This window comes from Patagioenas fasciata, unplaced genomic scaffold (genome assembly GCF_037038585.1).
Source record: "Patagioenas fasciata isolate bPatFas1 unplaced genomic scaffold, bPatFas1.hap1 Unplaced_35, whole genome shotgun sequence".
In the NCBI taxonomy this organism is placed as follows: domain Eukaryota; kingdom Metazoa; phylum Chordata; class Aves; order Columbiformes; family Columbidae; genus Patagioenas; species Patagioenas fasciata.
In genome coordinates, this window is record NW_027288751.1 from 591,923 (window position 1) to 720,624 (window position 128,702).

At 60.2% G+C, this 128,702-nt stretch overlaps 2 long non-coding RNA genes across 2 annotated transcripts; both read left to right on the forward strand.

Moving 5' to 3' along the window:
- The first annotated feature begins 13,283 nt into the window (after window positions 1–13,283).
- Window positions 13,284–15,415, forward strand: LOC139826855 (uncharacterized). Its single transcript, XR_011736984.1, has 3 exons — window positions 13,284–13,477; window positions 14,999–15,056; window positions 15,275–15,415. It is a non-coding gene; the product is annotated as an uncharacterized lncRNA (long non-coding RNA).
- Window positions 15,416–46,811: 31,396 nt separating this feature from the next.
- Window positions 46,812–111,718, forward strand: LOC139826854 (uncharacterized). The gene is made up of 3 exons (XR_011736983.1): window positions 46,812–46,863; window positions 47,807–47,866; window positions 111,428–111,718. It is a non-coding gene; the product is annotated as an uncharacterized lncRNA (long non-coding RNA).
- The last annotated feature ends 16,984 nt before the right edge of the window (window positions 111,719–128,702 follow it).

Consider the following 128,702-nt stretch of genomic DNA (forward strand, 5'->3'; position numbering starts at 1 on the left):
CCCAGGATGTTACAATGGGCCCTGGGCACAAAGGGGGGTCCCCATAGTGTCACAATGGGTCCCCAGTGACAAGGGGGTCCCCACGGTGCCACGATGGGCCCTGGGGACAAGAGGGGGTCCCCATGGTGTCACAATGGACCCTGGGGTCAAAGGGGGTTCCCAGGACATCACAATGGGCTCTGGGGACAATGGGGATCCTGGGACATCACAATGAGCCCTGGGGACAAGGGGGGGTCCTGGGACGTCACAATGGGTCCTGGGGACAAAGCGGTTCCCCAGGATGTCACAATGGGCCCCGGGGACAAAGCAGGGTCCTGGGACGTCACAATGGGCCCTGGAGACAAAGGGATTCCCCAGGATGTCACAATGGGCCCTGGGGACAAAGGGGGTCCCCACAGTGTCACAATGGTCCCTGGGGACAAAGGAGATCCCCACAGTGTCACAATGGGCCCAGGGGACAAAAGGGGGACCCCAGGATGTCACAATGGGGTCAGGGGACAATGGGGGGTCCTGGGACGTTATAATGGGCCCTCGGGAAAAAGGGGGTCCACATGGTGCCACAATGGGCCCTGGGGACAACGGGGGTCCACATGGATGCCACAATGGACACTGGGGACAAGGGGGTCCCCAGGATGTCACAATGGGCCCTGGGGACAACGGTGGCTCCTGGGATGTCACAATGGGCCCTGGGGACACAGGTGGTCCCCAGGATGTCACAATGGGCCCTGGGGACAAAGTGGGGTCCTAAGATGTCACAATGGGCACTGGGGACAAAGGGGGTCCCCATGGTGCCACAATGGGCCTTGGGGACAATGGGGTCTCCCCAGGATGTCACAATAGGCCTTGGGGACAAAGGGGTGTCCCCTGAATGTGCATAATGGGCCCTGGGGACAAAGGGTGGTCGCCGGGATGTCTCAGTGGGCCCTGGGGACAATGGGGTGTCCTGGGATGTCACAATGGGCCCCAGTGACAAATGGGGTCTCCACGGTGTCACAATGGGCCCTGGGGATAAAGGGGGGTCTCCAGGATGTCACAATGGGCCCAAGTGATGAGTCCCCACAGTGCCACTATGGGCCCTGGAGACAAGGGGGGTCCCCAGGATGTCACGATGGGGCCTGGGGACAACGAGGGGTCCTGGGACGTCACAATGAGCCCTGGGGAAAAAGGGTGGTCCCCATGATGTCACAATGGGCACTGGAGACAGTGGGGGGTCCTGGGATGTCACAATGGGCCCTGGGGACAAAGTAAGGTCCTCGGCTGTCACAATGAGCCCTGAGGACAAGGGGGGTCCCCAGAATTTCACAATGAGCACTGGGGACAAAGTGGGGTCCTGGGATGTCAAAATGGGCCCTGGGGACAAAGGGGGTCCCTTAATTGTCACAATGGGCCCTGGGGACAAGGGGGGTCCCTTAATTGTCACAATGGGCCCTGGGGACAAAGTGGGGTCCTGGAATGTCACAATGGGCCCAGAGGACAAAGGGGGTCCCCATGGTGCCACAGTGGGCCCTGGGGACAAAGGGGGTCCTGAGACGTCACAATGGGCCCTGGGGAAAAGGCGGGGTCCCCACGGTGTCACAATGGGCCCTGGGGACAATGGGGGGTCCTGGGATGTCACAATGGGCCCCAGTGACAAAGGGGGTCCCCATGGTGCGACAACGAGCTCTGGGGATAAAGGGGGTCTCCAGGATGTCACAATGGGCCCTGGGGACAAAGGAAGTCCCCAGAATGCCACAATGGGTCCTGGAAAGAAGTGGGGTCCCCACGGTGTCACAATGGGCCTTGGGGACAAAGGGGGGTCCCCAGGATGTCACAACGGGCCCTGGGGACATTTGGGGTCCCCAGAATGTCACAATGGGCCCTGGGAACAATAGGGGGTCCTGGGACGTCACAATGGGCCCTGGAGTAAAGGGGGGTCCCCAGGATGTCACAATAGTCCCTGGGGACAAAGAGGAGTCCCCTGAATGTCATAATGGGCCCTGAGGACAAGGAGGGTCTCCACGGTGTCACAATGGGCCCTGGGGACAATGGGGGGTCCTGGGATGTCACAATAGGCCCTGGGGACAAAGGAGGTCCCCATGATTTCACAATGGGCCCAGGGGACAATGGGGCATCCTGGGACGTCACAATGGGCCCTGGGGACAAAGGGGGTCCCCATGGTGTCACAATGGCCCTGGGGATAAAGGGGGACCCCAGGATGTGTATAATGGGGCCTGGGGACAATGGGGGGTCCTGGGATGTCACAATGGGCTCTGGGGACAATAGGGGGTCCTGGGACGTCACAATGGGCCCTGGAGAAAAGGGGGGGTCCTGGCATGTCACAATAGGCCCTGGGGACAAAGGGGGTCTTCAGGATGTCACAATGGGCCCGGGGGACAAAGGGGGTCCCCAGGATGTCACAATAGGCCCTGGGGAAAAAGAGGGCTCCCCAGGATATCACAATGGGCCCTGGGGACAAAGAGGGGTCCACAGGATGTGCACAATGGGCCCTGGGGACAAAGGGGGCTCCCCAGGATATCACAATGGGCTCTGGTGACATAGGGGTCCCCAAGATGTCACAACGGGTCCTGGGGACAAGGGGGGTCCCAAGGATGTCACAATGGGCACTGGAGACAAAGGGGGGGTCCCCACGGTGCCACGATGGGCCCTGGGGACAAGGGGGTCCCCAGGATGTAACAATGTGCCCTTGGGACAATGGGGGCTCCTGCGATGTCACAATGGGCCCTGGGGACAAAGGGAGGCCCCAGGATGTCACAATGGACCCTGGGGACAAAAGGGGTCCCCGGGATGTCACAATGGGCCCAGGGGACAACGAAGCATCCTGGGACGCCACAATGGGCCCGGGGAAAAAGGGGGGTCCCCAGGTTGTTCACAATGGGCCCTGGGGACAATGGGGGTCCTGGGATGTCACAATGAACCCTAGGGACAAAGGGGGTCCCCAGGATGTAACAATGGGCCCTGGTCACAAACGGGATCCCCATGATGTCACAATGGGCCTTGGAGACAAGGGGTGTCCCGCCCTGTCACAATGGTGCCTGGGGACAAAGGGCTCCCCAGGATGTCACAATGGGCCCTGGGGACAAGGGGGGTCATGGGATGTCACAATGGGTCCTGGGGACAAAGGGGTCCCCACGGTGTCACAATGGGCCCTGGGGACAAAGTGGAGTCCTGGTATGCCACAATGGGCCCCAGTGACAAAGGGGGTCCCACGGTGTCACAATGGGCCCTTGAGACAACAGGGTCCCCAGGATGTCACAATGGGCCTGGGGACAAAGGGGGCTGCCCAGGATGTCACAATGGACTCTGGGGACAAGGGTGGGTCCTGGTATGTCACAATGGCCCCTGGGGACAAAGGGGGTCCCCAGGATGTCACAATGCGCCCTGGGGAAAATGGGGGGTCCTGGGATGTCACAATGGGCACTGGGGACAAAGGGGGCTCCCCAGGATGTCACAATGGGCTCTGAGGACAAGAGGGGTCCCAAGGATGTCACAATTGGCACTGGAGAAAAAGGGGAGGGTCCCCACGGTGCCACGATGGGCCCTGGGGACAATGGGGGGTCCTGGGATGTCAAAATGGGCCCTGGGGACAAAGTGAGTCCCCAGGATGTCACAATGGGCCCTGGGGACAAAGGGGGTTCCCCTGAACGTCACAATGGGCCTTGGAGACAAAGGGGGGTCCCCAGGATGTCACAATGGGCACTGGAGAAAAAGGGGGGGTCCCCACGGTGTCACAATGAGCCCTGGGGACAATGGGGGATTTTGGGATGTCACAATAGGCCCTGGGGACAAAGGGGCTCCCCAGGATGTCACAATGGGTCCTGGGGACAACGGGGGTCCCCACAGTGTCAGAATGGGGACGGGGGATAAAGGGGGACCGCAGGATGTGCATAATGGGGCCTGGGGACAATGGGGGGTCGTGGGATGTCACAATGGGCCTTGGGGAAAAAGAGGGTGTCTCCAGGATTTCACAATGGGCCGGGGGAACAACAGGGGGTCCTGGGACGTCACAATGGGCCCTGGAGAAAAGGGGGGTCCCCAGGATGTCACAATAGGCCCTGGGGACAAAGAGGAGTCCCCTGAATGTCATAATGGGCCCTGAGGACAAGGAGGGTCTCCACGGTGTCACAATGGGCCCTGGGGACAAAGGGAGTCCCCAGGATATCACAATGGGCCCTGGGGACAAAGAAGGTCCCCATGGTGTCAGAATGGGCCCTGGGGACAAAGGGGGGTCCCCAGGATGTCACAATGGGCCCTGGGGACAATGGGGGGTCCTGGGATGTCACAATAGGCCCTGGGGACAAAGGGGGTCCCCATGATTTCACAATGGGCCCAGGGGACAATGGGGAATCCTGGGACGTCACAATGGGCCCTGGGGACAAAGGGGGTCCCCATGATTTCACAATGGGCCTGGGGATAAAGGGGGACCCCAGGATGTGTATAATGGGGCCTGGGGACAATGGGGGGTCCTGGGATGTCACAATGGGCTCTGGGGACAATAGGGGGTCCTGGGACGTCACAATGGGCCCTGGAGAAAAGGGGGGGTCCTGGCATGTCACAATAGGCCCTGGGGACAAAGGGGGTCTTCAGGATGTCACAATGGGCCCGGGGGACAAAGGGGGTCCCCAGGATGTCACAATAGGCCCTGGGGAAAAAGAGGGCTCCCCAGGATATCACAATGGGCCCTGGGGACAAAGAGGGGTCCACAGGATGTGCACAATGGGCCCTGGGGACAAAGGGGGCTCCCCAGGATATCACAATGGGCTCTGGTGACATAGGGGTCCCCAAGATGTCACAACGGGTCCTGGGGACAAGGGGGGTCCCAAGGATGTCACAATGGGCACTGGAGACAAAGGGGGGGTCCCCACGGTGCCACGATGGGCCCTGGGGACAAGGGGGTCCCCAGGATGTAACAATGTGCCCTTGGGACAATGGGGGCTCCTGCGATGTCACAATGGGCCCTGGGGACAAAGGGAGGCCCCAGGATGTCACAATGGACCCTGGGGACAAAAGGGGTCCCCGGGATGTCACAATGGGCCCAGGGGACAACGAAGCATCCTGGGACGCCACAATGGGCCCGGGGAAAAAGGGGGGTCCCCAGGTTGTTCACAATGGGCCCTGGGGACAATGGGGGTCCTGGGATGTCACAATGAACCCTAGGGACAAAGGGGGTCCCCAGGATGTCACAATGGGCCCTGGGGATAAAGGGGACTCCCCAGGATGTCACAATAGGCCCTGGGGACAAAGGGGGTCCCCAGGATGTCACAACGGGCCCTGGGTACAAGGGGGGTCCCACCCTGTCACAATGAGCACTGGGGACAAAGGGGGTCCCCAGGATGTCACAATGGGCACTGGAGACAAAGGGGGGGTCTCCACGGTGCCACAATGGGCCCTGGGGACAAGAGGGTCCCCACGGTTTCACAATGGGCCCTGGGGACAAGGGGGATCCCCGCCCTGTCACAATGGGCCCTGGGGCCAAAGGGATCCCCAGGATGTCACAATGGGCCCTGGGGACTGCGGGGGGTACTAGGATGTCACAATGGGTCTTGGGGACAAAGAGGAGTCCCCCTGAATGTCACAATGGGCCCTGAGGACAAGGGGGGTCCCCATGGTATCACAATAAGCCCTGGGGACAAAGTGGGGTCCTGGGATGTCACAATTGGCCCTGGGCACAAAGGGGGGTGCACATGGTGTCAAAATGGGCCCTGGGGACAAAGGGCGTCCCCAGGATGTCACAGTGGGCCCTGGGGACAAAGTGGTCCCCATGGTATCAGAATGGGCCCTGGGGACAAAGAGGGGTGCCCTGAATGTCACAATGGGCCCTGAGGACAAAGGGGGGTCCCCAGGATGTCACAATGGGGTCTTGGGACAAAGGGGGTCCCCAGGATGTCACAATGGTCCCTGGGGACAATGGGGGTTCCTGGGACATCACAGTGGGCCCTGGGGACAAAGGCGGTCCCAGGGTGTCACAATAAGCCATGGGGACAAGGGGGGTCCCCAGGATGTCAGAATGGGCCCTGGGGACAACGCGGGGTCCTGGGATGTCACAATGGGCCACGGGGACAAAGGCGATCCCCATGGTGTCACAATGGGCCCTGGGGACAAGGGGGTCCCCAGGATGTCACAATGGGCTCATGGGATAAAGGGGGTACCCACGGTGTCACTATAGGCCCTGGGGACAACGGGGGGTCCCCACGGTGCCACGATGGGTCGTGTGGACAAGGGGGTCCCCAGGATGTTCACAACGGGCCCTGAGGACAAAGGGGGTCCCCACGGTGTCACAATGGTCCCTGGGGACAACTTGGGGTCCTGGGATGTCACAATGGGCCCTGGGGACAAAGGCGGTCCCCAGGATGTCACAATAAGCCCTGGGGACAAGGGGGGTCCCCAGGATGTCACAATGGGCACTGGGGACAAAGGGGGTACCCACGGTGTCACTATAGGCCCTGGGGACAACGGGGGGTCCCCACGGTGCCACGATGGGCCCTGGGGACAAGGGGGTCCCCAGGATGTTCACAATGGGCCCTGGAGACAATGGGGTGTCCCCAGGATGTCACAATGGGCCCTGGGGACAAAGAGGGTCCCCAGGATGTCACAATCGGCCTTGGGCACAAAGGGGGGTGCACATGGTGTCAAAATGGGCCCTGGGGACAAAGGGCGTCCCCAGGATGTCACAGTGGGCCCTGGGGACAAAGTGGTCCCCATGGTATCAGAATGGGCCCTGGGGACAAAGAGGGGTGCCCTGAATGTCACAATGGGCCCTGAGGACAAAGGGGGGTCCCCAGGATGTCGCAATGGGCCTTGGGGACAATGGGGGGTCCTAGGATGTCACAATGGGCTCGAGTGACAAATGGGGTCTCCATGGTGTCACAATGGGCCCTGAAGACAAAGGGGGTCCCCTGAATGTCACAATGGGCCCTGAGGACAATGGGGGGTCCCCAGGATGTCGCAATGGGCCTTGGGGACAATGGGGGGTCCTAGGATGTCACAATGGGCCCGAGTGACAAATGGGGTCTCCATGGTGTCACAATGGGCCCTGAAGACAAAGGGGGTCCCCTGAATGTCACAATGGGCCCTGAGGACAATGGGGGTTCCTGGAACGTCACAATGGGCCCTGGGGAGAAAGGGAGGTCCCCAGGATGTCACAATGGGCCCTGGAGACAATTGGGGGTTTTGGGATGTCACGATGGGCTCTGACGACAAGGGGAGGTGCCCATGGTGTCACAATGGCTCCTCAGTGACAAGGGGGGTCCCTATAGTGTCACAATGGGCTCTGCAGACAATGGGGGGTCCTGGGATGTCACAATGGGCACCAGTGACAAAGGGGGTCCTCATGGTGCCACAATGGGCCCTGGGGAGTAAGTGGGGTCCTGGGATGTCACAATGGGTCCTGGGGACAAAGGGTGATCCTTTGATGTCACAAGGGGCCCTGGAGGCAAGGGGGTCCCCAGGATGTTACAATGGGCCCTGGGCACAAAGGGGGGTCCCCATAGTGTCACAATGGGTCCCCAGTGACAAGGGGGTCCCCACGGTGCCACGATGGGCCCTGGGGACAAGAGGGGGTCCCCATGGTGTCACAATGGACCCTGGGGTCAAAGGGGGTTCCCAGGACATCACAATGGGCTCTGGGGACAATGGGGATCCTGGGACATCACAATGAGCCCTGGGGACAAGGGGGGGTCCTGGGACGTCACAATGGGTCCTGGGGACAAAGCGGTTCCCCAGGATGTCACAATGGGCCCCGGGGACAAAGCAGGGTCCTGGGACGTCACAATGGGCCCTGGAGACAAAGGGATTCCCCAGGATGTCACAATGGGCCCTGGGGACAAAGGGGGTCCCCACAGTGTCACAATGGTCCCTGGGGACAAAGGAGATCCCCACAGTGTCACAATGGGCCCAGGGGACAAAAGGGGGACCCCAGGATGTCACAATGGGGTCAGGGGACAATGGGGGGTCCTGGGACGTTATAATGGGCCCTCGGGAAAAAGGGGGTCCACATGGTGCCACAATGGGCCCTGGGGACAACGGGGGTCCCAGGATGCCACAATGGACACTGGGGACAAGGGGGTCCCCAGGATGTCACAATGGGCCCTGGGGACAACCGTGGCTCCTGGGATGTCACAATGGGCCCTGGGGACACAGGTGGTCCCCAGGATGTCACAATGGGCCCTGGGGACAAAGTGGGGTCCTAAGATGTCACAATGGGCACTGGGGACAAAGGGGGTCCCCATGGTGCCACAATGGGCCTTGGGGACAATGGGGTCTCCCCAGGATGTCACAATGGGCCTTGGGGAGAAAGGGGTGTCCCCTGAATGTGCATAATGGGCCCTGGGGACAAAGGGTGGTCGCCGGGATGTCTCAGTGGGCCCTGGGGACAATGGGGTGTCCTGGGATGTCACAATGGGCCCCAGTGACAAATGGGGTCTCCACGGTGTCACAATGGGCCCTGGGGATAAAGGGGGGTCTCCAGGATGTCACAATGGGCCCAAGTGATGAGTCCCCACAGTGCCACTATGGGCCCTGGAGACAAGGGGGGTCCCCAGGATGTCACGATGGGGCCTGGGGACAACGAGGGGTCCTGGGACGTCACAATGAGCCCTGGGGAAAAAGGGTGGTCCCCATGATGTCACAATGGGCACTGGAGACAGTGGGGGGTCCTGGGATGTCACAATGGGCCCTGGGGACAAAGTAAGGTCCTCGGCTGTCACAATGAGCCCTGAGGACAAGGGGGGTCCCCAGAATTTCACAATGAGCACTGGGGACAAAGTGGGGTCCTGGGATGTCAAAATGGGCCCTGGGGACAAAGGGGGTCCCTTAATTGTCACAATGGGCCCTGGGGACAAGGGGGGTCCCTTAATTGTCACAATGGGCCCTGGGGACAAAGTGGGGTCCTGGAATGTCACAATGGGCCCAGAGGACAAAGGGGGTCCCCATGGTGCCACAGTGGGCCCTGGGGACAAAGGGGGTCCTGAGACGTCACAATGGGCCCTGGGGAAAAGGCAGGGTCCCCACGGTGTCACAATGGGCCCTGGGGACAATGGGGGGTCCTGGGATGTCACAATGGGCCCCAGTGACAAAGGGGGTCCCCATGGTGCGACAACGAGCTCTGGGGATAAAGGGGGTCTCCAGGATGTCACAATGGGCCCTGGGGACAAAGGAAGTCCCCAGAATGCCACAATGGGTCCTGGAAAGAAGTGGGGTCCCCACCGTGTCACAATGGGCCTTGGGGACAAAGGGGGGTCCCCAGGATGTCACAATGGGCCCCGGGGACAAAGGGGTCCCCAGGATGTCACAATGAGTACTGGGGACAAAGGCGGGGTCCCCATGGTGTCACAATGGACCCAAGTGACAGGACGAGTCCCCACGGTACCACTATGGGCCCTGGAGACCAGGGGGTTCCCCGGATTTCACAATGGGCCCTGGGGACAAGGGGGGTCCCAGGATGTCACAATGGGCACTGGGGACAACGAGGGGTCCTGGGACGTCACAATGAGCCCTGGGGAGAAAGGGGGGTCCCTACCCTGTCAGAAGGGACCCTGGGGACAAGGTGGGGTCCTGGGATGTCACAATGGGCCCTGGGGACAAAGGGGGTGTCCATGGTGCCACAATGGGCCCTGGGGAGTAGGGGGGGGGGGGTCCCCTCGGTGCCACGATGGGCCCTGGGGACAAGGGGGTCCCCAGGATGTCACAATGGGCCTTGAGGACAAATTGGGGTTCTGGGATGTCACAATGGGCCCTGGGGACAAAGGGGGTCCCCAGAATGTCACAATGGGCCCTGGGGACATTTGGGGTCCCCAGAATGTCACAATGGGTCCTGGGGACAATGGGGGATCCTGAGACGTCACAATGGGCCCTGGGGACAAAGTGGGTCCCCATGGTGTCACAATGGCCCTGGGGACAATGCAGGGTCCCCAGGATGTCACAATGGCCCCTGGGGACATTAGGGGTCCCCACAGTTTCACGATCTTAAGCCTTGACACCCCCCAACTACTGGGTCCTTAGGGTTACTCCCGGGTCCCTCCTGAACTGAATCCCCGCCCGAACTCCTGGGTCTGATAGAGGGCACGAACATTTTAAGGGTTAACAAAACATAATTGGGTGCCCACTAACGAGCCAACACTTTAGGGCTGAGCCACACGAGCCCTTAGTTCAGAGCTTTAGGTGAACTCATGGTAAGGAAACCAGAACCCAGCAGTGCCAGGATCAGGAGTTTTACGGCACCAGCTGTGAACTCGAGGGGACGAGAGAACCGAGATTTACAGCAAAAAGGGGGTGCCAGGCTGGGTTCAACCGACCTGGAGCTTGGGTCCCAGTCCATTCAACACAAGGAGCCAAACCTGAGGAAGCTGAAGGAGCCTTCATCCAAAGACCCCTCCTCCAGAGCACCAGGTGGCGCCGCGCAGGCGAACAGGGGGCGTCCAGGCGGAGACTACGGCAGTGATGAGCGGGAAAGGTTATGGATGTGCGCGGGCGCTCTGGGGTCGTTGGGACACGAGCACCTCGCTGTATTTAAACGCAGCTCCTGCCGCTCGGAGCGGCGCACGAGGGGTGGAACCATCGCTCCCCTTGCGCCCGACGGCGAAACGAACGCAGCTGCTCTGGAGCCCTGCGGGGTGTGGAGGTTCATGGCTCCGGAGGCTGTAAAGTTGTTTTTGCGCCTCCGTTCCCCTCATGCCCCCCCCATTCCCTTCACACCGACCCCCAATCCACCCCCCACCCGACCCCCAGCTCCCCCCCCCACCCCGACCCCCAATCCACCCCCCACCCCGACCCCCAGCTCCCCCCCCCCACCCCGACCCCCAATCCACCCCCCACCCGACCCCCAGCTCCCCCCACCCCGACCCCCCAATGCCCCCCAGTTCCTCCCCAGACTGACCCCCAATGCCCCCTCACACCGACCCCCAAGGCCGCCCCCGCACACCAACCCCCCAGTTCCCCCCTCAAACACCGACCCCCAATCCCCCCCCGGACCCTAATTCCCCCTCGCACTGACCCCCAACGCCCCCCACACCAACCCCTAATGCCCCTCACATCGACCCCCAAATCCTCCCCAGACTGACCCCTCAAATCCTCCCCAGACCAACCCCCAACTTCCCCCCCACACCGACCCCCAATTCCCCCTCACACCGACCCCCAATGTCCCCCCCCCCACACCAGACCCCAATTCCCCCACACACCGACCCCCAATTCCCCCCCACACTGATCCCCAATGCCCCCCCACACACCGACCCCCAATTCCTCCCCAGACTGACCCCCAATGCCCCCTCACACCGACCCCCAAGGCCCCCCCTGCACTGACCCCCCCACACCGACCCCCCAATTCCCCCCTCAAACACCGACCCCCAGTGCCCCCCCACTGGACCCTAATTCCCCCTCGCACCGACCCCCAATGCCCCCCCACACACTGACCCCCAGTTCCTGCCCCCCACACCAACCCCTAATGCCCCTCACATCGACCCCCAAATCCTCCCCACACTGACCCCTCAAATCCTCCCCAGACCAACCCCCAACTTCCCCCACACCGACCCCCAATTCCCCCTCACACCGACCCCCCAAGCCCCCCCCACCGATCCCCAATTCCTCCCCACACCGACCCCCAATGTCCCGCTCACACCGACCCCCAGTTCCTCCCCCACACCGCCCCCCAATTCCCCCCTCACACCGACCCCAAATCCCCACCCCCACACTGCCCCCCAAATCCCCCCCTCACGCCGACCCCAATTCCTCCCCCCACACCGACCCCCAATGCCCCTCACGCCGACCCCCAGTTCCCCTCACAACCTCCACCAAAACGGCGGCGCCTCCCCCTCCTCCCTCCCGCCTTTTCCCGCCACACACTCCCGGCACGTGACGCCGGCGAGGGGGCGTGGCCGGCGGCGAGGGGGCGTGGCCGCGGCGCCGGCGGGCGGGAAGCGCCGGGGCGGGAAGCACCGGGTGAGGAGATCGCGTCCCCTCGGGTCCCTCGTGTCTCTTCATGTCCCATCGCGTCCCCTCGGGTCCCTCGGGTCCCCTCGTGTCCCCTCATCTCCTCAGCACCCCCGCTGGAGCCCGCCCGTCCCTCCCCTCCAGGAGAGACCCCGGGGCTGGGGCGGATCCGCCATCAATCCCCCCACAGACTTTTTCTCTCTTTCATCCCCCTTTTCCCTCTTTTCCCTCTTTCCCCCTTTATCCCTCTTTCCCCCCTTTTTCCCTTCCCCCCCTTTTTCCCTCTTTTCCCTCTTTCCGCCGTTTTTCCCTCTTTTCCCTCTTTCCCCCCTTTTCCCTCTTCCCACTTTTCCCCCCCTTTTTCCCTCTTTTCCCTCTTTCCCCCTTTATCCCTGTTTCCCCCCTTTTTCTCCCTTTCCCCCCTTTTTCCCTCTTCCCCCTCTTTTCCCCCTTTTTCTCCCTTTTTCCTTCTTCCCCCCCTTTTCCGCCTTTTCCCTCTTTCCCCCTTTATCCCTCTTTTCCCTCTTTCCGCCCTTTTCCCTCTTCCCCCCTTTTTCCCTCTTTTCCCTCTTTCCCCTTTATCCCTCTTTGCCCCCTTTTTCCCTCTTTTTCCTCTTCCCCCCCTCTTCCCCCTCTTTTCCCTCTTCCCCCTTTTTCCCTTTTCCCCCCTTTTCCCCCTTTTTCCTCTTTCCCCCCTTTTCTCCCCTTTTCCCTTCTTTCCCACCTTTCCCTCTTTCCCCCTCTTTCCATCTTATCCCTCTTTTCCCCCTTTATCCCTGTTTCTTCCCTTTTCCCCCCCTTTCCCTCTTTCCTCGCTTTTTCCCTATTTTTCCCTCTTTTCCCCCTTTTTCCCTCTTTTCCCTCTTTCCTCGCTTTTTCCCTCTTTTTCCCTCTTTCCCCCCTTTTTCCCTCTTTCCCCCCTTTTTCCCCCTTTTCCCTCTTTCCTTGCTTTTCCCCCCTTTTCCTTCTTTCCCCCCTTTTCCCCTCTTTTCCCTTTTTCCCCCTTTTCCCTCTTTCCCCCCTTTTTCCCCCTTTCCCCCCTTTTCCCTCTTCCCCGTTTCCCTCTCCCGTTTTCCCGTCCCTCCTCCCATTCCCGTGCAGCCCAACCCCTTCCCCCCTTTTCCCCAGAGCAGTTTTCATACAGATCCCCCCTTTCCCCCCAGCCCCGAACCCCCGGGGGTTTCTCAGCATCAGCAGCCACTTCACTCCCCCCAATTTAACTCTTTGTGTCCCTTATCCAGGCTCTTTGGGAGCCCGGGTGTCCTGGGGCCGCTCTGGTTTTTGCTCCGGGGTGTTTGGAGCCCGGTGACCACGGACCTGTTTCCCTTGGGCGACGAGCTGCGTGGCTTTGCCCAGAGCCCCGGGCTGCTCTGCGGGGAAGCGCTGGAGCCCGACCTGGAGCCCAGTCTGAGCCTGGAGCCCGACCTGAGCCTGGAGCCCGACCTGGAGCCCAACCTGAGCCTGGAGCCCAACCTGAGCCTGGAGCCCGACCTGAGCCTGGAGCCCAACCTGAGCCTTGAGCTCAGTATTTACTACTGATCAGTATTTAGTAATGATGGTCAGTATTTATTAATGATGATCAGTATTTATTAATGGTGATCAGTAATTATTAATAACGGCTAGTATTTATTAATGACGCTCAGTATTTATTAATGATGGTCAGTATTTATTAATGACGATCAGTATTAGTGGTGATCAGTAATTATTAATAACGGTATTTATTAATGACGATCAGTATTTATTAATGATGGTCAGTATTTATTAGGGACAATCAGCATTTATTAATGATGGTCAGTATTTATTAATGACGATCAGCATTATTAATAAGGATCAATATTTATTAATGGTGATCAGTATTTATTAATAACGACCAGTGTTTATTAGTGATGGTCAGTATTTATTAATGGTGATCAGTATTTATTAATGATGGTCAGTATTTATTAAGGACGATCAGTATTTATTAATGGTGATCAGTAATTATTAATAACAGTCAGTATTTATTAATGACGATCACTATTTATTAATGATGGTCAGTATTTATTAATGACGATCAGTATTATTAATGATGATCATTATTTATTAATGATGATCAGTATTTATTAATAACAATCAGTATTTATTAGTGACAGTCAGCATTTATTAAGGACAGTCAGTATTTATGAATGGTGGTCAGTATTTATTAAGGACATCAGTATTTATTAATGATAGTCAGTATTTATTAAGGACAATCAGTATTTATTAATGATGGTCAGTTTTTATTAATGGTGATCAGTATTTATTAATAAGGATCAGTATTAATGATGATCAGTATTTATTAATGATGGTCAGTATTTATTAATGACAATCGGCATTATTAATAAGGATCAATATTTATTAATGGTGATCATTTATTGATAACGATCAGTATTTATTAGTGATGGTCAGTATTTATTAATGGCGATCAGTATTTATTAATGATGGTCAGTATTTATTAATAGCGATCAGTATTTATTAATGACAATCAGTATTTATTAATGACGGTCAGTATTTATTAATAACGATTGGTATTTATTAATGATGATCAGTATTTATTAATGATGGTCAGTATTTATTAATGATGATCAGCAATATGAATAAGGATCAATATTTATTAATGGTGATCAGCATTTATTAATAATGATCAGTATGTATTAATAACGATCAGTATTAATGATAACCAGTATTTATTAATGATGGTCAGTATTTATTAATGGCGATCAGTATTTATTAATAACGATCAGTATTAATGATGATCAGTATTCATTAATGATGATCAGTATTTATTAATGACAATCAGCATTATTAATAAAGACCAATATTTATTAATGGTGATCAGCATTTATTAATAATGATCAGTATTTATTAATGATGGTCGGTATTTATTAACGGCGATCAGTATTTATTAAGGATGATCAGTATTTACTAATGACGGTCAGTATTTATTAACGGTGGCTGGTATTTATCAACAATCGGTATTGATTAACGGTCGCTATCTATTAATGATGAGCATTTATTAACGGCAGAGCAACCCCTGCCCGCCACCGTTGCTTCTCTCGTGCAGGGTGGGAACATCTACCGCCTGCCGACCGCGGCTGGGAGGAAAACGCCTGCACCGGGCGGTGAGTGAACCCGTGGGAGCTTGAGGGCACGTTTGCCTTAAATCCTTGTTATTTAACCCTTTTGGCTTGAAACCTTTGAGACCGAACGCCGATTGATTCCACCGGGCAAGCTCCACCTGCCTGGAGCTTCAGTGCCGACTACGCCATCTGTTCTAAAAGCGCCGTGACTTTATCATGTTGATTTTTTTACCTATTTATCCTGATTTTTGTCACTTTAGCCACTTGGCGGCTACTCCGGTTGAGGATGGCGGCGTCTCCATGTGCCGGAACCACGGGTGGTCGGTGGACGCCGAGAGGGGGCAGGTAACGGGCACCCATGGGTGCTGCTCATTGAGCGGGGATCTGAGCGAAGGCGGCGAGGGGGACGGCGGTGCCGTCGAAGCCCTTTGCGGGGGTCGTTACCAAATTGTGCGTAACTGGATGATTTGTGAAAGTCGCTGCCGATTGAGTGGAGACGACGGGGTGAGAAAACGAGAAATAGGGAATCGCTGCGGTGTAAAGATTCGCGTTGCGCGCTCCCGCCCGGTTTAGGTCGTGTTTAGCGTAGCGGGTTTTATTATCCTCGTTATATAATGGAGAAATAATTGGGAAGAGCAGTTTGCAAAGCGCTTTGATATCCTCCAGCGCCACCGACGCTCCCGGTTCCGTTTGTGCTCAGGTGCGCGACGCGGGCGATGCAAACACCGCGAAACCATCGTTGGGAGATGGAAACGGCGCCTCCGAACCCCCGACGCTGTCCGAAAACCCCCCTGGTGATCCCGGTGTTGGTTCCAGTGACAAGGAACGAGGTGGGTGAGGAGTACTTGGATGGTTGTGCGATGATTCGGCAACCGGCGGTGCCGGAGTCGCTTCCCAGAGCACCCGTGTGTGTGTCCCTGGCTGAACCAAGGGTGCTACGTGCCCCAGAACCCCCCAAATTACACCCAAATAACACCCAAATACACCCGGGAGTAACCCTAAGGACCCAGTAGTTGGGGGGTGTCAAGGGTTAAGATCGTGAAACTGTGGGGACCCCTAATGTCCCCAGGGGCCATTGTGACATCCTGGGGACCCTGCATTGTCCCCAGGGCCATTGTGACACCATGGGGACCCACTTTGTCCCCAGGGCCCATTGTGACGTCTCAGGATCCCCCATTGTCCCCAGGGCCCATTATGACATTCTGGGGACCCCAAATGTCCCCAGGGCCCATTGTGACATTCTGGGGACCCCCTTTGTCCCCAGGGCCCATTGTGACATCCCAGAACCCCAATTTGTCCTCAGGGCCCATTGTGACATCCTGGAGACCCCCTTTATCCCCAGAGCTCGTTGTCGCACCATGGGGACCCCCTTTGTCACTGGGGCCCATTGTGACATCCCAGGACCCCCCATTGTCCCCAGGGCCCATTGTGACACCGTGGGGACACCGCCTTTTCCCCAGGGCCCATTGTGACGTCTCAGGACCCCCTTTGTCCCCAGGGCCCACTGTGGCACCATGGGGACCCCCTTTGTCCTCTGGGCCCATTGTGACATTCCAGGACCCCACTTTGTCCCCAGGGCCCATTGTGACACCGTGGGGACCCCCCTTGTCCCCAGGGCCCATTGTGACAATTAAGGGACCCCCTTTGTCCCCAGGGCCCATTTTGACATCCCAGGACCCCACTTTGTCCCCAGTGCTCATTGTGAAATTCTGGGGACCCCCCTTGTCCTCAGGGCTCATTGTGACAGCCGAGGACCTTACTTTGTCCCCAGGGCCCATTGTGACATCCCAGGACCCCCCACTGTCTCCAGTGCCCATTGTGACATCATGGGGACCACCCTTTTTCCCCAGGGCTCATTGTGACGTCCCAGGACCCCTCGTTGTCCCCAGGCCCCATCGTGACATCCTGGGGACCCCCCTTGTCTCCAGGGCCCATAGTGGCACTGTGGGGACTCATCACTTGGGCCCATTGTGACATCCTGGAGACCCCCCTTTATCCCCAGGGCCCATTGTGACACCGTGGAGACCCCATTTGTCACTGGGGCCCATTGTGACATCCCAGGACACCCCATTGTCCCCAGGGCCCACTGAGACATCCCGGCGACCACCCTTTGTCCCCAGGCCCATTATGCACATTCAGGGGACACCCCTTTGTCCCCAAGGCCCATTGTGACATCCTGGGGAGACCCCATTGTCCCCAAGGCCCATTGTGGCACCATGGGGACCCCCTTTGTCCCCAGTGCCCATTGTGGCATCTTAGGACCCCACTTTGTCCCCAGGGCCCATTGTGACATCCCAGGAGCCACCGTTGTCCCCAGTGTCCATTGTGGCATCCTGGGACCCCCGTTGTCCCCAGGGCCCATTGTGGCACCATGTGGACCCCCTTTTTCCCGAGGGCCCATTATAACGTCCCAGGACCCCCCATTGTCCCCAGGGACCATTGTGACACTGTGGGGACCCCCTTTGTCTCCAGGGCCCATTGTGACGTCCCAGGACCCTGCTTTGTCCCTGGGGCCCATTGTGACATCCTGGGGAACCGCTTTGTCCCCAGGACCCATTGTGACGTCCCAGGACCCCCCCTTGTCCCCAGGGCTCATTGTGATGTCCCAGGATCCCCATTGTCCCCAGAGCCCATTGTGATGTCCTGGGAACCCCCTTTGACCCCAGGGTCCATTGTGACACCATGGGGACCCCCTCTTGTCCCCAGGGCCCATCGTGGCACCGTGGGGACCCCCTTGTCACTGGGGACGCATTGTGACACTATGGGGACCCCCCCTTGTCCCCAGGGCCCATTGTGACATCCTGGGACCCCCCTTTGTCCCCAGTGCTCATTGTGAAATCCTGGGGACCCACTTTGTCCCCAGGGCCCATTGTGGCACCATGGGGAGCGCCTTTGTCACTGGGGACCATTGTGACATTCCAGGATTTTACTTTGTCCCCGGGGCCCATTGTGACATCCTGGGGATCCCCCTTTGTCGCCAGGGCCCACTGTGACACCGTGGGCACCCTCTTTGTCCCATGGGCCCATTGTGACCTTCAAGGGACCCCCCATTGTCCCCAGGGCCCATTGTGACATCCTGGGTACCCCCTTTGTCCCCAAGACCCATTGTGACATCCTAGTACCCCCCGCAGTCCCCAGGGCCCATTGTGACATCCTGGGGATCCCTTTGGCCCCAGGGCCCATTGTGACAGGGCGGGGATCCCCCTTGTCCCCAGGGCCCATTGTGAAACCGTGGGGACCCTCTTGTCCCCAGGGCCCATTGTGGCACCGTGGAGACCCCCCCTTTGTCTCCAGTGCCCATTGTGACATCCTGGGGACCCCCTTTGTCCCCAGTGCTCATTGTGACAGGGTGGGACCCCCCTTGTACCCAGGGCCCGTTGTGACATCCTGGGGACCCCCTTTGTCCCCAGGGCCTATTGTGACATCCTGGGGAGTCCCCTTTATCCCCAGGGCCCATTGTGACATCCTGGGGACCCCCTTTGTCCCTAGGGTTCATTGTGACATCCCAGGACCCCCATTGTCCCCAGGGCCCATTGTGAACAACCTGGGGACCCCCCTTTTTCCCCGGGCCCATTGTGGCGTCCCAGGATGCTTCGTTGTCCCCTGGGCCCATTGTGACATCCCGGGGACCCCTTTTGTCCCCAGGGTCCATTGTGACATCCTGGGGCCTCCCTTTGTCCCCAGGGCCCATTGTGACATCGCAGGAGCCCCCATTGTCCCAAGGGCACATTGTTACATCCTGGGGACCCCCTTGTCCCCAGGGCCCATCGTGGCACCGTGGGGACCCCCCCTTTGTCTCCAGTGCCCATTGTGACATCCTTGGGAGCCCCCTTGTCCCCAGGACCCGTTGTGACATCTTGGGGACCCCTATGTCACCAGAGCCCATTGTGATATCCTGGGGAGCCCCCTTTGTCCCCAGGGCCCATTGTGCACATCCTGTGGACCCCTCTTTGTCCCCAGGGCCCATTGTGATATCCTGGGGAGCCCTCTTTTTCCCCAGGGCCTATTGTGACATCCCAGGACCCCCCATTGTCCCCAGGGCCCATTGTGACACCGTGGAGACCCTCCTTGTCCTCAGGGCCCATTATGACATTCAGGGGACTCCTCTTTGTCCCCAGGGCCTATTGTGACATCCTGGGGACCCCCCTTTTCTCCAGGGCCCATTGTGACGTCCCAGGACCCCCTGTTGTTCCCCCGGCCCATTGTGAAATCCTGGAGACACCCTCTTTTTCCCCAAGGCCCATTATGACATCCCACGACCCCCCATTGTCCCCAGGCCCCATTATGCACATCCTGCGGTCCCCCTTTATCCCCCGTCCCCATTCTGACACTGTGGGGACCCCCGTTGTCCCCAGGACCCATTGTGACATCCTGGGGAGCCCCTTTGTCCCCAGGGCCTATTGTGACATCCCAAAATCCCCCATTGTCCCCAGGGCTCATTGTGACACCGTGGGGACCCCCCCTTTTTCTCCAGTGCCCATTGTGACATCCTGGGGACCCCCCTTTGTCTCCAAGGCCCATTGTGACGTTCAGGGGAACCCCCTTTGTCCCCAGGGCCCATTGTGACATCCTGGGGACTCACTTTGTCCCCAGGGCCCATTGTGACATCCCAGGACCCCCCATTGTACCCAGGGCCCATTGTGACATCCTGGGAACCCCCTTGTCCCCAGGGCCCATCGTGGCACCGTGGGGACCCTCCCCTTTTGCTCCAGTGCCAATTGTGACATCCTTGGGACCCCTCTTGTCCTCAGAGCCCATTGTGACATCCTGGGGAGCCCCCTTTGTCCCCAGGGCCCATTGTGACATCCCAGGACCCCCCATTTTCCCCAGGGCGCATTGTGACATCCTGGGGACCCCCTTTGTCCCCAGGGGCCATTGTGACATACCAGGACCCACCCTTGTCCCCAGAGTCCATTGTGACATCCTGGGCAGCCCCCTTTGTCCCCAGGCCCATTGTGACATCCTGGGGACCCTGTTGTCTCAAGGGCCCATTGTGACACCGTGGGGACCCCCTTTGTCACTGGGGCCCATTGTGGCATACCAGGACTCCACTTTGTCCCCAGGGCCCATTGTGACATCCTGGGGACCCCTTTGTCCCCAGGCACCATTGTGACAGGGCGGGACACCCCTTGTCTCCAAGGCCCATTGTGACATCATGGGGATCCCATTTGTGCCCAGGGCCCATTGTTACATCCTGGGGACCCCCTTTGTCCCTAGGGTTCATTGTGACATCCCAGGACCCCCATTGTCCCCAGGGCCCATTGTGAACAACCTGGGGACCCCCCTTTTTCCCCGGGCCCATTGTGGCGTCCCAGGATGCTTCGTTGTCCCCTGGGCCCATTGTGACATCCCGGGGACCCCTTTTGTCCCCAGGGTCCATTGTGACATCCTGGGGCCTCCCTTTGTCCCCAGGGCCCATTGTGACATCGCAGGAGCCCCCATTGTCCCAAGGGCACATTGTTACATCCTGGGGACCCCCTTGTCCCCAGGGCCCATCGTGGCACCGTGGGGACCCCCCCTTTGTCTCCAGTGCCCATTGTGACATCCTTGGGACCCCCCTTGTCCCCAGGACCCGTTGTGACATCTTGGGGACCCCTATGTCACCAGAGCCCATTGTGATATCCTGGGGAGCCCCCTTTGTCCCCAGGGCCCATTGTGCACATCCTGTGGACCCCTCTTTGTCCCCAGGGCCCATTGTGATATCCTGGGGAGCCCTCTTTTTCCCCAGGGCCTATTGTGACATCCCAGGACCCCCCATTGTCCCCAGGGCCCATTGTGACACCGTGGAGACCCTCCTTGTCCTCAGGGCCCATTATGACATTCAGGGGACTCCTCTTTGTCCCCAGGGCCTATTGTGACATCCTGGGGACCCCCCCTTTTCTCCAGGGCCCATTGTGACGTCCCAGGACCCCCTGTTGTTCCCCCGGCCCATTGTGAAATCCTGGAGACACCCTCTTTTTCCCCAAGGCCCATTATGACATCCCACGACCCCCCATTGTCCCCAGGCCCCATTATGCACATCCTGCGGTCCCCCATTATCCCCCGTCCCCATTCTGACACTGTGGGGACCCCCGTTGTCCCCAGGACCCATTGTGACATCCTGGGGAGCCCCTTTGTCCCCAGGGCCTATTGTGACATCCCAAAATCCCCCATTGTCCCCAGGGCTCATTGTGACACCGTGGGGACCCCCCCTTTTTCTCCAGTGCCCATTGTGACATCCTGGGGACCCCCCTTTGTCTCCAAGGCCCATTGTGACGTTCAGGGGAACCCCCTTTGTCCCCAGGGCCCATTGTGACATCCTGGGGACTCACTTTGTCCCCAGGGCCCATTGTGACATCCCAGGACCCCCCATTGTACCCAGGGCCCATTGTGACATCCTGGGAACCCCCTTGTCCCCAGGGCCCATCGTGGCACCGTGGGGACCCTCCCCTTTTGCTCCAGTGCCAATTGTGACATCCTTGGGACCCCTCTTGTCCTCAGAGCCCATTGTGACATCCTGGGGAGCCCCCTTTGTCCCCAGGGCCCATTGTGACATCCCAGGACCCCCCATTTTCCCCAGGGCGCATTGTGACATCCTGGGGACCCCCTTTGTCCCCAGGGGCCATTGTGACATACCAGGACCCACCCTTGTCCCCAGAGTCCATTGTGACATCCTGGGCAGCCCCCTTTGTCCCCAGGCCCATTGTGACATCCTGGGGACCCTGTTGTCTCAAGGGCCCATTGTGACACCGTGGGGACCCCCTTTGTCACTGGGGCCCATTGTGGCATACCAGGACTCCACTTTGTCCCCAGGGCCCATTGTGACATCCTGGGGACCCCTTTGTCCCCAGGCACCATTGTGACAGGGCGGGACACCCCTTGTCTCCAAGGCCCATTGTGACATCATGGGGATCCCATTTGTGCCCAGGGCCCATTGTTACATCCTGGGGACCCCCTTTGTCCCTAGGGTTCATTGTGACATCCCAGGACCCCCATTGTCCCCAGGGCCCATTGTGAACAACCTGGGGACCCCCCTTTTTCCCCGGGCCCATTGTGGCGTCCCAGGATGCTTCGTTGTCCCCTGGGCCCATTGTGACATCCCGGGGACCCCTTTTGTCCCCAGGGTCCATTGTGACATCCTGGGGCCTCCCTTTGTCCCCAGGGCCCATTGTGACATCGCAGGAGCCCCCATTGTCCCAAGGGCACATTGTTACATCCTGGGGACCCCCTTGTCCCCAGGGCCCATCGTGGCACCGTGGGGACCCCCCCTTTGTCTCCAGTGCCCATTGTGACATCCTTGGGACCCCCCTTGTCCCCAGGACCCATTGTGCACATCCTGTGGACCCCTCTTTGTCCCCAGGGCCCATTGTGATATCCTGGGGAGCCCTCTTTTTCCCCAGGGCCTATTGTGACATCCTGGGGACCCCCTTTGTCCCCCGGGCCCATTGTGACATCCTGAAGACCCCCTTTGTCCCCAGGGCCTATTGTGACATCCCAGGACCCCCCCTTTTCTCCAGGGCCCATTGTGACGTCCCAGGACCCCCTATTGTCCCCAGAGCCCATTGTGACATCCCAGGACCCCCATTGTCCCCAGGCCCCATTATACACATCCTGGGGTCCCGCTTTATCCCCAGGGCCATTGTGACACCATGGGGACCCCCTTTGTCCCCAGGACCCATTGTGACGTCCCAGGATGCCCCATTGTCCCCTGGGCCCATTGTGAAATCATGGGGACCCCCTTTGTCCCCAGGGCCTATTGTGACATCCCAGGACCCCCCATTGTCCCCAGGGCCCATTGTGACACCGTGGAGACCCTCCTTGTCCTCAGGGCCCATTATGACATTCAGGGGACTCCTCTTTGTCCCCAGGGACTATTGTGACATCCTGGGGACCCCCCTTTACTCCAGGGCCCATTGTGACACCGTGGAGACCCCATTTGTCACTGGGGCCCATTGTGACATCCCAGGACACCCCATTGTCCCCAGGGCCCACTGAGACATCCCGGCGACCACCCTTTGTCCCCAGGGCCCATTATGCACATTCAGGGGACACCCCTTTGTCCCCAAGGCCCATTGTGACATCCTGGGGAGACCCCATTGTCCCCAAGGCCCATTGTGGCACCATGGGGACCCCCTTTGTCCCCAGTGCCCATTGTGGCATCTTAGGACCCCACTTTGTCCCCAGGGCCCATTGTGACATCCCAGGAGCCACCGTTGTCCCCAGTGTCCATTGTGGCATCCTGGGACCCCCGTTGTCCCCAGGGCCCATTGTGGCACCATGTGGACCCCCTTTTTCCCGAGGGCCCATTATAACGTCCCAGGACCCCCCATTGTCCCCAGGGACCATTGTGACACTGTGGGGACCCCCTTTGTCTCCAGGGCCCATTGTGACGTCCCAGGACCCTGCTTTGTCCCTGGGGCCCATTGTGACATCCTGGGGAACCGCTTTGTCCCCAGGACCCATTGTGACGTCCCAGGACCCCCCCTTGTCCCCAGGGCTCATTGTGATGTCCCAGGATCCCCATTGTCCCCAGAGCCCATTGTGATGTCCTGGGAACCCCCTTTGACCCCAGGGTCCATTGTGACACCATGGGGACCCCCTCTTGTCCCCAGGGCCCATCGTGGCACCGTGGGGACCCCCTTGTCACTGGGGACGCATTGTGACACTATGGGGACCCCCCCTTGTCCCCAGGGCCCATTGTGACATCCTGGGACCCCCCTTTGTCCCCAGTGCTCATTGTGAAATCCTGGGGACCCACTTTGTCCCCAGGGCCCATTGTGGCACCATGGGGAGCGCCTTTGTCACTGGGGACCATTGTGACATTCCAGGATTTTACTTTGTCCCCGGGGCCCATTGTGACATCCTGGGGATCCCCCTTTGTCGCCAGGGCCCACTGTGACACCGTGGGCACCCTCTTTGTCCCATGGGCCCATTGTGACCTTCAAGGGACCCCCCATTGTCCCCAGGGCCCATTGTGACATCCTGGGTACCCCCTTTGTCCCCAAGACCCATTGTGACATCCTAGTACCCCCCGCAGTCCCCAGGGCCCATTGTGACATCCTGGGGATCCCTTTGGCCCCAGGGCCCATTGTGACAGGGCGGGGATCCCCCTTGTCCCCAGGGCCCATTGTGAAACCGTGGGGACCCTCTTGTCCCCAGGGCCCATTGTGGCACCGTGGAGACCCCCCCTTTGTCTCCAGTGCCCATTGTGACATCCTGGGGACCCCCTTTGTCCCCAGTGCTCATTGTGACAGGGTGGGACCCCCCTTGTACCCAGGGCCCGTTGTGACATCCTGGGGACCCCCTTTGTCCCCAGGGCCTATTGTGACATCCTGGGGAGTCCCCTTTATCCCCAGGGCCCATTGTGACATCCTGGGGACCCCCTTTGTCCCTAGGGTTCATTGTGACATCCCAGGACCCCCATTGTCCCCAGGGCCCATTGTGAACAACCTGGGGACCCCCCTTTTTCCCCGGGCCCATTGTGGCGTCCCAGGATGCTTCGTTGTCCCCTGGGCCCATTGTGACATCCCGGGGACCCCTTTTGTCCCCAGGGTCCATTGTGACATCCTGGGGCCTCCCTTTGTCCCCAGGGCCCATTGTGACATCGCAGGAGCCCCCATTGTCCCAAGGGCACATTGTTACATCCTGGGGACCCCCTTGTCCCCAGGGCCCATCGTGGCACCGTGGGGACCCCCCCTTTGTCTCCAGTGCCCATTGTGACATCCTTGGGACCCCCCTTGTCCCCAGGACCCGTTGTGACATCTTGGGGACCCCTATGTCACCAGAGCCCATTGTGATATCCTGGGGAGCCCCCTTTGTCCCCAGGGCCCATTGTGCACATCCTGTGGACCCCTCTTTGTCCCCAGGGCCCATTGTGATATCCTGGGGAGCCCTCTTTTTCCCCAGGGCCTATTGTGACATCCCAGGACCCCCCATTGTCCCCAGGGCCCATTGTGACACCGTGGAGACCCTCCTTGTCCTCAGGGCCCATTATGACATTCAGGGGACTCCTCTTTGTCCCCAGGGCCTATTGTGACATCCTGGGGACCCCCCTTTTCTCCAGGGCCCATTGTGACGTCCCAGGACCCCCTGTTGTTCCCCCGGCCCATTGTGAAATCCTGGAGACACCCTCTTTTTCCCCAAGGCCCATTATGACATCCCACGACCCCCCATTGTCCCCAGGCCCCATTATGCACATCCTGCGGTCCCCCTTTATCCCCCGTCCCCATTCTGACACTGTGGGGACCCCCGTTGTCCCCAGGACCCATTGTGACATCCTGGGGAGCCCCTTTGTCCCCAGGGCCTATTGTGACATCCCAAAATCCCCCATTGTCCCCAGGGCTCATTGTGACACCGTGGGGACCCCCCCTTTTTCTCCAGTGCCCATTGTGACATCCTGGGGACCCCCCTTTGTCTCCAAGGCCCATTGTGACGTTCAGGGGAACCCCCTTTGTCCCCAGGGCCCATTGTGACATCCTGGGGACTCACTTTGTCCCCAGGGCCCATTGTGACATCCCAGGACCCCCCATTGTACCCAGGGCCCATTGTGACATCCTGGGAACCCCCTTGTCCCCAGGGCCCATCGTGGCACCGTGGGGACCCTCCCCTTTTGCTCCAGTGCCAATTGTGACATCCTTGGGACCCCTCTTGTCCTCAGAGCCCATTGTGACATCCTGGGGAGCCCCCTTTGTCCCCAGGGCCCATTGTGCACATCCTGTGGACCCCTCTTTGTCCCCAGGGCCCATTGTGATATCCTGGGGAGCCCTCTTTTTCCCCAGGGCCTATTGTGACATCCCAGGACCCCCCATTGTCCCCAGGGCCCATTGTGACACCGTGGAGACCCTCCTTGTCCTCAGGGCCCATTATGACATTCAGGGGACTCCTCTTTGTCCCCAGGGCCTATTGTGACATCCTGGGGACCCCCCTTTTCTCCAGGGCCCATTGTGACGTCCCAGGACCCCCTGTTGTTCCCCCGGCCCATTGTGAAATCCTGGAGACACCCTCTTTTTCCCCAAGGCCCATTATGACATCCCACGACCCCCCATTGTCCCCAGGCCCCATTATGCACATCCTGCGGTCCCCCTTTATCCCCCGTCCCCATTCTGACACTGTGGGGACCCCCGTTGTCCCCAGGACCCATTGTGACATCCTGGGGAGCCCCTTTGTCCCCAGGGCCTATTGTGACATCCCAAAATCCCCCATTGTCCCCAGGGCTCATTGTGACACCGTGGGGACCCCCCCTTTTTCTCCAGTGCCCATTGTGACATCCTGGGGACCCCCCTTTGTCTCCAAGGCCCATTGTGACGTTCAGGGGAACCCCCTTTGTCCCCAGGGCCCATTGTGACATCCTGGGGACTCACTTTGTCCCCAGGGCCCATTGTGACATCCCAGGACCCCCCATTGTACCCAGGGCCCATTGTGACATCCTGGGAACCCCCTTGTCCCCAGGGCCCATCGTGGCACCGTGGGGACCCTCCCCTTTTGCTCCAGTGCCAATTGTGACATCCTTGGGACCCCTCTTGTCCTCAGAGCCCATTGTGACATCCTGGGGAGCCCCCTTTGTCCCCAGGGCCCATTGTGACATCCCAGGACCCCCCATTTTCCCCAGGGCGCATTGTGACATCCTGGGGACCCCCTTTGTCCCCAGGGGCCATTGTGACATACCAGGACCCACCCTTGTCCCCAGAGTCCATTGTGACATCCTGGGCAGCCCCCTTTGTCCCCAGGCCCATTGTGACATCCTGGGGACCCTGTTGTCTCAAGGGCCCATTGTGACACCGTGGGGACCCCCTTTGTCACTGGGGCCCATTGTGGCATACCAGGACTCCACTTTGTCCCCAGGGCCCATTGTGACATCCTGGGGACCCCTTTGTCCCCAGGCACCATTGTGACAGGGCGGGACACCCCTTGTCTCCAAGGCCCATTGTGACATCATGGGGATCCCATTTGTGCCCAGGGCCCATTGTTACATCCTGGGGACCCCCTTTGTCCCTAGGGTTCATTGTGACATCCCAGGACCCCCATTGTCCCCAGGGCCCATTGTGAACAACCTGGGGACCCCCCTTTTTCCCCGGGCCCATTGTGGCGTCCCAGGATGCTTCGTTGTCCCCTGGGCCCATTGTGACATCCCGGGGACCCCTTTTGTCCCCAGGGTCCATTGTGACATCCTGGGGCCTCCCTTTGTCCCCAGGGCCCATTGTGACATCGCAGGAGCCCCCATTGTCCCAAGGGCACATTGTTACATCCTGGGGACCCCCTTGTCCCCAGGGCCCATCGTGGCACCGTGGGGACCCCCCCTTTGTCTCCAGTGCCCATTGTGACATCCTTGGGACCCCCCTTGTCCCCAGGACCCGTTGTGACATCTTGGGGACCCCTATGTCACCAGAGCCCATTGTGATATCCTGGGGAGCCCCCTTTGTCCCCAGGGCCCATTGTGCACATCCTGTGGACCCCTCTTTGTCCCCAGGGCCCATTGTGATATCCTGGGGAGCCCTCTTTTTCCCCAGGGCCTATTGTGACATCCCAGGACCCCCCATTGTCCCCAGGGCCCATTGTGACACCGTGGAGACCCTCCTTGTCCTCAGGGCCCATTATGACATTCAGGGGACTCCTCTTTGTCCCCAGGGCCTATTGTGACATCCTGGGGACCCCCCCTTTTCTCCAGGGCCCATTGTGACGTCCCAGGACCCCCTGTTGTTCCCCCGGCCCATTGTGAAATCCTGGAGACACCCTCTTTTTCCCCAAGGCCCATTATGACATCCCACGACCCCCCATTGTCCCCAGGCCCCATTATGCACATCCTGCGGTCCCCCTTTATCCCCCGTCCCCATTCTGACACTGTGGGGACCCCCGTTGTCCCCAGGACCCATTGTGACATCCTGGGGAGCCCCTTTGTCCCCAGGGCCTATTGTGACATCCCAAAATCCCCCATTGTCCCCAGGGCTCATTGTGACACCGTGGGGACCCCCCCTTTTTCTCCAGTGCCCATTGTGACATCCTGGGGACCCCCCTTTGTCTCCAAGGCCCATTGTGACGTTCAGGGGAACCCCCTTTGTCCCCAGGGCCCATTGTGACATCCTGGGGACTCACTTTGTCCCCAGGGCCCATTGTGACATCCCAGGACCCCCCATTGTACCCAGGGCCCATTGTGACATCCTGGGAACCCCCTTGTCCCCAGGGCCCATCGTGGCACCGTGGGGACCCTCCCCTTTTGCTCCAGTGCCAATTGTGACATCCTTGGGACCCCTCTTGTCCTCAGAGCCCATTGTGACATCCTGGGGAGCCCCCTTTGTCCCCAGGGCCCATTGTGACATCCCAGGACCCCCCATTTTCCCCAGGGCGCATTGTGACATCCTGGGGACCCCCTTTGTCCCCAGGGGCCATTGTGACATACCAGGACCCACCCTTGTCCCCAGAGTCCATTGTGACATCCTGGGCAGCCCCCTTTGTCCCCAGGCCCATTGTGACATCCTGGGGACCCTGTTGTCTCAAGGGCCCATTGTGACACCGTGGGGACCCCCTTTGTCACTGGGGCCCATTGTGGCATACCAGGACTCCACTTTGTCCCCAGGGCCCATTGTGACATCCTGGGGACCCCTTTGTCCCCAGGCACCATTGTGACAGGGCGGGACACCCCTTGTCTCCAAGGCCCATTGTGACATCATGGGGATCCCATTTGTGCCCAGGGCCCATTGTTACATCCTGGGGACCCCCTTTGTCCCTAGGGTTCATTGTGACATCCCAGGACCCCCATTGTCCCCAGGGCCCATTGTGAACAACCTGGGGACCCCCCTTTTTCCCCGGGCCCATTGTGGCGTCCCAGGATGCTTCGTTGTCCCCTGGGCCCATTGTGACATCCCGGGGACCCCTTTTGTCCCCAGGGTCCATTGTGACATCCTGGGGCCTCCCTTTGTCCCCAGGGCCCATTGTGACATCGCAGGAGCCCCCATTGTCCCAAGGGCACATTGTTACATCCTGGGGACCCCCTTGTCCCCAGGGCCCATCGTGGCACCGTGGGGACCCCCCCTTTGTCTCCAGTGCCCATTGTGACATCCTTGGGACCCCCCTTGTCCCCAGGACCCATTGTGCACATCCTGTGGACCCCTCTTTGTCCCCAGGGCCCATTGTGATATCCTGGGGAGCCCTCTTTTTCCCCAGGGCCTATTGTGACATCCTGGGGACCCCCTTTGTCCCCCGGGCCCATTGTGACATCCTGAAGACCCCTTTTGTCCTCAGGGCCTATTGTGACATCCCAGGACCCCCCCTTTTCTCCAGGGCCCATTGTGACGTCCCAGGACCCCCTATTGTCCCCAGAGCCCATTGTGACATCCCAGGACCCCCATTGTCCCCAGGCCCCATTATACACATCCTGGGGTCCCGCTTTATCCCCAGGGCCATTGTGACACCATGGGGACCCCCTTTGTCCCCAGGACCCATTGTGACGTCCCAGGATGCCCCATTGTCCCCTGGGCCCATTGTGAAATCATGGGGACCCCCTTTGTCCCCAGGGCCTATTGTGACATCCCAGGACCCCCCATTGTCCCCAGGGCCCATTGTGACACCGTGGAGACCCTCCTTGTCCTCAGGGCCCATTATGACATTCAGGGGACTCCTCTTTGTCCCCAGGGACTATTGTGACATCCTGGGGACCCCCCTTTACTCCAGGGCCCATTGTGACACCGTGGAGACCCCATTTGTCACTGGGGCCCATTGTGACATCCCAGGACACCCCATTGTCCCCAGGGCCCACTGAGACATCCCGGCGACCACCCTTTGTCCCCAGGGCCCATTATGCACATTCAGGGGACACCCCTTTGTCCCCAAGGCCCATTGTGACATCCTGGGGAGACCCCATTGTCCCCAAGGCCCATTGTGGCACCATGGGGACCCCCTTTGTCCCCAGTGCCCATTGTGACATCTTAGGACCCCACTTTGTCCCCAGGGCCCATTGTGACATCCTGGGGACCACCTGTGTCCCCAGGGCCCATTGTGACATCCCAGGAGCCACCGTTGTCCCCAGGGCCCATTGTGACATCCTGGGGACCCCCTTGTCCCCAGTGTCCATTGTGGCATCCTGGGACCCCCGTTGTCCCCAGGGCCCATTCTGGCACCATGTGGACCCCCTTTTACCCGAGGGCCCATTATAACGTCCCAGGACCCCCCATTGTCCCCTGGGCCCATTGTGACATCCTGGGGTCCCCCTTTTGTCCCCTGGGCCCATTGTGACACCATGGGTACCCCCTTTGGCCCATGGGCCCATTGTGACATCCTGAAGACCCCCTTTGTCCCCAGGGCCTATTGTGACATCCCAGGACCCCCCCTTTTCTCCAGGGCCCATTGTGACGTCCCAGGACCCCCTATTGTCCCCAGAGCCCATTGTGACATCCCAGGACCCCCCATTGTCCCCAGGCCCCATTATACACATCCTGGGGTCCCCCTTTATCCCCAGGGCCATTGTGACACCATGGGGACCCCCTTTGTCCCCAGGGCCCATTGTGACGTCCCAGGATGCCCCATTGTCCCCTGGGCCCATTGTGAAATCATGGGGACCCCCTTTGTCCCCAGGGCCTATTGTGACATCCCAGGACCCCCCATTGTCCCCAGGGCCCATTGTGACACCGTGGAGACCCTCCTTGTCCTCAGGGCCCATTATGACATTCAGGGGACTCCTCTTTGTCCCCAGGGACTATTGTGACATCCTGGGGACCCCCCTTTACTCCAGGGCCCATTGTGACGTCCCAGGACCCCCTATTGTTCCCAGGGCCCATTGTGACATTCTGGGGACCCCAAATGTCCCCAGGGCCCGTTGTGACATCCTGGGGACCCCCTTTGTCCCCAGGGCCTATTGTGACATCCTGGGGAGTACCCTTTATCCCCAGGGACCATTATGACACTGTGGGGATCTCCTTTGTCCCCAGGGACCATTGTGACACTGTGGGGACCCCCTTTGTCCCCAGGGCCCATTGTGACATCCTGGGGACCCCCCTTGTCCCCAGGGCCCATTGTGAAATCCGGGGAACCCCCTGGTCTCCAGGGCCCATAGTGGTACCGTGGGGACTCGTCCTGTCACTTGGGTCCATTGTGACACCATGGGGACCCCGCCTTTGTCTCCAGTACCCATTGTGACATCCTGGGGACCCCTTTGTCCCCGGGGCCCATTGTGACATCCTGGGGACCCCCCTTTGTCCCCAGGGCCCATTGTGACATCCCAGAACCCCAATTTGTCCTCAGGGCCCATTGTGACATCCTGGGGACCCCCTTGTCCCCAGGGCCCATCGTGGCACCGAGGGGACCCCCCCCCCCCCCAGTCCCCAGGGCCCATTGTGGCACCATGGACACCCCCTTTGTCCCCAGGGCCCATTGTGACATCCCAGGACCCCACCTTCTCCCCAGGGTCCCTTCTGACAGGGTGGGGACCCCCCCTTTCTCCCCAGGGCTCATTGTGACGTCCCAGGACCCCTCGTTGTCCCCAGTGCCCATTGTGACATCCTGGGGACCCCCCTTGTCCCCAGGGCCCATTGTGAAATCCGGGGAACCCCCTGGTCTCCAGGGCCCATAGTGGTACCGTGGGGACTCGTCCTGTCACTTGGGTCCATTGTGACACCATGGGGACCCCGCCTTTGTCCCCAGTACCCATTGTGACATCCTGGGGACCCCTTTGTCCCCGGTGCCCATTGTGACATCCTGGGGACCCCCCTTTGTCCCCAAGGCCCATTGTGACACCGTGGGGACCCCACTTCTTTCCAGGACCCATTGTGGCATTCTGGGGACTTCCTTTGTCCCCAGGGCCCATTGTGACATCCTGGAGACCCCCTTTATCCCCAGAGCTCGTTGTCGCACCATGGGGACCCCCTTTGTCACTGGGGCCCATTGTGACATCCCAGGACCCCCCATTGTCCCCAGGGCCCATTGTGACACCGTGGGGACCCCGCCTTTTCCCCAGGGCCCATTGTGACGTCTCAGGACCCCCTTTGTCCCCAGGGCCCACTGTGGCACCATGGGGACCCCCTTTGTCCTCTGGGCCCATTGTGACATTCCAGGACCCCACTTTGTCCCCAGGGCCCATTGTGACAATTAAGGTACCCCCTTTGTCCCCAGGGCCCATTTTGACATCCCAGGACCCCACTTTGTCCCCAGTGCTCATTGTGAAATTCTGGGGACCCCCCTTGTCCTCAGGGCTCATTGTGACAGCCGAGGACCTTACTTTGTCCCCAGGGCCCATTGTGACATCCCAGGACCCCCCACTGTCTCCAGTGCCCATTGTGACATCATGGGGACCACCCTTTTTCCCCAGGGCTCATTGTGACGTCCCAGGACCCCTCGTTGTCCCCAGGCCCCATCGTGACATCCTGGGGACCCCCCTTGTCTCCAGGGCCCATAGTGGCACTGTGGGGACTCATCACTTGGGCCCATTGTGACATCCTGGAGACCCCCCTTTATCCCCAGGGCCCATTGTGACACCGTGGAGACCCTATTTGTCACTGGGGCCCATTGTGACATCCCAGGACACCCCATTGTCCCCAGGGCCCACTGAGACATCCCGGCGACCACCCTTTGTCCCCAGGGCCCATTATGCACATTCAGGGGACACCCCTTTGTCCCCAAGGCCCATTGTGACATCCTGGGGAGACCCCATTGTCCCCAAGGCCCATTGTGGCACCATGGGGACCCCCTTTGTCCCCAGTGCCCATTGTGACATCTTAGGACCCCACATTGTCCCCAGGGCCCATTGTGACATCCTGGGGACCACCTGTGTCCCCAGGGCCCATTGTGACATCCTGGGGACCCCCTTGTCCCCAGGGCCCATTGTGGCACCATGTGGACCCCATTTTTCCCGAGGGCCCATTATAACGTCCCAGGACCCCCCATTGTCCCCTGGGCCCATTGTGACATCCTGGGGTCCCCCTTTTGTCCCCTGGGCCCATTGTGACACTGTGGGGATCTCCTTTGTCCCCAGGGACCATTGTGACACTGTGGGGACCCCCTTTGTCCCCAGGGCCCATTGTGACATCCTGGGGAATCCCTTTGTCTCCAGGGCCCATTGTGACGTCCCAGGACCCTGCTTTGTCCCCGGGGCCCATTGTGACATCCTGGGGAACCGCTTTGTCCCCAGGACCCATTGAACATCCCAGGACCCCCCCTTGTCCCCAGGGCTCATTGTGATTTCCCAGGATCCCCATTGTCCCCAGAGCCCATTGTGATGTCCTGGGAACCCCCTTTGACCCCAGGGTCCATTGTGACACCATGGGGACCCCCTCTTGTCCCCAGGGACCATCGTGGCACCGTGGGGACCCCCTTGTCACTGGGGTCCCATTGTGACACTATGGGGACCCCCCTTTGTTCCCAGGGCCCATTGTAACATCCTGGGGACCCCCTTGCCTCCAGGGCCCCTTGTGACATCAAAGGATCACCCTTTGTCCCCAGGACCCATTGTGACATCCCAGGACCCCACTTACTCCCCAGGGCCCATTGTGGCACCATGAGGACCCCCTTTGTCACTGGTGCCCATTGTGACATCCCAGGACCCCCCATTGTCTGCAGAGCCCATTGTGACACTATAGGGACCCCCCTTGTCACTGAGGAGCCATTGTGACACCATGGGCACCTCCCCTTGTCGTCAGAGCCCATCGTGACATCCCAAAACCCCCAATTGTCTCCAGGGCCCATTGTGACATCCTGGGGACCTCCCTTTCTCCCCAGGGCCCATTGTGACGTTCCAGGAACCCCCATTGTCCTCAGGGCCCATTGTGACATTCAGGGGACCCCCTTTGTCTTCAGGGCCCATTGTGAACACCATGGAGACCCCATTTGTCACTCGGGCCCATTGTGACATCCTAGGACCCCCCATTGTCCCCAAGGCCCATTGCGACATCCTGGGGACCCCCCTTTGTCCTCAGGGCCCATTGTGACATTCAGGGCACCCCTCTTTGTCCCCAGGGCCCATTCTGATACCATGGGGACCACTTTGTCCCCAGGGCCCACTGTGACATCCTGGGGACGCCCTTTGTCCCCAGGGCCCATTTTGACACCATGTGCACCCCCCTTTGTGCCCAGGGCCGATTGTGACATCCTGGGGACCCTCTTTGTCCCCAGGGCCCATTGTGACATCCTGGGGACACCCCATTGTCTCCAGGGCCCATTGTGAACATCCTGGGGACCCCCTTGTCCCCAGGGCCCATCGTGGCACCGTGGGGACCCCCCGTTGTCCCCAGGGCCTATAGTGACACCGTGGGTACCCCCTTTATCCCATGAGCCCATTGTGACATCCTGGGGACCCCCCTTGTCCCCAGGGCTTATTGTGACATCCTGGGGACCGCCTTTGTCCCCAGGGCCCATTGTGACATCCCAGGACCCCAAGTTGTCCCCAGGGCCCATTGTGACATCCCAGGACCCCAAGTTGTCCCCAGGGACCATTGTGACACCGTGGGGACCCCCTTTGTCCTCAGGGCCCGTTGTGAACATCCTGGGGACCCCCTTGTCCACACGACCCATCGTGGCACCGTGGGGACCCCCCGTTGTCCCCAGGGCCTATAGTGACACCGTGGGTACCCCCTTTATCCCATGAGCCCATTGTGACATCCTGGGGACCCCCTTGTCCCCAGGGCCCATTGTGACACCATGGGGATCGCCTTTGTCCCTGTGGCCCATTGTGACATCCCAGGACCCCGCGTTGTCCCCAGGGCCCATTCTGACATCCTGGGGACCTCCCTTGTCTCCAGGGCTTATTGTGACATCCTGGGGACCCCTTTGTCCCAGGGGCACATTGTGGCACCATGGGGACCCCCTTTATCCCCAGGGCCACTTGTGACATCCTGGGGACCCCCCTTGTCCCCAGTGCCCATTATGACATTCTGGGGACCCCCTTTGTCCCAGGGGCACATTGTGGCACCACGGGGACCCCCTTTGTCACCGGGGCCCATTGTGACATCCCAGGACCCCAAGTTGTCCCCAGGGCCCATTGTGACACCATGGGTACCCCCTTTGTCCCATGGGCCCATTGTGACATCCTGGGGACCCCCTTGTCGCCAGGGCCCATCATGGCACCGTGGGGACCCCCCTTTGTCCCCAGTGCCCATTGTGACATCCTGGGGACCCCCCTTGTCCCCATGGCTTATTGTGACACCCTGGGACCGCCTTTGTCCCCAGGGCCCATTGTGATGTCCCAGGACCCCCCATTGTCCCCAGGGACCATTGTGACATCCTGGGGACCCCCTTTGTCCCAAGACCCCATTGTGACATCCTGGGGACCCCGCCTTGTCCCCAAAGCCCATTGTGACATCCTGGGGACCCTCTTTGTCCCCAGGGCCCATTGTGGCACCATGGGGACACCCTTTGTCACTGGGGCCAGTTGTGACATCCCAGGACCCCACTTTGTCCCCAGGGCTTATTGTGATACCATGGGGAACCCCCTTGTCCCCAGGGCCCATTGTGACATTCAGGGGGACTCCTCTTTGTCCCCAGGGCCTATTGTGTCATCCTGGGGATCTCCCCTTGTCTCTAGGGCCCATTGTGAGACTGTGGAAGACCCCCTTTGTCCCCAAGTCCCATTGTGACGTCCCAGGACGCCTCGTTGTCCCCAGGACCCATTGTGACTCCATGGGAACCCCCCCTTGTCCCCAGGGCCCATTGTGATATCCTGGGACCCCCCTTTGTCCCCAGTGCTCATTGTGAAATCCTGGGGACCCACTTTGTCCCCAGGGCCCATTGTGGCACCATGGGGAGCGCCTTTGTCACTGGGGACCATTGTGACATTCCAGGATTTTACTTTGTCCCCGGGGCCCATTGTGACATCCTGGGGATCCCCCTTTGTCGCCAGGGCCCACTGTGACACCGTGGGCACCCTCTTTGTCCCATGGGCCCATTGTGACCTTCAAGGGACACCCCATTGTCCCCAGGGCCCATTGTGACATCCTGGGTACCCCCTTTGTCCCCAAGACCCATTGTGACATCCTAGTACCCCCCGCAGTCCCCAGGGCCCATTGTGACATCCTGGGGATCCCTTTGGCCCCAGGGCCCATTGTGACAGGGCGGGGATCCCCCTTGTCCCCAGGGCCCATTGTGAAACCGTGGGGACCCTCTTGTCCCCAGGGCCCATTGTGGCACCGTGGAGACCCCCCCTTTGTCTCCAGTGCCCATTGTGACATCCTGGGGACCCCCTTTGTCCCCAGTGCTCATTGTGACAGGGTGGGACCCCCCTTGTACCCAGGGCCCGTTGTGACATCCTGGGGACCCCCTTTATCCCCAGGGCCCATTGTGACATCCTGGGGACCCCCTTTGTCCCTAGGGTTCATTGTGACATCCCAGGACCCCCATTGTCCCCAGGGCCCATTGTGAACAACCTGGGGACCCCCCTTTTTCCCCGGGCCCATTGTGGCGTCCCAGGATGCTTCGTTGTCCCCTGGGCCCATTGTGACATCCCGGGGACCCCTTTTGTCCCCAGGGTCCATTGTGACATCATGGGGCCTCCCTTTGTCCCCAGGGCCCATTGTGACATCGCAGGAGCCCCCATTGTCCCAAGGGCACATTGTTACATCCTGGGGACCCCCTTGTCCCCAGGGCCCATCGTGGCACCGTGGGGACCCCCCCTTTGTCTCCAGTGCCCATTGTGACATCCTTGGGACCCCCCTTGTCCCCAGGACTCGTTGTGACATCTTGGGGACCCCTATGTCACCAGAGCCCATTGTGATATCCTGGGGAGCCCCCTTTGTCCCCAGGGCCCATTGTGCACATCCTGTGGACCCCTCTTTGTCCCCAGGGCCCATTGTGATATCCTGGGGAGCCCTCTTTTTCCCCAGGGCCTACTGTGACATCCTGGGGACCCCCTTTGTCCCCCGGGCCCATTGTGACATCCTGAAGACCCCCTTTGTCCCCAGGGCCTATTGTGACATGCCAGGACCCCCCCTTTTCTCCAGGGCCCATTGTGACGTCCCAGGACCCCCTATTGTCCCCAGAGCCCATTGTGACATCCCAGGACCCCCCATTGTCCCCAGGCCCCATTATACACATCCTGGGGTCCCCCTTTGTCCCCAGGGCCCATTGTGACACCATGGGGACCCCCTTTATCCCCAGGGCCATTGTGACACCATGGGGACCCCCTTTGTCCCCAGGGCCCATTGTGACACCATGGGGTCCCCCTTTATCCCCAGGGCCATTGTGACACCATGGGGACCCCCTTTATCCCCAGGGCCATTGTGATACCATGGGGACCCCCTTTGTCCCCAGGACCCATTGTGACGTCCCAGGATGCCCCATTGTCCCCTGGGCCCATTGTGAAATCATGGGGACCCCCTTTGTCCCCAGGGCCTATTGTGACATCCCAGGACCCCCCATTGTCCCCAGGGCCCATTGTGACACCGTGGAGACCCTCCTTGTCCTCAGGGCCCATTATGACATTCAGGGGACTCCTCTTTGTCCCCAGGGCCTATTGTGACATCCTGGGGACCCCCCTTTACTCCAGGGCCCATTGTGACGTCCCAGGACCCCCTATTGTTCCCAGGGCCCATTGTGACATTCTGGGGACCCCAAATGTCCCCAGGGCCCATTGTGACATTCTGGGGACCCCTCTTTGTCCCCAGGGCCCATTGTGGCACCATGGGGACCCCCTTTGTCCCCAGGGCCCATTGTGACATCCCAGAACCCCAATTTGTCCTCAGGGCCCATTGTGACATCCTGGGGACCCCCTTGTCCCCAGGGCCCATCGTGGCACCGAGGGGACCCCCCCCACCTAGTCCCCAGGGCCCATTGTGGCACCATGGACACCCCCTTTGTCCCCAGGGCCCATTGTGACATCCCAGGACCCCACCTTCTCCCCAGGGTCCCTTCTGACAGGGTGGGGACCCCCCTTTCTCCCCAGGGCTCATTGTGACGTCCCAGGACCCCTCGTTGTCCCCAGTGCCCATTGTGACATCCTGGGGACCCCACTTCTTTCCAGGACCCATTGTGGCATTCTGGGGACTTCCTTTGTCCCCAGGGCCCATTGTGACATCCTGGAGACCCCCTTTATCCCCAGAGCTCGTTGTCGCACCATGGGGACCCCCTTTGTCACTGGGGCCCATTGTGACATCCCAGGACCCCCCATTGTCCCCAGGGCCCACTGAGACATCCCGGCGACCACCCTTTGTCCCCAGGGCCCATTATGCACATTCAGGGGACACCCCTTTGTCCCCAAGGCCCATTGTGACATCCTGGGGAGACCCCATTGTCCCCAAGGCCCATTGTGGCACCATGGGGACCCCCTTTGTCCCCAGTGCCCATTGTGACATCTTAGGACCCCACTTTGTCCCCAGGGCCCATTGTGACATCCTGGGGACCACCTGTGTCCCCAGGGCCCATTGTGACATCCTGGGGACCCCCTTGTCCCCAGTGTCCATTGTGGCATCCTGGGGACCCCCGTTGTCCCCAGGGCCCATTGTGGCACCATGTGGACCCCCTTTTTCCCGAGGGCCCATTATAACGTCCCAGGACCCCCCATTGTCCCCTGGGCCCATAGTGACATCCTGGGGTCCCCCTTTTGTCCCCTGGGTCCATTGTGACACTGTGGGGATCTCCTTTGTCCCCAGGGACCATTGTGACACTGTGGGGACCCCCTTTGTCTCCAGGGCCCATTGTGACGTCCCAGGACCCTGCTTTGTCCCCGGGGCCCATTGTGACATCCTGGGGAACCGCTTTGTCCCCAGGACCCATTGTGACGTCCCAGGACCCCCCCTTGTCCCCAGGGCTCATTGTGATGTCCCAGGATCCCCATTGTCCCCAGAGCCCATTGTGATGTCCTGGGAACCCCCTTTGACCCCAGGGTCCATTGTGACACCATGGGGACCCCCTCTTGTCCCCAGGGACCATCGTGGCACCGTGGGGACCCCCTTGTCACTGGGGACCCATTGTGACACTATGGGGACCCCCCTTTGTGCCCAGGGCCCATTGTAACATCCTGGGGACCCCCTTGCCTCCAGGGCCCCTTGTGACATCAAAGGATCACCCTTTGTCCCCAGGACCCATTGTGACATCCCAGGACCCCACTTACTCCCCAGGGCCCATTGTGGCACCATGAGGACCCCCTTTGTCACTGGTGCCCATTGTGACATCCCAGGACCCCCCATTGTCTGCAGAGCCCATTGTGACACTATAGGGACCCCCCTTGTCACTGAGGACCCATTGTGACACCATGGGCACCTCCCCTTGTCGTCAGAGCCCATCGTGACATCCCAAAACCCCCAATTGTCTCCAGGGCCCATTGTGACATCCTGGGGACCTCCCTTTCTCCCCAGGGCCCATTGTGACGTTCCAGGAACCCCCATTGTCCTCAGGGCCCATTGTGACATTCAGGGGACCCCCTTTGTCTTCAGGGCCCATTGTGACACCATAGAGACCCCATTTGTCACTCGGGCCCATTGTGACATCCTAGGACCCCCCATTGTCCCCAAGGCCCATTGCGACATCCTGGGGACCCCCCTTTGTCCTCAGGGCCCATTGTGACATTCAGGGCACCCCTCTTTGTCCCCAGGGCCCATTCTGATACCATGGGGACCACTTTGTCCCCAGGGCCCACTGTGACATCCTGGGGACGCCCTTTGTCCCCAGGGCCCATTTTGACACCATGTGCACCCCCCTTTGTGCCCAGGGCCGATTGTGACATCCTGGGGACCCTCTTTGTCCCCAGGGCCCATTGTGACATCCTGGGGACACCCCATTGTCTCCAGGGCCCATTGTGAACATCCTGGGGACCCCCTTGTCCCCAGGGCCCATCGTGGCACCGTGGGGACCCCCCGTTGTCCCCAGGGCCTATAGTGACACCGTGGGTACCCCCTTTGTCCCCAGTGCCCATTGTGACATCCTGGGGACCCCCCTTGTCCCCAGGGCTTATTGTGACATCCTGGGGACCGCCTTTGTCCCCAGGGCCCATTGTGACATCCCAGGACCCCAAGTTGTCCCCAGGGACCATTGTGACACCGTGGGGACCCCCTTTGTCCTCAGGGCCCGTTGTGAACATCCTGGGGACCCCCTTGTCCACACGACCCATCGTGGCACTGTGGGGACCCCCCGTTGTCCCCAGGGCCTATAGTGACACCGTGGGTCCCCCCTTTATCCCATGAGCCCATTGTGACATCCTGGGGACCCCCTTGTCCCCAGGGCCCATTGTGACACCATGGGGATCGCCTTTGTCCCCGTGGCCCATTGTGACATCCCAGGACCCCGCGTTGTCCCCAGTGCCCATTCTGACATCCTGGGGACCCCCCTTGTCCCCAGGGCTTATTGTGACATCCTGGGGACCCCTTTGTCCCAGGGGCACATTGTGGCACCATGGGGACCCCCTTTATCCCCAGGGCCACTTGTGACATCCGGGGGACCCCCCTTGTCCCCAGGGCCGATTGTGAAATCCGGGGAACCCCCTGGTCTCCAGGGCCCATAGTGGTACCGTGGGGACTCGTCCTGTCACTTGGGTCCATTGTGACACCATGGGGACCCCGCCTTTGTCCCCAGTACCCATTGTGACATCCTGGGGACCCCTTTGTCCCCGGGGCCCATTGTGACATCCTGGGGACCCCCCTTTGTCCCCAAGGCCCATTGTGACACCGTGGGGACCCCACTTCTTTCCAGGACCCATTGTGGCATTCTGGGGACTTCCTTTGTCCCCAGGGCCCATTGTGACATCCTGGAGACCCCCTTTATCCCCAGAGCTCGTTGTTGCACCATGGGGACCCCCTTTGTCACTGGGGCCCATTGTGACATCCCAGGACCCCCCATTGTCCCCAGGGCCCATTGTGACACCGTGGGGACCCCGCCTTTTCCCCAGGGCCCATTGTGACGTCTCAGGACCCCCTTTATCCCCAGGGCCCACTGTGGCACCATGGGGACCCCCTTTGTCCTCTGGGCCCATTGTGACTTTCCAGGACCCCACTTTGTCCCCAGGGCCCATTGTGACAATTAAGGGACCCCCTTTGTCCCCAGGGCCCATTTTGACATCCCAGGACCCCACTTTGTCCCCAGTGCTCATTGTGAAATTCTGGGGACCCCCCTTGTCCTCAGGGCTCATTGTGACAGCCGAGGACCTTACTTTGTCCCCAGGGCCCATTGTGACATCCCAGGACCCCCCACTGTCTCCAGTGCCCAGTGTTCAGTGTTCATTGGTTACTGGCCTTTTGCATTTGTTAGTATTTGGTTTATTATTTGTGAACGTTTTCTTGCAATAGTTGAGCCTTGCAGTAGCCAGCAGGCTCTGATTTAGGAGAAACATGGATGATCATTTTTTGCCCTGGTGCTCCATGCTCCCACGTTAGTGTGGGTTTCCTTTTGTGTGTGTGAGAGGTCTCCTGGTCAGAAGGCCCTGAGAGGCCCCGTGTTGGTCCATCTGGTCCTTGAGGGGTGTTGCATGTGGCCTGGACACAGTAGTTTGGAAGCTGCCAGGTCCCAGACAAGGGGTCTGCAGCCCCTCTGCAGCTTTGGCAATTTCAGCATGCGTCTGGGTCCCGTGTTGTTGCCTGACCCCCGTCCAGGCACTGCAGGTCATTTCACAACGTGAAATGGAAACGCTTTTCCTTTCTGCTCGATTCCAGCCGTCCCTGTAGGCAGCGGCTCCTTGACTGCTTCACCTGAGTGTGTCCGTGAGCCTCGGGGCGATCCCACAGGTACGACCTGGGAACAAATGAGCGTTTCCATGTTAATTTTCCGTTCCTGTGAAATTTAGCTTGCTGCTTTCTTGGCTGACGCTCGGTCACGCAGAGGGGAAGTGGGTCCAGCTCAGTGCTGTGCCCCAGAGGGCTCTGCCTTGCAAAGCTCTTTGCCAACTGCTCCGTCTCTGCGCCGCTCGCAGTGCCGGCTGCCGAGGCAGCAGCAGGTTGGGGCTGAGTTTAGAGCTGGGTGAGCTCCAGGGAGTCCTTTCTCCTGACAGCTCCAGGCCTGCTTAGTGGCCACTGAGTTTGGGTTTGGGTTAGGGTTAGGCTTAGGTTTTGGAGTTTGGGTTAGGGTTAGGCTTAGGAGTTTGGGTTAGGCTTAGTCTTAAGCTTAGGAGTTTGGTTTAGGCTTAGACTTAGGGTTAGGAGTTTGAGTTAGGATTTAGGGTTAGTCTTAAGGCTAGGAGTTTGGGTTAGGGTTAGGAGTTTCCGTTAGGGTTAGGCTTAGTGTTAGGAGTTTGGCTTAGGCGTCTGGGTTGGGCTTAGGCGTCTGGGTTGGGCTTAGGCTTAGAGTTAGGAGTTTGGGTTAGGGTTAAGGGATTGGGATAAGGGTTAAGAGATTGGGTTAGGGTTAAGGGATTGGGTTAGGATTGGGTTTAGGGTTAGGAATTAGGCTTAGGTTTAGGATTAGGATTAGCGTTATGGTCTGGGTTAGGAGTTGGGGTTAGGAGTTGGGGTTAGGAATCTTAACCCTCGACAGGGACAAAGGGGGTCCCCAGGATGTCACAATGGGCCCTGGGGACAACATGGGGCCCTGGGAATTCACAATGGGCCCTGGGGACAAAGTAAGGTCCTGGAATGTCACATTGGGACCCAGTAACAAAGGGGGTCCCCATGGTGCGAAAATGGGCCCTGGGGACAAAGGGGGTCCCTAGGATGTCACAATGGGCTCTGGGGACAATGGAGGGTCCTGGGATGTCACAATGGGCCCTGGGGACAAGGGGGTCCCCCGAATATCACAATGGGCCCTGGGGACAAAGGGGGTCCCCACGGTGTCCCAATGATCCCTGGGGACAATGGGGGGTCCTAGGAAGTCACAATGCGCCCAGGGGAGAAAGCGGGGTCCTCTGGATGTCACAATGGGCCCTGGGGACAAGGGGGAGTCATGGGACGTCCAATGGGCCCTGGGGACAAAGGGGGTCCCCAGGATGTCACAATGGGCTCTGGGGACAAGGCGGGGTCCCCATGGTGTCACAAAACACCGTCCTCAGGGATACGGGTCAGTGCCAGGGGTGGGTTATGCTTGGCCTCCATGACCTCGAGGGTCTTTTCCAACCAAAATGAGTTTTTAGGGTTTATCCCAAATGATGGGAACCCCCGCTTCCAGCTCTGCTCTTCACCAAACACCTTTTAGAGGATGAAGAGGAAGGAGACGCAACACCTCAGCATACGGAGGGTCTTCCCCAAAGGGGTGGTCTGGGGTATCCAAAACACAAGGGGTGCTGTGGGCATCCGAAGCACAAGGGGTGGTCTGGGGTATCCAAAACACAAGGGGTGGTGTGGGCATCTGAAGCACAAGGGGTGGTCTGGGGTATCCAAAGCTCTCCTGGAGCGACTGCTGCTTCTTCTTGCTTTCCATCAGCTTCTTGATGTCTTCCCGCGTGGGGACACGCTCGTCATCTTCATCATCTTCATCATCTTCGTCATCTTCGTCATCTTCGTCATCTTCGTCATCTTCGCCATCAGATTCAGAGGATTCTGGAGGAGCGAACAGAGAGAAATGGGCTGGGGAGGGTCCAGCACCGGCCCTGGCTCTTCCTGCCCAGCATCCCAGGCCCATCCCCAGCTGCTCCAGCTTCATCCAAAAGAGGTGGCGAGCTCCAAAAACTCAGTGGCTCCTCCAAGAGCGTCCAATGGGAAGAGGCCCCAGGCAGAGAAGTCGTGGGCTCAAAGGAAAGCACCACGTTGCGAGGATCTCCAGAGGATCCCTGGCCTGCTCCAGAAGATCCCCATCATCAACAAGATGAGGTCGTCCATGTTGTTTTCAAAGGCGAGGAGGAGCTCAAGGGCCCTCAGCATCGGGGCTCACGTGCGGTTATGAGAGGGCAAGGAGGGAAGGAAGGAGGGAAGGAAGTAAGGAAGGAAGGAAGGAAGGAAGGAAGGAGGGAAGGAAGGAAGGAAGGAAGGAAGGAAGGAAGGAAGGAAGGAAGGAAGGAAGGAAGGAAGGAAGGAAGGAAGGAAGGAAGGAAGGAAGGAAGGAAGGAAGGAAGGAAGGAACCGGGGGTTCCCATCATTTGGGATAAACCCTAAAAACTCATTAATCACTTTGGTTGGAAAAAAGCACCCACCTCCATAGGACCCCATAGGGACCCATAGAGACCATAGAGGCCCATAGGGAGCCACAGAGCCCCATGGAACCCCATAGAGACCCATAGGGACCGTAAAGCCTGTAGAGACCCATAGGGACCCATAGAGACCCATAGAGCTCCATAGGACCCCATAGGGACCCATAGAGACCATAGAGGCCCATAGGGAGCCGCAGAGCCCCATGGAACCCCATAGGGACCCATAGAGACCCAAAGGGACCCATAGGGACCCATAGAGACCATAGAGACCCATAGGGACCCATAGGGACCGTAGAGCCTGTAGAGACCCATAGGGACCCATAGAGCTCCATAGGACCCCATAGGGACCCATAGAGACCATAGAGGCCCATAGGGAGCCACAGAGCCCCATGGAACCCCATAGGGACCCATAGAGACCCAAAGGGACCCATAGAGACCATAGAGACCCATAGGGACCCATAGGGACCGTAGAGCCTGTAGAGACCCATAGGGACCCATAGAGCTCCATAGGACCCCAGAGGGACCCATAGAGACCATAGAGGCCCATAGGGAGCCACAGAGCCCCATGGAACCCCATAGAGACCCATAGGGACCGTAGAGCCTGTAGAGACCCATAGGGACCCATAGAGCTCCGTAGGACCCCATAGGGACCCATAGAGACCATAGAGGCCCATAGGGAGCCACAGAGCCCCATGGAACCCCATAGAGACCCATAGGGACCGTAGAGCCTGTAGAGACCCATAGGGACCCATAGAGCTCCGTAGGACCCCATAGGGACCCATAGAGACCATAGAGGCCCATAGGGAGCCACAGAGCCCCATGGAACCCCATAGAGACCCATAGGGACCCATAGAGACCCAAAGGGACCCATAGAGAGGGAGGGTTTTAGGACCCTGGGGGTTCCATAGAGACCCATAGAGCATCAAGGAGCCCCATAGGGACCCATAGAGCCTGTAGAGACCCATAGAGACCCATAGGGACCCGTAGAGACCCATAGAGACCCATAGGGACCCATAGAGACCCAAGGAGCCCCATAGAGACCCATTAAGACCCATAGGGACCCATAGGGACCCATAGGGACCCATAGAGCCCCATAGAGGCCCATAGGAAACCACAGAGCCCCATGGAACCCCATAGGGACCTAGAGAGCTCCATAGGGACCCATAGGGACCCATAGAGCTCCATAGGGACCCATAGAGCCCCATAGGGACCCATAGAGAGGGAGGGTTTTAGGACCCCGGGGGTTCCTGCTGGGCTCAACTATGGCAAGAAAACCTTAACGAATAATTAACCGAATATTAATGAATGCAAAAGGCCAGGAACCAATGAGGAGTGAGCACTGAGCCCTGGGACAGCGGGGACAGGGACAGCGGGAATGCGACCCTGGGACCCATTGACCCCATTGACTCCCATTGACCCCATTGACCCCATTGACTGACCCCATTGACCCCCATTGATCCCCATTGACCGATTGACCCCCATTGACCCATTGACCCCATTGACCCCATTGACCCATTGATCCCCATTGCCCCCCATTGATCCCTATTGACCCATTGACCCCATTGACCCATTGATCCCCATTGACCCCATTGACCCATTGACCCCATTGACTCCCATTGACCCATTGATCCCCATTGACCCCATTGACCCCCATTGACCCCATTGACTCCCATTGACCCCACTGACCCCATTGACCCATTGATCCCCATTGACCCCCATTGAGTCATTGACTTCATTGACCCCCCATTGACCCCCATTGCCCCCCATTGATCACCATTGATCCCCATTGCCCCCCATTGCCCCCCATTGATCCCCATTGCCCCCATTGCCCCCATTGACCCATTGACCCCCATTGACCCCCATTGACCCCGTTGACCCATTGATCCCCATTGCCCCCCATTGACTCCCATTGCCCCCATTGACCGCATTGACTCCCATTGCCCCCATTGACCCCATTGCCCCCCATTGTCCCATTGCCCCCCACTGCCCCCATTGCCCCCCATTGCCCCCCATTGCCCCCCATTGCCCCCCATTGCCCCCATTGCCCCCCATTGCCCCCATTGTACCCACTGCCCCCATTGTCCCCCATTGTCCCCCATTGCCCCCCACTGACCCCATTGCCCCCCACTGACCCCATTGCCCCCCATTGACCCCATTGCCCCCCATTGCCCCCATTGTCCCATTTCAGGTAAAAGAGGACATAAACAAGAGAGAAAAAACAAAACACAACACATTTGGGTACTCCTGGGTCCTTTGGGGCACTCCTGGGTCCCTCCTGAACTCCTGGGTCCTTTGGGGCACTCCTGGGTCCCTCCTGAACTCCTGGGTCCTTTGGGGCACTCCTGGGTCCCTTGGGGTACTCCTGGGTCCCTCCTGAACTCCCCATAGACCCCCATAATTTCCCCCTTAGGGACCCAGGAGTGCCCCATAGTGACCCATAAGTGACTCATGGAGCCCCCTAAGTGTGTTCGGGTCCCTTCGGGTCCCTTCGGGTGAGTGCGGGCCCCACTCGGGTCCCTTCGGGTCCCTTCGGGTGTGTTCGGGTCCCACTCGGGTCCCTTCGGGTGCGTTCGGGTCCCTTCGGGTGCGTTCGGGTCCCTTTGGGTGCCTTCGGGTGCCTTCGGGTCCCCTCGGGTACGTTCGGGCCCCACTCGGGTCCCTTCGGGTGCGTTCGGGTCCCTTCGGGTGCGTTCGGGTCCCTTCGGGTGCGTTCGGGTCCCTTCGGGTCCCCTCGGGTCCCTTCGGCTCCCTTCGTGTATCTTCGGCTCCCTTCGTGTATCTTCGGCTCCTCTCGGAGCCGCCTCCGCGCACGCCACGCACAGTGGGCGTGGCCACGCACCCCCCCCGCTTCCCATTGGCCGCCGCCTGAGGAAGGGGGCGTGGCCTCGCTCGCAGCCACCGCCGCGGCGGGAAACGATCGTGAGGCGGGAAAAGGGGAAGAAAGGGGGCGGGGGGAGGAAGAGGAGGGGCCGGGGGGGGAGCGGAACACGGGTTTTGGGGTAAAAAGGGGGGGATTTGGGAGTTTGGCGCCTTTTGGGGCACTTTCGGGTGGGTTCGGGTCCCTTCGGGGAGACTTCGGGTCCCTTCGGGGAGACTTCGGGCCCCTTCGGGTGGGTTCGGGCCCCTTCGGGGAGACTTCGGGTCCCTTCGGGTGCGTTCGGGTCCCTTCGGGTGCGTTCGGCTCCACTCGGACCCCTTCGGGTGCGTTCGGGTCCCTTCGGGTGCGTTCGGCTCCCTTCGGGTGCGTTCGGGTCCCTTCGGGTGCGTTCGGGTCCCTTCGGGTGGGTTCGGGTCCCTTCGGGTGGGTTCGGGTCCCTTCGGGTTTGTTCGGCTCCACTCGGGCCCCTTCGGGTGGGTTCGGGTCCCTTCGGGTGCGTTCGGCTCCACTCGGACCCCTTCGGGAAGACTTCGGGTCCCTTCGGGTGCGTTCGGCCCCTTCGGGTGCGTTCGGGTGCGTTCGGCTCCACTCGGACCCCTTCGGGAAGACTTCGGGTCCCTTCGGGTGCGTTCGGCCCCGGCCGGGACTCGGGCGCCGCTCGGCTCCGCTCGGGCGCCGCTCGGCTCCGCTCGGGCGCCGCTCGGCTCCGCTCGGGCGCCGTTCGGCTCCGCTCGGGCGCCGTTCGGTTCCGCTCGGGCCCATTCGGCTCCGCTCGGGCCCATTCGGCTGCGCTCGGCTCTTTCCGTCTCCGCTCGTTTTCCCGCGCTTTCCCTCAGAGCGCGAAGCGAAGCGCGGGGACCCCCGGGGCCGCTTTTTTCGCGCTTTTCCCGAGGTGACAACAGCGGGGGCTTTGGGGACACAGCTCGGGGAGCCTCAGCGGGAGGGTTTTGGGTTGAAAAAGCGCTATTTTGGGTCAATTTTGAGGTGGTTTGTGGCCCTCCCGGCGGGGCAAGATGGCGGCTGCGGACATCGAGGGGCTGCTGGGTGAGTAATGAGGGGGAATTAGGGGTGATTAGCGCGAATTAGGGGGTAATTAGGGGGCAGCGGGGATACGGGGGGGTGGGGGGGTGTTAATTAGCGCTGCTGAGGGTGTTAATTGTTAATGAATGCAGAGGAGGAGCCGTTGCAGCAGCTGCACCCCGGGCTGGCCCCGCTGAGGGGGATTGGGGGGGTGGGAGCGGAGCTGGAGAGGGAGGTGAGACAGGTAAGGGGGCATTGGGGACAATGGGGACAGAGAGAGAGAGTGTGTGCGGATCAGCAGTGATCACCCCAAACCTGCCCCGCAGACACGGCACCCAAAATCCTGCACCCCAAAATACTCTTCCCAAACCTGCACCCCAGATCCTGACCCCAAGCCCTGCACCAAAACCCTGCCCCTCAATCCTGCATCCCCAAATCCTCCACCCCCGATCCTGTCTTCCCAAACCCTGCACCCCAGATCCTGCACCCCCAAATTCGGCCCTACCAAACTCTGCACCCCTAAACCCTACAACTGAAACCTTGCACCCCCTAATCCTGCCCTCCCTACCTTCCTGAACCCCGAAACCTGCACCCCAAACCCTGCATTCCCAAATCTTTCCGTCCTATATCCTCCACCCCTAAACCTGCCCCCAAACCCTGTACCCCAAAGAATTCCCTCCCAAACCCTGCACCTCCAAATCCTGCACCTCAAAGGCCTGGCAACCCAAGCCCTTCAACCCCATCCCTGCAACACCAAATCCTGTACCCCAAACCCAGCACCCCAGAATCCTGCACCCCAAATCCTGCCTACCAAACCTTTCACTGCAAACCCCTGCACCCCAAGATTGTGCTGCCCTAAACACTGAACCCCCAAATCCTGCAGCCCCGGATCCTTGCCTCCCAAGACTCTGCACCCCCAAATCCTGCACCCAAATCTCTCACCCCCACCACCCTGCACTCCCAACCCCTGCACCCCAAAACTCCACACCTCCAAATCCTGAACCCTGAAACCCCGCACCCCCAAATCCTGTGCCCCAGTCCTGTGCACCCCACACTCTGCAACCTTAAATTTCCCCCCAAGCCCCTGCACCCCAAACGCTGCACTCTTAGACCTGACTTCTAAACCCCAAGGGCCCATTGTGACATCCCAGAACCTCCTATTGTCCCCAGGGCCCATTGTGACATCCTGGGGACCCCCATTGTCCCCAGGGCCCATTGTGACATTCAGGGGACTCCTCTTTGTCCCCAGGGCCCATTGTGACATCCTGGGGACCGCCCCTTGTCACTGGGGCCCATTGTGACGTCCCAGGACCCCCCGTTGTCCCCAGGGTTCATTGTGACGTCTTAGGACCCCCCATTGTCCCCAGGGCCCATTGTGACATCCACTGCACCCCCCTGTCCCCAGGGCCCATTGTGACATTCAGGGGACCCCTCTTTGTCCCCAGGGCCCATTGTGACATCCTGGGGACCCCCCCTTGTCCCCAGGGCCCATTGTGACGTCCCAGGACCCCCCATTGTCCCCAGGACCCATTGTGACATTCAGGGGACCCCCTTTGTCACTGGGGCCCATTGTGAAATCCCAGGACCCCACATTGTCCCCAGGGCCCATTGTGACATCCTGGGGACCCCCCCTTTGTCCCCAGTGCCCATTGTGACATCCTGCGGACCCCCCTTTGTCCCCAGGGCCCATTTTGACATTCAGGGGACCCACCATTGTCCTCAGGGCCCATTGTGCGGTCCCAGGACCCCCCATTGTCCCCAGGGCCCATTGTGACATCCTCGGCACCCCCTTGTCCCCAGGGTCCATTGTGACACTATGGGGACCCCCCCTTGTGCCCAGGGCCCATTGTGACACTGTGGGTACCACCCTTGTCTGCAGGGCTCATTGTGACATCCCAGGACCCCCCATTGTCCCCAGGGCCCATTGTGACATTCAGGGGACCCCCCTTGTCCCCAGGGCCCATTCTGATACCGTGGGGACCCCCTTTGTCCCCAGGGCCCATTGTGACATCCTGGGGACCCCCCTTGTCCTCAGGGTCCATTGTGACAGCCCAGGACCCCCCATTGTCCCCAGAGCCCATTGTGACATCCTCGGCACCCCCTTGTCCCCAGGGCCCATTGTGACATCCTGGGGACCCCCCCTTCTTCCCAGGGCCCATTGTGACGTCCCAGGACCCCCCATTGTCCCCAGGGCCCATTCTGACATCCTGGGGATCCCTCCTTGTCCCCAGGGCCCATTGTGACGTCCCAGGACCCCCCATTGTCCCCAGGACCTATTGTGACATTCAGGGGACCCCCTTTGTCACTGGGGCCCATTGTGACACCATGGAGACCCCCGCTTGTCCTCAGGGTCCATTGTGACATCCTGGGCACCCCCCATTTTCCCCAGGACCCATTGTGACATCCTGGCCACCCCCTTGCTCCCAGGGCCCGTTGTGGCACCATGGGGACACCCCCTTTGTCCCCAGGGCCCATTGTGACATCCCAGGACCCCCCTTTGACCCCAGGGCCCATTGTGGCACCATGGCAACCCCTTTTGTCCCCAGGGCCCATTGTGACATTCTTGGACCCCACTTTGTCCCCAGGGCCTATTGTGACACCATGGGGACCCCTCCTTGTCACTGGGGACCCATTGTGACACCATGGGGACCCCCCCTTGTCCTCAGGACTCATTCTCACATCCTGGACACCCCCAATTGTCCCCAGGGCCCATTGTAACATCCACTGCACCCCCTTGTCCCCAGGGCCCATTGTGACATTCAGGGGACCCCTCTTTGTCCCCAGGGCCCATTGTGACATCCTGGGGACCCCCCCTTGTCACTGGGGCCCATTGTGACGTCCCAGGATCCCTCCTTGTCCCCAGGGCCCATTGTGACGTCTTAGGACTCCCCATTGTCCCCAGGGCCCATTGCAACATTCAGGGCACCCCCTTGTCCCCAGGGCCCATTGTGACATTCCGGGGACGCCTCTTTGTCCCCAGGGCACATTGTGACATCCTGGGGACCCCCCCTTGTCACTGGGGCCCATTGTGACGTCCCAGGATCCCCCATTGTCCCCAGGGTCCATTGTGACATTCAGGGGACTCCTCTTTGTCCCCAGGGCCCATTGTGACATTCCGGGGACGCCTCTTTGTCCCCAGGGCCCATTGTGACATCCTGGGGATCCCTCCTTGTCCCCAGGGCCCATTGTGACGTCCCAGGACCCCCCATTTTCCCCAGGACCCATTGTGACATTCAGAGGGCCCCTTTGTCACTGGGGCCCATTGTGACATCCCAGGACCCCACATTGTCCCCAGGACCCATTGTGACACTATGGGGTCCCCCCCTTGTTCCCAGGGCCCATTGTGACACCGTGGGTACCACCCTTGTCCGCAGGGCTCATTGAGACATCCCAGGACCCCCCTTTGTCCCCAGGGCCCATTGTGACATCCAGGGGACCCCCTTTGTCCCCAGGGCCCATTGTGACATCGAAGGACCCCCCTGGTCCCCAGGGCCCATTATGACATCCTGGGGATACCCCCTTATTACTGGGGCCCATTGTGACGTCCCAGGACCCCCCATTGTCCCCAGGGCCCATTGTGACATCCTGGGGATCCCTGTTTGGCCCCAGGGCCCATTGTGACATCCCAGGACCCCCCCTTGTCCCCAGGGCCCATTGCGACATTCAGGGGACGCCTCTTTGTACCCAGGGCACATTGTGACATCCTGGGGACCCCCCCTTGTCCCCAGGGCCCATTGTGACATCCTGGGGATCCCTCCTTGTCCCCAGGGCCCATTGTGACGTCCCAGGACCCCCCATTGTCTTCAGGACCCATTGTGACATTCAGGGCACCCCCTTTGTCACTGGGGCCCATTGTGACATCCCAGGACCCCACATTGTCCTCAGGGCCCATTGTGACATCCTGGGGACCCCACTTGTCCCCAGGACCCATTGTGACACTATGGGCACCCCGCCTTGTTCCCAGGGCCCATTGTGACACCGTGGGTGCCACCCTTGTCCACAGAGCCCATTGTGACATCCAGGGGACCCCCTTTGTCCCCAGGGCCCATTGTGACATCGCAGGACCCCCCCTGGTCCCCAGGGCCCATTGTGACATCCTGGGGACCCCTTTTGTCCCCACGGCCCATTGTGGCACCATGGGGACCCCCTTTGTCACTGGGGCCCATTGTGACATCCCAGGACCCCACTTTGTCCCCAGGGCTTATTGTGACACCATGGGGACCTCCCTTGTCCCCAGGGCCCATTGTGACATCCCATGACCCCCCTTTGTCCCCAGTGCTATTGTGAAATCCTGGGGACCCCCTTTGTGCCCAGGGCCCATTGTGGCACCATGGGGAACCCCTTTGTCACTGGGGGCCATTGTGACATCCCAGGATTCCACTTTGTCCCCAGGGCTCGTTCTGACACCTTGGGGACTCCCATTGTCCCCAGGGCCCATTGTGACATCCTGGGGATCCCCCTTTGTCCCCAGGGCCCATTGTGACACCATGGGGACGCCCCCTTTGTCCCCAGTACCCATTGTGACATCCTGCTACCCCCCTTTGTCCCCAGGGCCCATTTTGACATTCAGGGGACCCACCATTGTCCCCAGGGCCCATTGTGACATCCTGGGCAACCCCAATGTCCCCAGGGCCCAATGTGACATCTGGGGGACCACCTTGTCCCCAGGACCCATCGTGGCACCGTGGGTGCCCTCCTTGTCACTTGGGCCCATTGTGACACCATGGGGACTCCCCCTTTGTCCCCAGTGCCCATTGTGACATCCTGCGGACCCCCCCTTTGTCCCCAGGGCCCATTTTGACATTCAGGACACCCACCATTGTCCCCAGGGCCCATTGTGACCTTCAAGGGACCCCCATTGTTCCTAGGGCCCATTGTGACGTCCTGGGGACCCCCTCTGTTCCCAGGGCTCATTGTGACTTTCAGGGGACCTCCCCCTTGTCCCCAGGGCTGATTGTGACGTCCTAGGGCCCCTCTGTGTCCCCAGGGCCCATTGTGACACTTTAGAGACCCCTCTTTGTACCCAGGGCCCATTGTGACATCCTGGGGACCCCCCCTTGTCCCCAGGGCCCATTGTGACATCCTCGGCACCCCCTTGTCCCCAGGGCCCATTGTGACATTCAGGGGACCCCTCTTTGTCCCCAGGGCCCATTGTGACATCCTGGGGACCCCCTCTTGTCCCCAGGGCCCATTGTGACGTCCCAGGACCCCCCATTGTCCCCAGGGCCCATTGTGACATCCTGGGGATCCCTCCTTGTCCCCAGGGCCCATTGTGACGTCCCAGGACCCCAGATTGTCCCCAGGGCCCATTGTGACATCCTGGGGACCCCCTTTGTCACTGGGGCCCATTGTGACGTCCCAGGACCCCACATTGTCCCCAGGGCCCATTGTGACAATCTGGGGACCCCCTTTGTCTCCAGGGCCCATTGTGACGTCCCAGGACCCCCCATTGTCCCCAGGGTTCATTCTTACATCCTGGGGACCCCCTTGTCCCCAGGACCCATCGTGACACCATGGGGACCCTCCTTGTCACTGGGGACCCATTCCGACACCCTGGGGAACCCCCTTGTCCTCAGGGCCCATTGTGACATCCTGGGCATCCCCCTTTTTCCCCCTGGACCATTGTAACACCGTGGGGACCCGCTTTGTCCCCAGGGCCCATTGTGACACTGTGGGACCCCCCCTTTGTTCCCAGGGCCTATTATTCCGTCCCGGGACCCCCATTGTCCCCAGGGCCCATTGTGACACTTGGGGACCCCCCTTGTCAGTGGGGACCCATTGTGACACCATGGGGACCACCCCTTGTCCTCAGGGCCTATTGTGAGCATCCTGGGGAACCTCCATTGTCCCCAGAGCCCACTGTGAGTCCTGGGGACCCCCTTGTCCCCAGGTCCCATTGTGACATCCTGGGGATCCCTCCTTGTCCCCAGGGCCCATTGTGACGTCCCAGGACCCCAGATTGTCCCCAGGGCCCATTGTGACATCCTGGGGACCCCCTTTGTCACTGGGGCCCATTGTGACGTCCCAGGACCCCCCATTGTCCCCAGGGCCCATTGTGGCATCCTGGGGACCTCCTTGTCCCCAGGACCCATCGTGGCACCGTGGGGACCTCCCTTGTCACTGGGGACCCTTTGTGACACCATGGGGACCTCCCATTGTTCTCAGGGCCCATTGAGACATCCTGGGGACCCCCTTTGTCACTGGGGACCCATTGTGACATCCCAGGAACCCCATTGTCCCAAGGGCCCATTGTGACATCCTGGGGACCCCTCTTTGTCTCCAGGACATATTGTGACACCGTGGGGACCACATTAGTCCCCAGGGCCCATTGTGACATCCTAGGAATCCCCTCTTGTCCCCAGGGCCCATTGTGACATCCCAGGACCCCCCTTTGTCCCCAGGGCTCATTGTGACATTCTAGGACCCCACTTTGTCCCCAGGGCCTATTGTGACACCATGGGGAACCCTCCTTGTCACTGGGGACCCATTGTGACACCATGGGGACCCCCCCTTTGTCCCCAGTGCCCATTGTGACATCCTGCCCACCCCCCTTTGTCCCCAGGGTCCATTGTGACATCCTGGGCAACCCCATTGTCCCCAGGGCCCATTGTGACATCTAGGGGGACGCCCTTGTCCCCAGGACCCATCGTGGCACCGTGGGGACCCCCATTGTCCCCAGGGCCCATTGTGACATCCCAGGAACCCCATTGTGCCAAGAGCAGATTGTAACATCCTGGGGACCCCCCTTTTTCTCCAGGACGCATTGTGACATAGTGGGGACCTCATTAGTCCCCAGGGCCCATTGTGGCACCATGGGGACCCCCCCATGTCCTCAGGGTCCATTGTGACATCCTGGGCACCCCCCATTGTCCCCAGGACCCATTGTGACATCCTGGCCACCCCCTTGCTCCCAGGGCCCATTTTAGCACCATGGGGACCGCCTTTGACCCCAGGGCCCCTTGTGGCACCATGGCAACCACTTTTGTTCCCAGGGCCCATTGTGACATTCAGGGGACCCCATTGTCCCAAGGGCCTATTGTGACACCATGGGGACCCCTCCTTGTCACTGGGGACCCATTGTGACACCATGGGGACCCCCCCATGTCCTCAGGACTCATTTTCACATCCTGGGCACCCCCCATTGTCCCCAGGGCCCATTGTGACATCCCAGAACCTCCTATTGTCCCCAAGGCCCATTGTGACATCCTGGGGACCCCCATAGTCCCCAGTGCCCATTGTGACATTCCAGGACCCCCCATTGTCCCCAGGGCCCATTGTGACATCCTCGGCACGCCCTTGTCCCCAGGGCCCATTGTGACATTCAGGGGACCCCTCTTTGTCCTCAGGGCCCATTGTGACATCCTGGGGACCCCCCCTTGTCACTGGGGCCCATTGTGACATCCTGGGGATCCCTCCTTGTCCCCAGGGCCCATTGTGACATCCTGGGGACACTCCTTGTCCCCAGAGCCCATTGTGACATCCAGGGGACCCCCTTTCTCCCCAGGGCCCATTGTGACATCGCAGGACCCCCCTGGTCCCCAGGGCCCATTGTGACATCCTGGGGATCCCCCTTTGTCCCCAGGGTCCATTGTGACATCCTGGGCAACCCCATTGTCCCCAGGGCCCATTGTGACATCTGGGGGACCCCCTTGTCCCCAGGACCCATCGTGGCACCGTGGGGACCCTCCTTGTCACTTGGGCCCATTGTGACACCATGGGGACCTCCCCTTTGTCCCCAGTGCCCATTGTGACATCCTGCGGACCCCCCCTTGTCCGCAGGGCCCATTGTGACATCGTCGGCACCCCCTTGTCCCCAGGGCCCATTGTGACATTCAGGGGACCCCTCTTTGTCGCCAGGGCCCATTGTGACATCCTGGGGACCCCCTCTTGTCCCCAGGGCCCATTGTGACGTCCCAGGACCCCCCATTGTCCCCAGGGCCCATTGTGACATCCTGGGGATCCCTCCTTGTCCCCAGGGCCCATTGTGACGTCCCAGGACCCCAGATTGTCCCCAGGGCCCATTGTGACATCCTGGGGACCCCCTTTGTCACTGGGGCCCATTGTGACGTCCCAGGACCCCACATTGTCCCCAGGGCCCATTGTGACAATCTGGGGACCCCCTTTGTCTCCAGGGCCCATTGTGACGTCCCAGGACCCCCCATTGTCCCCAGGGTTCATTCTTACATCCTGGGGACCCCCTTGTCCCCAGGACCCATCGTGACACCATGGGGACCCTCCTTGTCACTGGGGACCCATTCCAACACCCTGGGGAGCCCCCCTTGTCCTCAGGGCCCATTGTGACATCCTGGGCATCCCCCTTTTTCCCCCTGGACCATTGTAACACCGTGGGGACCCGCTTTGTCCCCAGGGCCCATTGTGACACTGTGGGACCCCCCCTTTGTTCCCAGGGCCTATTATTCCGTCCCGGGACCCCCATTGTCCCCAGGGCCCATTGTGACACTTGGGGACCCCCCTTGTCACTGGGGACCCATTGTGACACCATGGGGACCACCCCTTGTCCTCAGGGCCTATTGTGAGCATCCTGGGGAACCTCCATTGTCCCCAGAGCCCACTGTGAGTCCTGGGGACCCCCTTGTCCCCAGGTCCCATTGTGACATCCTGGGGATCCCTCCTTGTCCCCAGGGCCCATTGTGACGTCCCAGGACCCCAGATTGTCCCCAGGGCCCATTGTGACATCCTGGGGACCCCCTTTGTCACTGGGGCCCATTGTGACGTCCCAGGACCCCCCATTGTCCCCAGGGCCCATTGTGGCATCCTGGGGACCTCCTTGTCCCCAGGACCCATCGTGGCACCGTGGGGACCTCCCTTGTCACTGGGGACCCTTTGTGACACCATGGGGACCTCCCATTGTTCTCAGGGCCCATTGAGACATCCTGGGGACCCCCTTTGTCACTGGGGACCCATTGTGACATCCCAGGAACCCCATTGTCCCAAGGGCCCATTGTGACATCCTGGGGACCCCTCTTTGTCTCCAGGACATATTGTGACACCGTGGGGACCACATTAGTCCCCAGGGCCCATTGTGACATCCTAGGAATCCCCTCTTGTCCCCAGGGCCCATTGTGACATCCCAGGACCCCCCTTTGTCCCCAGGGCTCATTGTGACATTCTAGGACCCCACTTTGTCCCCAGGGCCTATTGTGACACCATGGGGAACCCTCCTTGTCACTGGGGACCCATTGTGACACCATGGGGACCCCCCCTTTGTCCCCAGTGCCCATTGTGACATCCTGCCCACCCCCCTTTGTCCCCAGGGTCCATTGTGACATCCTGGGCAACCCCATTGTCCCCAGGGCCCATTGTGACATCTAGGGGGACGCCCTTGTCCCCAGGACCCATCGTGGCACCGTGGGGACCCCCATTGTCCCCAGGGCCCATTGTGACATCCCAGGAACCCCATTGTGCCAAGAGCAGATTGTAACATCCTGGGGACCCATCTTTTTCTCCAGGACGCATTGTGACATAGTGGGGACCTCATTAGTCCCCAGGGCCCATTGTGGCACCATGGGGACCCCCCCATGTCCTCAGGGTCCATTGTGACATCCTGGGCACCCCCCATTGTCCCCAGGACCCATTGTGACATCCTGGCCACCCCCTTGCTCCCAGGGCCCATTTTAGCACCATGGGGACCGCCTTTGACCCCAGGGCCCCTTGTGGCACCATGGCAACCACTTTTGTTCCCAGGGCCCATTGTGACATTCAGGGGACCCCATTGTCCCAAGGGCCTATTGTGACACCATGGGGACCCCTCCTTGTCACTGGGGACCCATTGTGACACCATGGGGACCCCCCCATGTCCTCAGGACTCATTTTCACATCCTGGGCACCCCCCATTGTCCCCAGGGCCCATTGTGACATCCCAGAACCTCCTATTGTCCCCAAGGCCCATTGTGACATCCTGGGGACCCCCATAGTCCCCAGTGCCCATTGTGACATTCCAGGACCCCCCATTGTCCCCAGGGCCCATTGTGACATCCTCGGCACGCCCTTGTCCCCAGGGCCCATTGTGACATTCAGGGGACCCCTCTTTGTCCTCAGGGCCCATTGTGACATCCTGGGGACCCCCCCTTGTCACTGGGGCCCATTGTGACGTCCCAGGACCCCCCATTGTCCCCAGGGCCCATTGTGACATCCTGGGGATCCCTCCTTGTCCCCAGAGCCCATTGTGACATCCAGGGGACCCCCTTTCTCCCCAGGGCCCATTGTGACATCGCAGGACCCCCCTGGTCCCCAGGGCCCATTGTGACATCCTGGGGATCCCCCTTTGTCCCCAGGGTCCATTGTGACATCCTGGGCAACCCCATTGTCCCCAGGGCCCATTGTGACATCTGGGGGACCCCCTTGTCCCCAGGACCCATCGTGGCACCGTGGGGACCCTCCTTGTCACTTGGGCCCATTGTGACACCATGGGGACCTCCCCTTTGTCCCCAGTGCCCATTGTGACATCCTGCGGACCCCCCTTTGTCCCCAGGGCCCATTTTGACATTCAGGGGACCCACCATTGTTCCCAGGGCCCATTGTGACCTTCAAGGGACCCCCATTGTTCCCAGGGCCCATTGTGACGTCCTGGGGAGCCCCCTCTACTCCCAAGGCTCATTGTGACTTTCAGGGGATCCCCCCATGTACCCAGGGCTGATTGTGATGTTGTAGGGCCCCTCTGTGTCCCCAGGGCCCATTGTGACATCCTGGGGAACCCTCCTTGTCCCCAGGGCCCATTGTGACGTCCCAGGACCCCCCATTGTCCCCAGGGCCTATTGTGACATCCTCTGCACCCCCTTGTCCCCAGGGCCCATTGTGACATTCAGGGGACACCTCTTTGTCCCCAGGGCCCATTGTGACATCCTGGGGACCCCCTCTTGTCCCCAGGGCCCATTGTGACGTCCCAGGACCCCCCATTGTCCCCAGGGCCCATTGTGACATCCTGGGGATCCCTCCTTGTCCCCAGGGCCCATTGTGACGTCCCAAGACCCCCCCATTGTCCCCAGGGCCCATTGTGACATTCAGGGCACCCCCTTTGTCACTGGGGCCCATTGTGACATCCCAGGACCCCACATTGTCCCCAGGGCCGATTGTGACATCCTGGGGACCCCTCTTTGTCCTAAGGACCCATTGTGACGTCCCAGGACCCTGCATTGTCCCCAGAGCCCATTGTGACATCCTGGAGACCCCCTTTGTCCCCAGGACCCATTGTGACGTCCCAGGACCCCCCATTGTCCCCAGGGTTCATTCTTACATCCTGGGGACCCCCTTGTCCCCAGGACGCATCGTGACACCATGGGGACCCTCCTTGTCACTGGGGACCCATTGTGACACCATGGAGACCCCTCCTTGCCTCAGGGCCCATTGTGACATCCTGGGCATCCCCCTTTGTCACCCGGGACCATTGTAACACCGTGGGGACCCCCTTTGTCCCTAGGGCCTATTGTTACGTCCCAGGACCCCCCCTTGTTCCCAGGGCCCATTGTGACACCTTGGGGACCCCCTTGTCACTGGGGACCCATTGTGACACCATGGGGACCACCCCTTGTCCTCAGGGCCTATTGTGAACATCCTGGGGAACCTCCATTGTCCCCAGAGCCCATTGTGAGTTCCTGGGGACCCCCTTGTCCCCAGGTCCCATTGTGACGTCCCAGGACCCCCCATTGTCCCCAGGACCCATTGTGACATTCAGGGGACCCCCTTTGTCACTGGGGCCCATTGTGACATCCCAGGACCCCACATTGTCCCCAGGACACATTGTGACATGCTGGGGACGCTCTTTGTCCCCAGGGCCCATTGTGACATCCTGGGGACCCTCCTTGTCCCCAGAGCCCACTCTGACTTCCAGGGGACTTCCTTTGTCCCCATGGCCCATTGTGGCAACATAGGGACCCCCTTTGTCACTGGGGCCCATTGTGACATCCCAGGACACCCCCTTGTCCCCAGGCCCCATTGTGACATCCTGGGGACCCCCTTTGTCCCAGGACTCCATTGTGACATCCTGGGGACCCCCCCTTGTCCCCAGGGCCCATTGTGACGTCCCAGGACCCCCCATTGTCCCCCGGGGCCATTGTGACATCCTAGGGATCCCTCCTTGTCCCCAGGGCCCATTGTGACATTCAGGGGACCCCTCTTTGTCCCTAGGGCCCATTGTGACATCCTGGGGATCCCTCCTTGTCCCCAGGACCCATTTTGACGTCCCAGGATCCCCATTGTCCCCAGGACCTATTGTGACATTCAGGGGACCCCCTTTGTCACTGGGGCCCATTGTGACACCATGGAGACCCCCGCTTGTCCCCAGGGCCCATTGTGACATCCCAGGACCCCCCTTTGTCCCCAGGGCCCATTGTAGCACCATGGGGACCCCCTTTGACCCCAGGACCCATTGTGGCACCATGGCAACCCCTTTTGTCCCCAGGGCCCATTGTGACATTCTTGGACCCCACTTTGTCCCCAGGACCTATTGTGACACCATGGGGACCCCTCCTTGTCACTGGGGACCCATTGTGACACCATGGGGACCCCCCCTTGTCCTCAGGACTCATTCTCACATCCTGGACACCCCCCATTGTCCCCAGGGCCCATTGTGACATCCACTGCACCCCATTGTCCCCAGGGCCCATTGTGACATTCAGGGGACCCCTCTTTGTCCCCAGGGCCCATTGTGACATGCTGGGGACGCTCTTTGTCCCCAGGGCCCATTGTGACATCCTGGGGACCCTCCTTGTCCCCAGAGCCCATTGTGACATCCAGGGGACCCCCTTTGTCCCCAGGGCCCATTGTGGCACCATGAGGACCCTCTTTGTCACTGGGCCCCATTGTGACATCCCAGGACCCCCCTTTGTCCCCAGGGCCCATTGTGACATCCCAGGACCCCACTTTGTCCCCAGGGCTTATTGTGACACCATGGGGATCTCCCTTGTCCCCAGGGCCCATTGTGACATCCCATGACCCCCCTTTGTCCCCAGTGCTATTGTGAAATCCTGGGGACCCCTTATGTCCCCAGGGCCCATTATGACACCATGGGGAACCCCTTTGTCACTGGGGGCCATTGTGACATTCCAGGACTCCACTTTGTCCCCAGGGCTCGTTCTGACACCTTGGGGACTCCCATTGTCCCCAGGGCCCATTGTGACATTCCAGGACCCCCCATCGGCCCAAGGCCCATTGTGACATCCACTGCACCCCCTTGTCCCCAGGGCCCATTGTGACATTCCGGGGACGCCTCTTTGTCCCCAGGGCCCATTGTGACATCCTGGGGACCCCCACTTGTCACTGGGGCCCATTGTGACATCCCAGGACCCCCCATTGTCCCCAGGGCCCATTGTGACATTCAGGGCACCCCCTTGTCCCCAGGGCCCATTGTGACATTCCGGGGACGCCTCTTTGTACCCAGGGTACACTGTGACATCCTGGGGACCCCCCCTTGTCACTGGGGCCCATTGTGACGTCCCAGGACCCCCCATTGTCGCCAGGGCCCATTGTGACATCCTGGGGATCCCTTCTTGTCCCCAGGGCCCATTGTGACGTCCCAGGACCCCCCATTGTCCCCAGGACCCATTGTGACATTCAGGTGGCCCCTTTGTCACTGGGGCCCATTGTGACATCCCAGGACCCCACATTGTCCCCAGGACACATTGTCACATCCTGGGGACCCCACTTGTCCCCAGGACCCATTGTGACACTATGGGGACCCCCCCTTGTTCCCAGGGCCCATTGTGACGTCCCAGGACTCCCCACTGTCCTCAGGTCCTATTGTAACATTCAGGGGACCCCCTTTGTCACTGGGGCCCATTGTGACATCCCAGGACCCCACATTGTCCCCAGGGCCCATTGTGACATCCTGGGGACCCCATTTTCCCCAGGACCCATTGTGACACTATGGGTACCCCCCCTTGTCCCCAGGGCCAATTGTGACGTCCCAGGACCCCCCATTGTTCCCAGGGCCCATTGTGATGTCCTTGGGAGCCCCCTCTCTTCCCAGGGCTCATTGTGACTCTCAGGGGACCCCACCTTGTCCCCAGGACTGATTGTGACGTCCTAGGGCCCCTCTGTGTCCCCAGGGCCCATTGTGACGTCCCAGGACCCCCATTGTCCCCAGGGCCCATTGTGACATCCTCGGCACGCCCTTGTCCCCAGGGCCCATTGTGACATTCAGGGGACCCCTCTTTGTCCCCAGGGCCCATTGTGACATCCTGGGGACCCCCTCTTGTCCCCAGGGCCCATTGTGACGTCCCAGGACCCCCCATTGTCCCCAGGGCCCATTGTGACATCCTGGGGATCCCTCCTTGTCCCCAGGGCCCATTGTGACGTCCCAGGACCCCCCATTGTCCCCAGGACCCATTGTGACATTCAGGGGACCGCCTTTGTCACTGGGGCCCATTGTGACATCCCAGGACCCCACATTGTCCCCAGGGCCCATTGTGACATCCTGGGGACCCCCATGTCACTGGGGCCCATTGTGACGTCCCACGACCCCGCATTGTCCCCAGGGCCCATTGTGACACCTTGGGGACCCCCTTGTCACTGGAGACCCGTTGTGACATCATGGGGACCACCCCTTGTCCTCAGGGCCTATTGTTACGTCCCAGGACCCCCCCTTGTCCCCAGGGCCCATTGTGACATTCAGGGGACCCCTCTTAGTCCCCAGGGCCCATTGTGACATCCTGGGGACCCCACTTGTCCCCAGGACCCATTGTGACACTATGGGGACCCCCCCTTGTGCCCAGTGCCCATTGTGACACCGTGGGTACCACCCTTGTCTACAGGGCTCATTGTTTCATCCCAGGACCCCCCATTGTCCCCAGGGCCCATTGTGACATTCAGGGGACCCCCCTTTGTCCCCAGGGCCCATTCTGATACCGTGGGGACCCCCTTTGTCCCCAGGGCCCATTGTGACATCCAGGGGACCCCCTTTGTCTCCAGGGCCCATTGTGGCACCATAGGGACCCCCTTTGTCACTGGGGCCCATTGTGACATCCCAGGACCCCCCCTGGTCCCCAGGCCCCATTGTGACATCCTGGGGACCCCTTTGTCCCAAGACTTCATTGTGACATCCTGGCCACCCCCTTGCTCCCAGGGCCCGTTGTGGCACCATGGGGACACCCCCTTTGTCCCCAGGACCCATTGTGACATCCCAGGTACCCCTTTGTCCCCAGGGCCATTGTAGCACCATGGGGACCCCCTTTGACCCCAGGGCCCATTGTGGCACCATGGCAACCCCTTTTGTCCCCAGGGCCCATTGTGACATTCTTGGACCCCACTTTGTCCCCAGGGCCTATTGTGACACCATGGGGACCCCTCCTTGTCCCCAGGGCCCATTGTGACGTCCCAGGACCCCCACTGTCCCCAGGGCCCATTGTGACATTCAGGGGACCCCCCTTTGTCCCCAGGGCCCATTGTGACGTCCCAGGACCCCCACTGTCCCCAGGGCCCATTGTGACATTCAGGGGACCCCCCTTTGTCCCCAGGGCCCATTGTGACATCCTGGGGACCCCCCCTTGTCCCCAGGGCCCATTGTGACGTCCCAGGACCCCCCACTGTCCCCAGGGCCCATTGTGACATTCAGGGGACCCCCCTTTGTCCCCAGGGCCCATTCTGATACCGTGGGGACCCCCTTTGTCCACAGGGCCCATTGTGACATCCTGGGGACCCTCCTTGTCCCCAGAGCCATTTGTGACATCCTGGGGACCCCCTTTGTCCCCAGGGCCCATTGTGGCACCATGAGGACCCTCTTTGTCACTGGGGCCCATTGTGACATCCCATGACCCCCCTTTGTCCCCAGTGCTATTGTGAAATCCTGGGGACCGCTTTTGTCCCCAGGGCCCATTGTGACACCGTGGGGAACCCCTTTGTCACTGGGGGCCATTGTGACATTCCAGGATTCCACTTTGTCCCCAGGGCTCGTTCTGACACCTTGGGGACTCCCATTGTCCCCAGGGCCCATTGTGACATCCTGGGCAACCCCATTGTCCCCAGGGCCCATTGTGACATCCTGGGGACCCCCATTGTCCCCAGGGCCCATTGTGACATTCCAGGACCCCCCATTGTCCCCAGGGCCCATTGTGACATCCACTGCACCCCCTTGTCCCCAGGGCCCATTGTGACATTCAGGGGACCTCTCTTTGTCCCCAGGGCCCATTGTGACATTCAGGGGACCCCCCCTTGTCACTGGGGCCCATTGTGACGTCCCAGGACCCCCCATTGTCCCCAGGGCCCATTGTGACATCCACTGCACCCCCTTGTCCCCAGGGCCCATTGTGACATTCAGGGGACCCCTCTTTGTCCCCAGGACCCATTGTGACATTCAGGGGGCCCCTTTGTCACTGGGGCCCATTGTGACATCCCAGGACCCCACATTGTCCCCAGGACACATTGTCACATCCTGGGGACCCCACTTGTCCCCAGGACCCATTGTGACACTATGGGGACCCCACCTTGTGCCCAGGGCCCATTGTGACACCGTGGGTACCACCCTTGTCCGCAGGGCTCATTGTGACATCCCAGGACCCCCCTTTGTCCCCAGGGCCCATTCTGATACCGTGGAGATCCCCTTTGTCCCCAGAGTCCATTGTGACATCCAGGGGACTCCCTTTGTCCCCAGGGCCCATTGTGACATCGCAGGACCCCCCTGGGCCCCAGGGCGCATTTTGACATCCTGGGGATGCCCCCTTGTCAACGGGGCCCATTGTGACGTCCCAGGACCCCCCATTGTGTCCAGGGCCCATTGTGACATCCTGGGGATCCCTGCTTGGCCCCAGGGCCCATTGTGACGTCTTAGGACCCCCCGTTGTCCCCAGGGCCCATTGTGACATCCTGGGGATCCCTCCTTGTCCCCAGGGCCCATTGTGACGTCCCAGGACCCCCCACTGTCCTCAGGACCTATTGTAACATTCAGGGGACCCCCTTTGTCACTGGGGCCCATTGTGACATCCCAGGACCCCACATTGTCCCCAGGGCCCATTGTGACATCCTGGGGACCCCCTCTTGTCCCCAGGGCCCATTGTGACGTCCCAGGACCCCCCATTGTCCCCAGGGCCCATTGTGACATCCTGGGGATCCCTCCTTGTCCCCAGGTCCCATTGTGACGTCCCAGGACCCCCCATTGTCCCCAGGGCCCATTGTGACATTCAGGGGACCCCCTTTGTCACTGGGGCCCATTGAGACATCCCAGGACCCCCCTTTGTCCCCAGGGCCCATTGTGACATCCTGGGGATCCCCATGTCACTGGGGCCCATTGTGACGTCCCAGGACCCTGCATTGTCCCCAGGGCCCATTTTGACACCGTCGACACCCCCCTTTGTCCCCAGGGCCCATTGTGACATCCTGGGGACACTCCTTGTCCCCAGAGGCCATTGTGACATCCAGGGGACCCCCTTTGTCCCCAGGGCCCATTGTGACATCCTGGGGTCCCCCCTTTGTCCCCAGGGCCCATTGTGATATCCTGGGGATCCCTCCTTGTCCCCAGGGCCCATTGTGACGTCCCAGGACCCCCCATTGTCCCCAGGGCCCATTGTGACATTCAGGGGACCCCCTTTGTCACTGGGGCCCATTGTGACATCCCAGGACCCCCCTTTGCCCCAGGGCCCATTGTGACATCCTGGGGATCCCCATGTCACTGGGGCCCATTGTGACGTCCCAGGACCCCGCATTGTCCCCAGTTTCCATTGTTACATCCTGGGGACCCCCTTGTCACTGGGACCCATCATGACACCATGGGGACCCTCCTTGTCACTGGGGACCCATTGTGACACCATGGGGACCCCCCCTTGTCCTCAGGGCCCATTGTGACATCCTGGGCATCCCCCCTGTCCCCCGGGACCATTGTAACACCGTGCGGATCCCCTTTGTCCCCAGGGCCCATTGTGACACTGTGGGGAACCCCCTTGTCCCCAGGACCTATTGTTACGTCCCAGGACCCCCCATTGTCCCCAGGGCCCATTGTGACACCTTGGGGACCCCCTTGTCACTGGAGACCCATTGTGACAGCATGGGGACCACCCCTTGTCCTCAGGGCCTATTGTGAACATCCTGGGGAACCTCCATTGTCCCCAGAGCCCATTGTGATTTCCTGGAGACCCCCTTTGTCCCCAGGGCCCATTGTGACATCCTGGGGTCCCCCCTTTGTCCCCAGGGCCCATTGAAATGTCCCAGGATCACCGTTTGTCCCCAGGGTTCATTGTGACATCCTGGGGACCCCATTTGTCCCCACGGCCCATTGTGGCACCATGGGGAACCCCTTTGTCACTGGGGCCCATTGTGACATCCGAGGACCCCACTTTGTCCCCAGGGCTTATTGTGACACCATGGGGATCTCCCTTGTCCCCAGGGCCCATTGTGACATCCCATGACCCCCCTTTATCCCCAGTGCTATTGTGAAATCCTGGGGACCCCTTTTGTCCCCACGGCCCATTGTGACACCATGGGGAACCCCTTTGTCACTGGGGGCCATTGTGACATTCCAGGATTCCACTTTGTCCCCCGGGCTCGTTCTGACACCTTGGGGACTCCCATTGTCCCCAGGGCCCATTGTGACATCCTGGGCAACCCCATTGTCCCCAGGGCCCATTGTGACATCTGGGGAACGCCCTTGTCCCCAGGAGCCATCGTGGCACTGTGGGGACCCTCCTTGTCACTTGGGCCCATTGTGACACCATGGGGACCCCCCCTTTGTCCCCAGTGCCCATTGTGACATCCTGTGCGCCCCCCTTTGTCCCCAGGGTCCATTGTGACATCCTGGGCAACCCCATTGTCCCCAGGGCCCATTGTGAAATCTGGGGGACGCCCTTGTCCCCAGGACCCATCGTGGCACCGTGGGGACCCTCCTTGTCACTTGGGCCCATTGTGACACCATGGGGACCCCCCCTTTGTCTCCAGTACCCATTGTGACATCCTGGGGATCCCTCCTTGTCCCCAGGGCCCATTGTGACGTCCCAGGACCCCTCATTGTCCCCAGGACCCATTGTGACATTCAGGGGACCCCCTTTGTCACTGGGGCCCATTGTGACATCCCAGGACCCCACATTGTCCCCAGGGCCCATTGTGACATCCTGGGGACCCCACTTGTCCCCAGGACCCATTGTTACACTATGGGAACCCCCCCTTGTGCCCAGAGCCCATTGTGACACTGTGGGTACCACCCTTGTCCGCAGGGCTCATTGTGACATCCCAGGACCCCCCTTTGTCCCCAGGGCTCATTGTGACATTCTAGGACCCCACTTTGTCCCCAGGGCCTATTGTGACACCATGGGGAACCCTCCTTGTCACTGGGAACCCATTGTGACACCATGGGGACCCCCCCTTTGTCCCCAGTGCCCATTGTGACATCCTGCGCACCCCCCTTTGTCCCCAGGGTCCATTGTGACATCGTGGGCAACCCCATTGTCCCCAGGGCCCATTGTGACATCTAGGGGGACGCCCTTGTCCCCAGGACCCATCGTGGCACCGTGGGGACCCCCATTGTCCCCAGGGCCCATTGTGACGTCCCAGGACCCCCATTGTCCCCAGGGCCCATTGTGACATCCCAGGACCCCACTTTGTCCCCAGGGCTTATTGTGACACCATGGGGATCTCCCTTGTCCCCAGGGCCCATTGTGACATTCAGGGGCCCCCGTTTGTCACTGGGGCCCATTGTGACATCCCAGGACCCCACATTGTCCCCAGGGCCCATTGTGACTTTCAGGGGACCCCACTTGTCCCCAGGACCCATTGTGACACTATAGGGACCCCCCCTTGTGCCCAGTGCCCATTGTGACACCGTGGGTACCACCCTTGTCCGCAGGGCCCATTGTGACATCCTGGGGACACCCCCTTGTCCCCAGGGCCCATTGTGACATCCTGGGGATCCCTCCTTGTCCCCAGGGCCCATTTTGACATTCAGGGGACCCACCATTGTCCTCAGGGCCCATTGTGAGGTCCCAGGACCCCCCATTGTCCCCAGGGCCCATTGTGACATCCTAGGCACCCCCTTGTCCCCAGGGCCCATTGTGACATCCCAGGACCCCCCATTGTCCCCAGGGCCCATTGTGACATCCTGGGGACCCCACTTGTCCCCAGGACCCATTGTGACACTATGGGGACCCCCCCTTGTGCCCAGGGCCCATTGTGAAACCGTGGGTACCACCCTTGTCTGCAGGGCTCATTGTGACATCCCAGGACCCCCCATTGTCCCCAGGGCCCATTGTGACATTCAGGGGACCCCCCTTTGTCCCCAGGGCCCATTCTGATACCGTGGGGACCCGCTTTGTCCCCAGGGCCCATTGTGACATGCTGGGGACGCTCTTTGTCCCCAGGGCCCATTGTGACATCCTGGGGACCCTCCTTGTCCCCAGAGCCCATTGTGACATCCAGGGGACCCCCTTTGTCCCCAGGGCCCATTGTGACATCCTGGGACCCTCCTTGTCCCCAGAGCACATTGTGACATCCAGGGGACCCCCTTTGTCCCCAGGGCCCATTGTGGCACCATAGGGACCCCCTTTGTCACTGGGGCCCATTGTGACATCCAAGGACCCCCCATTGTCTCCAGGGCCCATTGTGATATCTGGGGACCCCCCCTTGTCCCCAGGGCCCATTGTGACATACCAGGACCCCCCATTGTCCCCAGGGCCCATTGTGACATCCTCGGCACCCCCTTGGTACCAGGGCCCATTGTGACATCCTGGGGAACCCCCTTGTCCCCAGGGCCCATTGTGACGTCCCAGGTCCCCCCATTGTCCCCAGGGCCCATTGTGACATCCTGGGCACCCCCCATTTTCCCCAGGACCCATTGTGACATCCTGGCCATCCCCTTGCTCACAGGGCCCGTTGTGGCACCATGGGGACACCCCCTTTGTCCCCAGGGGCCATTTTGACATCCCAAGACCCCCCTTTGTCCCCAGGGCCCATTGTGACATCCTGTGGACCCCCCCTTGTCCCCAGGGCCCATTGTGACGTCCCAGGACTCGACATTGTCCCCAGGGCCCATTGTGACATCCTCTGCGCCCCCTTGTCACTGGGGCCCATTGTGACGTCCCAGGACCCACCATTGTCCCCACGGCCCATTGTGACATTCAGGGGACCCCACTTAGTCCCCAGGGCCCATTGTGACATCCTGGGGACCCCCTTTGTCGCCAGGGCCCATTGTGGCACCATGAGGACCCTCTTTGTCACTGGAGCCCATTGTGACATCCCATGACCCCCCTTTGTCCCCAGTGCTATTGTGAAATCCTGGGGACCCCTTTTGTCCCCAGGGCCCATTGTGGCACCATGGGGAACCCCTTTGTCACTGGGGGCCATTGTGACATTCCAGGATTCCACTTTGTCCCCAGGGCTCGTTCTGAACGCCTTGGGGCCTCCCATTGTCCCCAGGGCCCATTGTGACATCCTGGGCAACCCCATTGTCCCCAGGGCCCATTGTGACATCTGGGGGACGCCCTTGTCCCCAGGACCCATCGTGGCACCGTGGGGAGCCTCCTTGTCACTTGGGCCCATTGTGACACCATGGGGACCCCCCCTTTATCCCCAGTGCCCATTGTGACATCCTGCGGACCCCCCTTTGTCCCCGGGGCCCATTTTGACATTCAGGGGACCCACCATTGTCCTCAGGGCCCATTGTGAGGTCCCAGGACCCCCCATTGTCCCCAGGGCCCATTGTGACATCCTCGGCACCCCCTTGTCCCCAGGGTCCATTGTGACATCCCAGGACCCCCCATTGTCCCCAGGGCCCATTGTGACATTCAGGGGACCCCCCTTTGTCCCCAGGGCCCATTGTGACATCGTGGGGACCCCCTTTGTCCCAAGACTTCATTGTGACATCCTGGGGCCACCCTTGTCCTCAGGGTCCATTGTGACAGCCCAGGACCTTACATTGCCCCAGGGCCCATTGTGACATCTCAGGACCCCCCCTTGTCCCCAGGGCCCATTGTGACATCCTGGGGACCCCCCCTTGTCCCCAGGGCCCATTGTGACGTCCCAGGACCCCCCATTGTCCCCAGGGCCCATTGTGACATCCTGGGGATCCCTCCTTGTCCCCAGGGCCCATTGTGATGTCCCAGGACCCCCCATTGTCCCCAGGGCCCATTGTGACATCCTGGGAACCCCCCCTTGTCCCCAGGGCCCATTGTGACGTCCCAGGACCCCCCATTGTCCCCAGGGCCCATTGTGACATCCTGTGGATCCCTCCTTGTCCCCAGGGCCCATTGTGACGTCCCAGGACCCCCCATTGTCCCCAGGGCCCATTGTGACATTCAGGGGACCCCCTTTGTCACTGGGGCCCATTGTGACATCCCAGGACCCCCCTTTGCCCCAGGGCCCATTGTGACATCCTGGGGATCCCCATGTCACTGGGGCCCATTGTGACGTCCCAGGACCCCGCATTGTCCCCAGTTTCCATTGTTACATCCTGGGGACCCCCTTGTCACTGGGACCCATCATGACACCATGGGGACCCTCCTTGTCACTGGGGACCCATTGTGACACCATGGGGACCCCCCCTTGTCCTCAGGGCCCATTGTGACATCCTGGGCATCCCCCCTGTCCCCCGGGACCATTGTAACACCGTGCGGATCCCCTTTGTCCCCAGGGCCCATTGTGACACTGTGGGGAACCCCCTTGTCCCCAGGACCTATTGTTACGTCCCAGGACCCCCCATTGTCCCCAGGGCCCATTGTGACACCTTGGGGACCCCCTTGTCACTGGAGACCCATTGTGACAGCATGGGGACCACCCCTTGTCCTCAGGGCCTATTGTGAACATCCTGGGGAACCTCCATTGTCCCCAGAGCCCATTGTGATTTCCTGGAGACCCCCTTTGTCCCCAGGGCCCATTGTGACATCCTGGGGTCCCCCCTTTGTCCCCAGGGCCCATTGAAATGTCCCAGGATCACCGTTTGTCCCCAGGGTTCATTGTGACATCCTGGGGACCCCATTTGTCCCCACGGCCCATTGTGGCACCATGGGGAACCCCTTTGTCACTGGGGCCCATTGTGACATCCGAGGACCCCACTTTGTCCCCAGGGCTTATTGTGACACCATGGGGATCTCCCTTGTCCCCAGGGCCCATTGTGACATCCCATGACCCCCCTTTATCCCCAGTGCTATTGTGAAATCCTGGGGACCCCTTTTGTCCCCACGGCCCATTGTGACACCATGGGGAACCCCTTTGTCACTGGGGGCCATTGTGACATTCCAGGATTCCACTTTGTCCCCCGGACTCGTTCTGACACCTTGGGGACTCCCATTGTCCCCAGGGCCCATTGTGACATCCTGGGCAACCCCATTGTCCCCAGGGCCCATTGTGACATCTGGGGAACGCCCTTGTCCCCAGGAGCCATCGTGGCACTGTGGGGACCCTCCTTGTCACTTGGGCCCATTGTGACACCATGGGGACCCCCCCTTTGTCCCCAGTGCCCATTGTGACATCCTGTGCGCCCCCCTTTGTCCCCAGGGTCCATTGTGACATCCTGGGCAACCCCATTGTCCCCAGGGCCCATTGTGAAATCTGGGGGACGCCCTTGTCCCCAGGACCCATCGTGGCACCGTGGGGACCCTCCTTGTCACTTGGGCCCATTGTGACACCATGGGGACCCCCCCTTTGTCTCCAGTACCCATTGTGACATCCTGGGGATCCCTCCTTGTCCCCAGGGCCCATTGTGACGTCCCAGGACCCCTCATTGTCCCCAGGACCCATTGTGACATTCAGGGGACCCCCTTTGTCACTGGGGCCCATTGTGACATCCCAGGACCCCACATTGTCCCCAGGGCCCATTGTGACATCCTGGGGACCCCACTTGTCCCCAGGACCCATTGTTACACTATGGGAACCCCCCCTTGTGCCCAGAGCCCATTGTGACACTGTGGGTACCACCCTTGTCCGCAGGGCTCATTGTGACATCCCAGGACCCCCCTTTGTCCCCAGGGCTCATTGTGACATTCTAGGACCCCACTTTGTCCCCAGGGCCTATTGTGACACCATGGGGAACCCTCCTTGTCACTGGGAACCCATTGTGACACCATGGGGACCCCCCCTTTGTCCCCAGTGCCCATTGTGACATCCTGCGCACCCCCCTTTGTCCCCAGGGTCCATTGTGACATCGTGGGCAACCCCATTGTCCCCAGGGCCCATTGTGACATCTAGGGGGACGCCCTTGTCCCCAGGACCCATCGTGGCACCGTGGGGACCCCCATTGTCCCCAGGGCCCATTGTGACGTCCCAGGACCCCCATTGTCCCCAGGGCCCATTGTGACATCCCAGGACCCCACTTTGTCCCCAGGGCTTATTGTGACACCATGGGGATCTCCCTTGTCCCCAGGGCCCATTGTGACATTCAGGGGCCCCCGTTTGTCACTGGGGCCCATTGTGAGATCCCAGGACCCCACATTGTCCCCAGGGCCCATTGTGACTTTCAGGGGACCCCACTTGTCCCCAGGACCCATTGTGACACTATAGGGACCCCCCCTTGTGCCCAGTGCCCATTGTGACACCGTGGGTACCACCCTTGTCCGCAGGGCCCATTGTGACATCCTGGGGACCCTCCTTGTCCCCAGAGCCCATTGTGACATCCAGGGGACCCCCTTTGTCCCCAGGGCCCATTGTGACATCCTGGGACCCTCCTTGTCCCCAGAGCACATTGTGACATCCAGGGGACCCCCTTTGTCCCCAGGGCCCATTGTGGCACCATAGGGACCCCCTTTGTCACTGGGGCCCATTGTGACATCCAAGGACCCCCCATTGTCCCCAGGGCCCATTGTGATATCTGGGGACCCCCCCTTGTCCCCAGGGCCCATTGTGACATACCAGGACCCCCCATTGTCCCCAGGGCCCATTGTGACATCCTCGGCACCCCCGTGGTACCAGGGCCCATTGTGACATCCTGGGGAACCCCCTTGTCCCCAGGGCCCATTGTGACGTCCCAGGTCCCCCCATTGTCCCCAGGGCCCATTGTGACATCCTGGGCACCCCCCATTTTCCCAAGGACCCATTGTGACATCCTGGCCATCCCCTTGCTCACAGGGCCCGTTGTGGCACCATGGGGACACCCCCTTTGTCCCCAGGGCCCATTTTGACATCCCAAGACCCCCCTTTGTCCCCAGGGCCCATTGTGACATCCTGTGGACCCCCCCTTGTCCCCAGGGCCCATTGTGACGTCCCAGGACTCGACATTGTCCCCAGGGCCCATTGTGACATCCTCTGCGCCCCCTTGTCACTGGGGCCCATTGTGACGTCCCAGGACCCACCATTGTCCCCACGGCCCATTGTGACATTCAGGGGACCCCTCTTTGTCCCCAGGGCCCATTGTGACATCCTGGGGATCCCTCCTTGTCCCCAGGGCTTATTGTGACATCCTGGAGATCCCTCCTTGTCCCCAGGGCCCATTGTGACGTCCCAGGACCCCCCATTGTCCCCAGGACCTATTGTGACATTCAGGGGACCCCCTTTGTCACTGGGGCCCATTGTGACACCATGGGGACCCCCCTTGTCCTCAGGACTCATTCTCACATCCTGGACACCCCACATTGTCCCCAGGGCCCATTGTGACATCCACTGCACCCCCTTGTCCCCAGGGCCCATTGTAACATTCAGGGGACCCCTCTTTGTCCCCAGGGCCCATTGTGACATCCTGGGGACCCCCCCTTGTCCCCAGGGCCCATTGTGACGTCCCAGGACCCCCCATTGTCCCCAGGGCCCATTGTGACATTCAGGGGACGCCCTTTGTCCCCAGGGCCCATTGTGACATGCTGGCGATGCTCTTTGTTCCCAGGGCCCATTGTGACATCCTGGGGACCCTCCTTGTCCCCAGAGCCCATTGTGACATCCAGGGGTCCCCCTTTGTCCCCAGGGCCCATTGTGGCACCATAGGGACCCCCTTTGTCACTGGGGCCCATTGTGACATCCCAGGACCCCCCCTGGTCCCCAGGGCCCATTGTGAAATCCTGGGGACCCTTTTGTCCCAAGACTTCATTGTGACACCCTGGGGACCCCCCTTGTCCTCAGGGTCCATTGTGACAGCCCAGGACCTTACATTGTCCCCAGGGCCCATTGTGATATCTGGGGGACCCCCTTGTTCCCAAGGCCCATTGTGACATCCTGGGGACCCACCCTTGTCCCCAGGGCCCATTGTGACATCCCAGGACCCCCCATTGTCCCCAGGGCCCATTGTGACATTTTGGGAATCCCTCCTTGTCCCCCGGGCCCATTGTGACGTCCCAGGACCCCCCATTGTCCCCAGGGCCCATTGTGACATCCTCTGCACCCCCTTGTCCCCAGAGCTCATTGTGACATTCAGGGAACCCCTCTTTGTCCCCAGGGCCCATTGTGACATCCTGGGGACCCCCCCTTGTCCCCAGGGCCCATTGTGACGTCCCAGGAACCCCCATTGTCCCCAGGGCCCATTGTGACATCCTGGGGATCCCTCCTTGTCCCCAGAGCCCATTGTGACGTCCCAGGACCCCCCATTGTCCCCAGGACCTATTGTGACATTCAGGGGACCCCCTTTGTCACTGGGGCCCATTGTGACACCATGGAGACCCCCGCTTGTCCTCAGGGTCCATTGTGACATCCTGGGCACCCCCCATTTTCCCCAGGACCCATTGTGACATCCCATGACCCCCTTTGTCCCCAGTGCTATTGTGAAATCCTGGGGACCCCTTTTGTCCCCAGGGCCCATTGTGGCACCATGGGGAACCCCTTTGTCACTGGGGGCCATTGTGACATTCCAGGATTCCACTTTGACCCCAGGGCTCGTTCTGACACCTTGGAGACTCCCATTGTCCCCAGGGCCCATTGTGACATCCTGGGCAACCCCATTGTCCCCAGGGCCCATTGTGACATCTGGGGGACGCCCTTGTCCCCAGGACCCATCGTGGCACCGTGGGGACCCTCCTTGTCACTTGGGCCCATTGTGACACCATGGGGACCCCCCCTTTGTCCCCAGTGCCCATTGTGACATTCAGGGGACCTACCATTGTCCCCAGGGCCCATTGTGACATCCTCGGCACCCCCTTGTCCCCAGGGCCCATTGTGACATCCTGGGGATCCCTCCTTGTCCCCAGGGCCCATTGTGACGTCCCAGGACCCCACTTTGTCCCCAGGGCCCATTGTAGCACCATGGGGACCCCCTTTGACCCCAGGGCCCATTGTGGCACCATGGCAACCCCATTTGTCCCCAGGGCCCATTGTGACATTCTTGGACCCCACTTTGTCCCCAGGGCCTATTGTGACACCATGGGGACCCCTCCTTGTCACTGGGGACCCATTGTGACACCATGGGGACCCCCCCTTGTCCTCAGGACTCATTCTGACATCCTGGACACCCCCCATTGTCCCCAGGGCCCATTGTGACATCCAATGCACCCCCTTGTCCCCAGGGCCCATTGTGACATTCAGGGGACCCCTCTTTGTCCCCAGGGCCCATTGTGACATCCTGGGGACCCCCCCTTGTCCCCAGGGCCCATTGTGACGTCCCAGGACCTGACATTGTCCCCAGGGCCCATTGTGACATCCTCTGCACCCCCTTGTCCCCAGGGCCCATTGTGACGTCCCAAGACCCCCCATTGTCCCCAGGGCCCATTGTGACATTCAGGGGACCCCCCTTTGTCCCTAGGGCCCATTCTGACACCGTGGGGACGCCCCTTGTCCCCAGGGCCCATTGTGACATGCTGGGGACGCTCTTTGTCCCCAGGGCCCATTGTGACATCCTGGGGACCCTCCTTGTCCCCAGAGCCCATTGTGACATCCAGGGGACCCCCTTTGTCCCCAGGGCCCATTGTGGCACCATGAGGCCCCTCTTTGTCACCGGAGGCCATTGTGACATCCCATGACCCCCCTTTGTCCCCAGTGCTATTGTGAAATCCTGGGGACCCCTTTCGTCCCCAGGGCCCATTATGACACCATGGGGAACCCCTTTGTCACTGGGGGCCATTGTGACATTCCAGGACCCCCCATTGTCCCCAGGGCCCATTGTGACATCCTGGGGATCCCTCCTTGTCTTCAGGGCCCATGGTGATGTCCGAGGACCCCCATTGTCCCCAGGGCCCATTGTGACATCCTCTGCACCCCCTTGTCCCCAGGGCCCATTGTGACATTCAGGGGACCCCTCTTTGTCCCCAGGGCCCATTGTGACATCCTGGGGATCCCTCCTTGTCCCCAGGGCTTATTGTGACATCCTGGAGATCCCTCCTTGTCCCCAGGGCCCATTGTGACGTCCCAGGACCCCCCATTGTCCCCAGGACCTATTGTGACATTCAGGGGACCCCCTTTGTCACTGGGGCCCATTGTGACACCATGGGGACCCCTCCTTGTCACTGGGGACCCATTATGACACCATGGGGACCCCCCTTGTCCTCAGGACTCATTCTCACATCCTGGACACCCCACATTGTCCCCAGGGCCCATTGTGACATCCACTGCACCCCCTTGTCCCCAGGGCCCATTGTAACATTCAGGGGACCCCTCTTTGTCCCCAGGGCCCATTGTGACATCCTGGGGACCCCCCCTTGTCCCCAGGGCCCATTGTGACGTCCCAGGACCCCCCATTGTGCCCAGGACCCATTGTGACACTATGGGGACCCCCCCTTGTGCCCAGGGCCCATTGTGACACTGTGGGTACCACCCTTGTCTGCAGGGCTCATTGAGACATCCCAGGAGCCCCCATTGTCCCCAGGGCCCATTGTGACATCCTGGGGACCCCCCCTTGTCCCCAGGGCCCATTGTGACGTCCCAGGACCCCCCATTGTCCCCAGGACCCATTGTGACACTATGGGGACCCCCCCTTGTGCCCAGGGCCCATTGTGACACCGTGGGTACCACCCTTGTCTGCAGGGCTCATTGAGACATCCCAGGAGCCCCCATTGTCCCCAGGGCCCATTGTGACATTCAGGGGACCCCTCTTTGTCCCCAGGGCCCATTGTGACATCCTGGGGACGCCCCCTTGTCCCCAGGGCTCATTGTGACGTCCCAGGACCCCCCATTGTCCCCAGGACCTATTGTGACATCCTCTGCACCCCCTTGTCCCCAGAGCTCATTGTGACATTCAGGGAACCCCTCTTTGTCCCCAGGGCCCATTGTGACATCCTGGGGACCCCCCCTTGTCCCCAGGGCCCATTGTGACGTCCCAGGAACCCCCATTGTCCCCAGGGCCCATTGTGACATCCTGGGGATCCCTCCTTGTCCCCAGAGCCCATTGTGACGTCCCAGGACCCCCCATTGTCCCCAGGACCTATTGTGACATTCAGGGGACCCGCTTTGTCACTGGGGCCCATTGTGACACCATGGAGACCCCCGCTTGTCCTCAGGGTCCATTGTGACATCCTGGGCACCCCCCATTTTCCCCAGGACCCATTGTGACATCCCATGACCCCCTTTGTCCCCAGTGCTATTGTGAAATCCTGGGGACCCCTTTTGTCCCCAGGGCCCATTGTGGCACCATGGGGAACCCCTTTGTCACTGGGGGCCATTGCGACATTCCAGGATTCCACTTTGACCCCAGGGCTCGTTCTGACACCTTGGAGACTCCCATTGTCCCCAGGGCCCATTGTGACATCCTGGGCAACCCCATTGTCCCCAGGGCCCGTTGTGACATCTGGGGGACGCCCTTGTCCCCAGGACCCATCGTGGCACAGTGGGGACCCTCCTTGTCACTTGGGCCCATTGTGACACCATGGGGACCCCCCCTTTGTCCCCAGTGCCCATTGTGACATTCAGGGGACCTACCATTGTCCCCAGGGCCCATTGTGACATCCTCGGCACCCCCTTGTCCCCAGGGCCCATTGTGACATCCTGGGGATCCCTCCTTGTCCCCAGGGCCCATTGTGACGTCCCAGGACCCCCCTTTGTCCCCAGGGCCCATTGTAGCACCATGGGGACCCCCTTTGACCCCAGGGCCCATTGTGGCACCATGGCAACCCCTTTTGTCCCCAGGGCCCATTGTGACATTCTTGGACCCCACTTTGTCCCCAGGGCCTATTGTGACACCATGGGGACCCCTCCTTGTCACTGGGGACCCATTGTGACACCATGGGGACCCCCCCTTGTCCTCAGGACTCATTCTGACATCCTGGACACCCCCCATTGTCCCCAGGGCCCATTGTGACATCCAATGCACCCCCTTGTCCCCAGGGCCCATTGTGACATTCAGGGGACCCCTCTTTGTCCCCAGGGCCCATTGTGACATCCTGGGGACCCCCCCTTGTCCCCAGGGCCCATTGTGACGTCCCAGGACCTGACATTGTCCCCAGGGCCCATTGTGACATCCTCTGCACCCCCTTGTCCCCAGGGCCCATTGTGACGTCCCAGGACCCCCCATTGTCCCCAGGGCCCATTGTGACATTCAGGGGACCCCCCTTTGTCCCCAGGGCCCATTCTGATACCGTGGGGACGCCCCTTGTCCCCAGGGCCCATTGTGACATGCTGGGGACGCTCTTTGTCCCCAGGGCCCATTGTGACATCCTGGGGACCCTCCTTGTCCCCAGAGCCCATTGTGACATCCAGGGGACCCCCTTTGTCCCCAGGGCCCATTGTGGCACTATGAGGCCCCTCTTTGTCACCGGAGGCCATTGTGACATCCCATGACCCCCCTTTGTCCCCAGTGCTATTGTGAAATCCTGGGGACCCCTTTCGTCCCCAGGGCCCATTATGACACCATGGGGAACCCCTTTGTCACTGGGGGCCATTGTGACATTCCAGGACCCCCCATTGTCCCCAGGGCCCATTGTGACATCCTGGGGATCCCTCCTTGTCTTCAGGGCCCATGGTGATGTCCGAGGACCCCCATTGTCCCCAGGGCCCATTGTGACATCCTCTGCACCCCCTTGTCCCCAGGGCCCATTGTGACATTCAGGGGACCCCTCTTTGTCCCCAGGGCCCATTGTGACATCCTGGGGATCCCTCCTTGTCCCCAGGGCTTATTGTGACATCCTGGAGATCCCTCCTTGTCCCCAGGGCCCATTGTGACGTCCCAGGACCCCCCATTGTCCCCAGGACCTATTGTGACATTCAGGGGACCCCCTTTGTCACTGGGGCCCATTGTGACACCATGGGGACCCCCCTTGTCCTCAGGACTCATTCTCACATCCTGGACACCCCACATTGTCCCCAGGGCCCATTGTGACATCCACTGCACTCCCTTGTCCCCAGGGCCCATTGTAACATTCAGGGGACCCCTCTTTGTCCCCAGGGCCCATTGTGACATCCTGGGGACCCCCCCTTGTCCCCAGGGCCCATTGTGACGTCCCAGGACCCCCCATTGTCCCCAGGGCCCATTGTGACATTCAGGGGACGCCCTTTGTCCCCAGGGCCCATTGTGACATGCTGGGGATGCTCTTTGTTCCCAGGGCCCATTGTGACATCCTGGGGACCCTCCTTGTCCCCAGAGCCCATTGTGACATCCAGGGGTCCCCCTTTGTCCCCAGGGCCCATTGTGGCACCATAGGGACCCCCTTTGTCACTGGGGCCCATTGTGACATCCCAGGATCCCCCCCTGGTCCCCAGGGCCCATTGTGACATCCTGGGGACCCTTTTGTCCCAAGACTTCATTGTGACACCCTGGGGACCCCCCTTGTCCTCAGGGTCCATTGTGACAGCCCAGGACCTTACATTGTCCCCAGGGCCCATTGTGATATCTGGGGGACCCCCTTGTTCCCAAGGCCCATTGTGACATCCTGGGGACCCACCCTTGTCCCCAGGGCCCATTGTGACATCCCAGGACCCCCCATTGTCCCCAGGGCCCATTGTGACATTTTGGGAATCCCTCCTTGTCCCCCGGGCCCATTGTGACGTCACAGGACCCCCCATTGTCCCCAGGGCCCATTGTGACATCCTCTGCACCCCCTTGTCCCCAGAGCTCATTGTGACATTCAGGGAACCCCTCTTTGTCCCCAGGGCCCATTGTGACATCCTGGGGACCCCCCATTGTCCCCAGGGCCCATTGTGACGTCCCAGGAACCCCCATTGTCCCCAGGGCCCATTGTGACATCCTGGGGATCCCTCCTTGTCCCCAGAGCCCATTGTGACGTCCCAGGACCCCCCATTGTCCCCAGGACCTATTGTGACATTCAGGGGACCCCCTTTGTCACTGGGGCCCATTGTGACACCATGGAGACCCCCGCTTGTCCTCAGGGTCCATTGTGACATCCTGGGCACCCCCCATTTTCCCCAGGACCCATTGTGACATCCCATGACCCCCTTTGTCCCCAGTGCTATTGTGAAATCCTGGGGACCCCTTTTGTCCCCAGGGCCCATTGTGGCACCATGGGGAACCCCTTTGTCACTGGGGGCCATTGTGACATTCCAGGATTCCACTTTGACCCCAGGGCTCGTTCTGACACCTTGGAGACTCCCATTGTCCCCAGGGCCCATTGTGACATCCTGGGCAACCCCATTGTCCCCAGGGCCCGTTGTGACATCTGGGGGACGCCCTTGTCCCCAGGACCCATCGTGGCACCGTGGGGACCCTCCTTGTCACTTGGGCCCATTGTGACACCATGGGGACCCCCACTTTGTCCCCAGTGCCCATTGTGACATTCAGGGGACCTACCATTGTCCCCAGGGCCCATTGTGACATCCTCGGCACCCCCTTGTCCCCAGGGCCCATTGTGACATCCTGGGGATCCCTCCTTGTCCCCAGGGCCCATTGTGACGTCCCAGGACCCCCCTTTGTCCCCAGGGCCCATTGTAGCACCATGGGGACCCCCTTTGACCCCAGGGCCCATTGTGGCACCATGGCAACCCCTTTTGTCCCCAGGGCCCATTGTGACATTCTTGGACCCCACTTTGTCCCCAGGGCCTATTGTGACACCATGGGGACCCCTCCTTGTCACTGGGGACCCATTGTGACACCATGGGGACCCCCCCTTGTCCTCAGGACTCATTCTGACATCCTGGACACCCCCCATTGTCCCCAGGGCCCATTGTGACATCCAATGCACCCCCTTGTCCCCAGGGCCCATTGTGACATTCAGGGGACCCCTCTTTGTCCCCAGGGCCCATTGTGACATCCTGGGGACCCCCCCTTGTCCCCAGGGCCCATTGTGACGTCCCAGGACCTGACATTGTCCCCAGGGCCCATTATGACATCCACTGCACCCCCTTGTCCCCAGGGCCCATTGTGACGTCCCAGGACCCCCCATTGTCCCCAGGGCCCATTGTGACATTCAGGGGACCCCCCTTTGTCCCCAGGGCCCATTCTGATACCGTGGGGACGCCCCTTGTCCCCAGGGCCCATTGTGACATGCTGGGGACGCTCTTTGTCCCCAGGGCCCATTGTGACATCCTGGGGACCCTCCTTGTCCCCAGAGCCCATTGTGACATCCAGGGGACCCCCTTTGTCCCCAGGGCCCATTGTGGCACCATGAGGCCCCTCTTTGTCACCGGAGGCCATTGTGACATCCCATGACCCCCCTTTGTCCCCAGTGCTATTGTGAAATCCTGGGGACCCCTTTCGTCCCCAGGGCCCATGATGACACCATGGGGAACCCCTTTGTCACTGGGGGCCATTGTGACATTCCAGGACCCCCCATTGTCCCCAGGGCCCATTGTGACATCCTGGGGATCCCTCCTTGTCTTCAGGGCCCATGGTGATGTCCGAGGACCCCCATTGTCCCCAGGGCCCATTGTGACATCCTCTGCACCCCCTTGTCCCCAGGGCCCATTGTGACATTCAGGGGACCCCTCTTTGTCCCCGGGGCCCATTGTGACATCCTGGGGATCCCTCCTTGTCCCCAGGGCTTATTGTGACATCCTGGAGATCCCTCCTTGTCCCCAGGGCCCATTGTGACGTCCCAGGACCCCCCATTGTCCCCAGGACCTATTGTGACATTCAGGGGACCCCCTTTGTCACTGGGGCCCATTGTGACAACATGGGGACCCCTCCTTGTCACTGGGGACCCATTATGACACCATGGGGACCCCCCTTGTCCTCAGGACTCATTCTCACATCCTGGACACCCCACATTGTCCCCAGGGCCCATTGTGACATCCACTGCACCCCCTTGTCCCCAGGGCCCATTGTAACATTCAGGGGACCCCTCTTTGTCCCCAGGGCCCATTGTGACATCCTGGGGACCCCCCCTTGTCCCCAGGGCCCATTGTGACGTCCCAGGACCCCCATTGTCCCCAGGGCCCATTGTGACATTCAGGGGACGCCCTTTGTCCCCAGGGCCCATTGTGACATGCTGGGGATGCTCTTTGTTCCCAGGGCCCATTGTGACATCCTGGGGACCCTCCTTGTCCCCAGAGCCCATTGTGACATCCAGGGGTCCCCCTTTGTCCCCAGGGCCCATTGTGGCACCATAGGGACCCCCTTTGTCACTGGGGCCCATTGTGACATCCCAGGACCCCCCCTGGTCCCCAGGGCCCATTGTGACATCCTGGGGACCCTTTTGTCCCAAGACTTCATTGTGACATCCTGGGGACCCCCCTTGTCCTCAGGGTCCATTGTGACAGCCCAGGACCTTACATTGTCCCCAGGGCCCATTGTGATATCTGGGGGACCCCCTTGTTCCCAAGGCCCATTGTGACATCCTGGGGACCCACCCTTGTCCCCAGGGCCCATTGTGACATCCCAGGACCCCCCATTGTCCCCAGGGCCCATTGTGACATTTTGGGAATCCCTCCTTGTCCCCCGGGCCCATTGTGACGTCCCAGGACCCCCCATTGTCCCCAGGGCCCATTGTGACATCCTCTGCACCCCCTTGTCCCCAGAGCTCATTGTGACATTCAGGGAACCCCTCTTTGTCCCCAGGGCCCATTGTGACATCCTGGGGACCCCCCCTTGTCCCCAGGGCCCATTGTGACGTCCCAGGAACCCCCATTGTCCCCAGGGCCCATTGTGACATCCTGGGGATCCCTCCTTGTCCCCAGAGCCCATTGTGACGTCCCAGGACCCCCCATTGTCCCCAGGACCTATTGTGACATTCAGGGGACCCCCTTTGTCACTGGGGCCCATTGTGACACCATGGAGTCCCCCGCTTGTCCTCAGGGTCCATTGTGACATCCTGGGCACCCCCCATTTTCCCCAGGACCCATTGTGACATCCCATGACCCCCTTTGTCCCCAGTGCTATTGTGAAATCCTGGGGACCCCTTTTGTCCCCAGGGCCCATTGTGGCACCATGGGGAACCCCTTTGTCACTGGGGGCCATTGTGACATTCCAGGATTCCACTTTGACCCCAGGGCTCGTTCTGACACCTTGGAGACTCCCATTGTCCCCAGGGCCCATTGTGACATCCTGGGCAACCCCATTGTCCCCAGGGCCCGTTGTGACATCTGGGGGACGCCCTTGTCCCCAGGACCCATCGTGGCACCGTGGGGACCCTCCTTGTCACTTGGGCCCATTGTGACACCATGGGGACCCCCCCTTTGTCCCCAGTGCCCATTGTGACATTCAGGGGACCTACCATTGTCCCCAGGGCCCATTGTGACATCCTGGGGATCCCTCCTTGTCCCCAGGGCCCATTGTGACGTCCCAGGACCCCCCTTTGTCCCCAGGGCCCATTGTAGCACCATGGGGACCCCCTTTGACCCCAGGGCCCATTGTGGCACCATGGCAACCCCTTTTGTCCCCAGGGCCCATTGTGACATTCTTGGACCCCACTTTGTCCCCAGGGCCTATTGTGACACCATGGGGACCCCTCCTTGTCACTGGGGACCCATTGTGACACCATGGGGACCCCCCCTTGTCCTCAGGACTCATTCTGACATCCTGGACACCCCCCATTGTCCCCAGGGCCCATTGTGACATCCAATGCACCCCCTTGTCCCCAGGGCCCATTGTGACATTCAGGGGACCCCTCTTTGTCCCCAGGGCCCATTGTGACATCCTGGGGACCCCCCCTTGTCCCCAGGGCCCATTGTGACGTCCCAGGACCTGACATTGTCCCCAGGGCCCATTGTGACATCCTCTGCACCCCCTTGTCCCCAGGGCCCATTGTGACGTCCCAGGACCCCCCATTGTCCCCAGGGCCCATTGTGACATTCAGGGGACCCCCCTTTGTCCCCAGGGCCCATTCTGACACCGTGGGGACGCCCCTTGTCCCCAGGGCCCATTGTGACATGCTGGGGACGCTCTTTGTCCCCAGGGCCCATTGTGACATCCTGGGGACCCTCCTTGTCCCCAGAGCCCATTGTGACATCCAGGGGACCCCCTTTGTCCCCAGGGCCCATTGTGGCACCATGAGGCCCCTCTTTGTCACCGGAGGCCATTGTGACATCCCATGACCCCCCTTTGTCCCCAGTGCTATTGTGAAATCCTGGGGACCCCTTTCGTCCCCAGGGCCCATTATGACACCATGGGGAACCCCTTTGTCACTGGGGGCCATTGTGACATTCCAGGACCCCCCATTGTCCCCAGGGCCCATTGTGACATCCTGGGGATCCCTCCTTGTCTTCAGGGCCCATGGTGATGTCCGAGGACCCCCATTGTCCCCAGGGCCCATTGTGACATCCTCTGCACCCCCTTGTCCCCAGGGCCCATTGTGACATTCAGGGGACCCCTCTTTGTCCCCAGGGCCCATTGTGACATCCTGGGGATCCCTCCTTGTCCCCAGGGCTTATTGTGACATCCTGGAGATCCCTCCTTGTCCCCAGGGCCCATTGTGACGTCCCAGGACCCCCCATTGTCCCCAGGACCTATTGTGACATTCATGGGACCCCCTTTGTCACTGGGGCCCATTGTGACACCATGGGGAACCCTCCTTGTCACTGGGGACGCATTATGACACCATGGGGACCCCCCTTGTCCTCAGGACTCATTCTCACATCCTGGACACCCCACATTGTCCCCAGGGCCCATTGTGACATCCACTGCACCCCCTTGTCCCCAGGGCCCATTGTAACATTCAGGGGACCCCTCTTTGTCCCCAGGGCCCATTGTGACATCCTGGGGACCCCCCCTTGTCCCCAGGGCCCATTGTGACGTCCCAGGACCCCCCATTGTGCCCAGGACCCATTGTGACATCCTGGGGACCCCCCCTTGTCCCCAGGGCCCATTGTGACGTCCCAGGACCTGACATTGTCCCCAGGGCCCATTGTGACATCCTCTGCACCCCCTTGTCCCCAGGGCCCATTGTGACGTCCCAGGACCCCCCATTGTCCCCAGGGCCCATTGTGACATTCAGGGGACCCCCCTTTGTCCCCAGGGCCCATTCTGACACCGTGGGGACGCCCCTTGTCCCCAGGGCCCATTGTGACATGCTGGGGACGCTCTTTGTCCCCAGGGCCCATTGTGACATCCTGGGGACCCTCCTTGTCCCCAGAGCCCATTGTGACATCCAGGGGACCCCCTTTGTCCCCAGGGCCCATTGTGGCACCATGAGGCCCCTCTTTGTCACCGGAGGCCATTGTGACATCCCATGACCCCCCTTTGTCCCCAGTGCTATTGTGAAATCCTGGGGACCCCTTTCGTCCCCAGGGCCCATTATGACACCATGGGGAACCCCTTTGTCACTGGGGGCCATTGTGACATTCCAGGACCCCCCATTGTCCCCAGGGCCCATTGTGACATCCTGGGGATCCCTCCTTGTCTTCAGGGCCCATGGTGATGTCCGAGGACCCCCATTGTCCCCAGGGCCCATTGTGACATCCTCTGCACCCCCTTGTCCCCAGGGCCCATTGTGACATTCAGGGGACCCCTCTTTGTCCCCAGGGCCCATTGTGACATCCTGGGGATCCCTCCTTGTCCCCAGGGCTTATTGTGACATCCTGGAGATCCCTCCTTGTCCCCAGGGCCCATTGTGACGTCCCAGGACCCCCCATTGTCCCCAGGACCTATTGTGACATTCATGGGACCCCCTTTGTCACTGGGGCCCATTGTGACACCATGGGGACCCCTCCTTGTCACTGGGGACCCATTATGACACCATGGGGACCCCCCTTGTCCTCAGGACTCATTCTCACATCCTGGACACCCCACATTGTCCCCAGGGCCCATTGTGACATCCACTGCACCCCCTTGTCCCCAGGGCCCATTGTAACATTCAGGGGACCCCTCTTTGTCCCCAGGGCCCATTGTGACATCCTGGGGACCCCCCCTTGTCCCCAGGGCCCATTGTGACGTCCCAGGACCCCCCATTGTGCCCAGGACCCATTGTGACACTATGGGGACCCCCCCTTGTGCCCAGGGCCCATTGTGACACTGTGGGTACCACTCTTGTCTGCAGGGCTCATTGAGACATCCCAGGAGCCCCCATTGTCCCCAGGGCCCATTGTGACATCCTGGGGACCCCCCCTTGTCCCCAGGGCCCATTGTGACGTCCCAGGACCCCCCATTGTCCCCAGGACCCATTGTGACACTATGGGGACCCCCCCTTGTGCCCAGGGCCCATTGTGACACCGTGGGTACCACCCTTGTCTGCAGGGCTCATTGAGACATCCCAGGAGCCCCCATTGTCCCCAGGGCCCATTGTGACATTCAGGGGACCCCTCTTTGTCCCCAGGGCCCATTGTGACATCCTGGGGACGCCCCCTTGTCCCCAGGGCTCATTGTGACGTCCCAGGACCCCCCATTGTCTCCAGGACCTATTGTGACATCCTCTGCACCCCCTTGTCCCCAGAGCTCATTGTGACATTCAGGGAACCCCTCTTTGTCCCCAGGGCCCATTGTGACATCCTGGGGACCCCCCCTTGTCCCCAGGGCCCATTGTGACGTCCCAGGAACCCCCATTGTCCCCAGGGCCCATTGTGACATCCTGGGGATCCCTCCTTGTCCCCAGAGCCCATTGTGACGTCCCAGGACCCCCCATTGTCCCCAGGACCTATTGTGACATTCAGGGGACCCGCTTTGTCACTGGGGCCCATTGTGACACCATGGAGACCCCCGCTTGTCCTCAGGGTCCATTGTGACATCCTGGGCACCCCCCATTTTCCCCAGGACCCATTGTGACATCCCATGACCCCCTTTGTCCCCAGTGCTATTGTGAAATCCTGGGGACCCCTTTTGTCCCCAGGGCCCATTGTGGCACCATGGGGAACCCCTTTGTCACTGGGGGCCATTGCGACATTCCAGGATTCCACTTTGACCCCAGGGCTCGTTCTGACACCTTGGAGACTCCCATTGTCCCCAGGGCCCATTGTGACATCCTGGGCAACCCCATTGTCCCCAGGGCCCATTGTGACATCTGGGGGACGCCCATGTCCCCAGGACCCATCGTGGCACCGTGGGGACCCTCCTTGTCACTTGGGCCCATTGTGACACCATGGGGACCCCCCCTTTGTCCCCAGTGCCCATTGTGACATTCAGGGGACCTACCATTGTCCCCAGGGCCCATTGTGACATCCTCGGCACCCCCTTGTCCCCAGGGCCCATTGTGACATCCTGGGGATCCCTCCTTGTCCCCAGGGCCCATTGTGACGTCCCAGGACCCCCCTTTGTCCCCAGGGCCCATTGTAGCACCATGGGGACCCCCTTTGACCCCAGGGCCCATTGTGGCACCATGGCAACCCCTTTTGTCCCCAGGGCCCATTGTGACATTCTTGGACCCCACTTTGTCCCCAGGGCCTATTGTGACACCATGGGGACCCCTCCTTGTCACTGGGGACCCATTGTGACACCATGGGGACCCCCCCTTGTCCTCAGGACTCATTCTGACATCCTGGACACCCCCCATTGTCCCCAGGGCCCATTGTGACATCCAATGCACCCCCTTGTCCCCAGGGCCCATTGTGACATTCAGGGGACCCCTCTTTGTCCCCAGGGCCCATTGTGACATCCTGGGGACCCCCCCTTGTCCCCAGGGCCCATTGTGACGTCCCAGGACCTGACATTGTCCCCAGGGCCCATTGTGACATCCTCTGCACCCCCTTGTCCCCAGGGCCCATTGTGACGTCCCAGGACCCCCCATTGTCCCCAGGGCCCATTGTGACATTCAGGGGACCCCCCTTTGTCCCCAGGGCCCATTCTGATACCGTGGGGACGCCCCTTGTCCCCAGGGCCCATTGTGACATGCTGGGGACGCTCTTTGTCCCCAGGGCCCATTGTGACATCCTGGGGACCCTCCTTGTCCCCAGAGCCCATTGTGACATCCAGGGGACCCCCTTTGTCCCCAGGGCCCATTGTGGCACTATGAGGCCCCTCTTTGTCACCGGAGGCCATTGTGACATCCCATGACCCCCCTTTGTCCCCAGTGCTATTGTGAAATCCTGGGGACCCCTTTCGTCCCCAGGGCCCATTATGACACCATGGGGAACCCCTTTGTCACTGGGGGCCATTGTGACATTCCAGGACCCCCCATTGTCCCCAGGGCCCATTGTGACATCCTGGGGATCCCTCCTTGTCTTCAGGGCCCATGGTGATGTCTGAGGACCCCCATTGTCTCCAGGGCCCATTGTGACATCCTCTGCACCCCCTTGTCCCCAGGGCCCATTGTGACATTCAGGGGACCCCTCTTTGTCCCCAGGGCCCATTGTGACATCCTGGGGATCCCTCCTTGTCCCCAGGGCTTATTGTGACATCCTGGAGATCCCTCCTTGTCCCCAGGGCCCATTGTGACGTCCCAGGACCCCCCATTTTCCCCAGGACCTATTGTGACATTCAGGGGACCCCCTTTGTCACTGGGGCCCATTGTGACAACATGGGGACCCCTCCTTGTCACTGGGGACCCATTATGACACCATGGGGACCCCCCTTGTCCTCAGGACTCATTCTCACATCCTGGACACCCCACATTGTCCCCAGGGCCCATTGTGACATCCACTGCACCCCCTTGTCCCCAGGGCCCATTGTAACATTCAGGGGACCCCTCTTTGTCCCCAGGGCCCATTGTGACATCCTGGGGACCCCCCCTTGTCCCCAGGGCCCATTGTGACGTCCCAGGACCCCCCATTGTCCCCAGGGCCCATTGTAACATCCTGGGGACCCTTTTGTCCCAAGACTTCATTGTGACATCCTGGGGACCCCCCTTGTCCTCAGGGTCCCTTGTGACAGCCCAGGACCTTACATTGTCCCCAGGGCCCATTGTGATATCTGGGGGACCCCCTTGTTCCCAAGGCCCATTGTGACATCCTGGGGACCCACCCTTGTCCCCAGGGCCCATTGTGACATCCCAGGACCCCCCATTGTCCCCAGGGCCCATTGTGACATCCTCTGCACCCCCTTGTCCCCAGAGCTCATTGTGACATTCAGGGAACCCCTCTTTGTCCCCAGGGCCCATTGTGACATCCTGGGGACCCCCCCTTGTCCCCAGGGCCCATTGTGACGTCCCAGGAACCCCCATTGTCCCCAGGGCCCATTGTGACATCCTGGGGATCCCTCCTTGTCCCCAGAGCCCATTGTGACGTCCCAGGACCCCCCATTGTCCCCAGGACCTATTGTGACATTCAGGGGACCCCCTTTGTCACTGGGGCCCATTGTGACACCATGGAGACCCCCGCTTGTCCTCAGGGTCCATTGTGACATCCTGGGCACCCCCCATTTTCCCCAGGACCCATTGTGACATCCCATGACCCCCTTTGTCCCCAGTGCTATTGTGAAATCCTGGGGACCCCTTTTGTCCCCAGGGCCCATTGTGGCACCATGGGGAACCCCTTTGTCACTGGGGGCCATTGTGACATTCCAGGATTCCACTTTGACCCCAGGGCTCGTTCTGACACCTTGGAGACTCCCATTGTCCCCAGGGCCCATTGTGACATCCTGGGCAACCCCATTGTCCCCAGGGCCCGTTGTGACATCTGGGGGACGCCCTTGTCCCCAGGACCCATCGTGGCACCGTGGGGACCCTCCTTGTCACTTGGGCCCATTGTGACACCATGGGGACCCCCCCTTTGTCCCCAGTGCCCATTGTGACATTCAGGGGACCTACCATTGTCCCCAGGGCCCATTGTGACATCCTCGGCACCCCCTTGTCCCCAGGGCCCATTGTGACATCCTGGGGATCCCTCCTTGTCCCCAGGGCCCATTGTGACGTCCCAGGACCCCCCTTTGTCCCCAGGGCCCATTGTAGCACCATGGGGACCCCCTTTGACCCCAGGGCCCATTGTGGCACCATGGCAACCCCTTTTGTCCCCAGGGCCCATTGTGACATTCTTGGACCCCACTTTGTCCCCAGGGCCTATTGTGACACCATGGGGACCCCTCCTTGTCACTGGGGACCCATTGTGACACCATGGGGACCCCCCCTTGTCCTCAGGACTCATTCTGACATCCTGGACACCCCCCATTGTCCCCAGGGCCCATTGTGACATCCAATGCACCCCCTTGTCCCCAGGGCCCATTGTGACATTCAGGGGACCCCTCTTTGTCCCCAGGGCCCATTGTGACATCCTGGGGACCCCCCCTTGTCCCCAGGGCCCATTGTGACGTCCCAGGACCTGACATTGTCCCCAGGGCTCATTATGACATCCACTGCACCCCCTTGTCCCCAGGGCCCATTGTGACGTCCCAGGACCCCCCATTGTCCCCAGGGCCCATTGTGACATTCAGGGGACCCCCCTTTGTCCCCAGGGCCCATTCTGATATAGTGGGGACGCCCCTTGTCCCCAGGGCCCATTGTGACATGCTGGGGACGCTCTTTGTCCCCAGGGCCCATTGTGACATCCTGGGGACCCTCCTTGTCCCCAGAGCCCATTGTGACATCCAGGGGACCCCCTTTGTCCCCAGGGCCCATTGTGGCACCATGAGGCCCCTCTTTGTCACCGGAGGCCATTGTGACATCCCATGACCCCCCTTTGTCCCCAGTGCTATTGTGAAATCCTGGGGACCCCTTTCGTCCCCAGGGCCCATGATGACACCATGGGGAACCCCTTTGTCACTGGGGGCCATTGTGACATTCCAGGACCCCCCATTGTCCCCAGGGCCCATTGTGACATCCTGGGGATCCCTCCTTGTCTTCAGGGCCCATGGTGATGTCCGAGGACCCCCATTGTCCCCAGGGCCCATTGTGACATCCTCTGCACCCCCTTGTCCCCAGGGCCCATTGTGACATTCAGGGGACCCCTCTTTGTCCCCAGGGCCCATTGTGACATCCTGGGGATCCCTCCTTGTCCCCAGGGCTTATTGTGACATCCTGGAGATCCCTCCTTGTCCCCAGGGCCCATTGTGACGTCCCAGGACCCCCCATTGTCCCCAGGACCTATTGTGACATTCAGGGGACCCCCTTTGTCACTGGGGCTCATTGTGACAACATGGGGACCCCTCCTTGTCACTGGGGACCCATTATGACACCATGGGGACCCCCCTTGTCCTCAGGACTCATTCTCACATCCTGGACACCCCACATTGTCCCCAGGGCCCATTGTGACATCCACTGCACCCCCTTGTCCCCAGGGCCCATTGTAACATTCAGGGGACCCCTCTTTGTCCCCAGGGCCCATTGTGACATCCTGGGGACCCCCCCTTGTCCCCAGGGCCCATTGTGACGTCCCAGGACCCCCCATTGTCCCCAGGGCCCATTGTGACATTCAGGGGACGCCCTTTGTCCCCAGGGCCCATTGTGACATCCTGGGGACCCTCCTTGTCCCCAGAGCCCATTGTGACATCCAGGGGTCCCCCTTTGTCCCCAGGGCCCATTGTGGCACCATAGGGACCCCCTTTGTCACTGGGGCCCATTGTGACATCCCAGGACCCCCCCTGGTCCCCAGGGCCCATTGTGACATCCTGGGGACCCTTTTGTCCCAAGACTTCATTGTGACATCCTGGGGACCCCCCTTGTCCTCAGGGTCCATTGTGACAGCCCAGGACCTTACATTGTCCCCAGGGCCCATTGTGATATCTGGGAGACCCCCTTGTTCCCAAGGCCCATTGTGACATCCTGGGGACCCACCCTTGTCCCCAGGGCCCATTGTGACATCCCAGGACCCCCCATTGTCCCCAGGGCCCATTGTGACATTTTGGGAATCCCTCCTTGTCCCCCGGGCCCATTGTGACGTCCCAGGACCCCCCATTGTCCCCAGGGCCCATTGTGACATCCTCTGCACCCCCTTGTCCCCAGAGCTCATTGTGACATTCAGGGAACCCCTCTTTGTCCCCAGGGCCCATTGTGACATCCTGGGGACCCCCCCTTGTCCCCAGGGCCCATTGTGACGTCCCAGGAACCCCCATTGTCCCCAGGGCCCATTGTGACATCCTGGGGATCCCTCCTTGTCCCCAGAGCCCATTGTGACGTCCCAGGACCCCCCATTGTCCCCAGGACCTATTGTGACATTCAGGGGACCCCCTTTGTCACTGGGGCCCATTGTGACACCATGGAGTCCCCCGCTTGTCCTCAGGGTCCATTGTGACATCCTGGGCACCCCCCATTTTCCCCAGGACCCATTGTGACATCCCATGACCCCCTTTGTCCCCAGTGCTATTGTGAAATCCTGGGGACCCCTTTTTTCCCCAGGGCCCATTGTGGCACCATGGGGAACCCCTTTGTCACTGGGGGCCATTGTGACATTCCAGGATTCCACTTTGACCCCAGGGCTCGTTCTGACACCTTGGAGACTCCCATTGTCCCCAGGGCCCATTGTGACATCCTGGGCAACCCCATTGTCCCCAGGGCCCGTTGTGACATCTGGGGGACGCCCTTGTCCCCAGGACCCATCGTGGCACCGTGGGGACCCTCCTTGTCACTTGGGCCCATTGTGACACCATGGGGACCCCCCCTTTGTCCCCAGTGCCCATTGTGACATTCAGGGGACCTACCATTGTCCCCAGGGCCCATTGTGACATCCTGGGGATCCCTCCTTGTCCCCAGGGCCCATTGTGACGTCCCAGGACCCCCCTTTGTCCCCAGGGCCCATTGTAGCACCATGGGGACCCCCTTTGACCCCAGGGCCCATTGTGGCACCATGGCAACCCCTTTTGTCCCCAGGGCCCATTGTGACATTCTTGGACCCCACTTTGTCCCCAGGGCCTATTGTGACACCATGGGGACCCCTCCTTGTCACTGGGGACCCATTGTGACACCATGGGGACCCCCCCTTGTCCTCAGGACTCATTCTGACATCCTGGACACCCCCCATTGTCCCCAGGGCCCATTGTGACATCCAATGCACCCCCTTGTCCCCAGGGCCCATTGTGACATTCAGGGGACCCCTCTTTGTCCCCAGGGCCCATTGTGACATCCTGGGGACCCCCCCTTGTCCCCAGGGCCCATTGTGACGTCCCAGGACCTGACATTGTCCCCAGGGCTCATTATGACATCCACTGCACCCCCTTGTCCCCAGGGCCCATTGTGACGTCCCAGGACCCCCCATTGTCCCCAGGGCCCATTGTGACATTCAGGGGACCCCCCTTTGTCCCCAGGGCCCATTCTGATATAGTGGGGACGCCCCTTGTCCCCAGGGCCCATTGTGACATGCTGGGGACGCTCTTTGTCCCCAGGGCCCATTGTGACATCCTGGGGACCCTCCTTGTCCCCAGAGCCCATTGTGACATCCAGGGGACCCCCTTTGTCCCCAGGGCCCATTGTGGCACCATGAGGCCCCTCTTTGTCACCGGAGGCCATTGTGACATCCCATGACCCCCCTTTGTCCCCAGTGCTATTGTGAAATCCTGGGGACCCCTTTCGTCCCCAGGGCCCATGATGACACCATGGGGAACCCCTTTGTCACTGGGGGCCATTGTGACATTCCAGGACCCCCCATTGTCCCCAGGGCCCATTGTGACATCCTGGGGATCCCTCCTTGTCTTCAGGGCCCATGGTGATGTCCGAGGACCCCCATTGTCCCCAGGGCCCATTGTGACATCCTCTGCACCCCCTTGTCCCCAGGGCCCATTGTGACATTCAGGGGACCCCTCTTTGTCCCCAGGGCCCATTGTGACATCCTGGGGATCCCTCCTTGTCCCCAGGGCTTATTGTGACATCCTGGAGATCCCTCCTTGTCCCCAGGGCCCATTGTGACGTCCCAGGACCCCCCATTGTCCCCAGGACCTATTGTGACATTCAGGGGACCCCCTTTGTCACTGGGGCTCATTGTGACAACATGGGGACCCCTCCTTGTCACTGGGGACCCATTATGACACCATGGGGACCCCCCTTGTCCTCAGGACTCATTCTCACATCCTGGACACCCCACATTGTCCCCAGGGCCCATTGTGACATCCACTGCACCCCCTTGTCCCCAGGGCCCATTGTAACATTCAGGGGACCCCTCTTTGTCCCCAGGGCCCATTGTGACATCCTGGGGACCCCCCCTTGTCCCCAGGGCCCATTGTGACGTCCCAGGACCCCCCATTGTCCCCAGGGCCCATTGTGACATTCAGGGGACGCCCTTTGTCCCCAGGGCCCATTGTGACATCCTGGGGACCCTCCTTGTCCCCAGAGCCCATTGTGACATCCAGGGGTCCCCCTTTGTCCCCAGGGCCCATTGTGGCACCATAGGGACCCCCTTTGTCACTGGGGCCCATTGTGACATCCCAGGACCCCCCCTGGTCCCCAGGGCCCATTGTGACATCCTGGGGACCCTTTTGTCCCAAGACTTCATTGTGACATCCTGGGGACCCCCCTTGTCCTCAGGGTCCATTGTGACAGCCCAGGACCTTACATTGTCCCCAGGGCCCATTGTGATATCTGGGAGACCCCCTTGTTCCCAAGGCCCATTGTGACATCCTGGGGACCCACCCTTGTCCCCAGGGCCCATTGTGACATCCCAGGACCCCCCATTGTCCCCAGGGCCCATTGTGACATTTTGGGAATCCCTCCTTGTCCCCCGGGCCCATTGTGACGTCCCAGGACCCCCCATTGTCCCCAGGGCCCATTGTGACATCCTCTGCACCCCCTTGTCCCCAGAGCTCATTGTGACATTCAGGGAACCCCTCTTTGTCCCCAGGGCCCATTGTGACATCCTGGGGACCCCCCCTTGTCCCCAGGGCCCATTGTGACGTCCCAGGAACCCCCATTGTCCCCAGGGCCCATTGTGACATCCTGGGGATCCCTCCTTGTCCCCAGAGCCCATTGTGACGTCCCAGGACCCCCCATTGTCCCCAGGACCTATTGTGACATTCAGGGGACCCCCTTTGTCACTGGGGCCCATTGTGACACCATGGAGTCCCCCGCTTGTCCTCAGGGTCCATTGTGACATCCTGGGCACCCCCCATTTTCCCCAGGACCCATTGTGACATCCCATGACCCCCTTTGTCCCCAGTGCTATTGTGAAATCCTGGGGACCCCTTTTTTCCCCAGGGCCCATTGTGGCACCATGGGGAACCCCTTTGTCACTGGGGGCCATTGTGACATTCCAGGATTCCACTTTGACCCCAGGGCTCGTTCTGACACCTTGGAGACTCCCATTGTCCCCAGGGCCCATTGTGACATCCTGGGCAACCCCATTGTCCCCAGGGCCCGTTGTGACATCTGGGGGACGCCCTTGTCCCCAGGACCCATCGTGGCACCGTGGGGACCCTCCTTGTCACTTGGGCCCATTGTGACACCATGGGGACCCCCCCTTTGTCCCCAGTGCCCATTGTGACATTCAGGGGACCTACCATTGTCCCCAGGGCCCATTGTGACATCCTGGGGATCCCTCCTTGTCCCCAGGGCCCATTGTGACGTCCCAGGACCCCCCTTTGTCCCCAGGGCCCATTGTAGCACCATGGGGACCCCCTTTGACCCCAGGGCCCATTGTGGCACCATGGCAACCCCTTTTGTCCCCAGGGCCCATTGTGACATTCTTGGACCCCACTTTGTCCCCAGGGCCTATTGTGACACCATGGGGACCCCTCCTTGTCACTGGGGACCCATTGTGACACCATGGGGACCCCCCCTTGTCCTCAGGACTCATTCTGATATCCTGGACACCCCCCATTGTCCCCAGGGCCCATTGTGACATCCAATGCACCCCCTTGTCCCCAGGGCCCATTGTGACATTCAGGGGACCCCTCTTTGTCCCCAGGGCCCATTGTGACATCCTGGGGACCCCCCCTTGTCCCCAGGGCCCATTGTGACGTCCCAGGACCTGACATTGTCCCCAGGGCCCATTGTGACATCCTCTGCACCCCCTTGTCCCCAGGGCCCATTGTGACGTCCCAGGACCCCCCATTGTCCCCAGGGCCCATTGTGACATTCAGGGGACCCCCCTTTGTCCCCAGGGCCCATTCTGACACCGTGGGGACGCCCCTTGTCCCCAGGGCCCATTGTGACATGCTGGGGACGCTCTTTGTCCCCAGGGCCCATTGTGACATCCTGGGGACCCTCCTTGTCCCCAGAGCCCATTGTGACATCCAGGGGACCCCCTTTGTCCCCAGGGCCCATTGTGGCACCATGAGGCCCCTCTTTGTCACCGGAGGCCATTGTGACATCCCATGACCCCCCTTTGTCCCCAGTGCTATTGTGAAATCCTGGGGACCCCTTTCGTCCCCAGGGCCCATGATGACACCATGGGGAACCCCTTTGTCACTGGGGGCCATTGTGACATTCCAGGACCCCCCATTGTCCCCAGGGCCCATTGTGACATCCTGGGGATCCCTCCTTGTCTTCAGGGCCCATGGTGATGTCTGAGGACCCCCATTGTCCCCAGGGCCCATTGTGACATCCTCTGCACCCCCTTGTCCCCAGGGCCCATTGTGACATTCAGGGGACCCCTCTTTGTCCCCAGGGCCCATTGTGACATCCTGGGGATCCCTCCTTGTCCCCAGGGCTTATTGTGACATCCTGGAGATCCCTCCTTGTCCCCAGGGCCCATTGTGACGTCCCAGGACCCCCCATTGTCCCCAGGACCTATTGTGACATTCAGGGGACCCCCTTTGTCACTGGGGCTCATTGTGACAACATGGGGACCCCTCCTTGTCACTGGGGACCCATTATGACACCATGGGGACCCCCCTTGTCCTCAGGACTCATTCTCACATCCTGGACACCCCACATTGTCCCCAGGGCCCATTGTGACATCCACTGCACCCCCTTGTCCCCAGGGCCCATTGTAACATTCAGGGGACCCCTCTTTGTCCCCAGGGCCCATTGTGACATCCTGGGGACCCCCCCTTGTCCCCAGGGCCCATTGTGACGTCCCAGGACCCCCCATTGTGCCCAGGACCCATTGTGACACTATGGGGACCCCCCCTTGTGCCCAGGGCCCATTGTGACACTGTGGGTACCACCCTTGTCTGCAGGGCTCATTGAGACATCCCAGGAGCCCCCATTGTCCCCAGGGCCCATTGTGACATCCTGGGGACCCCCCCTTGTCCCCAGGGCCCATTGTGACGTCCCAGGACCCCCCATTGTCCCCAGGACCCATTGTGACACTATGGGGACCCCCCCTTGTGCCCAGGGCCCATTGTGACACCGTGGGTACCACCCTTGTCTGCAGGGCTCATTGAGACATCCCAGGAGCCCCCATTGTCCCCAGGGCCCATTGTGACATTCAGGGGACCCCTCTTTGTCCCCAGGGCCCATTGTGACATCCTGGGGACGCCCCCTTGTCCCCAGGGCTCATTGTGACGTCCCAAGACCCCCCATTGTCCCCAGGACCTATTGTGACATCCTCTGCACCCCCTTGTCCCCAGAGCTCATTGTGACATTCAGGGAACCCCTCTTTGTCCCCAGGGCCCATTGTGACATCCTGGGGACCCCCCCTTGTCCCCAGGGCCCATTGTGACGTCCCAGGAACCCCCATTGTCCCCAGGGCCCATTGTGACATCCTGGGGATCCCTCCTTGTCCCCAGAGCCCATTGTGATGTCCCAGGACCCCCCATTGTCCCCAGGACCTATTGTGACATTCAGGGGACCCCTTTTGTCACTGGGGCCCATTGTGACACCATGGAGACCCCCGCTTGTCCTCAGGGTCCATTGTGACATCCTGGGCACCCCCCATTTTCCCCAGGACCCATTGTGACATCCCATGACCCCCTTTGTCCCCAGTGCTATTGTGAAATCCTGGGGACCCCTTTTGTCCCCAGGGCCCATTGTGGCACCATGGGGAACCCCTTTGTCACTGGGGGCCATTGCGACATTCCAGGATTCCACTTTGACCCCAGGGCTCGTTCTGACACCTTGGAGACTCCCATTGTCCCCAGGGCCCATTGTGACATCCTGGGCAACCCCATTGTCCCCAGGGCCCGTTGTGACATCTGGGGGACGCCCTTGTCCCCAGGACCCATCGTGGCACCGTGGGGACCCTCCTTGTCACTTGGGCCCATTGTGACACCATGGGGACCCCCCCTTTGTCCCCAGTGCCCATTGTGACATTCAGGGGACCTACCATTGTCCCCAGGGCCCATTGTGACATCCTCGGCACCCCCTTGTCCCCAGGGCCCATTGTGACATCCTGGGGATCCCTCCTTGTCCCCAGGGCCCATTGTGACGTCCCAGGACCCCCCTTTGTCCCCAGGGCCCATTGTAGCACCATGGGGACCCCCTTTGACCCCAGGGCCCATTGTGGCACCATGGCAACCCCATTTGTCCCCAGGGCCCATTGTGACATTCTTGGACCCCACTTTGTCCCCAGGGCCTATTGTGACACCATGGGGACCCCTCCTTGTCACTGGGGACCCATTGTGACACCATGGGGACCCCCCCTTGTCCTCAGGACTCATTCTGACATCCTGGACACCCCCCATTGTCCCCAGGGCCCATTGTGACATCCAATGCACCCCCTTGTCCCCAGGGCCCATTGTGACATTCAGGGGACCCCTCTTTGTCCCCAGGGCCCATTGTGACATCCTGGGGACCCCCCCTTGTCCCCAGGGCCCATTGTGACGTCCCAGGACCTGACATTGTCCCCAGGGCCCATTGTGACATCCTCTGCACCCCCTTGTCCCCAGGGCCCATTGTGACGTCCCAGGACCCCCCATTGTCCCCAGGGCCCATTGTGACATTCAGGGGACCCCCCTTTGTCCCCAGGGCCCATTCTGATACCGTGGGGACGCCCCTTGTCCCCAGGGCCCATTGTGACATGCTGGGGACGCTCTTTGTCCCCAGGGCCCATTGTGACATCCTGGGGACCCTCCTTGTCCCCAGAGCCCATTGTGACATCCAGGGGACCCCCTTTGTCCCCAGGGCCCATTGTGGCACTATGAGGCCCCTCTTTGTCACCGGAGGCCATTGTGACATCCCATGACCCCCCTTTGTCCCCAGTGCTATTGTGAAATCCTGGGGACCCCTTTCGTCCCCAGGGCCCATTATGACACCATGGGGAACCCCTTTGTCACTGGGGGCCATTGTGACATTCCAGGACCCCCCATTGTCCCCAGGGCCCATTGTGACATCCTGGGGATCCCTCCTTGTCTTCAGGGCCCATGGTGATGTCTGAGGACCCCCATTGTCCCCAGGGCCCATTGTGACATCCTCTGCACCCCCTTGTCCCCAGGGCCCATTGTGACATTCAGGGGACCCCTCTTTGTCCCCAGGGCCCATTGTGACATCCTGGGGATCCCTCCTTGTCCCCAGGGCTTATTGTGACATCCTGGAGATCCCTCCTTGTCCCCAGGGCCCATTGTGACGTCCCAGGACCCCCCATTGTCCCCAGGACCTATTGTGACATTCAGGGGACCCCCTTTGTCACTGGGGCCCATTGTGACAACATGGGGACCCCTCCTTGTCACTGGGGACCCATTATGACACCATGGGGACCCCCCTTGTCCTCAGGACTCATTCTCACATCCTGGACAACCCACATTGTCCCCAGGGCCCATTGTGACATCCACTGCACCCCCTTGTCCCCAGGGCCCATTGTAACATTCAGGGGACCCCTCTTTGTCCCCAGGGCCCATTGTGACATCCTGGGGACCCCCCCTTGTCCCCAGGGCCCATTGTGACGTCCCAGGACCCCCCATTGTCCCCAGGGCCCATTGTAACATCCTGGGGACCCTTTTGTCCCAAGACTTCATTGTGACATCCTGGGGACCCCCCTTGTCCTCAGGGTCCCTTGTGACAGCCCAGGACCTTACATTGTCCCCAGGGCCCATTGTGATATCTGGGGGACCCCCTTGTTCCCAAGGCCCATTGTGACATCCTGGGGACCCACCCTTGTCCCCAGGGCCCATTGTGACATCCCAGGACCCCCCATTGTCCCCAGGGCCCATTGTGACATTTTGGGAATCCCTCCTTGTCCCCCGGGCCCATTGTGACGTCCCAGGACCCCCCATTGTCCCCAGGGCCCATTGTGACATCCTCTGCACCCCCTTGTCCCCAGAGCTCATTGTGACATTCAGGGAACCCCTCTTTGTCCCCAGGGCCCATTGTGACATCCTGGGGACCCCCCCTTGTCCCCAGGGCCCATTGTGACGTCCCAGGAACCCCCATTGTCCCCAGGGCCCATTGTGACATCCTGGGGATCCCTCCTTGTCCCCAGAGCCCATTGTGACGTCCCAGGACCCCCCATTGTCCCCAGGACCTATTGTGACATTCAGGGGACCCCCTTTGTCACTGGGGCCCATTGTGACACCATGGAGTCCCCCGCTTGTCCTCAGGGTCCATTGTGACATCCTGGGCACCCCCCATTTTCCCCAGGACCCATTGTGACATCCCATGACCCCCTTTGTCCCCAGTGCTATTGTGAAATCCTGGGGACCCCTTTTGTCCCCAGGGCCCATTGTGGCACCATGGGGAACCCCTTTGTCACTGGGGGCCATTGTGACATTCCAGGATTCCACTTTGACCCCAGGGCTCGTTCTGACACCTTGGAGACTCCCATTGTCCCCAGGGCCCATTGTGACATCCTGGGCAACCCCATTGTCCCCAGGGCCCGTTGTGACATCTGGGGGACGCCCTTGTCCCCAGGACCCATCGTGGCACCGTGGGGACCCTCCTTGTCACTTGGGCCCATTGTGACACCATGGGGACCCCCCCTTTGTCCCCAGTGCCCATTGTGACATTCAGGGGACCTACCATTGTCCCCAGGGCCCATTGTGACATCCTGGGGATCCCTCCTTGTCCCCAGGGCCCATTGTGACGTCCCAGGACCCCCCTTTGTCCCCAGGGCCCATTGTAGCACCATGGGGACCCCCTTTGACCCCAGGGCCCATTGTGGCACCATGGCAACCCCTTTTGTCCCCAGGGCCCATTGTGACATTCTTGGACCCCACTTTGTCCCCAGGGCCTATTGTGACACCATGGGGACCCCTCCTTGTCACTGGGGACCCATTGTGACACCATGGGGACCCCCCCTTGTCCTCAGGACTCATTCTGACATCCTGGACACCCCCCATTGTCCCCAGGGCCCATTGTGACATCCAATGCACCCCCTTGTCCCCAGGGCCCATTGTGACATTCAGGGGACCCCTCTTTGTCCCCAGGGCCCATTGTGACATCCTGGGGACCCCCCCTTGTCCCCAGGGCCCATTGTGACGTCCCAGGACCTGACATTGTCCCCAGGGCCCATTGTGACATCCTCTGCACCCCCTTGTCCCCAGGGCCCATTGTGACGTCCCAGGACCCCCCATTGTCCCCAGGGCCCATTGTGACATTCAGGGGACCCCCCTTTGTCCCCAGGGCCCATTCTGATACCGTGGGGACGCCCCTTGTCCCCAGGGCCCATTGTGACATGCTGGGGACGCTCTTTGTCCCCAGGGCCCATTGTGACATCCTGGGGACCCTCCTTGTCCCCAGAGCCCATTGTGACATCCAGGGGACCCCCTTTGTCCCCAGGGCCCATTGTGGCACCATGAGGCCCCTCTTTGTCAGCGGAGGCCATTGTGACATCCCATGACCCCCTTTGTCCCCAGTGCTATTGTGAAATCCTGGGGACCCCTTTCGTCCCCAGGGCCCATTATGACACCATGGGGAACCCCTTTGTCACTGGGGGCCATTGTGACATTCCAGGACCCCCCATTGTCCCCAGGGCCCATTGTGACATCCTGGGGATCCCTCCTTGTCTTCAGGGCCCATGGTGATGTCCGAGGACCCCCATTGTCCCCAGGGCCCATTGTGACATCCTCTGCACCCCCTTGTCCCCAGGGCCCATTGTGACATTCAGGGGACCCCTCTTTGTCCCCAGGGCCCATTGTGACATCCTGGGGATCCCTCCTTGTCCCCAGGGCTTATTGTGACATCCTGGAGATCCCTCCTTGTCCCCAGGGCCCATTGTGACGTCCCAGGACCCCCCATTGTCCCCAGGACCTATTGTGACATTCAGGGGACCCCCTTTGTCACTGGGGCCCATTGTGACACCATGGGGACCCCTCCTTGTCACTGGGGACCCATTATGACACCATGGGGACCCCCCTTGTCCTCAGGACTCATTCTCACATCCTGGACACCCCACATTGTCCCCAGGGCCCATTGTGACATCCACTGCACCCCCTTGTCCCCAGGGCCCATTGTAACATTCAGGGGACGGCTCTTTGTCCCCAGGGGCCATTGTGACATCCTGGGGACCCCCCCTTGTCCCCAGGGCCCATTGTGACGTCCCAGGACCCCCCATTGTCCCCAGGACCTATTGTGACATTCAGGGGACCCCCTTTGTCACTGGGGCCCATTGTGACACCATGGAGACCCCCGCTTGTCCTCAGGGTCCATTGTGAAATCCTGGCCACCCCCTTGCTCCCAGGGCCCGTTGTGGCACCATGGGGACACCCCCTTTGTCCCCAGGGCCCATTGTAGCACCATGGGGACCCCCTTTGACCCCAGGGCCCATTGTGGCACTATGGCAACCCCTTTTGTCCCCAGGGCCCATTGTGACATTCTTTGACCCCACTTTGTCCCCAGGGCCTATTGTGACACCATGGGGACCCCTCCTTGTCACTGGGGACCCATTGTGACACCATGGGGACCCCGCCTTGTCCTCAGGACTCATTCTCACATCCTGGACGCCCCCCATTGTCCCCAGGGCCCATTATGACATCCACTGCTCCCCCTTGTCCCCAGGGCCCATTGTGACATTCAGGGGACCCCTCTTTGTCCCCAGGGCCCATTGTGACATCCTGGGGACCCCCCCTTGTCCCCAGGGCCCATTGTGACGTCCCAGGACCCCCCATTGTCCCCAGGGCCCATTGTGACATCCTGTGGATCCCTCCTTGTCCCCAGGGCCCATTGTGACGTCCCAGGACCCCCCATTGTCTCCAGGGCCCATTGTGATATGCTGGGGAGCCCTCTTTGTCCCCAGGGCCCATTGTGAAATTCAGGGGACCCCAACTTGTCCTCAGGGCCCATTCTGATATCCTGGGGACACTCTTTGTCCCCAGGGCCCATTGTGACATCCCAGGACCGCCTGTTGTCCCCAGGGCCCATTGTGACATCCTGGGGACCCCATTGTCACCAGAGCCCATTGTGATATCCTGGTGACCACCCTTTGTCCCCAGGGCCCATTGTGATATCCTGAGGACCGCCCTTTGTCCCCAGGGCCCATTGTGACGTCCCAGGACCCCCCATTGTCCCCAGGGCCCATTGTGACATTCAGGGGCCCCCGTTTGTCATTGGGGCCCATTGTGAGATCCCAGGACCCCACATTGTCCCAAGGGCCCATTGTGACTTTCAGGGGACTCCACTTTTCCCCAGGACCCATTGTGACACTATAGGGACCCCTCCTTGTGCCCAGTGCCCATTGTGACACCGTGGGTACCACCCTTGTCCCCAGGGCCCATTGTGACATCCTGGGGACACCCCCTTGTCCCCAGGGCCCATTGTGACATTTTGGGAATCCCTCCTTGTCCCCAGGGCCCATTGTGACGTCCCAGGACCCCCCATTGTCCCCAGGACCCATTGTGACATTCAGGGGACCCCCTTTGTCACTGGGGCCCATTGTGAAATCCCAGGACCCCACATTGTCCCCAGGGCCCATTGTGACATCCTGCGGACCCCCCTTTGTCCCCAGGGCCCATTTTGACATTCAGGGGACCCACCATTGTCCTCAGGGCCCATTGTGAGGTCCCAGGACCCCCCATTGTCCCCAGGGCCCATTGTGACATCCTCGGCACCCCCTTGTCCCCAGGGTCAATTGTGACACTATGGGGACCCCCCCTTGTGCCCAGGGCCTATTGTGACACTGTGGGTACCACCCTTGTCTGCAGGGCTCATTGTGACATCCCAGGACCCCCCATTGTCCCCAGGGCCCATTGTGACATTCAGGGGACCCAACTTGTCCCCAGGGCCCATTCTGACACCGTGGGGACGCCCTTTGTCCCCAGGGCCCATTGTGACATGCTGGGGATGCTCTTTGTTCCCAGGGCCCATTGTGACATCCTGGGGACCCTCCTTGTCCCCAGAGCCCATTGTGACATCCAGGGGTCCCCCTTTGTCCCCAGGGCCCATTGTGGCACCATAGGGACCCCTTTGTCCCAAGACTTCATTGTGACATCCTGGGGACCCCCCTTGTCCTCAGGGTCCATTGTGACAGCCCAGGACCTTACATTGTCCCCAGGGCCCATTGTGATATCTGGGGGACCCCCTTGTTCCCAAGGCCCATTGTGACATCCTGGGGACCCACCCTTGTCCCCAGGGCCCATTGTGACATCCCAGGACCCCCCATTGTCCCCAGGGCCCATTGTGACATTTTGGGAATCCCTCCTTGTCCCCCGGGCCCATTGTGACGTCCCAGGACCCCCCATTGTCCCCAGGGCCCATTGTGACATCCTCTGCACCCCCTTGTCCCCAGAGCTCATTGTGACATTCAGGGAACCCCTCTTTGTCCCCAGGGCCCATTGTGACATCCTGGGGACCCCCCCTTGTCCCCAGGGCCCATTGTGACGTCCCAGGAACCCCCATTGTCCCCAGGGCCCATTGTGACATCCTGGGGATCCCTCCTTGTCCCCAGAGCCCATTGTGACGTCCCAGGACCCCCCATTGTCCCCAGGACCTATTGTGACATTCAGGGGACCCCCTTTGTCACTGGGGCCCATTGTGACACCATGGAGACCCCCGCTTGTCCTCAGAGTCCATTGTGACATCCTGGGCACCCCCCATTTTCCCCAGGACCCATTGTGACATCCCATGACCCCCTTTGTCCCCAGTGCTATTGTGAAATCCTGGGGACCCCTTTTGTCCCCAGGGCCCATTGTGGCACCATGGGGAACCCCTTTGTCACTGGGGGCCATTGCGACATTCCAGGATTCCACTTTGACCCCAGGGCTCGTTCTGACACCTTGGAGACTCCCATTGTCCCCAGGGCCCATTGTGACATCCTGGGCAACCCCATTGTCCCCAGGGCCCGTTGTGACATCTGGGGGACGCCCTTGTCCCCAGGACCCATCGTGGCACCGTGGGGACCCTCCTTGTCACTTGGGCCCATTGTGACACCATGGGGACCCCCCCTTTGTCCCCAGGGCCCATTGTGACATCCTCGGCACCCCCTTGTCCCCAGGGCCCATTGTGACATCCTGGGGATCCCTCCTTGTCCCCAGGGCCCATTGTGACGTCCCAGGACCCCCCTTTGTCCCCAGGGCCCATTGTAGCACCATGGGGACCCCCTTTGACCCCAGGGCCCATTGTGGCACCATGGCAACCCCTTTTGTCCCCAGGGCCCATTGTGACATTCTTGGACCCCACTTTGTCCCCAGGGCCTATTGTGACACCATGGGGACCCCTCCTTGTCACTGGGGACCCATTGTGACACCATGGGGACCCCCCCTTGTCCTCAGGACTCATTCTGACATCCTGGACACCCCCCATTGTCCCCAGGGCCCATTGTGACATCCACTGCACCCCCTTGTCCCCAGGGCCCATTGTGACATTCAGGGGACCCCTCTTTGTCCCCAGGGCCCATTGTGACATCCTGGGGACCCCCCCTTGTCCCCAGAGCCCATTGTGACGTCCCAGGACCTGACATTGTCCCCAGGGCCCATTGTGACATCCTCTGCACCCCCTTGTCCCCAGGGCCCATTGTGACGTCCCAGGACCCCCCATTGTCCCCAGGGCCCATTGTGACATTCAGGGGACCCCCCTTTGTCCCCAGGGCCCATTGTGACATCCTGGGGACCCTCCTTGTCCCCAGAGCCCATTGTGACATCCAGGGGACCCCCTTTGTCCCCAGGGCCCATTGTGGCACCATGAGGCCCCTCTTTGTCACTGGAGGCCATTGTGACATCCCATGACCCCCCTTTGTCCCCAGTGCTATTGTGAAATCCTGGGGACCCCTTTCGTCCCCAGGGCCCATTATGACACCATGGGGAACCCCTTTGTCACTGGGGGCCATTGTGACATTCCAGGACCCCCCATTGTCCCCAGGGCCTATTGTGACATCCTGGGGATCCCTCCTTGTCTTCAGGGCCCATAGTGATGTCCGAGGACCCCCATTGTCCCCAGGGCCCATTGTGACATCTTCTGCACCCCCTTGTCCCCAGGGCCCATTGTGACATTCAGGGGACCCCTCTTTGTCCCCAGGGCCCATTGTGACATCCTGGGGATCCCTCCTTGTCCCCAGGGCCCATTGTGACATCCTGGAGATCCCTCCTTGTCCCCAGGGCCCATTGTGACGTCCCAGGACCCCCCATTGTCCCCAGGACCTATTGTGACATTCAGGGGACCCCCATTTGTCACTGGGCCACATTGTGACACCATGGGGACCCGTCCTTCTCACTGGGGACCCATTATGACACTATGGGGACCCCCCTTGTCCTCAGGACTCATTCTCACATCCTGGACACCCCACATTGTCCCCAGGGCCCATTGTGACATCCACTGCACCCCCTTGTCCCCAGGGCCCATTGTGACATTCAGGGGACCCCTCTTTGTCCCCAGGGCCCATTGTGACATCCTGGGGACCCCCCCTTGTCCCCAGGGCCCATTGTGATGTCCCAGGACCCCCCATTGTCCACAGGGCCCATTGTGACACTATGGGGACCCCCCCTTGTGCCCAGGGCCCATTGTGACACCGTGGGTACCACCCTTGTCTGCAGGGCTCATTGAGACATCCCAGGACCCCCCACTGTCCCCAGGGCCCATTGTGACATTCAGGGGACCCCCCTTTGTCCCCAGGGCCCATTCTGATAAGGTGGGGACCCCCTTTGTCCCCAGGGCCCATTGTGACATGCTGGGGACGCTCTTTGTCCCCAGGGCCCATTGTGACATCCTGGGGACCCTCCTTGTCCCCAGAGCCCATTGTGACATCCAGGGGAGCCCATTTGTCCCCAGGGCCCATTGTGGCACCATAGGGACCCCCTTTGTCACTGGGGCCCATTGTGACATCCCAGGACCCGCCCTGGTCCCACGGGCGCATTTTGAAATCCTGGGGACCCCCTTTGTCCCAAGAATTCATTGTGACATCCTGGGGACCCCCCTTGTCCTCAGGGTCCAATGTGACAGCCCAGGACCCTCCATTGTCCCCAGGGCCCATTGTGACATCCTCGGCACCCCCTTGTCCCCAGGGCCCATTGTGACATTCAGGGGACCCCTCTTTGTCCCCAGGGCCCATTGTGACATCCTGGGGACGCCCCCTTGTCCCCAGGGCTCATTGTGACGTCCCAGGACCCCCCATTGTCCCCAGGGCCCATTGTGACATCCTGGGGATCCCTCCTTGTCCCCAGGGCCCATTGTGACGTCCCAGGACCCCCCATTGTCCCCAGGACCTATTGTGACATTCAGGGGACCCCCTTTGTCACTGGGGCCCATTGTGACACCATGGAGACCCCTGCTTGTCCTCAGGGTCCATTGTGACATCCTGGCCACCCCCTTGCTCCCAGGGCCCATTGTGGCACCATGGGGACACCCTCTTTGTCCCCAGGGCCCATTGTGACATCCCAGGACCCCCCTTTGTCCCCAGGGCCCATTGTAGCACCATGGGGACCCCCTTTGACCCCAGGGCCCATTGTGGCACCATGGCAACCCCTTTTGTCCCCAGGGCCCATTGTGACATTCTTGGACCCCACTTTGTCCCCAGGGCCTATTGTGACACCATGGGGATCCCTCCTTGTCACTGGGGAACCATTGTGACACCATGGGGACCTCGCCTTGTCCTCAGGACTCATTCTGACATCCTGGACACCCCCCATTGTCCCCAGGGCCCATTGTGACATTCACTGCACCCCCTTGTCCCCAGGGCCCATTGTGACATTCAGGGGACCCCTCTTTGTCCCCAGGGCCCATTGTGACATCCTGGGGACCCCCCCTTGTCCCCAGGGCCCATTGTGACGTCCCACGACCCCCCATTGTCCCCAGGGCCCATTGTGACGTCCCAGGACCCCCCTTTGTCCCCAGGGCCCATTGTGAAATTCAGGGGACCCCATTGTCACCAGAGCCCATTGTGATATCCTGGCGACCACCCTTTGTCCCCAGGGCCCATTGTGATATCCTGAGGACCGCCCTTTGTCCCCAGGGCCCATTGTGACGTCCTAGGACCCCCCATTGTCCCCAGGGCCCATTGTGACATTCAGGGGCCCCCGTTTGTCATTGGGGCCCATTGTGAGATCCCAGGACCCCACATTGTCCCAAGGGCCCATTGTGACTTTCAGGGGACCCCACTTGTCCCCAGGACCCATTGTGACACTATAGGGACCCCTCCTTGTGCCCAGTGCCCATTGTGACACCGTGGGTACCACCCTTGTCCGCAGGGCCCATTGTGACATCCTGGGGACACCCCCTTGTCCCCAGGGCCCATTGTGACATTTTGGGAATCCCTCCTTGTCCCCAGGGCCCATTGTGACGTCGCAGGACCCCCCATTGTCCCCAGGACCCATTGTGACATTCAGGGGACCCCCTTTGTCACTGGGGCCCATTGTGAAATCCCAGGACCCCACATTGTCCCTAGGGCCCATTGTAACATCCTGGGGACCCCCCCTTTGTCCCCAGTGCCCATTGTGACATCCTGCGGACCCCCCTTTGTCCCCAGGGCCCATTTTGACATTCAGGGGACCCACCATTGTCCTCAGGGCCCATTGTGAGGTCCCAGGACCCCCCATTGTCCCCAGGGCCCATTGTGACATTCAGAGGACCCCCCTTGTCCCTAGGGCCCATTCTGATACCGTGGGGACCCCCTTTGTCCCCAGGGCCCATTGTGACATGCTGGGGATGCTCTTTGTTCCCAGGGCCCATTGTGACATCCTGGGGACCCTCCTTGTCCCCAGAGCCCATTGTGACATCCAGGGGACCCCCTTTGTCCCCAGGGCCCATTGTGGCACCATAGGGACCCCCTTTGTCACTGGGGCTCATTGTGACATCCCAGGACCCCACCTGGTCTCCAGGGCCCATTGTGACATCCTGGGGACCCCTTTGTCCCAAGACTTCATTGTGACATCCTGGGGACCCCCCTTGTCCTCAGGGTCCATTGTGACAGCCCAGGACCTTACATTGTCCCCAGGGCCCATTGTGATATCTGGGGGACCCCCTTGTTCCCAAGGCCCATTGTGACATCCTGGGGACCCCCCCTTGTCCCCAGGGCCCATTGTGACATCCCAGGACCTTACTTTGTCCCCAGGGCCCATTGTGACATTTTGGGAATCCCTCCTTGTCCCCCGGGCCCATTGTGACGTCCCAGGACCCCCCATTGTCCCCAGGGCCCATTGTGACATCCTGGGGATCCCTCCTTGTCCCCAGGGCCCATTGTGACATCCCAGGACCCCCCATTGTCCCCAGGGCCCATTGTGACATCCTCTGCACCCCCTTGTCCCCAGAGCTCATTGTGACATTCAGGGAACCCCTCTTTGTCCCCAGGGCCCATTGTGACATCCTGGGGACCCCCCCTTATCCCCAGGGCCCATTGTGACGTCCCAGGACCCCCCATTGTCCCCAGGGCCCATTGTGACATCCTGGGGATCCCTCCTTGTCCCCAGGGCCCATTGTGACGTCCCAGGACCCCCCATTGTCCCCAGGACCTATTGTGAAATTCAGGGGACCCCCTTTGTCACTGGGGCCCATTGTGACACCATGGAGACCCCCGCTTGTCCTCAGGGTCCATTGTGACATCCTGGGCACCCCCCATTTTCCCCAGGACCCATTGTGACATCCTGGCCACCCCCTTGCTCGCAGGGCCCGTTGTGGCACCATGGGGACACCCCCTTTGTCCCCAGGGCCCATTGTGACATCACAGGACCCCCCTTTGTCCCCAGGGCCCATTGTAGCACCATGGGGACCCCCTTTGACCCCAGGGCCCATTGTGGCACCATGGCAACCCCTTTTGTCCCCAGGGCCCATTGTGACATTCTTGGACCCCACTTTGTCCCCAGGGCCTATTGTGACACCATGGGGACCCCTCCTTGTCACTGGGGACCCATTGTGACACCATGGGGAACCCCCTTGTCCTCAGGACTCATTCTGACATCCTGGACACCCCCCATTGTCCCCAGGGCCCATTGTGACATCCACTGCACCCCCTTGTCCCCAGGGCCCATTGTGACATTCAGGGGACCCCTCTTTGTCCCCAGGGCCCATTGTGACATCCTGGGGACCCCCCCTTGTCCCCAGGGCCCATTGTGACGTCCCAGGACCCCCCATTGTCCCCAGGGCCCATTGTGACACTATGGGGACCCCCCTTGTGCCCAGGGCCCATTGTGACACCGTGGGTACCACCCTTGTCCGCAGGGCTCATTGAGACATCCCAGGACCCCCCATTGTCCCCAGGGCCCATTGTGACATTCAGGGGACCCCCCTTTGTCCCCAGGGCCCATTCTGATACCGTGGGGACCCCCTTTGTCCCCAGGGCCCATTGTGACATGCTGGGGACTCTCTTTGTCCCCAGCGCCCATTGTGACATCCTGGGGACCCTCCTTGTCCCCAGAGCCCATTGTGACATCCTGGGGACCCCCCCTTGTCCCCAGGGCCCATTGTCACGTCCCAGGACCCCCCATTGTCCCCAGGGCCCATTGTGATATGCTGGGGAGCCCTCTTTGTCCCCAGGGCCCATTGTGAAATTCAGGGGACCCCAACTTGTCCCCAGGGCCCATTGTGACATCCTGGGGACCCCATTGTCACCAGAGCCCATTGTGATATCCTGGCGACCACCCTTTGTCCCCAGGGCCCATTGTGATATCCTGAGGACCGCCCTTTGTCCCCAGGGCCCATTGTGACATCCCAGGACCCTCTTTGTCCCTGTCGAGGGTTAGGATTGCGGGGTGACAATCAAACCCTGCCAGATGTGTTGTCAACGTCCTCTCCCCCCCCAATTCCCCCTTTTTCCTGTCCCTCTCCCCCTTCCCACTCAGCACAGGCGATTGGGAGGGGAAGAAGCACAGAGGGAAGAGAGTTGGAAAAGTTAAAGATGTTTTACTGATGCTACTGATAAGAACAGGGAAAATAATACAAAATATACAAAACCAATCTTGTAAGTCTCAGCAACTGCAGAGCCAGCACCCAAAGTCCTGGATTAGACTCTGTAGCCAACCGGAGCTGGATTCAGTCTCTCACTAGGCCTCCGTTCGCAGGGACGACCAGCAAGGTCCTCTCCTAATGTCATCCATGAGGAGAAAAGGGCCGAGATCCTCGTGATCTCCCACTTTTATATGAAGCATTCACGTGAACGGAATGTTATACACAGTTGGTCACCGGTTTCTCGTTGCCCCTCTCGCGAGATGTGCATCCGTGCTTATCAATAAGTTTTCATTCCATTGCTGGGTTTGCCAAAACATGTGTTCGGTTCTCCAGGAAAATGCAGCTGACATGAAGCTTGAGCTGACAGGCAAATTCACTAAAAGAGAAACTTGTTTTTTAACAAAACCAGGACATTCCACCCCTTATAATATGACATTCACTGAATACTTAAACCTTATCAATACAATCTATCAATACAATCTAATTAATCACTACTACTATATATATATATATACATATGTACATATATACACAGGAGTAATTAATCAGTGGACCATCCTTTGAAAAGTTCATTAAGTTCATTTTGTCACCACAGTCTCCGAGGGAGGGAAAATGGTCCAAGTGCATCTCATGGCCCCTGTTTGTGGGTTAAGGACACCAACTTCCAAGAAGGTGTCGGGCGCCACTCGAAGAAGCCAGCGCTGGTTTCATCGCCATTGTCTTGATCTGAAAGACACTTATTAAACATTGTTAGTGCGGCAATTCACATCGTACAGTTCAGCATTGCACATTTTCACCTAAAATCAAATCCCCTTGAGGTGCACACCGAACTTCTCCATCCTTGAGCATCACCCACCAGGTGCTGCCAGGTCCCTGGGCAAAAACAATCCCACGAATAGGTTTGCCTGTGCCTGAGGCAGGAGGAACCCAGACTGCCTTTCCTAACATATTTTTCATGTGTACTACAGGGACTTTATCTCCTTCTACAGTCCATAGAATTTCTGATTGGGCAGGCCCGGCTCGATTGGTTGATCCCCTGGTGTTGCCCAACCAAGTGGCTTTTGCTAAATGTGAATCCCAGTTTTTAAAGGCTCCACCACCAAGTGCCTTTAGTGTAGTTTTTAACAAACCATTGCACCTTTCAGTTTTCCCAGAGGCTGGTGCATGATATGCAATATGATATACCCACTCAATACCATGTTCTTTGGCCCAATTGTCTATAATACTGTTTTTGAAATGAGTACCATAGTCTGATTCAATTCTTTCTGGCGTACCCGGCCACCAAAGGACTTGCTTCTCAAGGCCCAAGATGGTATTTCGGGCTGTAGCATGAGGTACGGCAGATGTTTCCAACCATCCAGTGGTTGCTTCCACCATTGTAAGTACATAACGCTTACCTTGACGTGTTTGTGGAAGTGTAATATAATCAATCTGCCAAGCTTCTCCATACTTACACTTTAACCATCACCCCCCACATAAGGACCCCCCATCTAAGGACCCCCCAGTTGTGCCCAGGGCCCATTGTGCCGTCCCAGAACCCCTCATTGTCCCCAGGGCCCATTGTGACATCCTGGCAACCTCCCTTTGTCCCCAGGGCCCATAGTGACATCCCAGGACCCCCAATTGTCCCCAAGGCCCATTGTGACACCATGGGGAACCCCCTTGTCACTGGGGATGCATTGTGACACAATGGGGACCCCCTCTTTGTCTCAGGTGCCCATTGTGACATCCTGGAGACCCCCCTTGTCCCCAGGGTCTATTGTGACATCCTGGGGACCTCCTTTATCCCCAGGACCCATTGTGACGTCCCAGGACCCCTCATAGTCCCCAGAGGCCATTGTGACATCCTGGGGACCCCTCTTTCCCCTAGGGCCTAATGTCACATCCTGGGGACTCCTCTTTGTCCCCTGGGCCCATTATGACATCCTGGGCACCCCGTTTGTCCCCAGGGCCCATTGTGATATCCCAGGACCCCAGTTTGTCCCCAGGGCCCATTACTACAGGGTAGGACCCCCCTTGTCCCCAGGGACCATTGTGACATTCAGGGGACCCCTCTTTGTTCCCAGGGCCCATTGTGGCACCATGGGGACCCTCTTTGTCACTGGGGCCCATTGTGACATCCCAGGACCCCACTTTGTCTTAGAAGGTCACTATTCGGACCCCCGGAGCCCCCCGGCCCCACACCCGCCCCGCAGCCCCACAGCGCGCGGTCTCGGGCCCCGGTGCCGGCGAAGCCACGTCCTGGCCGCGGCCGGAGGAGCCGCCGCTTGTCCGCCCCCCACGTCCCCCCGATCGCTGCTGCTGTCGCTGCCTGAGGAGCCGCAGGAGCCGCCGCTTGTCCGCCCCCCACGTCCCCCCGATCGCTGCTGCTGTCGCTGCCTGAGGAGCCGCAGGAGCCGCCGCTTGTCCGCCCCCCCACGTCCCCCCGATCGCTGCTGCTGTCGCTGCCTGAGGAGCCGCAGGAGCCGCCGCTTGTCCGCCCCCCCACGTCCCCCCGATCGCTGCTGCTGTCGCTGCCTGAGGAGCCGCAGCAGCCGCCGCTTGTCCGCCCCCCCACGTCCCCCCGATCGCTGCTGCTGTCGCTGCCTGAGGAGCCGCAGCAGCCGCCGCTTGTCCGCCCCCCCACGTCCCCCCGATCGCTGCTGCTGTCGCTGCCTGAGGAGCCGCAGCAGCCGCCGCTTGTCCGCCCCCCCACGTCCCCCCGATCGCTGCTGCTGTCGCTGCCTGAGGAGCCGCAGCAGCCGCCGCTTGTCCGCCCCCCCACGTCCCCCCGATCGCTGCTGCTGTCGCTGCCTGAGGAGCCGCAGCAGCCGCCGCTTGTCCGCCCCCCCACGTCCCCCCGATCGCTGCTGCTGTCGCTGCCTGAGGAGCCGCAGCAGCCGCCGCTTGTCCGCCCCCCACGTCCCCCCGATCGCTGCTGCTGTCGCTGCCTGAGGAGCCGCAGCAGCCGCCGCTTGTCCACCCAGCCCCGACTGCCCCCCCCCAATCGCCGCCGCTGCCGCCCCCGCCACCCCCCTTCTCCCGCCATCCCGGTGTCACAACGGGGACTTCGAGCGCGGCTGTGGAGGCAGCAGCTGTTCTGATAGCGAAGCCAAACCGGACCGGGAAACAGGACCAGGAACCAGGAACCGTGGCAGGGAAGTTTTCCCTTGGAGCAAACAAACCCCAGGTGTTCTTCAATGTTTATTGAGAAAGCAGAGTCAGGATGTACCAGTAGTCCGATCAGTGACCTTCTAAGGCAAAGTGGGGTCCTGGGATGTCACAATGGGCCCTGGGGACAAAGGGGGTCCCCATGGTGCCACAATGGGCCCTGGGGACAAAGGGAGTCACCAGGATGTCACAATGGGCCCTGGGGACAAGGGGGGTCCCACCCTGTAACAATGGGCCCTGGGGACAAAGTGGGGCCCTGGGATGTCACAATGGGCCCTGGGGACAAATGGGGTCCTGGGACGTCACAAGGGGTCCTGGGGATAAAGGGGGTCCCCAGGATGTCACAATGGGCACTTGAGACAAACGTGGGGTCCCCATTGTGTCACAATGCATCCCCAGTGACAAGAGGGTTCCCCATGGTGTCACAATGGGCCCTGGGGACAATTGGGGGTCCTGGGATGTCACAATGGGCCCTGAGGACAACAGGGGGTCCCCACGGTGTCAAAATGGGCCCTGGTGACATACGGGGCAGCCCAGGATGTCACAATGGGCCCTGGGGACAAAGAGGGGTCCCCAGGATGTTCACAATGGGCCCTGGAGACAGTGGGGGGTCCAGAAATGTCACAATGGGCCCTGGGGACAAAGGGGGCTCCCCAGGATGTCACAATGGGCTCTGGGGAAAGAGGGGGTCCCCACGGTGTCACAATGCACCCTGGGGACAATGGGGGGTCCTGGGACGTCACAATGGGCCCTGGGGACACAGGGGTCCCAAGGATGTGATAATGGGCTCTGGGGACAAGTGGGGTCCCCAGGATGTCACAATGGGCACTGGGGAGAAAAGGGTGGTCCCCATGGTGTCACAATGGGCCCTAGTGACAAGGAGGGTCCCCACGGTTCCACGATGGGCCCTGGGGACAAGGGGGTCCACCAGATGTCACAATGGGCCCTGGGGACAAAGGGAGGTCCTAGGACGTCACAGTGGGCCCAGGGGACAAAGTGGGGTCCCCTGAATGTCACAATGGGACCTGCAGACAAAGGGGGGTCCTGGGATGTCACAATGGGCCCCAGTGACAAAGGGGGTCCCCAGGATGTCACAACAGGCCCTGGGGACAAAGAGGGCTCTCCTGAATGTCAAAATGGGCCCTGGGGACAAGGGGGGACCCCAGGATGCAACAACGGGCCCTGGGGACAAAGAGGGGTCCCCTGAATGTCACAAAGGGCCCTGGGGACAAGGGGGTGCCCTGGGATGTCACAATGGACCCTGGGGACAAATAGCAGTTCCCTGAATATCACAATGGGCCCTGGAGACAAGGGGTGTCCTGGGATGTCACAATGGGCCCCAGTGACAAAGGGCGTCCCTGTGGTGCCAAAATGGGCCCTGGGGACAAAGGGGGTCCCCAGGATGTCACAATGGGTCCCGGGGACAAAGGGCATCCTCATGGTGCCACAATGGACCCTAGTGACAAACGAGGTCCCCAGGATGTCACAACGGGCCCTGGGGAGAAAGGGGGGTCCTGGGATGTCACAATGGGACCTGGGACAACGGGGGGTCCCCAGGATGTCACAATGAGCCCTGGGGACAAGCAGGGTACCCACGGTGTCACAATGGGCCCTGGGGACAAAGGGGGGTCCCGAGGATGTCACAATGGGCCCTGGGGACAATTGGGGGATCCTGGGATGTCACAATGGGCCCTGGGGACAAAGATGAGTCCCCTAAATGTCACAATGGGCCCTGGAGACAGAGGGGCTCCCCATGGTTCCACAATGGGCCCTGAGGAAAAAGCAGGGTCGCCAGGATGTCACAATGGGCTCTTGGAAAAATGGAGGGTCCAGGGACGTCACAATGGGCCCTGGGGACAAAGGAGGTCCCCAGGATGTCACAATGACCCCTTGGGACAACGGGGCCATTGTGGACATCACAATGGGTCCTGGGAACAAAGTGGGGTCCCCAGGATGTCACAATGGGCCCTGGGGACAAAGGGGGTCCCCAGAATTTCACAATGGACCCTGGGGACAAAGGGAGTCCCCACACTGTCACAATAGGCCCTGGGGACAAAGGGTGTGCCCAGGATGTCACAATGGGTCCTGGGGACAAAGGGGGTCCTGTGATGTCACAATGGGCCCTGGGGACAAAGGGGGTCCCCATGGTGCCACAATGGACCCTAGGGACAAACGAGGTCCCCAGGATGTCACAATGGGCCCTAGGGACAAAGGGAGTCCCCACCCTGTCACAATAGGCCCTGGGGACAAAGGGGGTGCCCAGGATGTCACAATGGGTCCTGGGGACAAAGGGCATCCCCATGGTGCCACAATGGACCCTAGTGACAAACGAGGTCCCCAGGATGTCACAACGGGCCCTAGGGACAAAGGGGGGTCCCCAGGATGTCAAAATAGGCCCTGGGGACAAAGAGGGGGCCTGGGACGTCACAATGGGCCCTGGGGACAATGGGGGGTCCTGGGATGTCACAATGAGCCCTGGGCACAATTGGGGGGTCCTTAGATGTCACAACGGGCTCTGGGGACAAAGGGCGTCTCCAGGATGTCACAATGGGCCCTGGGGACAAAGTGGGGTCCTGAAATGTCACAATGGGCCCTGGGCACAAAGGGGGTTCCCAGGATGTCACAATGGGCTCTGAGGACAACGGGGATTCCAACGGTGTCACAATGGGCCCTTGGGACAAAGGCTGTCCCCTGAATGTCACAATGGGCCCTGGGGACAAAGGGGGTCCCCAGGATGTCACAATGGGTCTGGGGACAATGGGGGGTCCGGGGACGTCACAATGGGCCCTGGGGACAAAGGGGGGTCCTGGGACGTCACAATGGGCCCTGGTGACAAAGGGGATCCCCCAGAAGTCACAATGGGCCCTGGGGACAAAGTGAGGTCCTGGGAAGTCACAATGGGCCCCAGTGACAAAGGGGGTCCCAATGGTGCCACAATGGGTCCTGGGGAAAAAGGGCATCCCCAGGATGTCACAATGGGCTCTGGGGACAAGGGGGGGTCCTGGGACATCACAGTGGGCCATGGGGAACAAGGGGGTCCCCAGGATGTCACAATGGGCTCTGGGGACAAGGGGGGATCCCCATAGTGTTACAATGGGTCCCAGTGACAAGGGTGGTCCCCACGGTGCCACGGTGGGTCCTGGAGACAAGGGGGGTCCCCAGGATGTCACAATGGGCTCTGGGGATGACGGGGGGTCCTGGGACGTCACAATGGGCCCTGGGGACAATGGGGGGTCTTGGGATGTCACAATGAGCCCTGGGCACAACTGGAAGGTCCCTAAATGTCACAATGGGCCCTGGGGACAAAGGGGGTCCCCACGGTGTCACAATGGGCCCAGGGGACAGAGGGGAGTCCCCAGGATGTCACAACGGGCTCTGGGGACCAGGGGCGTCCCGAGGATGTCACAATGGGCCCTGGGGACAAAGTGGGGTCCTGGGAGGTCACAATGTGCCCTGGGCACAAAGGGGGTTTCCAGGATGTCACAATGGGCTCTGGGGACAACAGGGGTCCCGACGGTGTCACAATGGGCCCTTGGGACAAAGGCTGTCCCCTGAATGTCACAATGGGCCCTGGGGACAAAGGGGGTCCCCAGGATGTCACAATGGGCCTTCAGTATAAAGTGGGGTCCTGGGATGTCACAATGGGCCCTGGGGACAAAGGGGGGTCCTGGGACGTCACAATGGGCCCTGCGGATCAAGGATGGTGCCCTGGATATCACAATGGGCTCTGGGGACAATGGGGGGTCCTGGAATGACACAATGGTCCCTAGGGACAAAGGGGGGTCCCTTGGATGTCACAATGGCGCTGGGGACAAAGGGGGTCCTGGGATGTCACAATGGGCCCTGGGGACAAAGGGGGTCCCCACGGTGTCACAATGGGCCCTGGGGACAAAGGGGGTCCTCAGGATGTCACAATGGGCCCTGGGGACAAGGGGGATACCCACGGTTTCAAAATGGGCCCTGGGGACAAGGGGGTCCCCAGGATCTCACAGTGGGCCGTGGGGACAAAGAGGGGTCCCCAGGATTTCACAATGGACCCTGGGGACAAAGGGGGGTCCTGGGACGTCACAATGGGCCCTGGGGACAAAGGGTTCCCCAGGATGTCACAATGAGCTCTGGGTACAAAGGAGGTCCCCAGGATGACACAATGGGCCCTGGGGATGACGGGGGGTCCTGGGACGTCACAATGGGCCCTGGGGACAAAGGGGATTCCCCAGTATGTCACAATGGGCCCTGGAGACAATGGGGGGTCCTGGGATGTCACAATGGGCCCTGGGGACAATGGGGGTCCCGACGGTGTCACAATGGGCCCTAGGGACAAAGGCTGTCCCCTGAATGTCACAATGGGCCCTGTGGACAATGGGGGTTCCCAGGATGTCACAATGGGCTCTGGGGACAATGGGGGATCCGGGGACGTCACAATGGGCCCTGGGGACAAAGGGGGTCCCCAGGACGTCACAATGGGCCCCAGTGACAAAGGGGGTCCCAACGGTGCCACAATGGGTCCTGGGGAAAAAGGGGGTCCCCAGGATGTCACAATGGGCTCTGGGGACAAGGGGGGTCCCCATAGTGTTACAATGGGTCCCCAGTGACAAGGGGGGTCCTGGGATGTCACAATGGGCCCTGGGGACAAAGGGGGTCCTGGGACTTCACTATGGGCACTGGGGACAAGGGGGTCCCCAGGATGTCACAATGGGCCCTTAGGACAAGGGGGGTCCCCAAGGTGTCACAATGGGCCCTGGGGACAATTGGGAGTCCTGGGACATCACAACAGGCCTGGGGACAAGGGGGATCTCCACCCTGTCACAATGGGCCCTGGGGACAAAGGGGGTCCCCATGGTGCCACAATGGGCCCTGGGGACAAAGGGGAGTCCCCAGGATGTCACAATGGGCCCTGAGGACAAGGGGAGGTCCCCATGGTGTCACAATGGGTCCTCAGTGAGAAGGGGGTCCCCCATGGTGTCACAATGGGCCCTGGGGACAAGGGGGATCCCCAGGGTGTCACAATGGACCCTGGGGAGAAGGGTTTAGGGGGTTGTGTTAGGGGGTTGGAGGATTAGGTGGTGCAGGATTTGGGGGTGCAAGGATTTTGCGGGGCCTGATTTGTGGCTGCAGAGTCTGGGGTTGCAGGTTCCAGGGGTGCAGGATTTGGGGGTTCAGGGTTTAGGGCAGTAGGATATTTGGGTGCAGGAGTTTGGGGTGCCGGGTTTGGGGGCCAGGATTTGGGGTTGCAGGATTTAGGGGTGCAGTGGTTTGGAGTGCAGTGTTTTGGGATGCAGGGTTTGGGGAAGGAGGATATGGGGGTGCAGGGTATAGGAGAGCAGGATCTTGGGGTGCAGGGGTTTGGGGTTGAGGGCTTGGTAGGGCAGGGTTTGGGGGTGGAAATTTTATTGGGTAGGGCTGGGGGTGCAGGATTTGGGGGTGAAGGGGTTGTGGGGTGCAGGGTTCTGGGGTGCAGGGTTTGGGAGATCGGTACGTGGGGCTGGAGGATTTGGGGTGCAGGGTTTGGAGCAGCAGGATCTGGGGGTGCAGAGTTGGGGGGTGCAAGATTGGGGGTAGCAGGGTTTTGGGGAGCAGGGTTTCGGGGTCAGGCTTTACGGGGACAGGGTTTGGGGGGCAGGGTTGGGAGGGATGATTTTGGGGTGCAGGGTTTAGGGCAGCAGGATCTTGGGGTGAAGGGGTTTGGTGTGAAGGGTTGGGTAGGACAGGATTTGGGGTGCAGGTTTTTAGGGTGCAACTTGTGGGGGTCAGGATTTGGGGTACAGGGTTTGGGGGTGCAGGGTTTAGTGGTGCAGGGTTTGGGGATGCAGGTCTTGGGGAGGCAGAGTTAGGGTGCAAGACTTGAGGGTGCAGGGTTTTGGGGTTTGGGACATGGGGCTGGAGGATTTGGGGGTGCAGGATTTGGGGTGCAGTGTGTGGGGGTGCAAGATCTTGGGGTGTACGAGCTTTGGGTGTGGGATTTGAAGGACAATGATTTGGGGGTGCAGGGATTGGGGGTGCAGGGTTTTGGGGTTGCTGCGTTTGGAGATTCGGGACGTGGAGGTCAGGGATTTAGGGGTACAAGGGCTGGTTGCAGGATTTGGGGTACAGGGTTTGGTTGCAGGAATTGGGGTGCAGGGTTTGAAGTGCAGGTCTAAAGGGGGCAGGATTTGGAGGTGCAAGATTTGGTGGTCTGGGGTATTGGGGTGCAGGATTTTGGGGTGAGGGATTTGGGGGTCAGGATGTGGGTTGGAGGATTTGAGCGTGCATGCTGTTGGGGCACAGAGTTTCGGGGACAGATCTGGGGGTGCATGGTTTGTGGGGCAGGATTCAGGGCTGTAGGCGTTGGGGGTGGAGTGTTTTGGGGAGGATTTGGGGTGCAGGGTTGAAGGGTTTAGATCTGGAGGTGCAGAGTTCTGGGGTGCAGGGTGTCGGGTGCAGGATCTGGGGCTCCAGGATTTATGGGTGCAGGCTCTTGGGGTTTAGGGTAGGAGGATCGTGGGGTGCGGGGCTGAAGGGTTTGGTAGGGCCGGATTTGGGGCTGCAGGGCTTTAGGGTGAGGCTTTGGGGGTGCAGGTTCCATGTCTTTAGGAACTGGGGGGGCAGGATTTTGTGGTGCGGACTTTTGAGTGCAAGTTTGAGGGGCCTTGATTTTGGGGTGCACGGTTTGGGGGGCAGGATTCCGGGTGTAAGGTTTTGAGGTGCAGGACTTGGGGGCGCAGGTTTCACGCGTTAAGGAACTGGGGCTGCAGAGGTTGGGGGTGCAGCGTTGTGGGCTGCAGGGTTGAAGGGTGCAGGATTTAGGGGTACAGGTTTTGGGGGTGCAGGAGCTGGGGGTGCAGGCTGTAGGGATCAGAATATGGGGGTGCATTGTTTGGGATTGCAGGATATTGGGTGTAGGATCTGAGGGTACAAGGTTTGGGGTAGCAGGGTTTTGGGGAGCAGGGTTTCGGGGTCAGGCCTTAGGGGGACAGGGTTTGGGGCGCAGGGCTGGGAGGGATGATTTGGGGGTGCAGGGTTTAGGGCAGCAGGATCTTGGGGTAAAGGGGTTTGGGGTGAAGGGTGGGTAGGACAGGATTTGGGGTGCAGGTTTTTAGGGTGCAACTTGTGGGGGCAGGATTTGGGGTACAGGGGATTGGGGGTCCAGGGTTTGTGGGTGCAGGATTTAGTGGAGCACGGATTGGGTTGTAGATCCTGGGGAGGCAGAATTGGGGGTGCAGGTTTTGGGAGTTATGGGCTTGGGGGTGCAGATTTTGGCTCTTCAGGACCTGGGGGTGCCAGATTTGAGGATGTAGGTTTGGGGGGGTAGATTTTGGGGTGCTGGGTTCGGCACATGGGTCTGGAGGATTTGGGGGTGCAGGGTTAAGGGGTTTAGGATTTTGGGGTGCACAGTTTAGGGTGCACGTTCTGGGCATGTATGATTTGAGAGTGCAGGGCTTTGGGGTACAGGATTTGGGGGGCAGGGTTTTGGGGTCAGGATCTGGGGGTGCAGGGTGTTGGGGAGAAGGATTTGGGGGTGCAGCATTTTGAAGTGCAGGGTTTGGAGGAGGGAGGTTTTGGGGGTGAAAGATTTGGTGGCTCAGGTTTTGGGGGTGCAATGTTAAGAGGGTGGAGGATTAGGGGTGCAGGATTTGGGGGTTCAGGATTTGGGGCTGCAGAGTATGGGAGGGAAGGATCTGGGGCTTCACGATTTGGGGGTGCAGGGTTTAGAAGTCAGGTCTAAGAGTGCAGCGTTTGGGGTGCAGAGTGTGGGGTGCACAGGACTGGGGCACAGGATTTGGGGGTGTGCAGAGGGGGGGTGGGGTGTCAGGGTTCAGGATTTGGAGGTGTGGAGGTTTGGGGTGCAGGGGATGGGGGTGAAGGATCTGAGGGTGTAGGGTGGTGGGGGAAGGATTTGGGGGTGAGAGATTTGGGGTGCAGGATTTGGGGGTGCAGAGTTTTGGGAGGCAAGGATCTGGGGCTGCAGGATTTGGGGGTTCAGTGTTTGGGGCAGCACAATCTTGGGGTGCAGGGGTTTGCAGTGAAAGGTTTGGTAGGCAGGATTTGGGGTGCAGGATTCTGGGGTGCTAGGTTTGGGGTACAGGATTTGGTGTTGCAGGGATGGGGTTGAAGGGCTTGGGTTTCCAGGCCTTTGAGGTGCAGGATTTGGAGGTGCAAGGTTTGGGAGGGAATTCTTTGGGGTGCAGGGTTTGGGGTTCCAGGAGGTGGGGGAAGGACCTTGGGGTGTAGGGTTTGGGGGGGCAGGGTTTTGGGGGAAGGATTTGGGGGTGCAGGGTTTTGAAGTGCAGCGTTTCAGGGGAGCATGGTTTTGGGGGTGCACATGTGGGGGTCCAGGTTCGGGGCGTGCAGAGTTTGTGAATGGAGGATTTTGGGGTGCTGGGTTTGGGGCTGCCTAATTTGGAGGTGCAGTGTTTGGGTGTTCAGGACCGGGGGTGCTGCGTTTGGGAATGCAGGCTTTGGGGGTGCAGGGCTCAGGATTTGGGAGGGCAGCATTAGGGGGTGTGAGATTTCAGGAGTTAGGGGTGCAAAGTTTGGTAGGGATGAATTTAGGGGTGCAGGATTTGGGGGGCAGGGTTTGGTGCTGCAGGATTTAGGGGTGCAGGGTTTGAGGGTGCAAGGTTTGGGTGTTCAAGATTTAGGGGAGCAGGATCTTGGGGTGCAGGGTTTGGGGCTGCAGGGGTTTTGGGTGAGGGATTTAGGGTTCAGGCTTAGGGGTGCAGGGTTTGGGGGTGCAGGGTGTTGGGGAAGGATTTGGGGGTACAGGGTTTGGAGGTGCAGTGTTTCAGGGATCGGGGTTTGGGGGGCAGAATTTGGGGTGCAGGGTTTGGGATGGCAGGATTAGGGGGAGCAAGACTGTGGGGTGCAGGGGTTTGGGGTGAAGGGTTTGGTAGGGCACGATTTGGGGTGCAGGCTTTAGGAAGGAAGGAAGGAAAGAAGGATCTGGAGGTGCAGGATTTGGGGGTGCAGGGTTTAGGGGTGCAGGATTTAAGGGTGCGGGGGTTTGGGTGAAGGGCTTGGCAGGGCAGGAATTTGGGGTGCAGGGTTTGGGGGTGCAGGGTGTTTGGGGAACGATCTGGGGGTACAGGGTTTGGGGTGCTGGGTTTGGGGTTTAAAGGATTTGCGGGGGCAGGGTTCAGGTGTTCAGGACCTGGGCGTGCAGGCTTTGCGGGTTCAAGGTTCCAGGTGCATTGTTTGGGGGGAGAGGACTTGGGGGTGCAGAGTTTTGGGGTGCAGGGCTTGTGAGAGAGGAATCGGGGGTGCAGGATTTGGGGGTTCAGGGTTTAGGGTAGCAGGATCTTGGGGTGCAGGATATGGGTGTGCAGTGTTTGTGAATGCAGGGTTTTGGGGGTCAGGATCTGGGGGTGCATGATTTGGGGGCTCAGGGTTTGGGGATGAAGGGTCTTGGGGTGCTGGGCTTTGGGGTGCAGTGTTGGGGGGCAGGTTTTGGGGTGCAGGGTTTAGGAGGGCAGGATTTGCGTGTTCAGGAACTGGGGGTGCAGGATTTTGCGTTGAAGGGCTCTGGGGTGCCGGGGTTGGCCTGCAGGGATTGGGGTGCAGTATTTTGGGGTGCAGGGGTTTGGGGTTCAGGACCTGTGGCTGCAGGGTCTTAGGGAACAGGATTTCAGGGGTGCAGGGGCTTTGGGAGAGGGATTGGGGCTTCAGGGTCTGAGGGGTGCAGGGTTTGGTGGGGAAGGGTTTGGGGTGCCTGGTTTAGGGTTGCAGGATCTGGGGATCAAGGGTTTGGAGGTGCCAGGGTTTTGGGGGGCAGGATATAGGGGTGCAGGATTTGAGGGTGCAGGGTTGTGGAGTGCAGAGATTTGCAGGTGCAAGATCTGGGATTGTAGGGTTTTGGGGTGCAGGTTTTGGGGAGGAAGGATTTGGGGTGCAGGGTTTAAAGGTTCACGATCTGGAGGTGCAGCGTTTTGGGGTGCAGGGTTATCGGGCTACGGGTTTTGGGAGGGAAGGATCTGGGGGTGCAGGGTGCAGGGATCACAGTATGGGGGTGCAGGATTCTGGGGTGCAGGATCTGGGGAGCAGGATCTGGGGTGCAGAACCTTGTTGTTTAGGGTTTAGAGGCAGGATTTGGGGGTGCAGGGCTTTGGGGTGAGGAGTTGGGGGTGCAGGGTTCAGGTGTTCAGGACTTGGGGGTTGGAAGATTTGGGGGTGCAGGGTTGGGTAAGGAAGGATCTGAGGGCGCAGGGTTTGTGGGGCAGGATTTTGGGTGCAGGGTTTGGGGAGCAGGATCTGGGGGTGATGGAATTGGTTGACAAGGTTTCGCAGGCCGGCTTTGGGGGAGCAGAGTTCAGGGGTGCAAGGTTTTGGGGGACAGGTTTGGACATAAAAGATTCGGGGGTGAATGGTTTGAGGGAACGATTTTGGGGGTGCAGGATTTGGTATTACAAGTTTTGGGGATTCATGGCTTGGGAGGAAGGATTTAGGGGTGCAGGGTTTCAAGAGGCAGGATTTGGGGTGCAGTATTTGGGGTTGCATGTTTGGGGGTGCAAGTTGTGGGGCAGCAGGATATCGGGTATAGGGTTCTGGGGTGCAGGGTTTGGGGGTGCAGGATTTCAACGTTCAGGGTTCTGGGGTGCAGTATCTGGGGGTCCAGGGTTTTGCAGTGCATTGGCTTTGGGGGTTGAAGGATTTGGGGGTGCAGGGTTTAGGGATGCAGGATTTGGGGGTGCAGGATTTGGGGGTGCAGAGTTAGGGGGCAGGATTTTCAGTGCAGGGTTTCAGGGTACAGAACTTGGTGGTGCAGGATCTGGGGTGCAGGTTTTCGGTGGGGAATTTGGGGGTGCAGGGTGTTGAGGAAGGATCTGGGGGTGCAATATTTGGGCTTTAAGGGTTTAGGGGGGCAGGATCTGGCAGTGCAGAGTGTGGGGACAGGACCTGGGGGTGCAGCGATTGGGGTTACAGGTTTTGGGGGTGCAGGGTCTGGGGGTGCAAGATCCTGGAATTCAGGATCTGGGGATTCAGGATTTGGGGCTGCAGGGTATGGGAGGGAAGGATCTGGGGCTTCAGGATTTGGGGGTGCACTGTTTGGGGGTGCAGGGTTTAGAAGTCAGGTCTCAGAGTGCAGCGTTTGGGGTGCAGGGGCTTGGCGGGAAATTTAAGGTTGCAGAGCGTGGGGTGCACAGGACTGGGGCACAGGATTTGGGGGTGTGGGGTTTCAGGGTTCAGGATTTGGAGGTGTGGAGTTTTGGGGTGCAGGGGTTGGGAGTGCAGGGTGGTGGGGGTGAGAGATTTGGGTGCAGGATTTGGGGGTGCAGAGTCTTGGGAGGCAAGGATCTGGGGCTGCAGGATTTGGGGGTTCAGTGTTTAGGGCAGCACACTCTTGGGGTGCAGGGGTTTGCAGTGAAAGGTTTGGTAGGCAGGATTTGGGGTGCAGGATTCTGGGGTGCTGGGTTTTGGGGTACAGGATTTGGTGTTGCAGGGATGGGGTTGAAGGGCTTGGGTTTCCAGGCCTTTGAGGTGCAGGATTTGGAGGTGCAAGGTTTGGGAGGGAATTCTTTGGGGTGCAGGGTTTGGGGGCAGGTTTAGGGGTGTAGGGTATAGGACGGAAGGATTTGGGAATGCAGGGTTTGGGGTGCAGGTTTCGGGGTTCAGGAAGGTAGGGAGGGCAGGATTAGGGGGTGCAAGGTTTCAGTTGTAGGGTTTAGGGGTGCAGAGTTTGGTAGGGCCGAATTTGGGGGTGCAGGATTTGGGGTGCAGGGTTTGGGAAGACAGGATCAGGGGTGGAGGATTTGGGGGTGCAGGATTGAGGGGCAGGGTTTTGGTGCAGGGCTTGGGGTCAGGATCTGGGGTGCAGGTTTGGGAAGAGTATTTTGGGGTGCAGGATTTTGGGTGCCGTGTCTGCGGGGCAGGTTTGGGGTGATCACTGCTGATCCGCACACACTCGCTCTCTCTGGTATTCACCTCCACTCCTGCTCCTCCACCTCCCCACTGTTCTCTCCACCTCCTCTCTTCTCGTTGCCTACACCCCCAAACCCTGCCCCCAAACCCTGCACCCCAAAGAATTCCCTCCCAAACCTTGCACCTCCAAATCCTGCACCTCAAAGGCCTGGAAACCCAAGCCCTTCAACCCCATCCCTGCAACACCAAATCCTGTACCCCAAACCCAGCACCCCAGAATCCTGCACCCCAAATCCTGCCTACCAAACCTTTCACTGCAAACCCCTGCACCCCAAGATTGTGCTGCCCCAAACACTGAACCCCCAAATCCTGCAGCCCCAGATCCTTGCCTCCCAAAACTCTGCACCCCCAAATCTTGCACCCCAAATCTCTCACCCCCACCACCCTGCACTCCCAACCCCTACACCCGAAAACTCCACACCTCCAAATCCTGAACCCTGAAACCCCGCACCCCCAAATCCTGAGCCCCAGTCCTGTGCACCCCACACTCTGCAACCTTAAATCTCCCCCCAAGCCCCTGCACCCCAAACGCTGCACTCTGAGACCTGACTTCTAAACCCTGCACCCCCAAACAGTGCACCCCCAAATCCTGAAGCCCCAGATCCTGAATTCCAGGATCTTGCACCCCCAGACCCTGCACCCCCAAATCAGACACACGAACACCCTGCACCCCCAAATCTTGCACCTCTAAGCCTCCACCCCTTAACACTGCATCCCCAAATCTTTCACCCCAAAACCTCAACCCAGAACCCTTTACCCCAAAACCCTACACCTCCAAATCCTGAACCCTTAAACCCTGCACCCCCAGATCCTCCCCCCAAAGGAATGAACCCCCAAAACCTGCACCCCCAGATCCTGCTGCCCCATACCCAGCACCCCAAACTCTGCACCCAGAAATCCTGCACTCTCATAACCCTGCACCTCAAACAATTCCCTCAACCCTGCACCCCCAAAACCTGTAACCCCAAACACTGCACCCCCAGGTCCTGTCCCCACACTCTGCACTGCCAGATCCTGCCCCCCTAAACCCTTAAAGCCCAAATATTGCACCCCCAGATCCTTCCTCAACACCCTGCACCCCCAAATTCCCCACCGAAAACCTGCACCCCCAGATCCTGCACCACCAAGTTCTGTGCCCTGAAGCCCTGCACTGAAAATCCTGCCCCCTAACTCTGCACCCCCAAATCCTGCACCCCCAAATCCTTCAAACCCCAAAGCCAATGCACTGCCAAACCCTGGACCCCCAGATCCTGCACCCCAGAACCCTGCACGTTGAAATCCTGCACCCCCAAACCCTGCAGCCCAGAACCCTCTACCCGACATCCTGCCGCCCCACAACTTGCACCCCCAAACATGCAACCCCAAATACTGCACCCCAAATCCTGCATCTTGAAACCCTGCTCCCCTAAATCCTTCTTCCCAAGCCATGAATCCCCAAAACCTGTAATACCAAATCCTGCACCCCCAAATCCTGCACCCCCAAATCCTTCACCCCAAAATCGTTCCCCCAAACCATTCGCCCCCGAATCTTTTATGTCCAAACCTGTCCCCCAAACCTTGCACCCCTGAACTCTGCTCCCCCAAAGCCGGCCTGCGAAACCTTGTCAACCAATTCCATCACCCCCAGATCCTGCTCCCCAAACCCTGCACCCAAAATCCTGCCCCACAAACCCTGCGCCCTCAAATTCTGACCCCCAATCAATGCACTGACAAACCCTGCACCCGCAGATCCTTCCCCCCCAGACCTGGCACCCTGAAATCGCTCACCCCAAATCCCTGCACTCTCAAATCTTACACACCCCAAAAATGTGCACCCCCAAATCGTTCACCCCACATCCTGCCCCTTTAAACCCTGCACTTCAAAACCCTGCACCCCCAAATCCTTTCTCTAAACACCCTGCACCCATTAATCCTGTACCCCCAAATCCTGCACCCCAGGTCCTGAAACTTCAAACCCTGCGCCCTCAGATCCTTCCTTACCCAACGCTGCACCCCCAAATCCTCCAACCCCCAAATCCTCCAACCCCCAAGTCCTGAACACCTGAACCCTGCACCCCAAAGCCCTGCACCCCTAAATCCTGCCTCTAAACCCTAAACAACAAGGTTCTGCACCCCAAACCCTGCTCCCCCATATCCTGCTCCCCAGATCCTGCACCCCAGAATCCTGCACCCCCATGCTGTGATCCCTGCACCCTGACCCCCAGATCCTTCCCTCCCAAAACCCGTAGGCCCATAACCCTGCACCCCAAAGCGCTGCACCTCCAGATCGTGAACCTTTAAACCCTGCACCCCAAATCCTTCCTCCCCAAAACCTGCACCCCAAAACCCTACAATCCCAGATCTTGCACCTGCAAATCTCTGCACTCCACAACCCTGCACCCTCAAATCCTGCACCCCTATATCCTGCCCCCCAAAACCCTGGCACATCCAAACCCTTGACCCCCAAATCCTGCAACCCTAAACCAGGCACCCCCAAACCCTTCCCCACCAAACCCTGCACCCCTCAGACCCTGAAGCCCAAATCCCTCTCCCAAAGCCCCTGCACCCCTGAAATCCTGTTCCCTAAGACCCTGCAGCCACAGGTCCTGAACCCCAAACCCCTGCACCCCAAAATACTGCACCCCAATCCCTGCAGGCCAACCCCGGCACCCCAGAGCCCTTCAACGCAAAATCCTGCACCCCCAGTTCCTGAACACGCAAATCCTGCCCTCCTAAACCCTGCACCCCAAAACCTGCCCCCCAACACTGCACCCCAAAGCCCAGCACCCCAAGACCCTTCATCCCCAAACCCTGAGCCCCCAAATCATGCACCCCCAGATCCTGAACCC